Source organism: Ursus arctos, unplaced genomic scaffold (genome assembly GCF_023065955.2).
Source record: "Ursus arctos isolate Adak ecotype North America unplaced genomic scaffold, UrsArc2.0 scaffold_16, whole genome shotgun sequence".
NCBI lineage: Eukaryota > Metazoa > Chordata > Mammalia > Carnivora > Ursidae > Ursus > Ursus arctos.
Genome location: NW_026622830.1, coordinates 5,326,149 through 5,466,675, shown reverse-complemented (window position 1 = coordinate 5,466,675; position 140,527 = coordinate 5,326,149). Strand labels below are relative to the sequence as shown.

At 56.2% G+C, this 140,527-nt stretch overlaps 2 protein-coding genes across 7 annotated transcripts; both read right to left on the bottom strand.

Annotated features, from left to right (window-relative positions):
• Positions 1-26,856: 26,856 nt before the first annotated feature.
• ZBP1 (Z-DNA binding protein 1) lies at positions 26,857-39,062 on the bottom strand. Of its 4 annotated transcripts, XM_026503795.4 has the most exons (8): positions 38,753-39,059; positions 35,825-36,046; positions 35,183-35,248; positions 34,648-34,821; positions 33,254-33,418; positions 31,907-32,113; positions 30,728-30,961; positions 26,857-27,851 (listed from the first exon to the last, which is right to left on the bottom strand). In XM_026503795.4, exons 1-8 carry the CDS (start codon positions 38,784-38,786, stop codon positions 27,619-27,621), a joined length of 1,335 nt encoding a protein of 444 aa, XP_026359580.2. In that variant the 5' UTR covers positions 38,787-39,059; the 3' UTR covers positions 26,857-27,618. The 4 variants fall into 4 exon arrangements, with proteins under 4 accessions (XP_026359580.2, XP_048078318.1, XP_044241846.2 ...); XM_048222361.2 differs by having other exon boundaries at positions 26,857-30,961; positions 38,753-39,062; XM_044385911.3 differs by lacking the exon at positions 38,753-39,059 and having other exon boundaries at positions 35,825-36,617.
• A 10,208-nt stretch (positions 39,063-49,270) lies between these two features.
• Positions 49,271-105,174, bottom strand: PMEPA1 (prostate transmembrane protein, androgen induced 1). Of its 3 annotated transcripts, none has more exons than XM_026503798.4 (4): positions 104,563-105,174; positions 59,187-59,338; positions 53,883-53,936; positions 49,271-53,421 (listed from the first exon to the last, which is right to left on the bottom strand). In XM_026503798.4, exons 1-4 carry the CDS (start codon positions 104,669-104,671, stop codon positions 52,873-52,875), a joined length of 864 nt encoding a protein of 287 aa, XP_026359583.2. In that variant the 5' UTR covers positions 104,672-105,174; the 3' UTR covers positions 49,271-52,872. The 3 variants fall into 3 exon arrangements, with proteins under 3 accessions (XP_026359583.2, XP_026359582.2, XP_026359585.2); XM_026503797.4 differs by having other exon boundaries at positions 59,187-59,341; positions 104,563-105,173; XM_026503800.4 differs by lacking the exon at positions 104,563-105,174 and adding an exon at positions 60,643-60,766 and having other exon boundaries at positions 59,187-59,341.
• Between the last annotated feature and the right edge of the window lie 35,353 nt (positions 105,175-140,527).

The window sequence follows — 140,527 nt, the reverse complement described above, 5'->3', positions numbered from 1 at the left end:
CAGTGGAGGCCGCTGGCTCTGTGGTGAAGTTCTCTGCCAAGGGCTGAGGCTCCCGAATCTGGGTGAAGGGGCAGAGATGCCTCGGCCTCCCAAGAAGGTCCCAGGGGACTGATCAGTCTGGTCCAGTTGGAGCCTCCCCTGGGATTGGCCTAACTTCCCACCCCATCGTCCCCTCGGAGAGCCGCACGCCCTGCCCGCAGAGGTGAACTCCGGTCTGGCCTCGGTGGGCACAGAGGCCGTGGCTGTCTGCAGCCTCCGTGAGGGCTTCATCACCGTTAAGGGCAGACCAGGGAGCCCGAGGCCCCGCTGACTCATGTGGCAGCTGCTCCCCGGTTTGTAAGCGGAGCTCAGAGCCATTAGCCGATAGGAGATGAAATTTACATTTTGAATTAACTTGGATCATCGGAACGCTTCCTCTCGACCCAGGGAAATTACACATAAAGTCGGAGGGGCTGTGGGCTGGGGAGGTAGAGGCTCGGCCAAGCGTGCCAGATTGGCTTTTTCTTTTTCTTTTTTTCAACAGGCTGCAGGCAAAAGGGGACGAGAGGACACTGCCACAAAGTCAGCCTCAGAGACAGAGGGAGATGGGAAGCTGAGATACTCTTTCTCTCTTTTTCCTTGGGCAGGAGCACAATAGATCTCTGTGGCAGAACGAAATTCTGATCTGTCTGATCTCCTTCAGCTCTTCCTCCCCTAATAATGGTTATTTATCGAGCACTTATTATGTGCCTGGCACTTAGCTGGACACTTTAGAGATAAGGCAGAGTGAATTTGTCTTCCCCCTGCACCCTTTCCTTATTTCCCCCGCCCGCGTCCCTTGTGGGGAGGGAGTCTGAGGGAAGACGTAAAGAGACAGTTTTATTAACAACACCAGGCCCCCTGAGTTATGTTAGGAACTTTGTCTTTCTGATGCACTGCTCAGGAACGCGAGGCCCGAATCTGGCCGCGGAGACGGCCAAGGCCCGCTGCCCTCCCCCTGGTCTGCACAAAGAGGGACCCCTGAGGTTGTGCAGTGCCCCTTCTGTGTGACTGTCCAAGTCAGAATAGACTTTGCAGGCTGGGATGAAGACTGAGCGAGCAAGCTGAAGACGTTTGCACCTGCCTGGGGCCTCTGCATGTGTCTGTGACCAACATCTAGCGAGATTTGTCCCTCCTAGAAAGGGACAGTCTTCAGGCATCCTTCTAGCACCCCCCCCCCCATAGCTCCATGGGGTAGGTCCTTTATCTATAGGGCCTTCCTGGATTCATGGGTAAATCGACTCCCAGAACAAACTAGTAAGTCAAGTTGCTTTGGGTTGACTAGCTTCCCATCTGATGTCCCTCACATCCTGGACCCAGATGGCTCAGAGGAAGGGCCACCTCCCCTGTGCCATGGGTGGTGGTTCTTATAGGGAGTCACGTGCCTCTACGGGGTGGGTTCTGGCACCCTACAAACATGGGAGCAAAGACCGAAGACTGGACGCTGCGCTGCTCACAGCAGGGTCGGTTTTTCCTGTAGCGGACTGTGAGAGAGCGTGCTCCTGACCAGCAAAATGCCTGTGTGCTTCCCGGCCGGCCATGCCTCCCTACAGTGGCAGGCGTCCAAGATCAATCCGTCACTTTCCAATGAATAGTTATTGAACGCCCTCTGACTGCCTGGCGCTTAGAGTCGGCCCAAGTGCTTAGGTGAGCTGATCAGGACTGTCCTTCTAATGAATTGGTCCCATAGGAGCCTCTGTCCTTTTCCCAGGGTCACTGAAAAACTTCAAGCCTCAAGTTATCAGGAGGAATATTTCCTGTGGACAAGAATCCACAGGCCCCCGTCCTGCCCCTTGCGGAACTCCCCTGGGGGTCGGCCTCCTGGTCCACCCCCCAGACTCTGTAATCCTGCCTGGGCAGTGAGTTGCATTTGCGATCTACCTTCCCCTCTTCCCCCACTTCTTTCCATCCACCAATCCAGCCCCTTACCTTTCCACTTAATTATTCATTTCTTTATCTTCCAACCATCTATGCCTCCACATGCCCTCCATCCATCCACCCGTCTACTCAATGGACCACCCAACCTCCACTTAGGGGCTCATCTGACCACTGTAGCGTCCCGTATATGTGAACCCTTCACCATCCATCCTTCCATCTTCTCACCAGGGCAATGCAGCTCCCGGGCTGGGAGAGCCAGAATCTCAATCCGCTGCCTGATTTTCCCGCTCTACCATGTGCCTTCAGGACAAAGTAACCGCTAGGCTGGACAGAGCAGAAAAGCTGGATGTTCTCAGAGGTGTAGACAGATTGCTGCAAAGGCTCAGAGGAAGCAACATGTGAGCAGCCCTCATAAAATGATGTCAGATCTGGAAAACCAGGATCGAAAAGGCAGAGTAGAGGAATCGCAGGTGATTAAGGGGCATGAGCAAGGATCAAGGTGGGCTGAGGGTGGAAAGTTTGGGGATCGGTGCACTGGGGGTTGGGAGTAAGCACTGTCTCGATGGTTGGAGCCTGAGTGGGTAGAAGCGTGGCCTGGTCCGAGGAAGGTGTGTGACTGCAGGAGGAGGAGTAAGTTCGAGTAGGTGCCCCAGGCTGGAGCAGACTATGAAAAGCCAAGCCAGGAACCTGAGCTGGGATTCATTTTGTTGGCACAGGGAGGAGACAGGAAGCTCGCTGAGGATGGGAAGTTGTTAGAGAGAGAAGCTTTGGCCGAGAGCAGACCCTGAGATGGTCTGCTTTCCACGTTGGGGTGCTGGTTGCTGCCACCCTTCTCAACCTGGGGAGCTGGGCCCAGACCACTCGGCTGTCCCAGGGACGTCTCCATCCAGCCCACACGGCAGAACTCAGCCGACAGGGATCTTAAACACCCCGAGTCCAGGAAACAGGTTGGCGTGGGGAGGGTGACTGACCGCAGGTCAGAAAGTGTCGCTCTCTGTGGTTACTTCATAATGGCCGTGGCAGTCCCTGCTGATCCACCAAGAACAAAGTGGCACCGGAAATTGAACAACTTCCCAGGCTCTTGCCTCTGGCAGGGGAGAAATCTAGGTCTTTTATGGTTTCAGACATAAGTGCTAGCCTGCTGTTATGCTAAAAATTTCAGCATCTGAAAAGTTCCAAGCTAATTTTCAGGGGGGAAATTAGATGAGAAGTGGCTTTAAAACTCAGAGAATTCTTGTGTTTAAAAACTTGGTTGCCAAGGAAACTCTTTCTCCAATACTTCCTCGCCACTGTGGTATAAATGAAACCCCCTAACTGAAGGGAGATTAAGGCTATTGCAGTATTTCTGCAGAGAGAGAGTGTGGCAAAGCAGTTGGGGGGGAAGGGGACCCCAACTTTTTCGGGCACACAGGCCCCCGAGCCCCGGGGAAGCCGGGTCCATGACTGCCCCTAGGGGGCTCACGAGCACCTTTGGAAGAGAATATAAGCCAGCGAACAGCTGCTCACTGTGTTCTGTGAAAGGCCAAGCAAGTGATTGCTGAAAGGAAATCTTAAATGTCACGCTGCTCCCCCTGTTGGGTTCGAATAGGTGAAAAGCTCCATGAGTCAGTTAATGAGCACATTGTACACGCTGCCGCGTCCCGGCCCCCTGTGGCCGCGTTAATGTCTGTGGTACCAGGCAGGAGCTGAAGCAATTGTTCTTGCCACCTTCGGGAAGGAGGCAATTTAGCATTTCGTTTCTGGTCCCAGCCATCCAGCAATCCATCTGTCCATTCATCTATCTCTCCATCTGTTCATTCATTCAGTTGTCCATTGGAATATCTACCCACCCACCATCCATCCACCATCGGGCCAGCCAGCCACCCATTTATTCACTCATCTACCCATCCGTCTGCATCTCTGTCTTCCTATCTGTCCCGCTCTCTATCTACCTAGCCATGGGCGCAGGCACACATCCAACAGAGATGGTAGGATGGCTGGTGGATGGATGGTGGATGGTGGATGGATGGTGGATGGTGGATGGATGGTGGATGGGTGGACTGTGACCACATCCATTATCTATCCACCTACCTCTATTTACCTATCTAGGTCTCCGTTCACTTACACATTCATTTGTCTGCCCTCCACCCACCCATCCATTTATCCTCTCCTCCCTCTATCCATCTAGTTAGTAGACATTTACTGAGCACCCATATGGCTGGAGACAACCCCAGCCCCTCACTGAGTGCTTGTGTGTGAGGGCACTTTCTAGGCACCCTTCTTTAGTTCCTCCTCTCAACCTGGAGACTTGGGTGTTGTTCTGACCCCCCACTCTCTAGATGAGGCAGTAGGGGAGTTCTTACATCTAGCAAGGCGGGGAGCTTGGATTTTTAGCCCTTGTCTCTACCCCGGGTGCAGATTCCTGGAGAGAGGGCCGTGGCTTTGGCACCTTCCAACCACCAGTGTTTCAGCCGTAAGAGCAAGTGTTGAAGGAGGATGGGGACAGAGAGCAAGGATGAAAGACCAGGAGGGGGGCCTACATCTGAGGCGCCAGGAGCCAGGGGCTCTGGAACGCCTGGGTCCAGCTGCCCCGGCTCTGACTGTCTGCTCCAGGGCCCATGCGCACACACGCACAGCACCTATCTGGCCCCTTCCCTCCCCCAGGGTAAATACTGCCAACGTGTTCAGGGAGCTGGTGCCAAGGTGAAAAGTCCATAGATCAGAAACCCTAGCGGTGGAGGCCGAACCCCCCGGGAAATGCTGTTCCCAGAAGCTGAGACCTTTTCCCCAGTGAGCCTCAGGCTCTTCTACCCCTCCCCCCTCCACTCCTTTGCAGGGAATGCCAAGTAGGCAAGCCGGTGCCCCCTCTTTGGCCTCCGCCTCCCCCTTCACTTCCTTCCAAGGTACCCTTCTCCCAGAATTGGGCTGCTTGGTGGACACACAGGGGGCGCGGGTGCATAAAAGCGTGGGGGGACGTGGAGAGGAGGGGTGTGATTGTGGAGCGCTCCCCATGGCCCTGCACCACACGGGGGCTTCAAGGGCCTCTTCACGGTGGATCCTGCCCACAGTCCAGCTGCGAGTCGGCTCACTGCTCTCACTTTGCAGAAGAGGAGCCTGAGGTTCAGAGTGACTCCCCAGGTCAGGCAGTGTGTTTTCAAGGAGCAGAGTCTCACTGAATCCTGACAGTGTCATGCACGCTTCACGGGGCAGGGAGCAGCTGCAGCCGGGCTGCAGTGGGCATGGCAGGGGGTGAGAGGGTCGGCTCTGGTGTCAGCCACTGCTGAGCTGTGTGACCTTGAGTGAGTCACCTCACATCTCTATGCCTCGGCTCCCTGTTTTGTACCAGAGAGATGATAACAAAACCTTCCTCTTAGTCAGGGTTCAAAGAAGGGGTGCATGTCAGGTGTTCTGAATGTGCTCGGCACACAGTTAAGTGCCCAATATATGTCAGCTCTTTCCGATGATCGCCTCCTTTGTGTCCTGGGGCTCTGCAGGGAAGCGTGTGTCAGACGAAGGAGCAGTGCTGCGGGCAGGACACCCAGGCGTCGGTGGAGTCACGGAACCTTGCGGAGGGGAGGATCGATCTGCTGTCGTGCCCGTCTGGGAAGGGCACCTGAAGGCAGGCAGGGACTCTGCCACTGCGGCAAGCCACGGTCCTGGGGGATGCTGCCACACTGCAGAGACGGGGGGAGCTGGGACCTGGGGAGGGGACACCCCTCAGCCTGTCCTTGGGGACAGGTATCCTAAGCTTTTTGTGGTCTGAAGGGACTGATGAACTCATCTGTTGAGCAAGCCACGGAGGAACAGGGCTGATCTGTACTAACTCCCCCCACCGGTGCCCAGCACGGTGCCTGGTGTCAGCCCGACATGCAGTGACACCCGTTGGAGTCAGCACTCCCGTGGGCTCCCACGTGGCAGAGAAGACACTTACAGCAGACTGCCTCTCTGAGGCCCCAGCCTCTCCTCCGAGGCAGTCATGACACCAAGTTCCAGCTTATGGGGCTCACAGGGTGAGTGACTTGCCAAGGTCCCTGGAAGCTAAGGGCAGGGCAGGGTTTGAACCCCGATGTGTCTGAGCCCAGAGGGGCTGCATCTACCTGCCACTGGCTGCCTTCCAGCCACCTGCTGACCCAGCTGGAGCCAGGCACGGGTTCCCCTGACGCTTCGCAGATGTCATCAGTGGTTGGCTGAAAGCTGGAGCAACCGGGGACCAGAGGCTGAGTGTTATCCCCGTGGCAGACTCGGGGGGGCTCCTGCGCAAGCCAGCCGGCCACGGCCCTTGGCTCTGGGCACCAGTTTTTCATCAGGGGTCCCTGCTGGGGGGGGGGGTGTCTGCCAACACTTCGGAGCTGCTGAGCCCGGAGCTAAGCCGGTGACAGTTGTTCTTTCCTAGATAAACAATCCTCACAAGCCCCCCCATTGAGCTCTTGCCAGGTGCCGGGCACTGTGCTGAGTGCCTTCTCAGGGCCCCCGGGGTCCCCCGAAAGTCCTTGAGGGAAATGCTGACTTCCTTGTCATGCTGGGTACGAGAGACGGTGGGGGATTTGCTGTGAGCCCCACCATGTTCCTCGTTCCTGCACACAGGTCCAAACGCCCTGTCACCGAATGGCTTGCACGGCCCCCCGCCTGCCTCAGTGCCCCCCCAGGGAAGCAGGCAGAGGTGCTGCTGCACCCCTTCTCTCCAGGTGGGGAAACTGAGGCTCACAGCTGGGGGAAGAGGCAGATCTGAAGGCTCTCCCAAGTCTCTCCTGCTTGCTGCAGACAGTCTAAGCGAGTCATCCAAGGTCACCCAGAGCCGCCACCGCCGCGAGACGGCAGCAGTGTTTTGACTTCTGGTCAGGCCCTCTTTCCATCCCGCCGCGCCGCGAGGGGAGGGAGGCGTGGGGGCCGCCGGGGGCCTCTTTAATTCATGAGTTACTGGCAGAAGCACAATCTCGGGGGAAGATTGATGACCGGCTGCAGGTATTGGTGGGCGGATTCATAAAGCTGTCGGCAGCGGGCCGTAAATCAGATGAATATTCAAGATTCGGCCCCGGGAGCAATTCTCCAGCTCGGCGGTAACAAGATGGATACGCCGCGCGAAGGCGGGCGCGGTGGCCTCAGGAGCCCCCGCGCCAGGCTCCTTCCGCTCGCACAGAACTTCTGCTTTGCCTGGGGTATTTGGGCCCTCGAGAGAGCAGAGAGGAGATCGTGGATCCCCAACCCCAAAGCAGACCCCCTTTTAAAGATATTTTTTATTAGGGGATCTTCACATGCAGTAAAATACACAGGTCTTCAGTGGCAAGTGGGATGAGTTTGGACACCTGTGTGTCACCCCCACTCAGATCCAGATCTAGAACATTCCATCATCACCCCAGAAAGTTCCCTGGTGCCCTGCCCTGTTAATCTCACCTCCCCCAGCCCCAGGCAACCACTGATCTTCTTTCCATCCCTAGAGGAGGGTTGTGCCTTCTCCAAGACAGACGGACTTCTGTGATGGACACGGGTTCATTCTCTTTGTGCAGGCTGTACTCCCAGGACCGTCTTCTGCATGGCCGTGTGGCCCCCTGGAAGCCTTGACCACGGTGGGTTGAGCCGGTCCCCCGTGGCGGCCAGCTGGCCTGTTTCCAGCTCTGTCAGTGCGGGAAAGGAGACTGGGAATGCCTGTCCTGGTCTTTCTGGGCACTTCCTCTTGGGTAAATACCTGCGTGTGAAGCTGCTGGATGGAGGGCAGATGTCTGTTGAACTTTGCGAGGAACCGCCCCACGGATCTCCAAGTGCGCGTGCCGTCGGCGCCCACCAGCCCCCACCGGCCTTCCCTCCGCGGCCTCATCGGCCCGCGCGGCCCTGCGGTTTCCGTCCACCCCGTCCCCGCTCGGGCCGCCGTGTGGTGGCACCGGCACGGGACACCCCTCTGTGCAATTCCGAGTCCCCTCTGGTCCTGCAGGAGGGCAGACTTCTCCTTCCCTCCCGAGCTGCCCGGGAGGGCGGCCCGGCCCTGCCTGAGCTCCGGAGCTGCTCGCCTGGGATCTACCCGCCAAACGAGGCTGGAGCTTATTCCCGGGGCTGCTGAGGCTCAGCTCAGATAATGTCCTGCACACAGCTCTCCCGTGGCTGCCCACTGCTCCCAGTCTGCAACCCCAATTCCTCCTGTGCGTGGCCACAAGGTCCTGTGGGACCCGACACTGGCCATCCCCCTGCCCCCCTCTCAGGCCACCGTCCCTCCTGCCAGCCTGGCTCCGGCCTACCGGCTGGGGTCAACCTCACTGGCTGCTCCTTCTGCCTGCAGAGTGGTAGAGGTGCGGTCAGTGTTTCCTCCTTCCTCACCCCTGCATCCCCTGTAGCTGCCCCATTTTGGGGTCCCACAGGCTCGTTCGGGGGAACCCCTGAGGGTGCAAAGGCTTCGAAGGGCCCCTTCAGAGGGCCCCCCTGCCCTGCCCTCCTCCAGTTGTATCTGTCGGTAGACGTGGGCTCCAGTGGGAGGGGTCCCCACTGCCTTCTGCACCAGTGAGCTAGGTGGCTGTGGGTCAGGCGCCAGGCGCTGCCACTGCAGGTGCCACCGTGAGCCTCATCGGACAGACTGGGAGGCTGAGGTCACTGTGATGTCGAGGGTCCCCTCAGTCTTCAGCCTGTGGGATCGGCCTCTCTGATGGGGGGGAAGCCCTGAGGGGTCTGGCATCTTGCCTGGCAAAGGAGCCCTGGCCTGGCTTCCGGGCAGAGGCCAGACTCCATGAAATGTCTCCCTCTTGGGATTCACAGCCTCCCAGTAAGGCCAAAGGAAAGTTCTTGCCTTTTCCTCTTCTGGAGAACATTTCCCCACTCCCCGGCTCCCGAGATGAACTTCTCTGCTAATTCTGGGCCCTATTGCTTCATTGGTATCAGTTGGCACCATAAGCAAATATTCCATGGAGTTGGAAACCTTTAGAAGTTAATACACGAGGGACCTCTACGACACCCCCGGGTCTCCCCACGTGTCCGTTCCCCCCTCCACCCTGGTGCAAAGCCAGCGCCATGAACCCATCAACATCCCAGAGGTCAGAGCCCCCCAGGGTGGGGAAAGCCACAGGACCTGCACCCCCTTTGGCTCACTGTTCCATCATGGGGCAGGGGTGTTGACAGAGGACACGCCCCCCCCCTCCCCACACCTCCCCTGCCCCAGGGAGCTCTGCCTCCTCTCCCCAGAGCCCAGAGCACCATCAGCCTAGCCCTCACGGAGGGGAATTGTCCTGGCTTATCCTTCCGTGGTCCTGCCAACGGCCCCGACTTCTATTCCCGAACCCTGGTGCCATCCACCAGCCCCTCAGATCAGCTCCCGCAAAGGCAGTCACCCCAGATTTTTCCCCATCGAGGTAAAAGTTTCTTGTTCTAGACTTTCAAAGTCCGAGAAAGAGCCTTAGCAACACAGGCACGTCCGCTGGCAGACACTGGCGTCATGGAAAGCCTGGAGCCTGCTGATTGGACCGTCTTTGCTGCAGCGAGTCAGGCCCCCGAACGCTTGAAAAACAGCATAATGTATTCCTGTCTGCAGCTCTGAGCAAAAGCTCATTTCGTGTCTTGTGTTTCCATTTCCTGAGGATTAATAAGTGTGGAGGGGGACTCAGGCTTCGTGCCGAATATTTATTTAGTCAATATACACATCAATTTAGCAAATTAGAGATTGCAAGCCATTTCTAAGCAATGCTGTAAAAATAACAGCTGTACTTTAAACTGGTAATGGATTTTGGTGTGGGGGGTGGCGGCTACGTGCCTGGCGCTTTACAAGTACATAGTTTAGTTTCCCTTAAACTTCAGTAAATGTCTGAGTCATCGTGGCTGTTTGTTAAGAAAGCAGACATCTAAACCCCATCGTTTGGGGTACACGGAAGGGGCCTGGGATGGGGGTTCTGGAACACGTTTGGAGAAGACGGCTTCGGGGTGGAGGGACCCCTCGTGTAGACCCTGACTCCGTTCCTTGTAGCTGGGTGACTGCAGAGGGCAGGTTTGGGGCTGGATGATTTGCTGTTTGGGGCTCTGTAGGATGTTTCTAGCAGCATTCCTGGCCTCCACCCTCCAGATGCCATCAGCAGCAGCCCCCTGCCCAGTTGTAATGATCACAAATGTCTCCAGAAATGGACACGTGTTCCCTGGGGGGGGGGGTGCGCACAATCTCCCCCAGTTGAGAACTACCAGTATACAGCAAGGTTCTCAGACCCTCTGGGGCCCCATTTCTCCACAAAGACCCCGTTCTGCAGCCTGGTGAGCGAGTGGCGGTTGCCTCCGTGCCGTAGGTGAGCGAAGGGTCTCAGGGAGGCTCAGGGACCTGCTCGGGGGCACTCGGCCAGCACCCGGCTGAGCTGGGGTGTGCAAGCCACTTCCTGCTTCTTGGAACAGTCAGTGGCTCCTTCTCATGCCTCCAGCCTCTGTCCAAATGCTGCCCCCCAGAAAGGCCTGCTCTGTCTCCCGTGGCTGGGGTAGCTTTCCACCCCTCTACCTCCCCGCCCCCGCGGCTCTTTCTCAGCACTGCTGCTCTCTTTCCAGGGCTTCGAGATGGGAACCTCCTGGTCTCAGCTGTCTCCCTGGGAGTCATCCCTCGGGGCTTTCTCCCTCCTGGTCCCTGCTGTTTCATCAGCACCTGGCACAGAGTAGACAAATCAGAATGATAGAATGGCTCCCCTGAAAGGTTGCCAAGGCAGAACTGCTGATGGCCCCATATCATCTGCTCTCCCCGTCTTCTCCAGGAACGAGGACCCAAATTTTTAGCGTCCAGGCACATGGATGTGTGACAGAGCACTGGCTAATGAGATGTAAGTGTAAGTCCTGTGTGTGGCCTTCTAGGAAGTATCCTTACAGAGAGTGAACAAGCTCCTCCTCACTCCTTACTCCTTCCTGATGGCTGGAATGGGGACGTGATGGCTAGAGCACAGGCAGCCACCTTGGCCTCTGAAGTAGAAGCTCTGTGTTGAGGATGGAGGGGCAACAAGGTAGAAGGGACCTGGGCTTTGGTGACTTCTGGTTTGATTCTCTGTTCCATGTACCACCACACTGAATGCTAACCAAGGCTCTAGGCTTTTGGGACTATCCAAGATGGAGGAGGGAGAAAATGCTGTTCATTCTGTTCAGGTTGCTCCCAGATCAATGGGTTGCATGGAGCCTTGCAGTTAGACAGAGTTCCCAGCTCCACCGTCAAGTCAGTGCCCACAGCTCCCAAGGTCAGAAGGGTCTCTCTGGTCTCAGGAGAGAGGCAAAGCATTGAGGAGCAGAGGGAGGACACAGGAGTGAGAAATGGTCTGGGCTTCCAGCCTTACTTCCACTCAAGTACTTCATTCATTCATTCATTCATTCATTCATTCATTCGGTGAGTGCACTCTACACCTGCTAGAGGCTGGAGCCTGGATGATCAACACTACAGCTTCTGGAATCCCGGAGTGAAGCCAGCTCGTCGGGGGAGACAGACCATGATCCAGCGAACAGGGACGTGAACGTTCCGATGCCAGTGCCCTGCTTGGCTGGGGATGAAGGGAGGTGCAGTCGAGAGCCGCTAAGCAGAGCAGCTTCTGGCAGGAGAGGCCAGAAAGCAAGCACTTCGGAGAGCCGAGCACGTGGTGAATGAGGCCTGCAGAGAGCTGCGGCAGCATCGGCGGGGGCCAGCCTGTGCAAAGGGTCCTGAACGGGCCGTGTTGTGGGGACAGGGAGATCGGGGGCCGGGAGGCTGGAATGGGCGGGCCAGCCTTGGAGGCGATTCGGTTAAGGGCTCAGGTGAAGGGGGCCCGTGTCAGGGAATTTGACAGGGGGCTGGAGCCACAGACGCTCTTACGCGGTGCTCGGCACAGCTGCGGCTGATTGTCTCTGTAGCTCCTTCTGCGCCCTGGGCACTTGCTCATAACTCCAGGGTCTGGGGGCCTTTCTCAGACCCCTCAAGTGGCCCTCCCTACAGATGCGGCAGGCTGTCCACACCCCGCTCACCCCCACCAGGCGCAGTCCTCACCCCACGACTGCTGAGGCTGGGGGATGAATACCTCATGTCCCTCGTCTCCCAGCTGGAGGAAACTCGACGTCAAGTTACTGATGGTAGGTCCCGCACCGGCTCTCCGAGCTCCTGCTGCTGCCCTCGGGCGAGCGTGCCCTGCTCAGGCCCCTCCCACAGCGCACCCTGGGATAAGTGTCAGCCCTGTCTCCCTGTCTGCTCCGGGGAGACCCCAAACTCGGGCACCACGTTAGCTTTTTCACCCTCACAACAGCCCTGGAAAGGAAGTACTATCATTGCTCCCATTTTACTGCGAGGAAAATTGAACCGAAGCCCAGAGAAGCGGAGTCATTTGATCAAGGACATACAGGAAGTGGCAGAGCCAGGACTTGAATCCAGTCTGTGTGTTAACACCCTGCCTGTGGCACGGTTTGTAGTTGGTTCTGATTTTGACTTGAAGGCAGCCCGAAGCTCGGTGTAGACCTGCGTCCTTCAGCTGCGGCTCCGTACCAGCAGCAGGACTTGGGATCTTGTTACAAAGGCTGAGAGTTTGGGGCCCTACTCCAGACTGGCTGAATCAGAGACTTGAAGGATGTCCCTCCAGAGATTCTGGTGCACACTCACATTTGAGAACTGCTGGTGTAGACCGGTGGTGTAGACATGACCCGACCTGTAGTTTTAAAAGGCTCTCTCTGGCTGCCATGGGAGACAGCAAGGGGGGGGTCTCCATCTCAGGGAAGAGGGGCTTTAGGGAAAAAAGATGTGTGCTATGGGGGTGGAAAGAAGGTGTCAGGTTCGGGCCTCACTTGGGGGTGGAGTCAACAGAGATGGACGGTATGTCGGTGAGGCAGAAGAGAAGCAAAGAGAACCTAGGGTTTTGGCTTCGAGTGCACATGGGAACAGGTATCGGCGTGGGGAGCTCTGCCAGGATGCCAGTGGGCAGGGCGACAGTGAGGTCCATGTCAAGATGCTTTAAAAAGCATTTTAAAATCATTCCCTGTGTGCATCCAGTATTCGGATGCTCAGGAAAGCAGTCTTCAACACGGCCCGAAGATGGTCATGCAGGACGGGGGGTGGGGAGAAAGGAGGCTGTTTAGGACTTTTGGAAATTGGGAATTAAGTGGAAGCTGTGAGAAGGGAAAGGGTTTGGAGAGACAGCGTGCCAGGCAGGGGACCGACGTAGACAAAGGGGTGGAGGTGGGAACGACCATGTTTGGTTGCCAGCTGGTGGGGCAGCTCTCTGAGCTCCCCGAGAAGACACCCGGAGGTGGGCTGGGGTAGGGAGGGGGCTGGGAGGGGGAATATGAGTTCACTGAGTGCAGGAGCGTGATTCCTTGGGAGCGACAGGTAGGGAATGAAAACCCATGCTTATCTCTCAGACGGGCTTTGCTTTTACTTAATCTGCTCCAACACATAGTGATCGAGGCTCCACCACGTGCAGGAACTTTGCTCACTTGGCACATGTGTCGTGAGGGCTCACGATGGGGAACCAGACACCCCGGGGCACACACTCGGGCGGGGTGCCTCAGATCCATTATGTGAGGTCACCCTTGAGCAGACATTTCAGGGGAGCAGGCTGAGGTGTCCGGGGCACCTGGGGTATATCTCAGGCAAAGGGGAAGGAAGCTCCCCCCACCCCCATCCCACCACGGATTCTTCTGGAAGGGAAGACAGACACATTCTTGCTGCCATAAAGAACCTGCTTGTCTCCCATCTTTCTCCATCCAGAAAGGGGTTCCTCAGTTTGGGACTGACGATCAGGCGGAGGACAGAGGGCCCCCAGGCAGCTCCCCCTTGGGTGTCCCTCTGCTTGCGTCCTGTGTGCAGAAGGCAGCTGCCAGGACTTAGCCTCCTTCTTCGTCCTGAAAAGCTCTACTCCCGCCCAGCTTGCTCAGCAGAACCAGCGTCCTTTGGAGCAAGGCTGCACCTCCTTAGAAGGCCCGTAGGGGGCGCCCTCTACTACGCAACCACCTCTCCGGAGCCAAGGTCTCACCCCCAGAGCAGGTGGTTTGTCCTGAGATTTCTTGCAATGACAGACATGCTCTCCCCGAGAGGAGCTCTAATAAGTATGAATTTCTCCAATTTGTCACATTCCCACGGATATTGTGGCACTGGAGCAGCTGGGGCTCAGGGACGCATCTAGACTCACTCCTTAATTGGTCTCTAACTTAATTCTTAAACCTTCAGCAATTTCTTGCCTGGTCTTCCCTCATGCTGTGCACATGGGCATATAGACAAAGCCGTAGACTCCTCCAACTTAGGACCGGAAGGGACCTTCAAAGAGTAACCAGCACATGTCGGGTTCTGTGAGCCTGATGCTGTTCTCCGTTTGACCTGGACTTGTTTTCTCCCTCACACTCTTGTCAAACTGTCCACCCTTCTGCCCCAGGCAAGCCTCCCCAGGACCGCAGATTAGGGGATGCCTGTGCCTGCTTGATTTCTTCCAGGGATGGGGAGCTCACTTCCCATTCCTCACACAGCCACAGAATACCTCTACCCAATGGTGTCAACAGCAATGAGCCTCTCTCTGAGTCCTCATCTCAGAAAATACTTGAAGACACCTTCCTTGTGATTGAAACAGCTGTCTGTGAGCCCCAACATTCCTCCTTGGACCCTGCTGTCCTGGTATGGGTGGCTCCATGCTTGCTTCCTAACCTGGTGCCTGAACCAGACCTGGTCTTCCAAGGAGGGTGCTGGGGTTTAATGTCCAGAACTCCTGCCATCGCTGGATATTAAGCAGGGGGAGAAGATTGCTTACCCCAGTGGGCTTGGAGCCTTGGGCTGGCTCTGTGGACACCAGTATGTCCCGGGGAGGCTGAGGGGTGTCCTCCAAGCATAGCAGCCCCACTTGCGGGTGGTCACGAAGCTGCCCGTGCATGGAAGTCTGGGGCCTCTTGGAAAGGGTGGCACTGTGTTCTTCCCAGCAGCCCAGGGAGGAGTCGACAGCTGCCCTGCCCCTGCACCTGCCTCCTGGGGTTTCGGTGAGGAATGCATGCGTTAACACACACGACGAGCTTACCTAGAACAACGCCTGGAAGCTTGCAAACACCTGAGACAGGCAGCCTGTTACTAGTCCCATTTAACAGATGGGGAAATCAAGGCTGGGGAGGATAAGTGATCAATCTGGGATTGATGATGGGTCCTCCTGAGCCCTGGTCCGAACCCTGGCTATTAACCCTGGACACTCACCCAGACCCTTTGGGGAATCATGTGAATGACAAATGATAAAAACGAGTTGCTTCTGGAGGCTGGCCCCGTGGAGGCACTTTCTGAGCAGGTCCACTGATGACTGGTTATCACTGTTCTCATTACGGATAGGAGCGCTACGACCAGAGAGACTAGACTGGCCTGAGGCCACACAGGGAAACAGGATTTGAACTCAGGTCTCTTAAACAGTAGCGTGTGAGTGTTAATAACCACACAGTGCTATCCTTACGGCTTCTTCCTTGTGGGCAGAAAAGGCAGGCTCTGCCCTAAGACAGCACCTTTGTCCTGACACCGTGTAACATGCCCAGAGGCGGCTGTAGCTCCGGCAGCATCGCCAGAAAGGACAGGGCCACCGCTGGTGGCCGGAGGGAGTCACAGGGAAGCACACGGCCTTGAATCCTGCAGAGCCGCTCTCCAGCTGAGGGACCTGCAACCAGATGCCTGCCTGCTCGGAGCTCAGCGCCCCGAACTGGAGTACTGTGCTTGTGTTGCAGGGACCATCACGGCACAGGTGGGGCTGAACCCAGCCAGGGAGGCTCCCAGTCTGTCCTGACTCCTCCCCCCAAACCTGCCCTACCCTGCAGCTGCTGGGAAGACGAATGGGGGCAAACCGTGCACAGCTCCTGGCCCAGCTAGGTATACAGCAGGCAGCACCCCGTTCCTGACCCTGCATGGCCCGCGCTGTCAGACTGGCGGGGTTCTGACTGCGGCCTGGACGCAGGGTGAGAGCTTCAGCTCAGAGGAGGTCTGTCCGAGGCAGAGGTCCAAGCTGGGGCAGCTGGCCTCAGTGAGTTTCTGGCCCACTGGGCTCCCAGCCTTCGAGCCAGCGGCTCCTTCTCCAGGAAATGCCTCCAGGTTCAAAACTAGCCAAGAAGCAAAGCCAGGACAGAGATAAATCGAATGCTTGAGAAGAGCACCGCCCTGCACTTGGCCTTGGGGAGCTTTGGGGAATTTTGCTGTCCTGGCAAGTGGGGGGGAGGTCCACCCAGTTTCTCCTTCACTGCCCTCCTCCCTGCTTGGACAGGGCTTTTCAAGGCCTTGCTTTTCTTTACCAAAGTCCTGCGCAGTGGGGGCAGAGCTCGGACAGGATGGGGCTGCTCCCACTAACCCAAAGCCAGTGTCTCTGACAGCTTGGAAGTTTCTCGCAGGAGATCCAGCCTGAGCTGGCTCCGTTAATCATTCCCTGTGGATCCGACCCCCCACCTGGGTGAAGTTTCCGGGCCACAGGAGAGCCCAGGCCCCGGCTGTGGACGTTACAATGGGGGCATTTCGGTGACCTGTCCAAGGGAGGAGTTTCAAGGTCAGCGGGGAAGGAGTGAGCTCCCTGCCCATAAAGCAGCCCGGGGTCTCCTCAGAGCCCTGGGTGCCACTGTTTACTAACCAAACATTTACTGAGTGCCTGGCTGCAGACTTGATAACAAAAAAATGAATGAAATCCCGGTACTGGATGGTAAAAGGGGTGCGTGTGCTCCCTGCGCGCTCACTACACCTCGGGCGCCGTCCTGAGTGGTCGGCATCTGCCAACGCAGGGCTGGGCCCCTCCGAGTGCTTAACTCAGTCATCACCTCCACTTCGAGGGGGGCGGTGTCGAGGCTCAGCAAGATGGGCTCCTGGCCCAGGGGCCTACGCTGATAAAGCAGAGTAGGCTGGAACCAGGGCCTGAACTCCGAGCCCCCTGCCTCTGGGCCAGGTGTGGGACAGGCCTGGGGTGGAGATGGGGAAGGACACGGGCCCCTCAGCAATCCCAGTTCAATGACCAGTCCCCCCATGACGTGGTACACGGGACGGCTGGGGACTCGTGGGGATGCGCAGGTCCTAGAGGCCACCCGGGGCCAGGACCCAGCTGGAGTGCAGGGGAGGGGGCTTCCCTGGGAGGGACTTGGGCAGCAGGTGGGTGCCAGTTCCAAAGCCACATGCAACACCAAGATGGTGCCTCCGTGGGGGTCGGGGCCACTGTCCGAGGGGTGAGAGGCATGAGCCTCGTGTCCGGAAGGACACCTGACTGCAGCCTGGAGCCAGCTGAAGAAGCAGGAAGGATGCCTGGGAGAGAAAATGCGTAGAAGCCCCATGAGTGCAAGGCCGAAGCATGGCCAGCCGTGGAGGCAGCAGCCGGGTCTGGTGTGCAGAGCTGGGACGGGGAGCAGGGAGATGACGGGAAGGGTTGGAAGGCTGGGTCTCGCTGGTCCTGGGGGCAATGGTGAGCCACTGAAGGTTGCAACAGGGGGGTGCCAGGAGCTGCATGTTCCCCAGTCCCCTGGATGCTGGGTGGAGAATGGTTAGAGACGTCAGCGGGGAGGCTGCTTCTGTGTCCAGAGAAAGATGGTCGTGGCCAGACTGGGGTGGCTTTGGAAGTGGGGGAACGGGCAGGTATGAAGGCTCTAACAGGTGAACACGGGCAGGATCCTCCCTGGGAGACTTCTCTAGGGAGATCTGCTGGGTCCTGGAGGGACTGGGATGAGCAGGGGTTGGGGACACCCAGAGCCACCTGGCTGGGCCCTCCCCTGCTCCTGGGCTAAGACGCAGACCTGGTTCTCCCTTCTGAGGACTTCCCCGTCTCACCCAGGAGGGGTGGGACCACCTCGGGGCAGCCAGGAGGGCAGCTGGAAGGGGGCCGGGCAAGCAAAGGGTGGGGGGCATGCTTGGCTTGTGCAGGCGGTGAGGGTGGGATGGAGGTCTGGGGGCCAAGGGCAGACAGGACGTTTGGTCTGCGTCTTCAGTGTCAGCAAAGGAGAGGGCAGGGCAGGGGCAGGAGGGCAGCCCCCAGCTCAGGCAGAAAACATCTCTGGACCTGGCAGTTCCCTTAGATGTCCCCTGCCCGGAAGCCAGCATTGGCCGGAAAAATCAATGCTTAACCTTGTGGCTCCTACAGGGACATTGGCCCCCACGTCAGCATGTGGACTGAGACCCGGGTCTTTGTAAATACCCCAGGCCGCAGTGAGCTCCCTACCCCAAGCTGCCTGCCCGTCCCCATGCAAGTCCGTGTGCTGACCCCACGCGGCGGGGGAGGCGCTTGGCAGTGGGCCCAAGGGAAGTAGGTGAGGACAGTGAGGGGTTCTCCAGGCACCCCCATCTTTTGGAGGCCCGACCGTGGCCCTGGGAGAGTCTGAGATGCAGCCCGGCTGTGATGGCCGCAGCAGGGGGAGCACCGTCCGTTCTCACACGAGGAAGGGGACAGACCATGGGACCGGACACAGGGACCGGAGGACGAGGGGGCAGGGACCACAGCCTGGAGCCCCAGAGGGAGGGCGTGGGGGTGAGGGCACAGCCGCTACCTTTAGCTGCTCACCGCTGAGTGGCGGGAGCGGGCTGTGAGCTGAGTCCCTCCCTCTGCTCAGGCCTGAGGCCAGATGCCCAAGGATCCCCGGGTGCAGACAGGAGCCTGATGCTTGGAGGGTCACCTGCACGCCCGGCGGCTCTTCGCACACCTGACACAGGCTGAGGGAAACAGCGCCTCACCCTCGCTCGCTCTCTGCTCCAAGACCGACTTGTTTTCCAAGAACAATTCTCACTCCTCTGTCAGGCTTATCCCAGAACGCCAGGCATCAGGCTCCCTGAAACCCCCGGGAGCCTGGGAGGTGGGTGCCAGTGGGCGACCAGGCACAGAGATGGTGCATAGCTGCCCACGGCTGCACAGCCTGGGGGAGGGTTTGAACCACCGAGGCAGCTCTGGGGCAAAGTCTCTGCCCTCAGGACAAGGTGGACTAGGAGGCCTTGATTTCCTCCGCAGCCCTGGGTGGGGAGCTGCTCCTTCTCGGTTCTGGGCCCCGGCCTGCGCTGGCCCTGGGCTCCGTGCGACGGGAGTCACAGAGTCCAGCCCACCACAACCTGCGTCAGCGCTGGGGGCAGGGGCTGCAGAATGCTGATTCCCGGGCCACACCCGTCCTACAGGTGCAGCGCCTCTGGGCCGGGGGGGAGCCGGCCGGCATCTCCAGGAGTCCACTCTGGCATGTGATGATGGTCAATACGGGCTGGGTCCCCACATGGCACGGCCCCTCGAGAAGATAGCAACTGCCTTGGGCTGAACCCTGAGGGACCCATGAAGTGTAGGGTGGAATTTATAGGACAGAGAGGTGAATGTTGATGCAGGGAAGGGACCAGAAGGCTTCCTGGTGAAGACGGAGGTTGGGTGGGGCCTTAACAGAGAGAGGGGAGGGCAGCCAGGTGGAGGGCGCTGCCCAAGCTAAGGCCCAGGAGCTGGAAAGGGGGCTTCCTGGATTGGGGCCTTCAGGTCTGGGGAGCAACCGGGGAGGGGGGAGGTGTAAGGGAATGAAGACCCATGGTGGGGCCAGACCTTGAAAAGGTCTGAATGAGAGGCTGCTTGTCCAGGTCTCTAGCCCCCACAGGACACCTGTCACCTGTGGGAGCTCATTCATTCATTCATTCATTTATTCTTGAAACACATATTGTATCTATTTACGGGCCAGACATTGTTCTAGTCACTGAGGACACAGCAGAGAGGCTGACAGAGGACACACACCTCTGGAGCTGAGTGTCATCCCAGGAGAGAGACTAATTAAAGGAAGAAGGAAACGAAATGATGGCAGATTGTTCTGGGTGCTCAGGACAGAGCTCCGGAGCTGTGACAGGGAGTGCCTGGGTGACAGGCAGGGCTTCTCTGATGAGGTAACATTTGCGATGAGACCCTGAAAAGGAGCCCGCCAGAAAAGACAGAGAAAGGAAGTCAGAGGGAGTACATGTGCAAAGGTCCTGGGGCAGGAGGACTTAAGTCAATTCAATACTGGTGAGGCTGGGGCTAGGGAGGGAGATAGAAAGGTTAGGAGATGAAGAGGGTCAGCAAAGGGAGGCCAGTCCTCCATTCCAGCTTAGGAGCGATTTTGAGCTGTGAGCTCACCACAGATGGTTTTCAGCAGGGGAGAGTCTGATGAGATTTACGTGAAATGCAGGTTCCTGGGCCCTACCCACGTCCAGCGGATTGAATTCTTCAGGGGTGGGGCCTGGGAATCTGCCTACACAGGTACGTGGGTATTTGGGACTTTGCTGGAATGAAGATGTCATCTTGTAGGAGGGGATGGTGAGAGGGAGACAGAGACAGAGACACAGAGGCAGAGAGAAAATGAGAAAGATGTAAAGAGACAGGCAGTAAGAGACAAGAGCTGTCAGGGCTCCAGGCACTGACCGGTGGTTTGAAGAGGCAGGAGCCCCACAGGAACAAGGGTTTCCCCAGGACAGAAGGGGCCAGGACAGACAGACCCCAATGACCCCTGCAGGGACTGGACAAAAAGGCACCCAAAGGTCACTTCTAGGACACACATTTCTGGGCCGGGGGTAACAGAGGGGCAGAGCGGCCCCCCCCCGCTCTGCAGAGATAGAACAGGGATGGGGGGGGGTCTTCAAATGCACAGTTCAGCCCTGGGAAGGATCTCAAGAACTAGCCCCTGCGCCAGCGGTCCTGGGCTGAGTTGAGGCAGAGAAGTGGATCCTGCGACCCCCTGTCCCACTGTCCGGTTCCTTCCAAGCTTGGGCTCAGTTTGCAAAAAAAGATGGGGAGCGCCACCTGGTGGCCAGCGCCATGGCCACGGCCCAGGTCCCCGCCCACGGTGTCCGGGGCACAGGTGGCCTGTCTGCACCGGCGTGTCTATCCTTGTAGACCTTTGTAGTCACCCAGTTAGTGCAAGTGCCCTGCAGACGAAGTTGAAGATCCAGACAAAGCGGAAAGAAACCGACCGCCTGGAATTCACACCCAGAGGGAGCTGAGCCTCACGTGTGCACGGACTCCTCCAGACTGTCCTCCAGGCGTGCGGCCGGTCTCTCACCCAAAAGGTGAATCGCGCCCCACAGAGAGCTCTGTGGCCGGCTGGGCCTGTTCCCCTGTGCCGCTGGATGCTGGGTTCTGTGTCAGTGAATATTCTCGTACAACATCATCCGAGCAGCAGGGCGCACCCTTGGGGAGTGGCCCGGGGCTGACTCAGGGCTGCTGCGCGGTGCCATTTATAAGCGCAAAGTGAGTTTTCCAGAATTTTTTGGTTTTGTTTTCGCTACCCTCAAGGAAGGTGGAAACTTCAAAGCCTTTGGTGCTGTGATGCAAAAGGGGGTCTCGATAAACCCACATTTGGAGGCAAACATCACGGCACCCGCCGTGGTGAGGTTAAACAGGTGAGCTCTGTAAAGCACTGCCCGCAGGCCCAGAGCAGGGGGCCGCTGCCCGCCGGGCCTGGACGGACATCACTGGGGGCGAGAGGCTCCGTCTCCTGTCCTATCCCAGCCGGCTGTCAGGTAAAACTCGTGGGGGCTCGGGAGGGAGCTCCAAGGTGTTGGTGGCTCAGAACGTGGTTCAGAACGTGGTGCGGCGAGCCCCGATAGCGGGTCACCTCTGAGCCGGATGCTGATTTCATCCCAAGGTCACAGGGCTGGAGGGGGGCTGAACTTTGATCCCAGAGTGGCCCTGAGCTTACTCACTTCAGCCCCGCCCTGTACGTAGACCCGTGAGTGTCCATCTGCATGGTGGGCCAGCGTGAGGACGTGTGAGCTGACCGTGTGCTCGGAGGGGTTGTCACCCCCGATCCCGGCTCCCCACCCCTCAGACGGGACGCATCTCCCAAGTGTGAGGTGGTCTTCTGTGCCCGGGGGATTCCTTCCAGGCCCATCAGGGCTGTCTTCACTCGCTTTGTCCCCCAGGTGTGATCTCGGCAGGCTCTTCCCTGGCTGTGCGACCCTGGGTGAGTAGCTTCACCTCTCCTGTGCTTCAGTATTTTGACGGTATGAAAGGGGTAAGAATCCCTTTCTTCGTGGACGGCACGGAAGGATTACGTGAATTTGTACAAGCAGGAGTCTGAAAAAGTCAGCTCTGGTAGGGATGCAAGTAAGAGCCCCAGGGCTCCTGCAGGGACTGGGGGGCGCCTAGGGGTCCCAGCTTACAAGGGTGCTCCCCAGGAGAGAGATCAGCCCTTGCAGGGCATTGGGGCCCTGGCATCAGTGGGAAGGGAGACCCAGAGGCGAAGGCAGAGCAGGAATTTAACCTGGGATCTGTGGATGCGCTTAGGGTGCTGTGCGCCGCCCCAGAACCATGGGCAAAACGTTGTGTGTCCAGCCACTTTGCGGGGAGGGAATGGGGCGGCATCCCCACCATGGCTGGTCTCGGGCTTCCACCCTGAAGTTCCCAAGCTCAGTGCGTGCGGCCTCCAGCCTGCGGCCAGCAGAGGGCGCTCGGCCCAAGGCTGTGAAAAGCAGAGCCCCGGCTTAGCTGCTGCCTGAGGCTGGGCGAGCAGAGGCCTGCGGGGCTCTGGCTTCTCCCCTCCCAGGTGCCCTCCTGCCAGAGGTTAGCCAGAGCATGGCGCTGGGTGTGGGGGCTGCTGGGGTCACAACTATGGCTGTGGTCCACTGGTGTCCTGTGTGCCCGGCTGGGGGCAGCCCTGGACATCTCAGCGAGGAGGGGGGCTCCTTGGTACCCCAGGAGGAGCTTTTAAAAATACACCTGCCCAGGCCCCACCCCTAGAGACTGTCCTCAGTGGGTCTGGGGTGGGCCCAGACATCAGCATTTGTTAGACGCTCCCCGGACTGAGAGTCACAGCGTACGACCTCATGATGAACTCTGCGTGAGGGGTTGTCCTTATTTCTGCCCATTTTACAGAGGAGGAAACTGAGGCTCAGAGTTGCTGGGACTCACCTGAGGTTACACTCAGGTTACACCTAGGGCTGTGACGCCACAGCCCACTCGTTCTTTCATCTTCACAATGCTAATAACGAAAACAGTATCACCGGTGGGCTCTGCAGACATTCTGGGCTTCATGACTCTTTGTTGGGGGCGGTGCTACTTCAGTGTGCTGGCTGCATGACGCCCCCCCCAAGGATGTCCATGTCCTGATCCCCAGAGGCTGTGACCCCGTCACCTTACTCGGTGATGCGGACTTCACAGACATGCCTGAGATCTTGCGGTGGGGGGTGGTCCTGGGGGGGCCGGGGGACCCCATAGTGTCACAAAGGTCCTTAGAAGAGGAAGGAGGGCGAGAAAGAGATGGAGATTGGAAGATGCAGTGATGCTTGATTTGAGGGTGAAGGATGGGCCGTGAGTGGGGAACTCAAGTGGCTTCCAGAAGCCGGAAAGGCTGGAGACAGACTCTCTTCTGGAACCTGCAGAAGGAGCCAGCCCTGCCGACACCTGGGCTTCAGTCAGCAAGGCCCGGGAGGGACTTCTAACTTCCGGCGCTGTAAGATAAGCTTGTTTTAAACCACTTGATGGCAATTTGTTACAACAGTAACGGGAAACCGCTTCCACCCTCTGCCCCTGTGACAACCAGAAATGTCTCCAGACTTGCCACACGGCCCTGCCAGTGGAGGGAAGCGCGGGGCCAGACCCTGCAGCGAGCCTTCTGCACGCATGGCCCGGCCAGCTGCGGCCCCCCACCCTCTCTTCTGACCCTCCAGCAAACCTGACTTGATTGCCTCCCTGGCCCATTCTGCAGACGGGAAAGCAGAGGCTCAGAGCTGTGACACCTGAGAGTGAGGTCACACAGATGGGAGGCCTCTGCGTCCATGCACCTCCACTTCTCCCACCGGGAGGCAGAGCGGGCTGTGCTGCCCGGAGGTGACCTTTAGGGGTTTCGAAGCCCCAGTGAGGGGTAGCCGGGCCTCCATCCCCTATCCTACATCCCCGCCCTCCGGGCTTCGTGGCCTTTTCAAGGCCAGGCTGCTTCTCCAGCTGCTGGTGGAGACCCCGCTGATGGCAGCAAAAGCCATGGGGTCCCAGGTGGGGGTGGAGGAAGGGAATGAGCGAATGTGTCACAAATAGTGAATCCAGGCAGTGAGAGCCAGGCCAGGTTTTGAGTCCCAGACTCCTTCAGCGGGTGTCAGAGCACTGGCTTGAGAGCCCAGTGGCCTCGGTTCCCGTCCTGTCTCTACCCCTTGGGCAATTGTCTAACCTTCCTGAGCCCTTACCTCTCTGGGCAATGGGCTCCTGAGGCTCACCCAGGGCTGGGACCCCTTTTCTCCAGTTTATCTGCCCAGGGAACTCTTAATTCACAGGACCTCCTGCAGGAGGAGCTTTTCACAGAACACAAAGTGCTGGTCCTGCCCCCTTCTCATCCGCCGCAGCATGGCTGCCCACGGGTTGCGTGGCATTCTGGTCTCGTCCATCAGAGCGAAGAGGTTGGCGGATATGAGTGTGTCTCTGGGCCATGGGTGTATCATTAGGGCAGGAGAAATCTCACTCAGAATCTGGAAGGCTCGTCCCCGGGCATGGGCTCCTCTTACAAGTTTGAGCAAGCGTGTGACCCATGCTTAACCAATCAGAACCCTCCCCCCGACATTCCACCAGCAGTATTTGGCTTGAAGAATTCTCTTTCTGCTGGGGTGGCTAAACTGGCAGGCCCTAAGCCTTGCCCAGCTGGCCTCGAGAGAAGAGAGCTTCTCAGAGAGATGGAGAGAAAGAGGCCTGAAAAATAATGCTTGAGCCCCTGGAGCCAGCCATTCCTGAAGCTAAGTGTCTCTTGATTTTCCAGTTGCATGAGCAAATAGATTCTTTATTTAAGCCTAGGTGAGCTAAGTTTCTGTCACTTGCAGCCAAAATGCTCCTGAATTACTCCCTAGATCCTTTCTTGCTCAAAGCCTCTAACCTTGGCTGCCTGCTAAGCCCCACAGGTGAGGAGTCCCACCTGGGCTCATCCTGAGACAAGCAGAGAGGCTGGGATGAGAAAACAGAATTGCATTTGTGAGCAGGTCATGGTGGTTTGGGAAAATCACCTCTAACTCTCATGGAGGAAACTACCCCCATTCCACTCCGGGGGCTGCAAGCTCTGTTCGCACGTATCATGGCAGAAGGGAGGGTGGGTGGCTGGGGAGCTAGCGAGAACAAAGGGCTGGGGGAAGAACGGACTTAATCATTCCCTGCTAGCTAATGGTAGCTAGTTAATTTCCTTCCCGGAGAGACCAGCGGTGACCTTCACCTCCAGCCCCCATCAACTGCTGGCAATGCTTTGTCAGCGTGTTTATGACAAATTAATTACACAGAGAGGGGAAATCTTGCAGAGAGATGAGCATTCCGGCTGGGGCTCGAGATGCGGGCTGAGGCTGGGTCCTGCACTGACACGGCCTGGTTAACCACAGACCTCGGGCAAACTTGGAGGCGAGCAGTTTTCAGCTCGCCACAGGGGGAAGACAATGCCAGGAGGAGTCAGCCAAACCCAGTTTCAAGCCCCTTACACCTGCTGGCGTGTTGCAAACCGGATATCCCCCGAGGGAATGATTTGGGGGCCCCAGGTCCACACGGCAGCAGAGATAACTTTGCCCCCAGTAGGCAGGCAATTCCAGCCCATGGAACAAGACGCCCCCTCCTGATGAATCCAACTTTCTTGTCGTGTGCACCTGCCCAGTCGTCCCCGGAAGATGTGTGCACGTGGGGCTTGTACAGAGCACAGTGTCAAGTCCAAACTCCCAGGCACACGTGGTCTGGCACCTGCTTCCCTCCAGCCAACCTCCGGCTGGTTTTCTTTGCCTTGCGCTTTCCACCTACACCCAAACATTTGGCTGTGGTGCTCTGAATAAGTTGTCTTGCTCTGATCATTACGCATTTGCCTGGGCCAGGCGTCATCCCCATCCCACCCGACCTCCCTGTGCCGGATATGGGAGAATGAGCTCTCGGGTTTTCTCCTTCCCCAGGAGCCTCCTGGACCCTTCAGGCAGAGTGTGGGCCCCTGTTCCATCCTCCTTTAATTCCCTGTGACTAGTCCTGTTCGGGACCCATGTCGATGACCATTTCTCCTGCCGACCGTGAACTGCGCACCACGGGGCAGGGCTTTGCCTCCCTCCGTCGGGAGCCCCAGGGCCTGGCCCGGAGGGTGTGGTCAGTGAAGGGGCCTATCCGGCACACACGGGGGGTCCATGCAGAGTGAAAAGACAGGCTCCTGTGCCTAGTGAATTCTCTGGCTGATGCCGGGAAATGCAGCGGACTTCTGAGCTTCTCACCCGTCTGGCAGCAGCCCTTTTCCGTAACTTTAGAGAACCGCCCATCCCTTGCCCTCGAGCCAGATGATGGGGGGTGGCTGACCCCCATCCTGGTGCCAGGGATAGATCATGTGATGCCAGTTGGCCAATCACAGCATTCCATTGCTCTCTGCTCAGTCACCAGCTAAGAGGTGGTCACGTGACTAAAGACATCCAACTTGGCTTTTGCCATTGGAAAGAAGTGCTCTCTTTCCACTGAGCAACGAAGTCGGTGGCATGGGGGCCTGGAGCCTCCAGGGGCCATGTTTGCCAACAGAGAGCAGAGCAGAGAGATGGAAAGAGGGAGGCTGAGTCTTGAGACATTTTCTGACTTCCTGGATAGAGACATTCCTGAAGCAAGATTTATACTTGGACTTGTGTCTATTAGAAGAGCCAATACATCCCCTTTTGTACAAAGTGGGTCCCAGCTTTCTGTCATCTACCACAAAATGAGTCTTGAGGAATACAGAGAGGTGGGCGAATGACAAGGCAATGGCAGGGCTGGGAGACACGGGTCTGATGGGGAAACACAGGAGCCTCAGGCACAGAGAAGAGACACAGGCTGGAACGAGAGCCTGGGAAGCTTTCCTGGACGAGGTCACATCTCAGCTGAGACCCGCTGGCTGCGTAGCATCGAGCTAAGGAAAGGGGGTGGCAGAGGTGAGAGGGACATGCCACACTGGAAAAGTAAAATCGACTGGAGCTGACTTCCACACTGAGGGGATAGACACATCAGCTCATCTAACAGACAAGGGCAAAGATAGATCCCGCTTCAGGAATGACTGGATCCGGGGGCTCAAAGACTGGCTTAGGACTCCCCTTGAAGGGACATACCATAAATCTGTGTATTGGTCCAGGCACTGATCAACACGTCAAGGATCTTGAGATCCTCCCAGTCACGTTGAAAAGAGATAAAGTGTTGTTCAACGACATTCTTTACTGAGGCTCTGTGATGACTTCTCTCCACCAAGGGACATGGCTCCTGGGCATTGAACATCCATGGTACAGAGGAGGAAACACGAAAGAGAGTGAGGTACGGGTGTGGCATTGGGAGGGGCGGTGGACATGTAGCTCTGTGTGTGTTATGGACAAAACAAGTGGAGGATGTAACTCCTCTTCCACAATGGTCCTGCCTGGCTGACCACCACCTTCCTCTATCCTTCTCTATCTTCCCAAGTGTCCCCCAACCCCACCCCACTCCTTTGTTCTGGAAACGCCGCCGTGCCCGCAACCCTTCCACGGGAACTCAGCCCACCCACAAGCACCATGATGGCATATAACAAGCACTCCCTTATGGCTGGCCAGCAGAGGTCCCCTGACCCACGGACTGGCCAGTGACTTCCGCTGGGGCCTAGAGGGGAGGGATTTGTTCTCCAAAAGTTCAGCTAAGAAATCCTGAGAAAGCAAAGTGAAGGTAGGAAGGTTCCAGAAAGGTCAGGTGGGAAAGAGGTCAGGTGGGAAGGAGGTCAGGCAGCCATAATGGGCCTTGAGGAAGTCAGGTCTTGAGTGAGAGAAGAATGAGCAGCCATGATGGAAGGAAGGCCAGGGAGGCAGTAGGGACAGATATGCCTTTGCCCAGCCCCAGGCCAGGCCCGGCCCGAATGCCGACTCTCAGTGGCCATGTGTCAGGAGGCAACAAGGTAGAAAACGTTGATGAAACACAGCCCAGAACCGAGGGTTCACTGGTGTTTGCCTGCTCTTCCTGAGAGAGCCTGGCTGGTTGTTCTGGACTCCACCTGTTCCCAGGAGTCCATGTCTGGGGTTCTGTCCCCGCAGCCACTGTCTTTTGCACTTTGGGGATCCTTGCTTTCAAGAGTGACAGCTTCTAGGTGGGAGATGAACGTCAAGACGTCGCCATTGTCGGGGGAGGCCTGGTCACAGTCGTGAGAGAACTGGCTTCCGGGCTCTGCGCCTTCAGAGAAAGTGTCCCAGGAAGAGAAGATGTTGCCAAAGGGACACATGGGGTCTTTGCCTCAAATAACCAGAGCGATCCGGCTCACTGGGGACCCGTCTCTGAGGCCCCGTCCTGTCCCATCTGGACCAGGAGTTAGCTCCTGTCTTCCCCAGGCCCCCGTGGTTCTGTCCCCTGACTGTCTTCAGTGAGGCTTTTACGCTTGTTCCTGCTTAAAACCTGCCAGGGGCTCCCCAGAATGCTTAAAACAAGACCCAGATGCTTCTTCTGGGCTTCCTGGCTCCGAGAGACCCAGCCGCGGCTCGCGGAGCCCACGCCCTCCTGCTCCCCGGCACCTGCCAGACTCTGAACAGGGTTGCTGTCGCCTCCGCCCACGGGGCCTCCCCGGCTCTTTGCTTGGCTGGCTGCTTCCCCGTCAGGCCTCAGCTCAGAGGCCACCGCCTCCGGGAGCCTTCTCTGGTTGCCCCGCCAAGGCAGGTCCTCGCCCATCACGGCGCTGCCCACCCCTCCCTGGGTTTTATTGTTGCTGTTGTTGTAAGTGCTGGGCTTTCTTCCCAGGCTGGATTGCTTTGTGAGCTGCCTCTCTTCCTTGAGGGACTGTCTCTGACTTGCTCCTGGCTGTGCGTCCGGGTGAGGGAGCAAACTCAGGGCAAGGGCGCGGCCGGAATTGGGGGATGAATGGATGAACTTCTTCCCGATACGGGAAAGACAGAGGAAGCTCTAAGGTGGCTACAGCATTATTTCTGGGGAGACTCAGGGGTCTGAGTGACTGGAAGGGGGGTACGGACTAGAGGAGGGGCCCTGTTCCAGAAGGCTCCAAGGAGGGCCCGCTTCATGGGCATGTGGCCTGGACCCACGTTCAGAGGGACCCCGGGCTCAGTTCAAACTCTGTTCTGTTTTGAAATTCGGACAAAGCCGACTCAGGAGCCCCACTTTTCCCTATTGCACTGGACACCCAAAGTCATGTCCCCAGTCCCATCAGGGTGCCACAGCAGCCAGCCGGACAGGCAGGCAGCTGAGCGCCCCCCGCGTCCCTGCTGACGGCCCATCCAGGAGCCTCCGCTCACAGAGACCCTGGAGAGGGTGTCGTGCTCCACAGCACTGACAGACCCGATTCATCATTTCCCCCAAAAGGAAAACCTGTCAGGCCTTCCACGTCTCAGGATGGGATCCTGCCCGTCACCTGAGTAAGAAGTTAGATGTTCCTCGGGCCAGTGAGGAAGGTGGGTAGGGGCGCAGAGTGAAAAAGGCCTTGTCAGTGCTACTGCTGAGCCCTTGCGGACGGACAACAGAGGGGGCATTAGCTGTTTTTCAAAAGCAGAGGACTGTGTTTCCTTCCCCCAAAAGAGGAGTCTTGGCTGGTCTTGCCTAAGACTGGGTGGGGGGCCCACGATCCCCACGGACCTTGTGTGCCCCCTTGGAGGCTTCTGGGAAGTGGGGAAGAGGGTGCCCTCTCTCTACTGATTTCTCTCGCTGTTAGAAGTTCAAGGACATGGCCATCAGGAGGGGAAGACACTCTCGGTGTCCAACACAGATGCCCACGGGCCCGCGGGAGCTGGTTGGTGGATGCTGGTAAGGTCTGGTCTAGGTTTTCCGACCCTGGGGGGCACCACATGACTCCTTCGTCCAAATCCCAGAGTCAGGAGCAGCCATCCACCTCCCGGTCCCCCCTTCACCCTGAAGGCAGAAGTCCCGTCATACCCTCTCCTGCTCAAAGCCTCTCTGTGGCTCCTGACAGCCTTGGGATAGATGCCAAAGTCCCCGCTGTGGCGTGCAGCCGTGCTCTGGCTTCTGCCGTCCTCGCAGTGTGCACGGGTCACACTCACACTCTGTTCATCCCCCATCCTGTTCGCCCCTGTTGCCCACACTTGTCCACCCACTGGAGGCACCCTCCCCCCACCGCTGCCACCTTGCTCCTTGCTGTGTCACCCACCAGGAGTCACCTGGCTCCACAACCAGAGGCAGGAGCTGTGGCTGGGTGACTAACTGCACCAGTGACATCCTGTTGGCGATGGAGACCCCTCCCCTGAGTCTCAGCCAGGCTCAGGTGACATTTCCCAGCCCCTCTTGAGGCCAAGGGCAGGCCCTTGGACTGAGGTCAGGAGCGTGGGTGTGCTTGGTCAAAGGGGGATGGCGGGCCCTCTGTAGCCTCTCTGCCCACAGATGAGTACAGAGCCCCCGGGATGGCCCAGCACCACAGCGGAAGAAACCGGGGTCTATGCCTCCCGGCAGCCTGGACAGGCCGCCCTTCCACGGGTGCTGAGCCTCCAGCAGGTGGCAGCCGCTCTGGTTAGACGGTCTCTTTGCTGCAACAAGTTAGCCTCTCCCTAAGCCAGCCTCACTCACTGTGGCTCCCCAGCGCCTGCCGTGAGGCCTAAAATAACGCCAATGGTACTGCTACCTTACGGTCCCTGGGGGCACGTGCAGGGCCAGGCACGGTGCCGAGGCTTTGCCTGCAGAGCTCCCCCAGTCCTCGCCACAACCAGGAGTCACAACAATTATCATCTTCCTGTCGCAGATGGGGAAACAGAGGCTCAGAGCTAAATGCTGGACTAGGTCACTTGGCTAAAAAGATTTGACCCCACACACGGACTTCAGGGCTGCTCTTTGCTATGACCCTGTATTGCCTTCCAGACTCCGGGAAATGGGAGATTCGAGAATGAGTGTTGATGGGTGGATGGATGGATGCATGCATGCATGGATGGACAGATGGACAGATGGACAGATGGATGGATGGATAGGTGGATGGATGGATGGACGGATGGACGGATGGATGGATGGACGGGTGGATGAGTAGATGGATGCGTGGGTGGATGGGTGGATGGATGAGAGAGAAAGAGACAAAGAACACAGGGCCCACCTTGCCCCACACTCACCTGCATCCTTGCCCGGCTGCCCCGGGTCCCTCCCGCCATCCTCAGGCCTTGCAACTTCTCCTGGACCATCTGTCTCTGAGCTGACCGTCATTCTGTTGCTGTTGCCGATGGCAGTGTCCTCAAGGAAGCACGAACTGATATGGACTCTCTGGGTCACCTCCCCCTCAGAGGAAGGTCCTGGTTTGGGCATTCGAATTTCGAACGAAGCTGCTGGGCCGTCAGTGGTAGCAGAGACTGTGGGTCAGCCAAAGACAGAGATGTCAGGAGGGCTGCAGGAGCCGCTGGAGGGTGGCCCCGAGCCCCGACCCCCAGCCTGGCTCTCAGGCTCTCCCTGGCCAACTCTCCTCCCTGAAGCCAGGCCAGGCTCGGTCCACAGCCCAGACCCTGCCCACCTCAGCACCTCTGCACACAGCCTGGGCTGCCGGCTCTCCCTGCCACCCAGGTCTGCCAGCATGGACGCCACCTCTTCCTGGGCCCTTCCCCTGGAATTCGACCAGCTCCCCTGCGCCTCTGCCCCACCCCCGGCTCCTGTCTCTGCTGCTGGCTTCCCCGCAGCTCTTAACACCATCTCCACCTGCCCCCACGTGTCCGCAGCCGGTCCCCAGCCCCTGCCACCCAGCTCCTTTCCCATCCAAACTTTGGAGAAGAGTTGCACACAGTCCCCTCCTCCTCCTCCTGGTGCTCAAATGTCCCCTCAGGTCACCACAGACCCCTGTTGCTCGACCCCCTGGAACTCCTCAAACTCACTGGCTTCTCCTTCTTGTAAATTCTGCTCCGGGCGTCCCTGGCCTCCCCCCTGTTGTTTGCCTTCAGCCTGTCTCTGGATTACCAGTGCTGGGGAGGACTTAGCCTGGGCTCTCTGGTCACCGTGGACAGCACTTAATAGGGCGCCAGGTTCTTAGATGGCTCCTGTCCACCCTTAGATGCCATCTCCTCCGACCCTGCTTCAGCTGGCCCGTGCCTGTTGTACAGATGAGGAAACAGGTTTCCCGAGAAGGGTGGCTGATAGGGAACGGGATCCCGAGTGCCAGCTAGAAAGCCCCACCTACTCTACTCTGTGAGACAGCCTCCAGGTGGAAGGAAAGGAATTTTCCATCATGCCTCTCTCCCTGCAAAGAATGGCTCAAGTTCTGCATAGCGAGGAGATGGATGGGGTGGGGTGGGGGCAGGATGGGTTACCTGGGGGGCTGCCCAAGGGGCTGCAGGTTGCAGGGCCCTTGGCCAGGGCATCGCTGACGTCCATCTTGTTGCCATGTCCCATCTGTACCCGTCTGAGCACAGACTTCTCTAAGTGGATGTCCTGGGGTCCCCAGGCTGCAGCCGGAGAACCCCGAGTTGAGGGATCAGCTGGCGCCACTGGAGGAGGGTGGAGGGGAGCCACGGAGCCTAGCAGGGGACACAGCAACATGACCTCAGACCCCCACCCTCTGCCACCCCCTCCCCCTACACACACAGAGTCCTGGCTGGACAGAAACAGGCCTCTGAATTCTTTGTAGGCTCTATCGGACTGGAGACGAGTGTTCCAGGCTATTGAGGGAGAGCAGCGGACCCAGGGGCACAGCTAGCGTGGGGCTCCCCAGGGGTGTCCCTGGGGTGCTCGAAACCCCAGTCAGTGAGCACAGCTCTGCTCCCTGGTGCTCTCAATCCTTTGAACCCACCAGGGCAAGTCTCCTTGGACTCCTTGGGGGGCTGGTGTACCTTTAACACCCCTCAACCAGGAGCATTCAGAGCCTTGAAGTTTTTCTCTTCTCAGTGTTTATCTTTACGGTAAACTTCCTGGTTTTAAACTTAAGGTCATGCTGTAAAAGTTAACTTTAAAATAAATTTGAGTAGAATAAAAAGGTAAGCCGTTTAACGACATTAAGTACATAATCAGACACGGGCATGGCCAAAATTGGGGAGGGCAGAGCCCAGAGGACGAAAGTCAGGGAGACACTGATCTAGATTCTGAAACAGAGTTCCTCATTTCACAGCTGGGGAAACTGAAACCCAGAGTCGGGGGTGGAGGGGGAAGGGCTCTCTGAGGTCACAGGGAGGATTCCAACGTTTGGGCTCATGTGGTCACTCGTGTCCCACGGCTGGTCTGATAGGGGGCCCTGTGCCCTCTCGCCCCAGTGCCTGGGGGAGAGTAGGCACTCCTTTGCGGGGCTGTAAGAAGGATCCCCGTTTCTAGGATGTTAAAATGTGTGTGTGGGGGGGGGAAGCTTGTCTCAGAACAAACGAAATACTACAATGACCCTTGTAACGTTCTACTGAGGGAAAGTGAACATTGAGTTGTTTCTCATGGGAAAATATCAGGTCCCATTGAAACCAAGACAAAAGGTATCGGAATGAAAGGAAAGCAGGAGAGGTTTGATCCAGGCACGAAGAAAGACTTCCTCGTTCTCAGGAAGGCCACAAAGGACGACCTTGGAGATCTGCGAGCTGCTCTTTCTCCTCCGAGCTTGAATGTCCCCCTCTCTGCTCCCACCCAGACGGAGCAGATGCCCCTATGTACAGGCAACAGGTGTCTCTCCGAGGACTCACCATGCTCCCCAGAGGCGGTCGTTCTCACGATGACATTCCCATGCCCGATCTGGATGTCTTCAGAGTTGTCAATGGAAATGAGGTTATTTGGTCCATGCTGACGGATCAGGTTGATGGGATTTTTCTGGTAAATAATTGTAGTGGCCGGTTTTCTTCCTCCCAAATCTGCAAAATCATATTCCACTCAAGCCCTTTGCACCTCTCTGGGGGTCGGGGTTCCAAATACCAGACAGCAGCCACCAAATCTCCTGCGGAGCTCGTTAAATCACAGACTCCCAGGTGTCACCCTGAGGACGCTGGGTCAGGAGCTCCGAGGGGGCCCCCGGAGCCGGCGTGTTTAACAAGCCCCCCGGGTGTCCCAGGCGGTCACCCTACCTGTGTGTCCTCTGCCACCTGCAGGAGGATCCTGGGAGCCTCACTGCCCCCCTCATCTTCTGTCCCTGTCCCTGGGAGGCACCCCCTGACCACCAAGCTCCAGGACCCATCTCCCTTGAGCCACAGCTGCAGGGGACTGTCCACGGGCTGTTTCTGGCCACTGGATAAGCTCTGTTTGGCTCGCATGGCATTTTTAAGAATTGGGATTTTTCTCCAGTGTTTAAAACCTGGCCGCTGTCATGTTGTCATGCCTGCAATGCTGAGCCCCTCCCCGCCCCCCGGGGCGCGTGACCTCGTGCATCATCCCAAGGGCCACGTGAGCACCTGCCTGGGGCCCTGCCAGCTCCACACACAGGGCCACCTCCCACCTTTGTGGGCCCTCAGCTCTTGTGCCTTGCTGGGTCCCTGCTTCCATAAAAATATTCGAAATGACCGTTGATGACAGTGTTGGGATAAAGGCAAAAGTAATCCAGGCCGGAGTCCTGATTAACTCCTCATTATTAGTTTAAGACTCATCTTTTCTTCTGATTTTAAGAGAAATTAGAACACTGTCGTGGACGCCTAATGCTAGGGCCCGTACCTGCTGGCCCTGAGGGAGAAGTCACCCGGGCCCCCCCTCCGTGGGTGTCTGAGCCCAGCCTTCTCTTCCAGCAACTTCAAAACTCCAAGTTGGGCAAAGTGCTAACAGAAAACTGTTAGCAAACTCAGGCTGAGCCCCGCATCCCAGGGCTGACATAGTTAGCAGTGGGACACCTCCCCTCCTGGCCCCTTGCCTTCTGCCACTACAGCCTCAGGCCACTCCTCCAGGAAGCCCTTCTTGGTTACTCCCACCAGCACATCCACCCTCCTGGTACCCTCTTCTAGTGACCCATCAGCAAGACCACCGCAAGCTTCTGTGAGGGTCTGACAAGGAACTCGGAGCGGGCAAAGTGCTGGGCGGGGCACACACAGACATTGGATGTTATGGTTTCTCTTCTAGCCCCCCCCCATGCAGGTGTGGGCAGCGGGTAAGGACCTACCTGGTTGATAAATTGCCCATGTACTTGACTTCTCATCCAAGTCCAGAAGGTGCTTCCTCCTCATAGCGTACAAGTCTGGGTTGACTTCTTTTGCTGTCTTCCTTCCCAGCTTCTGGGAGATGGTCAGGGCCTTACAGGGCCCATGGGCTTTCAGAATCCTGTAGATGTCTTCCTCTGAGAGGCAGGGCGGTGGGTGGTGAAGGAGGACCCCGGAGTTGGAATCTCCTCCACTGCCAGCTAGCTGTGTAAACTTGGGCCGCCCCAGACCCCCGTGCCCAGGTTCCCCATCTGAAATGCGTGGGACGTAAGAACAGTGCAGCACAGAGGCTGATTGAGGGAGTGGGGTGGACACACATGGCTCCGAACAGTGCCGGGCCCAAGGCAGGTGCAGCCACTGATCAGGGAGACTTCTCAGCCATTTAGCTTCTCCCACTGTGCAGACCGAGTCCTGCCTCTGGACATGTCGTGGGAACCTCTTGGTGGGCGGGGCCAGAGGACCATCTCAAGTGGCCAAAAGGGAAAGCGGGATGCTTACGCTGTTTTGTGAGCTGCAGGCCGGGTTCCTCCGGAATTGCAACTGTGTCTCGCTGGGGCCTCTCCGCTGGAGGAAGAAGGAGGCGTCTGGGGCATGAGGGGTGGCAGAGGGGACAGGGACTCCACTGGACAAAGGCGGGCTGCTCCACAGTGGCCCAGGCGCCTGGGTGATCGGGACTCAGAGTGGAGAGTTAAACAGACCTGCCTTCAAACCTGCCCTGTCGCTCTCCATCCCCCCGGCTTCGCTGCTAACTCAGGCCCTGGGCCAAGAGGAGGAGTGCCATCCACCCACGTCCAGGCTGTGGGAGCACCTGACGAGTGCCTGCTCTGCCGGTCTCTGGTCTCTGCCCTGCAGAATTACAAAGGAGGACGAGCGCGAAGCCTAGTCTCTCCTATTACTATCACTACCGCTGCAGCTGTCAACAGTGTTACTGCTGACGCTTTGCTGAGCGCCTGCTGTGTGCCCGGGCCCTCTGCATCTCACCCTTGTGCAACCCTGGGTGGCGGATCTACAAGGCACGGCCAGGGGATGCCACGCACCCTTGAGAGGCGAGCCCACATTCGAGCCCAGGCCCGGACCCTGCTTGTCCACGGCCAGGACTGCTCGTGCTGTACCCCCCCCCCGTCCCGGGGGGCAGGTTACCCTGGCTGGGCTGGGCCGGCTCTGCGGGCACCACTTCTCCAGTCCCGCCCTGACCCAGGCCCCACACCGCCTGGCCTTCCAGGGAGACTTTGGACTCCTTCCTCATCCGGTAGAGGACTTGGTTGAGTTTCTTCTTGGGCACTTGGCATTCCTTTGCCAACTGGAGAGACTTCACGGGGGAGCCAGCATCCCTCAGCACCTGCAGGATCCTCTGCTCAAGGTCTGGGAGAAGGAGAGAGGGGCAGAGAGGGAACTGAGTCTCCCCCGGATCGAGCCTGGACGGGAAGCTCAGGGGCAGGGGAGGTGGCCCCGCGTGAAGGATCCAGGGCAGAGGGAGGGGCAGCGACCCGAGCAGACATTCACTAACAACACCACTGTCCGGGGAGGGACACATCCGCTGGTCAGAAGTGACCTTGGCCAGACAGCCCGGTGACCAGGGGAGGCTCCCCAGCCTTCTGAGCGATCTCTGCCTGGTGTGAGCGCTTGCAGGCGAGAGGGCCACGCTCTGCCCGCAGACACCCTCAGAGCAGAGGGGAGTAGAGGATGGCAGGGTGGGGTAGATTGAGGGCAGGAGAGCAGGAAGTAGGGGGGAGGCAAAGTGCCTGCCTGGGAGGCCCGCTGTCCCCACCTCCCCGTGACATCTGCCCCTCCTCCTGGGCTCACCATCCAGTCAGTGGTGCACCCAAGCCAGAAAGCTAAAGACACACAGAAACGGACCTTTCTCCCTGATGGAGAGTCCTGGAAACCTTGTTCCTGGGGCTCTTGAACCTCCTCTCCCCTCTGTGCCTCCACCTTCCTGTTCTTCATCACCAACTCCCGGACGACAGCAATTCCACCGACTGCAGTCGGGATCCCTCCCGCCCACCCTCCGCTAGGCAGCCAGAGCTTCCCTCCAAGTGCCAGCCTGCCGCGCTCTTCCAGCCCACTCACCCCAGGGCCTTTGCACACTCAGTTGCCTCTGTCAGGAACGCTCTCCCCCTTCTCCACCCGCCCGACATCTACTCAACTTCCAGGTCTCACTCAAACACCATCTCTTTTGGGGAGCCGGACTAGGTGCCCCAAGTGATTGGGGTGCTGTGTGTCTGGGTGAGGGGATCCCCTGCAGAATGTCTCCAAGGACCCCCTGGTGTGATTGCCGGGTCGACCGTGGCATCTTTGGTGTCTAGCGCAGTGCTGGGCACACAGTAGATGTTCAGGAAACAGCCTTTGCATGAGCGGGTGTCTGAGTGGATCTGCCCACCTCAGGGACAGGTGTCTGCCCAGATGGCCCAGGGCAGGGCGTGGGCAGCTCCTCCCGGGTCTCTATTCCCCGCCTGAGGTTAATGACCCTAAGCAGAATCCCAGAGACTCAACCCTAAGCAGAATCCCAGAGACTCAACCCTAAGCAGAATCCCAGAGGCTCGAGGAGGAGCTCTCTGAACAGCCCCTGTTCATCTCAGACAGGCTCCCACAAACCCAAGCCAGCGGCTCTTTGGGGAGCCGAGAACAGAGCACACACAGTGCCTGGGAACCTGGAGGGAGCTCTGTGGGTGGCAGCCGGTCTCTTGCCAGGAAATGTCTGCCCCCAAGAACCCCAAGGGAAATGCAAGGCAGGGTCCTTCCGGGAAAGATCTGGGGCCCCTTGGCAGGGCAGTAGCCCGATCCTTTGCCTTCTGGGTTTTACCCTAGTGGGGGAAGGGGTAACCCATTGGCTGGCTCTACAGCTGGGCTCCGAGGCTCGCCCCGAGATCAGGACATGTTCATCCTTGCTGGGCGCAGGTGAGGTGCAATTCAAATGCCTGGGGGCCCCCACCCCTTCACCCACCGAGGTCTACCTCCAGCAGCAGCCGGGGATCCCCGTCCAATCAACGGCAAGCCTGGCTTTGCCTTGTCTTGAAAAGAGTTTTGGTTCTTGAAAAGCCTGCCCCTGGGCGAGCCTCTCCCCCTCCCTCCTCCTCCACCCCCCTGACCCCAAAGGAGCCGAGGGGTCGTGGGGTCGGAGATCAGAGTGAGGGCCGAGCCCATAGGGCTGGCTGGCCTCCTGGGCTGAGTCTTCAGGCTGGCGCGTCTGTAAATGCGAGGCTGTAAAACGGATGAGGTGTAAGTGACTGGTTGGAAAGGAACACCCAGGAGGGAGAAGTTAAATTCAGCCACTGAGTAACAAATACCTGCCTGTACCCCTTGGGAAGTACCACAGAACCCCGGGGAACCAGCCCGGGCCCTGGGCGCTCCCTGCTGGCACCCTCCCCAGTCCCCCACTTGTCCTCTTTTCTGTTCTCTGACAGCAGGTTTCCGTGGTTTGAGCCTCCGCTCTGCCATCCATGTGGTCTCTCTATGCCTCACTTTTCCCATCTGTGAACTGGGGATAAGAGCAGCTACCGCAAAGATTGTAGTGAGGAGTAAATCAGCTAATGATAACAAATCAAAAGAAACAAAAACAAAACCACCCTCCGCCCACAGCCCACAGCCCGCAAGCTCTCTAGAATACACCGCCATTGCTCAGCACACGGCTCGCTTTTCTTGGGTTTTCTTCCAGGAGTGAGGTGTTATCTGCGGTACCGGGAGAAACACAGGCATGCATGTCCGCCTCTTCTCAAAGCAACTTCTGTTGTTTCTTAAAATGAGTGTGAGGACAGGTGTGCAGACCCAGGTGTCAGCCCTGTGGCCCCGGGTTCCCCTTGCAGGGCCTCAGTGACCTCATCTTAAAAATGCAGACAGCGTGGCGATTGCCCCGAGGGCTCCTGAAAGGCATGCGGAGGGTGTCGCATGGTGCCCCGGGCAGAGCCGGCCTTCCCAACCAGACCCTGGGGTCCCTTCGACTCCTGCGGCCACGGTGCTTTGGGATCCTTGTCGGCTATCATTGCTGTCATCTAGCCAAGGAAAGGGCCAGAAAGAAAGGTGCAAATCTCCCCTGGGCGAGCCCACTATTCCTTAGAAGGAAGAAAGTACCTCTTTCATCAGGGTCCCCAGGGGCCTGGGCCATCCTGGCTGCGGAGGCTGGGAGCCTGGAGACGTGGGGGCCGCGGTCGGCGTCTGCCCCGGGGCTTGGAGAGGACAGGCTCAGGGTGTCTTTGTGCAGCTGGACTTGGTGCTCCCGCAGCTGCGAAGGGACGCGTCAGCCGAGTGGGTGTTTGCTGTTCACACTCCAGAAACAAGCCTAGTCAGCCTGACCTGACCAGCTTTCTGGGGAAAAAGAAAACGAAACTCCTGTGTGTGGCCTCAGAAAAAAAATTGAAAACAGGAGTGATGAGTGAGGGCCTCTGACTCCATGTTGGTAGGAGGAAGCTGAGCTTGGCAAGACCAGACCATACTCTGGAACCACCCGGCTTCCCCGACTTTCTAGGCGCCGCCGCTGCCCACTCTGATCCCCACACATAGGCTGAGGGCCCCGGGGTTGGCTGGGGCGCTGCGATCGTTTGCCCGTGTCAAAATGACAGCTCTTTTTAGTGAGCACCTGCTATGTGCTTTCCAATCTTGTGTGCCCCTCTGAGTCCCCTTCAGGGTAGGGGCTAGTCCTGCTCTTTTCTCAGAGGGGAAACTGAGGCTTAGGATGATGGGGTCACTTGTCCAAGGCTGGGTTCTAACTCAGCCCACAATTTACTGGCTGTGTGACTTTGGGCAATTTCTTAAACATATTTGTGCCTCAGTTTCCTCATCTGTAAAATGGGGCTAATAAAAGTAGCTACATCAGGAGGTCCTGGAAAGGACTAAAGGGGCTAATCCAGTTGAGCAGTCTGACCAGACCCCCTAGTGCCATCTCCAGCCATGAGCACAGCAGGGCACCCACATACCTGGAAAAGGGACCTATCACTTCCATCTAGTTTCAAGGGGCTCCTGACCCCCAAGTAGGTCAGGGCCGCCGTTTTTACCAGGTAATAGAAGGGCAACCAAGGCCTACAGCGGTGAAAGGCTCAGGGCCAGGCAGCCAGGAGGGTCACGAACTCAGCCCTGGAGGTCCCTGGGGTCAGGGTCCCAGTTGCAGATGCCCGGGGAGGGTCTCGACCTTGGAGCACTTTGCCCCAGCACTTCTGCGAAGGGAGGGGCTTGCACGTCTGGAGCAGTGTTTGCAGAGCGAACCGGCAGTCCTGGCTCCCAGACCGCACCCGGGCCACTTACCAGCCCAGCCTCTGGGGGAGGGGCGCGCGTCCCAGGCGAGGTCACGCGCATCCGCTGCCAGGTCCAACAGCTCAGTAGCAACAGGAAACCGCAATGGTGTTTGTTTCTCTTTTATGTAAAACCGAGAAAACGTGTTTCTCCCTATGAATTGTCAATATCAGTTTTAAGGGTAACGGGGGCTGTTGAGGGAGATTGTGGAGGCGAACTCAGGGAGGGGGCTCCGGCTGAGCCCCCCGCGGGACCCTCGGGGAGGCGGCGTGCCGGGACTGGCCACCAGGTGGCGCCCGCTCATCAACCTGGACCCTGGGACGCTCGCTGTCTCTCTAACGTGGGGGACCTCCCCACCCATCACCACCCCCCAGGGAAACCCCTGACTCCATCTGGCCCCACCCCGGGCTTCTCCTCATCCTCCCTGGCCTCTCCTACTCAGGTTCCTTGACTCCTTCCCTGCACGCTGCCGACCTTTTAGGGTGGAGGCCTGAGGCCCTGGCTTTGACCCAGGTGTTTGGTAGGCTTACAGGTCAGGCTGACTCGGGCTTAATCCCGAGGGTCAGATTCACTTCTGGAAGGACCACTTGTGCTTCCGTGGTGGAGGCTGGCACCCTATGGCCTGTGTCTGTTTGGACAGTTTTGGCTGGCCCCTTTCCACCCCTCATGCCCCTGTCCCTCTGTGTCCCCATCCCCACCTTCCCGCCCCCATCCTGAAGCCATGTGGGGCTTGCACACTGGCTTTGGAGCCTGCAACAGGAACCGCTATGTCGGGAAGGCCAAGTGCCCCTGGGATGTGCCACCTGGACAGGGATTCTGCCTTGCCTTCTTCTCCAGGCAGGTCCCAGCAGCAGCCCTGCTCCTCCCTAGCTGTCTGTCACTACCTCTCTGGGCCTTGGTTTCTCTAATTATAAAACAGAGTTCATAAATAAGAAAAAGCCTGCCTTAATGGCTGCTCACAAAAGTGGCAAAACTTGGAAAATGTGATACAACGCATCTGTACAAAATAACTTTAGGCACCAGAGACAAACAAACAAACAAACAAAAAACCCCAAAGAATTCCACAGCATTCCGTCACACGTCAGGAACGTATGGAAGCTATGCACCTGCTGTGAGCATCTCACCACACTGAGTGGGATTCTTACTTTTAAAGATTCGGATTATCTTGTATTTCATTTCACAGTTTAAGAGATTTTAAAGGTAATTTTGACTCTAAGGATTATCGTTGACCCAAATATCAGTGGCTTAAACAATGCAGATGCTTCTTTCTTTCTCCCATAACAGTGTGGTAGGCCATCCAGATTTGGTGTGGCACATCATGGTGTTGAGACCCTGGCCCTTTCTATCTTGTTGCTCAGTCATTTGTGGCTTCCATTCCCAGGTTGGCCTAGAATAGCTGCACAAGCTCCAGCCATCACATCTGCATTCCTTCCAGCAGGAAGGAGGAAAGAGAAGGGCAGTTATCTCCCCTTTAAGAACGCTTGTAAGTTGCATACACTTTTTACTGACATCCCAGTAGTACCATGGCCCAGCAAGGAAGGTGGGGAAAGATGGTACTTATTCTGGGTCACAATGCACTGAACTAAATTGGGGGTTTTATTACTTTGAAATAGAGGACAATAGATATAGGAGGATACCAAGCTGTCCCTGCCATTTCGAGACTCTGTTGTTCCCCCAAGGAAGGAGCATGGATACTTCCTCTGTGCCTGCAGGTGTGTCCACTCACAGGAGCCTACTTATTAAGCAAATTCGAGGCTGAGCGCAAAGGCAGCGTCCACATTCTCAGAGCCTCCTGTCCAGTGTGGAAGGCGAAACAGGAGAGGCAGGGAGGAGGCGGCTCCCTACTCTTCCAGGGAAGGGCCTCAAAGGCCACAGGAGTTCTAAGATGGGACCACTGCCTGCTCGAGCCCAAATCCCTTTTTGCCTTGGAAAGCACATTCCTTTTTCATGGTTTGTGTTTTTCTGGAAGCTATTAGAACTCTCCACCCAAACCAGATGATAATTACATGTTACTGATCTCCAGACTTTACATCTCTCTCTCTCTCTCTTTTAAAGAAGAGATATTTTTACTGCACATTGTGTTGGCAAAACCCAGTCTCCTTTCTACCAGGCAGCCTGGATGTTAATTTCACATTTTCTCTGTGAATTCACCTCGGGGGAGGGAGTGGAAAGGCCTGCAGGCACCCAATGTGGGTAATAATGTGTCTTCGGTCAGGGGACAAAGATCAGAGAACCAGGGGTGGCCAGAGGAGACCGGGATTGCACGCGGTCTTGAGAGCTGTCAACAGAGGACGACCAACAAAGACCAGGGCCAGCTGCTTTGTCGAAGGCAGCGGTCCTCTGTGGCAGCCGCCCATAGGGACCTGCCCTGGCTCCGTTCTCTGCCCTTCCAGGCAGATCTCAGTGGGCTTCCATTGGCCATCTGTGTCTACCGCAGTAGGATGGACCTGGGGCTCTGGTCTGGCACCCCTACCATTTAGCTGCGGGCCTGGGAGCGAGTCACTAGTCTTTCTGAGCCTCAGTTTCTCCCTTTGGAAAAGGAGATCAAAGCAGCACCTACTTCTGGGATGATTGCAAAAGCGAAACGAGATCAGGCGCCCAGGTCCTAGCAGGGCACCGAGCATGTCATATGCGCTCAAGGAACAGGAGCTCGTCGTATCATCACCACATGAACCCAGCCGTCCCGCTCTGACATGACGAATCAGTCCCATTTCTTCTGGTCTTTCACCAAATAATGTTTTGTGCTTTCTTTATCCCAGACCCCGAGCTGGGGCCTCTGATGGGGGTGGAGGAAGGCCTCTCCTCACCGGTTCCTGGATGCGCTTCTCGCTCTAGCTGTAGAAGAGACCACAGGGCCCAATTCAGGGATTGAGGGGGGCTCAGGCGGAGTCCAGGGTGGCCCAGCACTCCCCGCTGTGCTGGCCGCTCGAGTGAGCCAGGGGGACGGGCAGGGGCCGGGGCATCGATGGCCGGGGTAGAAACTTGAGATTTTCACTGGGAGCAAAGCTTCGCTGGAAGATTTTCATCCAAGTCGATTTGGATAAAAGCAGCCGTGGGTGCTTGAGGAAGGTCGGCGAGAGGTGGGCGGCGGTGGGAGGGGGGGTCGGCCAGCACCAGGCAGTTTCTCCTCCTCCCCACCACCAGCTCTCTGTAGAAAGCCCTTCCCCACACCCCAGTGAATGATGGAAATGAATTCCCTCTAAGTTGTATTTTTATGATCAGAAGATATTTTGATGATGCTGCCACCAAAATTATTTGCCTACAAGAAATTCATTCATTCCAACTGGCCACAAGCTCTTCACTGAGCAATCGGTATTCTTGGCGATTCTGGCAAAACGAGAAGAACTCATCTATAAATTCGTTCCAAATCTACTGAAATGTAACAAAATTTTTATGATGAGTAGATGAAATGATTCATGAACTTGACATAACGTTAGGTTTCCTAGACATTTCATTAAACATTTGTGGATTCTGATTTTGCAGTGTTGCTCCCCACCCCCTCTTTTAGAGCTCAAACAATTTTCAAAGGCTCTTGAAGCATCCGTAGGCCTGAGGTGCTAAGACTTCTGTGCCTGGGAGGTATGATGGGGAAAGGCAGAGACACACATCCTCAGGGCCAGGATTCCTGCTCTTCTGGGGGCTGTGGTCCCGCTGAGTTGTGGGCAGGGGTGTTGCAAGTGCAGGGGCAGGGGATGGGACTAGAGGAGAACAGTCTTACGTGTCAGTTTGTAGCTTCTTTTCATTTTAAATGGATATCCTGCTGTAAAATCTGACCTAATAATATTTCTTTTTTGTCTTTTTAAAGACTATTTATTTATTTATTTGACAGAGAGAGAGAGAGAGAGCAAGCAGAAGCAGGGGGAGGGGCAGAGGGAGAAGCAGGCTCCCCATCAAGCAGGGAGCCCGATGTGGGGCTTGAACCCAGGACCCTGACATCATGACCTGAGCTGAAGGCAGATGCTTAACCAACTGAGCCACCCAAGCGCCCCCCCCCCCCACAGTGATGTTTCTTAAAAGACTGGGGGACTTAGGAACAACTGCAGCCGACCCTTGAACAAGCTGGCTTTGAACCACACACTTGCACTTACTCGCGGATTTTTTTTTTAAATAAATGCGCTATGGTACTATAGATGTATTTTCTCTTCCTGATGATTTTCTTAACATTTTCTTCTCTCTGGCTTACTTTATTATAAGAATACAGTATATAATACACAGAACATACAAACACGTGTTAGCCGACTGTTTCTGTCATCAGTAAGGCTTCTGGTCGCTAGTTAGGTTTTTAGGGAGTCAAAGCTACACGTGGATTTTTGACCTCACAGCCTGTTCGGTGCCCCTAACCCCTGCGTCGTTCAAGGTTCAGCTGTATTTCGTTAGAGCGGACTGTGGACCCTGTTTCCATTGTTTCAGTGACTCCTTCCAGCCACGTAAGGTAGGTAAGTAATGTTAAATCTGTGTTTTGCAGACAAGAGAACTGACGGGCAGAGAGATGGCTGGGTAAACTGGTCGAGACCACGGAGCCAGCGAGTGGAAGAGATGCGATTCGAACCCAGACTGTCGAGTTCTAGCATCCAAACTCTTGGCAGTTATTACCCTCCCTGTGAACAGGTGTGTGGAAGGGGAAGGAGCAGTCCTTTCTCTGCTCAACTCCTCTGTGCCACTGAGCATGACTCACCAAGCCTATCAGCAACCGGAAAGTTGATATTTAATTGTTTTGTAAGGTTTCTTTGACAGAGTATGCCTGGTTTCATCAGTTCAGCGGCTATAACCAAACAGCACAGACTGGGGGGTGGGGGGGAGCTTAAACAATAAGCATTGTTCTGGAGGCTGGGAAGTCCAAGGTCAAGGCGTCAGCAGACTCCACATCCGGTGAGACCTGCTTCCTAGCTCCTCTGTGGCCGTCTTCTCTCCTTGTCCTCACATGGTGGGGGAGGGGGCAGGCAAACCCTGTGAATCTTACAAGGGCACTAATCTGATCGTGGGGCCCCACCCCCTAAGACTGCTGTGTTGGGTGGATAGGGTTTCAGGGTATGGATTTAAGGGGGCAGAAACATTTGGTCCATACCAGGGCCCCTATGAGCAGAGTGCTGTGCTGAGTACTCAGAGGCCCAGAAACCTGAGAAGTGGGAAGAAAGTTGTTTTCTCATTAACAATTTTTATGTTGATCCCATGTTGAAATGATATTTTGGATATATCGGATGTAAAAAAGACACCTGAACAGGCACACACCGCCTTGAACACACGCACGTGCGCACACGTCCTTACGCGCGCGCGCGCACACACACACACGAGCCCATCTGTGCCTTCTGCTCAGTGAGCCCTTGTTTTCCAAGGCGCTCTGATCCTCTCACTTTGCTGACCACCGCTTTACAGTTTGTGGTCTGGGGCTGGGTGCCCCAGAAGTGCACCCTGAGGCAGAGATCGGCGTGCGAGCAGTTATTTATCTGGAAGGTGACACCAGGAAACGCCGGGCGGGCAGTGGGGAGGTGGGCCAGGGGAAGGATGGAACCTCATCGGGGGTGTGCCATCAAGCAAGGGACCCAACTGGGCTAGCGCTGAGTGCTTCAAGATCGCTGGAAACATGGGGAGCACGCGGAGAATCATCTCAGCCTCCCCCCACCCGAGGGTGAAGGAGCCGGGGTACTGAACCCCTACTCCCATCACCCGTTCAGGCTGCTCCCAATGGCGTCAATTCCCCAGCACTCTGGTCTGCTGCTAGACCGCCAGAGAAAGCCTCAGGCAGCGGGACGCAAGTGCTTTTAGCTAGAAGTTGGGCCCACGTGAACAGACATGAAAAGGGCCAAGAGGATATGGGTGAGGCTTGGATGACATTTGGTACAGCTCTCTGCACACGTTACTTCTCTTGGGAACTGGGGGGGGGGGGGTGAACTGGCTGGAAAGGTGACTGGGGAGGATTTGAATCCAGATCAAATGACCACAGAGCCCTGCCCCTGTGCTTTGCCTCTTCCCCTGCATCTGCCCATGTCTGTAAAGAGCAGGCAGGAGTCTAACGATGAATTTTAAAAATTCATTTTAAAACTTGTTCACTCAATTAAGTTGGATGCTTTTAAAGACAAATTTAATTATTTTGAGTTCAATAAAAGCCTTTTAATAAGATGAACCTCATGATTTCAGGCCTGTCAGTCATGGTGACGTGGGGACACAAAGGGAGGGAGGGAGGAAGGGGCGAGGGCATGGGGGGAGGGGTGGTGCGAGCCAGCACACACACACACACACACACACACACACACACACACGCGCGCGCGCAAGAGAGTACACGGGTGGATATTTATTTTAAAAATGTGTTCGCACATCTAAATCCATCATTTGTTCCAAATTATTTGTGAAGCTTATAATGTTTTGTTTTATTTTTAGAAGCAGTTCTTTTACTTCGGTACAACTGTACAAAGTGTTAAAGAAAACGCGATGCCGATTTGGCACAGGCTCGCTGTGTGTTCTGTCTCCCCTGTTGGCGCTAGTCTTCCTCGCTGCGAACGTTCCATCTATGCCTGCGGCTGAGACAGGAAGCCAGACACACATGCTGAAGTAATTTCAACAAATATCAACTCAAAACCAACTTGAAGTAGTCAAAAATGGCGGGGCTGCCTTCCCAGCCCGGTGCAAAAGGAGAGTGCACATTTGCACTCTCGGGAGTGGAGCCTGCTTCTCTCAGTATCCACGCATCAACTGGTCCACTGTAATGGCAGCTGCTGTTTTTAGCTGCCTGGCACCTAACCCCCTTCAGGTAAGTCACCCTAATTTTCCTTTAGAGAATCGTCGCTCTCCCTTCTCGGTGCCGGTGAACTGCAGGGAGCTGGCCCCACTTCCAGGTGCAGGGTGGGGCATGTGACTGAAACCTGGCCAATCAGGGCAGCTTTCCCTGCGGCTGCAGTGATTGGCTCAGAGATGGGCACATGATCCGGGCCAGTCCAATGGAATTCAGTTCTGGGACTTTTGCTGGAAGGAGCGGCAACTAATTTCTTTCCCACTTGATTCAGGGCAGTCAGGAAATGAAGCTAGGGAGAAGGTGGGCACCAGGAGAGGAGAATCTGTTTGCAAGGGAATCAGTAAGGGGAAGAGCAGTTTGATGGTGGAGACAGACATCTTCGTAATGTCGCAGTAAGCACGTCTGGACCTGATGGCATATAATCTAGCCCGGCTCTACCTGTAGCTTTGCAGTTCCAAGTCAACAATTCCCTCTTCTGCTAACGCCAGCCTGAGTTGGGTCTGGCTCACTCACTAGAGAAAGAAATGACTGATTGCAGGGCATGGCTCTGCCGGGCTGTACAGGGGCACTGCTGAGTCTCCTCCCGGCCTCTGCTCATGCAGGCACCTGGTTCACTCTCTTCCCTCCTTTTCTCCCTAACATCTCTAGACTTGAAATCCAGCCTCCCCTCACCCTAACAGCACAGTGTCTTGGCCTTGCGGTATTGTGTTGTGGTGCCAGTCTGCGAGTCTGTCTCTAAAACCAGAAGGTGGGTTCCTTGTTGAGGCCAGAGTGCTGGCAGCCCCGAGCAGCACCCAGCATGACGTTGTGAAAAAAATAATAATAATAATAAAAATAAATCAGATGAATGAGAGATGAGACCTTCCCAAACATGCTGCCAACTTCAGTCAAGAATTTGACATGGGGGGCACCTGGGGGCTCAGTTGTTGAGCATCTGCCTCCGGCTCAGGGCATGATCCCAGGGTCCTGGGATCGAGCCCCGCGTTGGGCTCCTTGCTCCGCTGGGAGCCTGCTTCTTCCTCTCCCACTCCCCCTGCTTGTGTTCCCTCTCTCGCTGGCTGTCTCTCTGTCAAATAAATAAATAAAATCTTAAAGAAAAGAAAAGAATTTACATGGTGCTTGGCACCTAGTAGGTGCTCACCAGATATCAGACATTGTGATTTCTGCCTTTATTCTGGACTGATTCAGTTATATCTGCTTGAGCTGCAGTCCAAGATGTGGGGGGCTCTCCTTTTCAATTAGAACCCAAGACGCCCTTCACGACTACCTCACAGGCAGTGCCCTCAACCCTTCCTACAGATGAGGTGACTGAGGGCCACTGAGGAGAGTGACCACTAATGAGAGGCACTCAGGCTCTGGAGCCAGGCTGGGGAACAGCACCGTGGTGTCCCGCTGCCAGTACCGAAGAGTAATGGGCTCTTTGGTTTCATTTCCATGTTCTTTTCTTCCTCTCTTTTTTCTTTTCTTTCTTTCTTTCTTTCTTTCTTTCTTTCTTTCTTTCTTTCTTTCTTTCTTTCTTTCTTTCTTCCCTTCCTTCCTCCCTCTCTCTTTCCCTTTCTTTTTTCTCTTTCTTTCTTTCTTTCTTTCTTTCTTTCTTTCTTTCTTTCTTTCTTTCTTTTTCTCTTTCTTTCTTTTTCTTTCTTTTCTACCTGAGGTTTTCCACCACCAGAAGGAGGGAACAAGTAAGACAGACGTATGCCTCAAGTTCTGCTCTGATTGTAGGAGTCTATACTCCAGAAGCTTGCAGAACCATTGTCAAATGGCTAAACAATGGTCATCCCTGGGTCATCAGCTGTTTGGGCTGACTTTTTTAAAACCTTGACCAGATGTCAAAGATGGTTCTAATTAGAGAAATAAATGTGAGTTTCTGTAGTGGGCACTGCGGGTAGCCCACTCAGACCCCCTGGGATCCCTTTTAGGTTCCTGTCCCCCCTTCCCCGGGCGTTGCTAGTAGCTGGTACCTGGGAACATCCCCTGAGGACCACCCTGGGGCTTGTGAAACTCCCCACCGCTGCTTTCTTACACACTATGAGCCAGGAGCCTCTGAGAGTCTACTTCTTTCTCACCCAGAAGCACCTTACATCCCAGAGCTCCCCACAGATCCCTTTGGGATCTTTGGGAGCAGGCTGAGGTGGGAACTTTGCCCAAAATCGTCCCTACTTTGCTTCGTTTTTCCTCCTTTGTCCTCTTCCCACTTCCCATAACTGTCTCCCCTGGGAGCGCACCCTTGATGCATCCCTTCATACAAATTCATGCTTCAGTGTTTACCTCTGGAAGGGACCCACCTAAGGCAGTTTCTTTCTTGCAGACCTTATCAGAGCTTTTGGCATGCTATAGAGAATGATTTTTCAGAGGGAGAAAAAATAGGTAATGCCTTGCACGCTCTTTTAACACCAATTAATAAAAGGGGTGGGTTAATTTTAACCCCTTTTATTAGAACCACCTGCCTGAGCTAGTGTTCCCTCTGGGCTCCTCAGACACTGCCTGAACTAGAACAGAGGTCTAAGGAATGGCTCAAGGCCCCCCAGCAGCTCATCGGGCTCTCTTCCACCCCGCTGAATGGGCCCTGGGACTGTTGCTGAGAGCGGTGGAGGACAGGGGAAGTCAATGTGACCAAAGAAGTAAAAAAAGCCTCATTCCAAAGAATTGTAAAATTTATTGTATAAGTATTGCAGCTTTTCAGAATGTCATCATTGCCACTAATGATTATTGATACACAACAAGCGATTTCATCAGGCCTGTGGATTGGCATCCAAATACAGAGTCCTACGCAGCAGCAATGTGGGCGCAGCGCCCGGCGTGCCACGGAGAATTTACATGAGTTTAACTTGAACATAACTTGGGAAACAGGGCTGCAAAGGAGAGCGGTTCCAACGCCAAGAACGCAACGTAAAAGCGTGCCATGAGCACACCACCATGGAATCAGGCCGGCAAACGAGAACGCGTGTCCTTCTGGGCTATAGTACAGCAAGATTCGAAGCGCAGTTTCCAGAAACAAACAAAAACAAAACAAAACAACACTTTTATTTTCCCTTATCACTGGGATGTTTTATGATCTGGAAGCTTTGTGTGCATGTAGAAAGCAATTTCTGAAACATACAATTCACAGAGACAAGGACAGGGAATGGACTCGGTTCTTGCTCTGCCCCGGTTTTTGCTAGATGTTGGGGGTGGGGGGAGTTTTAGCTCTTTGCAAAGAACACTGGGCTTCGGGGGGGTGGAGGGGGGGACAGGGATGGCTCTCAGGGCCCCTTGTTAAGTCGGTCTGCGGAGACCTGGCCTTTGTGGGGGGGAAATGCTCTTCCTCGGGAGGAAACATGATTGACGAGCAGGGAAACGATGAGGAACAGAGGAAGCCCAACCTGGTCCCCCTGCAACCAGCCACTGCCGAGGAACCCATACTTTTTACTGGAAAAAGGAGGTCTCCTCAGGGGTGCTCAAAGCCTTTTCAAAGATAATGGCATGACAGCCAACATCTAGAGGGATGAGTGCACCCCCCAGTTCTGGGGTCCAGCAGAGACACCGAGAGCTTAGCTCCAACAGTCATTTCCTGAAACACACCCCGCCAGTTTTCTCAGGCTGCGCCCCAACTTTGACTAGCTGCTGTGCCACGACCCTCTGCACCTGGCATCGGCCTGGCACGAAGCCTGGGGGTGCTGCAGCATCGAGCCCCGGACTGCATTTCTGGGGTGCCATCAGAGGGGCGTGCCCTGCCCTCAAGCCAGCTGAGGTCAGGAACCCACTCCCCTGCCTCCTTCCAAACCCCACACACGCAGACCGCACTACCAAGCAACAGGATTCAGACAGTTTGGCTCAAGACGACCTCGGAACGCTTGGCCCTGCCACTGCCCAAACAACCGAGGGCCACTTCTAGGCCGACAACTCCCATGGGAGTCAAACACAGCACTGGACAAGAGGGTGGAGGCCCAGGAAGAGGGTCTCCTGACAGAGCCAGGCACACCCACGGTGGAGGGCAGGCGGGACACGAGGGCGACAGGGATGTTTGAGAAGCAGCAGCAACCCTTTGTTGACCTCGAGTGGGAAGGCCAGTCCCCGGGTGATGGAGCCACTGCCCGGGGACACCCCCCACTGGTGACAAGAGAGCCCTGGTTCCTCAGTAAGGCACTAGGGAGACTTCGCATCAAGGAAAGATACAGTTTTAAAAAATTTTATCTATAAATGTGTCCCTGTACCTTTGAGGACAAATTATACCGATTTCTCTGCACAACTTCTTAAAAGAATCCTCTTTGAGAAGCCAAGTTTAGGCTGAAGAGCCCCACGGAGAGGCAGGTTTCATGGTGAAAGTACAAGAACTTTCTGCCAGGCTGGGCAGCACACACTCAGACCCCACGTTTACCTGTTGGTCACCATGTCTCTGAAAATGTACATATAAATAGAGTTCAAAGGGTCAGAACTTCAAAACGGTTCTCAGGTTTTTGTTTAAGTCATAAAAAAGCTGCTTAAAAACAAGAGTTATTGCCCTTATGCCTCCTCTGATGTTAGTCCGTGAGTTAGCAGTCTGCCAAAATGAAAAGACAGCTCTGTGCGGAGGGGGCTGGGGGGCAGGCTGCTCTTCCGTGGGGGGGGGATCACCCCATGGAATGTGAACAAGTCCTCAGTGGGAGGAAGGGACTGCAGCTCCAGCCACTGTCCCTGGTAGATCCCAAGGGACCCCCACTCCACCGTCCCGCCTGTCGCCACCGTGCGCACACGTCGTGTGCCCGCTCACGCACCTGCACGCCGTCACCAAGGGGTCCCGCTCAGTAAAATCCTGGTAAACCAGTTGTATCTGCTAAAGAGGCTATGAAAACACAGATAAATAAACACATCCAACATGATAGTTTCCACGGGGAGAGGGGATGAAAATGCGGGAGAGCAGAAGGTCAAGAATTCTGCCTTGAAAGCATAAAGCATAGGTTTGACTGTTTCTCTTGTGTTAACCCTTTTGCATGTCCCGGGAGAAATCTGGGCATCTCGATTTTTCATCTCTGATGTTCAGTTTGTTGGCCTGTTGAGTGAGAATTGCTACGTAAAGAGCAAGACAGGGATGAAGTCAAATTCCTAACACTTCGGGCCTTTCTGATCTGCCCGACTCCACCGACCTGAGCTTGTAAGTCCTGGAGCCAGCCCAATCGCCCTGAAGCCCTCCACGAAAAGTAGCCATCCAAGCCCCTCGGGGGGGGGGGGGGGGTGTCCCCAGCAACATGCGCGGGGAGCAGCTGGCGGCTAGAGAGGGGCACCTTAGCCCCTTCCCGGGGTCGGGGCTTCATGCTTAAAAAAACAGGAGGAAAAACTAAGATTCTTCAGTAAGTTTATTTTCATCTTGGGAAAGGCAAAGCCACCACCTGGAACTTCGTGCCTGGAGTAACTAGTAACTTCCCTATTTCATCTGCCATCCGAAGGCTGTTGCGGCCCAGAGGGGGGGAAAACGTGTCTCCTTCGGTGGGGAATGTGTAACGAGGTAATAACCTATCGCTAGCCAGAAGTTTCCACTTCCCAGGAAAGCGGCCCCCTCCGGAAGCCTCTCCAAACTCCGTGTAGAGCTCGCCCTCTGCCTGAAGTCAACTGTGAAATTTCGACATTTCTCCCTTAAAAGTCTCGACAGACATGATAGGAGTTTCCATCAAACAAGCACTGACATATTTATATTAAAAAATAGTGCAAAAGCTCAACATTTATATAAATAACTCTAAACCCCTGCTTTGTACTTTTTTTTCTTTACAAGGTAATACACGCTGAGTTGGCACTCAAAAATTGCCATTTTTTCTCTTCTAGTTCAGAAAACAACATTTTTTTAATAGGCCTCTTCTAATACAAAAATACTCCTGCCCTTTTATATATATTTATATATATAATATTGCAGATCTTTAAACAAAGGTTTTGTGCAAATATGTCTTTAAAGTTAAGTGAAATCATCATAAACAAACAAAAGAAAAGAAGCATTCACGCACGCAGCTCAACTAGAAACAGAAAAGACTAGGGTAGGTTTTGTGGTTTTTTTCTCTTTTGCCTCCAAGACACAGCTCAACAACGAAACGTGGTTTTTTTGCAAGCTTTCTTAGCTTGTGCATTCAGACCAGACAGAACATGTAAATATTTATACACAGAGAGAGGGGGAGAGGATGGTGACGCGCCGAACGTCGAGGGTGCCGCCCAGTCCTCCTCTGTCTTCCCGTCTAAGAAGTGCGGAGTGTTTCGCCTTTTACTTCCTGCCGCCCCGGCCCCGGCCGCGGGATTCCTAGAGGGGGTGCCCTTTCTGTTTCTCCTTCTCTTTGCTCCAGGCAGCTGTGCTCTCCAGGGGGGTGATGTGTGCGTGGTGGAGCCGGGTCCCCTCCAGCAAGGAGGGCGGCCCGCTGCTCTGCTGGTGCTGGAAGGAGGGGGACCCGGGGTAGTGCCCGATGACCTCGCTGTAGGTGGGGGGCGGGCCCTCCATGCGCCCGCCGCCCCCGTAGCACGTGGCGCTGATGCCCGAGTTACTGCTGGGAGGGCAGGGGCCGCCCAGCATGGCACTGTCCATCAGGTCGCTGTCGAAGATCGTTCTGTTCGGGGGCGCGCGCACGGACTCGCGGTTCAGCTCTAGCTGCTGCTCGGGGTCCCGCAGCTGGAGGGTGCAGGGGCCCTGGTAGGGCGGGGGCTCCTCCCCGTCCGACAGCGAGATGGTGGGCGGCAGGTCGATCTCGTGCTGCAGGTACGGGTACGTAGGCTGGAAGCGGTGGAAGCGGTCCCGCTGGGTGAAGGGCGGCACAGCCAAACGGTCGGTGGGCCTCGGAGGGGCGTAGACCTGCGGCTGGAGGGGGCAGAGCAGAGTCAGGGCTCCCCAGAAGCAGGACCCGAGGCAGGGGGGGCGGGGGTTCGGCTGGCCGGGACTCTCTGCTCTCCGGGGAAGGGAGAGAGGGCAGCAGCGGGCTGCTGAGCCCGGAGTCCGGCCCCAGCTGGACACTGGGGAGCCCTGGCGAGGAACACCACCGCGGAGCTGAAATCGGGGCAACTTTGGTCCTGCTCGCTGTAGCCACGGTGGGCCGCTCACTGCGGGTAGGGAGCGGGTAAGGTCCCGGCGCGGATGATCCCAGCAGCCGAGGACCATTCTTCAGGGAAGGGCAGGGGTGTGAGCCTGGGGCCACCCTCTTGCAGCCAGGGGAGGCGCGTCTGGCTTGGAAAGGGGACCCGCTGGGCAGATGGCCTTAGGCGTCCGCTACAGCACCTTGGGGGGCAGGCAGGCAGGGGACCGGAGGCAGAGCGGGGTCTCACCTCTGGGATTCCGTTGCCTGACACCGTGCTCTCGGAGGGCCAGAGGCATCCTTCCTGTGTGGGGAGAAGAGGGGCAGGGTCAGCGGGAGGAACGGAGGCAAGAGCGCGCAATCTGGCTTTGACCGTGAGGTCTTCTATTTGCAAAGAGATCTGGCAGCCATCCGCTCCTCTCCGTCCCTACCCTGCAACCCGGGCGGGGGCCCGCACCATTTCTCAAACATGACCACAGCCGCCTTGTCACTCATCTCGGTTCTCCCAGCTGTCTCCTGAAAATTCGCCCCTGCACTCACACTTTCCAAAGCAGACATCTGATTTGTGGGCCCCTCCTTCTCAAAACCCTCCAGCAGCTTCCCACACACCTTAGAATGGATCCAAATTATCCCGTGAAATGGCCGATGAGGAAGCCTAGCGTGATCTAGCGCTCCTGGCCTTGACCTGACCCACTTGCTTGCAGTGTGACCTTGGCAAGTTACTTCACTTCCAGAAATTCCATGAGGTAGACTACGCCTGGAGTGCATGTGGTCCTCTGTGACTATATGAAAAGTGCTGGGGGCCACTCGGACCCACTCTCTCGTGCGAAGTGCTATGCGTGTTGCCTGAGGGCCTTTGCACCGGCCGCCCCACGGCACAGCCAGCTCTGCAGACTTCCTCTGACAGCACCTGTAAAGGGCCCTCCCCCACTAACAATCCTGTCGTGGGCTAAGTTCCTTCACAGCAGCTCTCTTATCTGTAATCAACTGGTCTATTTATTTACGTCTTTACAGTCTGTCTCCACCTGTGTATCAGGAGCCCAGTTCACAGGTAAAGAAATACCGGACAAAGTTAGTGAATAAGCAAAAGGCCCTCATGCAGCTCCTCGGCCCCCAAATGATGATTCCGTCATCAACAAAGGTGGAATGTGCCGCCACCGCTGTGCCAGGCCTGTCGCTGCCCCCTCGTGAGGCTCACGCCCTCCCCTCTGAGATGCCAGGTGGGGCCTGCAGCTCCCGCATGGGTGGCCCGGGCCGCGTGGGCTCGGGCTGGGGGACAACCGGGCCGACACACCACGTGCGACTGCAGGCCTTGGGGAGAGCCCCAAGGGTGAGGGAAGTGGGACCCCACAGCAGGATCAGCTTGTCTGACAGGGAAGCCCAGACAACACGGGTTATGCGGTGACAGATCACCTGGGGCCCAGGGGAAGGGATGTCTTCTTTGAATTTTACAGCTTTCCATAGATGTAACTAAGATATAATAAACTGTACATATTTGAAGAATGCAATTTGGTTAAGGTTTGGCATGTGTATACACCAGAGACCCATCACTGCAATCAAAATAACATAGCTATCAGCCCAAAAGTTTCCTTGGGGCACGTTTTCTTGAGAGTTCCCAGGTAAGACATTCTCACCTACAGTGTGGGGCCAGAGGGTGAATGCGGGGGGGGCGGGGGGTTTGCCCAGAGAACTGCAGTTACCAACATGGCCACTAGGGGGCTCCGTGACTCTCAAAACCGTCCCACCAGGAAAGCACTTAGCCCATGAAGACTCATTGCAGTTCCTAGTATGTTCCAGGTGTTAGGATGCAGCAAACGGACATACAACCTTGCTGCTCATGTGGTCATCAAAAGCCATTTCGTTACTGGTATTAGTAACGTATCAATCGCTGCCTTGGTGCCTGATACCGCACTAAGCACGCTTTAAAGCGCTATCTCGGGGCGCCTGGGCACAGCGGTTAAGCGTCTGCCTTCAGCTCAGGGTGTGATCCCGGCGTTATGGAATCGAGCCCCACATCAGGCTCTTCCACTATGAGCCTGCTTCTCCCTCTCCCACTCCGCCTGCTTGTGTTCCCTCTCTCGCGGGCTGTCTCTATCTCTGTCGAATAAATAAATAAAAAAATCTTTAAAAAATAAATAAATAAAAAATAAAAATAAAGTGCTATCTCATTTCTCCCAAGCTACAAGGCAGGCTGAGGTCGGTGAGCTGAGAGCTGAGTGCGCCCGTCTGGTAAGAGCAGTGCTGGGATTCAAAGCCTCACCTGTCTGCCTCCAGACCCCTTGGGGCTCAGGCTGGTCCTGGCAGGCTCTAGAGCCCCCAGTCGGGCCACTGGCACAGTCCACGTGTGGGCCAGGAAGCAGACAGGGACACCTGCTCCTCGCTGGGGTCAGGAGCCCTGAGGTGGGATGCACGCAGCCAAGGCCATCTCGGATGACATGTGACCCAGATAAACTCCTGCCTAAAACCTTCGTACCAGTCCCTCTGTCCCAGGCTCTGCATGATGTGGCCAAAAACCTCTTCCCACCACTGCCCCCACTCCCAGCCCTCACAGAGGGATTATCTACCTGGCACCACCCAGGAAGCTTAAGAAAACACCACCCACCAGCCTCGTCACCTGACTCCCTCCAGCTTGTGTACCTGCAAGTCACTTCCTCCTCCAGGGAGCCCTCCAGGAACCACCCACCACCACCCTGCCTCCCAGGCTCCTAGGGCATCTCAGCTCCTGTATGGGCCTGGCCTGTCGTAATCGAATGTCCAGCTGGCTGCCCTGTACCCGACTTAGAAGCCTTGTGGGAAGCGGGAGACCCACGCCAGGGCTGATTTGGGGACGAAGAGAAGAGAGGGTTGCCCCATCCAAGGCCCTGGCTGAGCCTCTAGTCCGAATTTATCCCTGACCCACGCTGGGCAGGCCTCACACTCAAACCACCTTCCCAGAGAGCTAAGGGCCAAGTGGCCATCGCTGTTCAAGATGCATAAACTTTGGGGGATAATTAAAGCTGCTGAGGCGAGGAATTCAGAGCAGCCCATGTTTGAAGGCAAAGCTCGGGGACCCAGGAGCAGCTCAGACGCGAGCAGGCGGCTTCCTGGGTGGGGCCTGGCAGCACCGGCACACCTGTGCCCAGGTGGAACAGTGCCCGCCTTACAGGTAACGTTCCCCTCCCCCGCCGACGCCAGGATGAGCCCCTTCGGACCCAGCTTCTGTGCCACCGTGGTGGCCACATCACCACCGCGGGTACCCTTACGCAATACAGCGCGGCTTCGCTGGGAACGGCACGGGCGGGGGCGTGGCAGTCTAGGGCCAGCAGCGGACCGCACTTGGGCCTCATTCTCTGACAGATGAGCAAATGCGGTCACCCTGAGAGGGAACCGAAGCAGGACAGTCATGCCAGGGGCAGTCCCAGCCCCAGGCTGACCGTGGCCAGGTGTGGGTCTCTGTGGGAGGTCACGGGGCCCTGAGACTCCTCCGACGCACCCTGTCTGGCAGGGGGGTCCCCAAGGGAGTTGCCACACTTACTTCAGGCCTAACGAGGCTCTGTGTTTACCCCGCCGGGCATCCCCAGGGGCCTCTGCAGGTGGCTGTGTAGATGGCGGTGGGGACTTCCCTTTGGCTTCAGGTGTCCAGGAACTAGGGCCAGGATCTGAACCCTCGTGTGGGCACCATGTCCCAGGTGCTGCCCACGGGGACGTCTCCCCGGCCCCGCCGGCAGCAAGGACCCCTCACGCTGCAACGGGTGCCATCTCCCCAGCCCCCTGGGCGAGCAGCATCCTCCCCGTGACCACACATATAGGGGAGGCCGCAGAAAGGCCAGTCCACCCGTCTGACGGACGGAGGCTCAGAGGGGCAAGGCGGACCACCCTAGGCATGTGCCACCCCGCTAAGACCTTCTCGTTTGCTCCAAGTGCCCCCTCTTGCCCCAGCATTGGAAGCAGCACGAACGAGCGCCTGGGTTCTGCACACTGCCCCCACCTGTCTGGGCCCCAGTCTCTCCCCCGTGGGGTGGGGTTCCCGGGCTGCTGTGAGCTGGGAGGCACCGGGCGCAGAGCAGCAGGTGGCTCGGTCACTTGGGCGACAGCCACAGCAAACAAACAGGTGAGCCCTGGCCTCGGAAGCGGCAGATTCCTTCAGAGCAGCGGCGCCGAGTGCCCTCCGGACCCGCATGGAGCCACAGGTTCGGGGCACACCGCGTTCCCGTCCGAGGGACCAAGCGGAAGCTGCCAGCCCTGGCACGCTGCTGACTGACGCACTGCGACCGCAGCCTGATGCAGGGGGAGGCGCCCGAACCTGCCCACGACGTGGCTCAGCCCAGGCATCCCCCAGACCCGGGAGGCCACGCCCGGCACCGCCTCCCTGCTCCGCCGCTGTCCTCACGGCTCGGAGATGGGCGCGGGCTCACAGCCCCAGGGCTACCCACGTGCCACCTTCTCCCTGCAAATCCCAGCCTGCCCTTCAGACAGCCCACTGCTGCCAGCTTGTTCAATCACACATGGCCCGTATGGGGGCAGAAACCCCTTGGGGGTGAACTCTGCACCCGCGGCGGTCCACCTGCTGAAGAGTGGGGGCGGGGCACAGTTCAGCCCCGACGGCGCAGAGAATGAGGGGCCCTGTGCTCAGAGCTGCAGAAAGCCAAGTTCTCACCCTGCCAGGGCCCCCCTTTGTGGAGTCTTGAGGGGATCATTCTGGGGCTTCCAGAATGCCCAGTGAAGCTTACAGTTTTAATAACATGTCAAAGTACACTATTATATTAACAGCAAGGACCCTTCCAGCCCAGAGTTTGTCCTCACCTGCCTGGACCCACCCATCATCAGAGTTCGGCCTAAGAGGCTCATCCTGACCGTCCTGGCCAAATACGGCACCCTGGCATTCTCGGGGACAGTCACTTCGGTTTCCTTCAAAGCCCTCAAAATCATCCTGATTTAGGTGCTCCAGTCTGTCTGGATCCGGCCCCCAGGCAGCACCCGCACGGGGCTGGCTCAGAGCCATTCCTCCCAGCGTCTGGGAGGGTTCTAGGCCCTCCGCTCTGTAGGTATCTGTCCGGTGAATGCATGCATGGACGGATGAGTGACTGAGTGAAGGGTAGTGCTTGCACGGTCCTGGCCCGCAATGCCCGGCCACTTACTCCGTGCTAAGCCCCAAATCCTCCGGGGAGTGGCTTGACTGTTAGCCCCCTCACAATGAATGGCAACTGAAGCCCCGTTTCATGGATCGGGGACTGATCCGAGGGCACGTGGCCAGGCCCAGTGGAGCTGAGAAGGGCCTTTTCAGGGTGACCTGTGGCGTCCAAGACACTGTGAGTCCCCGGCCCGGACGCCTGCAGGGTGTGGAAGAGAGGGAAGGGCCAGGGCTGCAGGGCTGAGGGCTGAGGGCTCGTCAGGCCTCGGCCTGTACCTTGACCGCCCTCGTCCATCGCCTGCCCAGCAGCTTCCCCCGTGGCTGCCGCCTGCCTCCCTCCCATTCCCGTGAGCATCTCCACCCAGGACACCGGGCGCTTCTCTAAGGGGCCTCCGTCGCTGACCCCGGGAGCTGCAGGTGCGGACGGGAGGCACAGGCACTCACCGAAGAGAGGGCGTCTTCTCTCCTCCTGCCCTGGCTGTGCCGGCCGATGAAGGAGCGTGCGGACAGGCGGTAGTGGCTCAGCAGGCACGTGATCACCACCACCATCACCATCACCACCACCACGATGACGGTGATCTCGACGAACTCCAGCTCTGCTGCAAGAGCAGGGACACGCGTGAGCCCGGGGACCGCGACGCAGGCCAGGCGCTCAGGGCCCAGGCCTTCAGAGCGTGCACCCTGCCACACGCACCCCAACACCCACACACAGACCCCAACACTCACAGACCCCAGCACTCACACACAGACCCCAACACCCACACACAGACCCCAACACCCACAGACCCCAACACTCACAGACCCCAACACCCACACACAGACCCCAACACTCACAGACCCCAACACCCACACACAGACCCCAACACCCACAGATACCAACACTCACACACAGACCCCAACACCCACACACAGACCCCAACACTCACAGACCCCAACACCCACACACAGACCCCAACACCCACAGATACCAACACTCACACACAGACCCCAACACACACAGACCCCAACACTCACACACAGACCCCAACACACACAGACACCAACACTCACACACAGACCCCAACACTCACAGACACCAACACTCACACACAGACCCCAACACTCACAGACCCCAACACCCACACACAGACCCCAACACTCACAGACCCCAATACTCACACACAGACCCCAATACTCACACAGACCCCAACACTCACAGACCCCAACACCCACACACAGACCCCAACACTCACAGACCCCAACACCCACACACAGACCCCAACACTCACAGACCCCAACACTCACACACAGACCCCAACACTCACAGACCCCAACACTCACACACAGACCCCAACACTCACAGACCCCAACACTCACACAGACCCCAACACTCACAGACCCCAACACTCACACAGACCCCAACACTCACAGACGCCAACACTCACACACAGACCCCAACACCCACACACAGACCCCAACACCCACACACAGACGCACACACCCCTACACTTACAGACACACACACACCCCAACACACACACAGACCCCAACACCCACACAGACCCCAACACCCACACACAGACCCCAACACTCACACACAGACCCCAACACCCCTACACTTAGACACACACACACACCCCAACACACACACACCACAGACCCCAACACACACACACAGACCCCAACACTCACAGATACCAACACCCACAGATACCAACACCCACACACAGACCCCAACACTCACACACAGACCCCAACACTCACACACAGACGCATACACCCCTACACTTACAGACACACACACACACCCCAACACACACACACACAGATGCACACACCTTCCCCGAATACAAGTAAACACAGAGAACCCACAAAAATACACACCGCACATACATACACATTTATCACAAACACACCCTACCCCCGACAGGACAGGAGTGCGTGCGGACCTCCTGCCCTCCCAGCTCTCTGGAGAGAACCCTCAGAAAAACCCCATCCCGGGTGCCTGCAGACGCTGCCATTCTCCTTTCTTTTTTTCTTTTTTTTTCTTTCTTTTTTTTTTTGTGTTGTTTTGTTTGTCCCCCTCGAAGGCGGAAAAACCCTCAAGTGCTGGAAAAGGAAGAAGGTTATTTTGATCGTGCCAGAGCCGGGGCGGTTTCTGCTGACTCGCACGGGTCCGCGTCGGGGCGGCTCGGCAGCTGGCCGCGGGCGGGCCTGCAGGGCCCCCAGCAAGGGGCGGGACGCCAGCGCCCAGTCCTGCCGGGGACCCGGGTGGCGACACGGCAGACAGGGCAGCAGCCAGCAGCGCCAGGGCCAAGCCCCGCCAGCCTGCTCCAGCCCACAGCTGCCCACCGGGCCCACAACACCCTGACGCCCGTCCCTAACAAGCAATTAGCCGAGGGCTCCCCCGGGGGCATAGGTTCAAGCTTGGGGCCACTGACTCAGCTCTTCCTCCTCCAGGACAGACACACTGCAGCTGGGGGAGGGGGCGGGGGGCGGGGGTGGGGAAGCAACAGGCAGCATGAGGTGCAGCTGTGTCAAGGGCTCCGGCCCCTCACGCTGGGCCCACCCAAACTCCACCCCTGCGAGGGCCAGCCCTTCCTGCCTCAGTTTCCCTGTGGCTTCCAGCAGGAGAGCAACGCATCCTAGGTGGGAACGTTACTGTTCGCAAAACAGTGGAAGCTTCTCCACACAGAACCCCCCACCCCAGCATCCTCTCCAAAGCCCTGGCCACCCCTTCCTTCCACGCAGGCTCCCCAGGCACCCCCTTCTCATGCCACGCTCCATGTTGGTCCAAATCACCGGGGTTTACCTAGGACACCGCTAATACCTAGTGCGGTTAGTAAGTTGAGTGAAGGGTCCACCAGGGAACATGTGCCAATTTCTGGGCACACTGGCGGTTGTCACAACTGGGAGCACGCCAGGCATCTAGTGGGTGGGGCCTCCTACAGGGCACAGGATGCCCCACGACGAAGAATGACGGGTCAACAGCGCCAGGGTTGAGAATCCCCGTTCAGGGCTGAGTGTACATTAGGGACACTTTTATCATCCTACCTCATAGGCGAGGAGAGCAAGGTCCAGAGGTCAAGTGACAGACTCTCAGCCCCAGGGCCCTAAGCTGCGGGCTCCTCCCACTCAACCATCGGCTGGAAGACCTCCCATGTGCCCAGGAATTCAACCTGGAGCCTGGGCCTTGGTTCTGGTTCCCAGGGGGGACTGCGTCCCATCTTGCCCTGGAGCGCCCAGGAGGGAGGGTGACCTGGCCAGGGACTTCGGGGAGACTGATCCCGAGTGCTGAGAAGGCTGGGGCCCTGCCCAGCAGGAGATTAGGCAGGCCTGGATGGAAGGACTGGAGGGCTACCCTCACTTTCCTGCCAGGAGGCCGGGCAGCAGGGCCTCGGACCCAGTCACTGTGGCCACACCTCCTGCCTCCCCAGACGGGCTGGTCCAGGGCCTCGGCAGCCTGGTCCAACTCCCTAGGGCAGGGCCCTGTCTGTTAGGGCCCAGGATAAAGCTGCCCATTCAGGGGACACACAGGCTTGCTTTGTGCAACCCCCACGCCCTCCCTCCTCAGAGGGGCCGACAAGTCCCCTCCCCCGGCCCCGTGCACTCTTCACCCCAACCGGGACCACGGTGGTGGGTTCCCCTCTGCCTCCTCCCCCTGCTGTCTCCAGGGGCCCTGCCCACACGGGACTGGAGGAAGGGAGGTGTGTGGCTGGGCTGCCTTTGTCCTGTCCTGGGGGCCCGGCCCGTCTCCCGGTGTCTTCTGGGGCCCGGAAGGGAGCCTCGAGACGGCAGCTGAGGCAGCGGGGCGGCAAGGGGGCGGCAGGCCAGCGGGGGTGAACAAGCCCTCCGCAGCTCTCCTGACCCCACCAGGCCGGGCCAAAGGGGCAGGAGAACACATTTCTGGAGAGAATCACCCCCAGGAATGAGCGCAGTGCTAAGAACACGAATGTGCCCACCCCAGGCCCTGGGCCACAACCCCAGGAAAACTTCCAGAAAAAGAGAAGCCATGACTGATTCTGGGCTACATTCTGGAAGCCAAAGGCCTGGGTCTAGGCCCCGAAGAGGAGGGGGACCCTGAGGGTCCCTAAGCTCTGCTACAGCTCCGTCAGGGGTCCAAGGCCCGCCGGGTGTGGGCCTGGGCCTCACCTCCCGGTCCACCCCAGCTCCCCCACGCAGAAGAGGCTGAGGGCACTGGGGGGCTGTGTGTGGACACTCTGAGAGCACTCCCTCCAGGACCATGATTAATGGGGGGCCTCCCATCACCCCAGGACAGCAAAACAAGGGAAGCCCAGACCCGCAAGCCAAGAGAGACAGGGCTGAGCAGGGCCGTGCTGGCTCTTCCAGGCCGGGCCCAGGCCCCGCGGCACGGGGGTGTGGGGGCGCTGAGGGGTCCAGAAGAGGCCCCCAGCTCGCAGCTGCTCACACCACCCGTAAGGCAGAGCACACCTCTGGGCTGGGCATGCTGGCCTTGGCCATGGGGAGGGGGGACCCTCTGGTCCTGCCGACAGCACCTCCACGCACTTTCTCACTCAGGGGGCTCCTTCCAGGAGACACCGCGTTTGGGGACAGAACCCGCTTCTCCAGGAAATGCTCCAGGAAAGCACTTGCTGGAGAGGTGGTAAACTGCCGGCCACATGTGCAGCCAGTACCCCCACCCCCACCCCGCCCCCCCAGGCACAGCAATGCAGGCAGGCGGCTGCCTTCTCTCTCCAGGCTTGTGCTGTCTGCTTGGCCCCAAGCGCCCCTCGGGCTGGCATCACCTGCTGGGCCCCGCTGGGCAGCTTGGGCTTTTGCACCCCCAACCCCTGTCTCCCATGCCCAGGCAGGCATCTGGAGCTGAGCGTGAGCCCCCTCTCCCTAGAGGCACTACCCCTTGAAACCCCAGCCACCGAACAGGCCAGCGCCCCAGGCAGGCCAGCCCCACGCAGTCACACCTCCCGATCTCTCCAGAACCCAGAAACCATCTGTGAAGCTCCCTGGCCTTTAGCTGGCAACATATTCAAGAGTTTTAAAAGTGTTTAAAAGCACGGGGCAGGCCGAAGCCTGCAGAGCAGGTGGCTTGGGGATTTCCAGCCACGAGAGGAGCCCGAGTCACTCAGTCGCTAAGGGCCAACGGGGGCCACACTGGTGCCGCCTCAGCTCCTTCATCTGCCCGACCTCCCCTTTACCTGCACAGAGGCCAGGGGCCCAGCACGGAGCACGCAGGGCCGGGTCCGACCACCGGCAGCCCCCTCCCTGGCTTTCAAGTCTCCTGTAACCACAGGAGTCACAGCCAAAGCCAACTCACAGAGGGGGATGGTCCACAGCCCGAACTCAACAGTCACTGGAGCTGTTACCATGATCCCAACAGCGACAACAGCCACAGGGAGCCCGCCTCCCCCGTCTATACGGTGGCAACCGCCACCACTGCCATTTTGCAGACGGGCATACTGAGGGGCAGGGCGGAGGGGCTCCAGAGCACGCACCTAGAGAGAGCCGCGCTGGGTCTTCAACACTGAGCCTCCCAGAGGGTCTTGTTTTACTAAATTCTTGCAGCTCTCCCAAAGCATTCCTTAGTTTCCCCTCCGCACATCCCGCACACCTGTCCCCTGCATCCGTGAGCTCCAAGCTGCGTGACGACCTGGGCACGTGGACCTCCGGGAGCTCCAGTTACAACCTGGCATCAGGGAGATGAAATGAACGTAAGAGCTCAGACGAGGCAGGACACAGTGGGCGCCACTGTCCCCACGTCACAACTTCCGACACCCCTCCATCAGGCTGATGCCCTAGAAACGCTGAGAGTTTTGCCGCGCCGACAACCTGGCCTGGTGCGCCCGACTGGCCTCTGCCCCAGTGTTGGGGGTTGGGAGCAAGTCAGTCCAATAGGGTCACCCCAGGTGACAGCCAGAGGCAAGGCCACGAGGGACTCCGGAGCACGGGTCCTGCTCCTGCTCCGAGGGTCTGGCCGCAACAGGAGCCTTTGGGAGAGAAACCCATTTCCCTCTTTTCGTCCTGGGCGTCAGGCCTGCTTGCTGTGGGGAGGGCGGGGGAGCAGCTCTGCCATTTCTCTTCCTAATTTCCCCCTTGGGGTGGGTGATAGATGCGGCAGGCTCTCAGGGGTGGCCAAGCCCATCTTCCGCATGCAAAGTAAGGTCACTCTAATTTAATTTAGCGTCTTCTTTCCTGGTGAATAATTTCAAATTAACAGGCTCGTCTGCCTCCTCGGAGTGGCCTGACCCTCCCTTTTGTCTTCTCCAGAGACAGACACAGTCACTTTGAGATGTTTGCACGCCCATCTCAGGTCCTCTCCCAGCCGGCCTGACGCCGGGGAGAGGCAGCGTGCGCTCAGCGCCCCCTAAATGCCAGGCACGGCCCCCGTGCTCACGGGCATGGCCTTGGTGAAGCCTCACTGCCGTTCCGTGAAGCGAAGCCTCACTGCCGTTCCGTGAAGCGGACGCTAACATGCTCGCAGCCCACACCTGCTCTACAGACGAGGAGAAGCAGGCTGACTCAGGAGACGGCTGGCCAGGGCCACCAACCCACAGGCCCAGGACCACGCTCCCAGCCCGTGCCTTCGGGGCCAGGTTCAGCCAGCTGGCCCACACCCCGCCGTCCTGAGCACCACAGCTCCAGGTCAGAAACAGCCCAGGTTCCAGCAAAGGGCTCCCGTGGAAGGGATCTGCTTGCCAGGCGGGGTCGGGACCGCCTAGAGCATCGCCCACCATGCGGTCCACGCAGCCAGCATTTGTGGCAGGTGGTGCCCACCTCCCCAGACCCTCAAAGTGGAGGAAGATCACAGGACAATCAGGAAGTCACACCAGGTGCTCGGGCGGCTCTGGGCACCTCTCCTGGCACTGCATAGAGCTCCTAACAGCTCCCATCTCACCTGCCGCGGCCCCGAGTGCCACGCGCTGGCCAGGACAGGACTTCCTCTCTCAATTCCTATAACAGCCCCCCGGGGGGGCAGCATTGGCCCCGCCACAGGCGAGCAGCCCAGTCGGAGAGCAGTCCCGAATCCAGGCCGAGCCCGATTCTCCTCCCTGTGGTGGAGCCCCCGCCACTGGGGAAGCCACGAGGCTCTCCCAAAATATGGTCTTTAAATTAAAATTCAATTAAAATTAAATAAAATTGTGGCTTCAGAAGGAAGCCAATTATATTAAAAACAGTTATCAAACTCTCAGCCAGACTGGCGATATGGCGAGAGTATATGGAATTATTTTTGTGACACGGGGATAGTATGGCATTAAATATGACCTGGCAGATTTCAATGTGATACGAAATCCGTGGTTTCCACCGGCGACCACGTGGCAGGTGCTGCTGAGGCCTCTGTGGTTTGGAACCCGTGCTCCTGACCCGGTTAGTTAAGGTACAGATGCAATTCTTTTGCACCCAAGTTGATGGCCCCCCGTTCCTGGCTGATAGAGCCTTGACCAGGAACAAAGCCCAGGAGCCTAGGCTCCAACCCCCATTCGGCCACTTCCCAGCTGTCAATGGGGAGCGGGCCAGGGCAGAACCGGGCTAATACGTGCTATTCACCGTGCACGGGTGTGGATATATGTACAGCACCACGTGAGATCAACACGCTTCTCCTGCACGGGTACCAGGAAGCGAGTAAGTTCTCGGTTAATCATCGGAGTAGCAGTTGGGTGCGGGAGCTCATTCTCTTTCCTCAGCTGGAGAGCTGGGCCAGAGTCCACCTGGCTCCTGCCAGCCCACAGGAGGTTTCCAGACCAGACGACCCCCCCGCCCCTCGCCCCCCTCGTGTCTGCTCCCAGTGGAGGGGCAGCCAGTTTGCTTCCTGGTTAACAAGCAGCCCGTGCAGGCGGCCCTGTCTGGCCTCCCGGCCGCACACCAAGGAATTAGGAATTGGCACTGTCTGAAATTTATGAAAATCTAATCTTGTTAGACCTGCCTGGATGAGACCCACTGGGGCGGGCTTCATTGTCATTCAGCAGAGCCCCAGCCTGCCTGGGGTTCCAGCCACATCATTACTGCCCCCCTCCCCTCACCGACCCCCCCTGCATTTGAATAAGAACCCAGCTCCCTCCCCACCTAGAATGTCAAATAAAATCGAACCAGACGTCAAAGGAATAACTTTCTATCACTCCCGGTGCCACTTCAAACACCCCAACGGTACATTTCTTAGGCTAAGATCATTTATAGGGGGAAAAAAATGAATCTGTCTTTCTTTTGAGGTTTGAGAGGTGGGCAGCAAATCTAGGCCAGTATTCTCATTTTTAAAAACAGACCGAACCACTTACTAAGTGCTGACTCTGTGCCAAGCGCGCAGGGGGGTGCCTGGCACCCGTTAGCTGGACGCGTAGCCTTGTGAGACTGTCCGTCGCCGTCTGGTGGCCTCAAGGAAGAAGTCAACATGCCGGCTAGTGAGGGCGTGGGGGCTGAGGCTCCCTGCACCCCCCACACGGTAAAATCCCGGGATACAGGTCAAGAACATGTTTGGCCCAAAGGTTCCTGGTTTTGAATCCCAGCCTTGCCACTTACTGTGACCCTAGGCGAATCACTCCGTGTCCTCGGCTGGGAGAAAAACAGGGATAACCTCGTCCCTTCTTCCCACGGCTGTGGTGAGAACTCCATCAGCTAATTTGGAGCCAACATTTCCAGTAGGGAACCCCTCGAACCAAGACCTGTAGGCCCCAGGCAACACCTGCCCCCTCTCCTCACACACACGTGGGCTGGGGCTGTCTGAACCCACAGTGGCTGGGGAAGGCTCACCAGCGTGGGTCCCCCTGCCAGCACTGCAGCTCATGGACGGTAGAAATGGGGAGCACGTCTGCAAAGTGAAACTAACAAGCTCTCAGAACTTTCTAGCGTGAACACTTGACCTGACATTATCAACTTCTGGGCATTCATCTCACATGCATTTCTCCTGTGACTCACTCCCTCGCGCTCACAGCATTCTAACCATGTGTTTTGTAGAAGAACCAAGCAGAGCCCCACCTCAGGGCCTTTGCACGTGCCCTTACTTCTGCCTGGGGAAGATCACTTTTCCCCATGTGCATGCTTGTTCCCTTCCTTATCTCCCAGCCTCTGTTGCAATGTCCCTTCCTCAGGCAGCATCCCTGAGCACCTTGTCTGGGACAGTGATCTGCCCCAACCGCAAGCCCCAGGACCCTATGCCCTGTGCCTGCTGTCCTTTTTGGCACAGGACTACTTTGCAATGCCATCTGTGATCTAGCCATTTACTTCCTGCCTCTCTCTCTACTAGCTCAGTGTCACCCGAGGGGGCTGCTTATTCTGTGTCCCCCGCACTTAGAACTTTCCTGTGATAGTGCACATGAGAACTACGCTGAGTAAATGATCACGTTTGTTCTCGTGGGCACAGATGAGCGTCAAGACGGCCACTGCAGGTTTGCACAGAAGGGCAAAAATCACCGGAAACCACTTAAAACACCCCCCAGAGGGGCTGACACAACCCAGGAAGCCATCGCCCCAGGTCTGTGTATACTGGCACCGACGACGCCCGGATGAGAGAAGGAGAAGCCACTAGATAGAATGAGTCTGTTTCTGTTTAAAAGAGAACATACATATATATTTTAAAATAAAAGTGAATCTTAGGACGCATACGTATGTCTATGGGTGACATCTGTGTCTGCACAGACTGGGGACCAGCAAGCCACCTGCAGAAACGGCCAGGCATGGTTGCCCTGGGGAGGATCCACAGAGGGGGTGAGGAGGGAGTCTAGAGCCGAGTCCTGCACGCCCATCCTGAGACACACCTGGCCGAGGGCAGCCAGACGAGTGAGAGTCAGTGGGTGACAGCGGCGTGCTCTGGAGCCCCGCGGTGGGGGGGAAAGGGGGACAGGGGGACATGCCCAGCAGGGAACGGTGCGCAGGCATGCAGGTGTGCACATGACCAGGGAGGGAGACAGAGAGTCAGCCAGGTAAGGGAAGGCTAGAAGTGGCCTCCAGGCCGAGGGAAAGGTGTGAGGCTGGACCACCTCTCTTGTCCTAGCAATACATATGGCAAAGGACCCCCTCGTCCCTGGAGTGGCCGCCAGTCCAGTCCACATACCCTGCTGTGGGGATGTCTCCTATTCACTGGTAAGGGACCTTGTCCTCGTTTGTGAAGGATCGCTCAGGTTGGGGGGTGAAGAGCCTCTTACGCCCAAGGGGCAGGGCCGTGCAGAGCCTCGTCTGTTTCTGGGGCTTCGCCACACATGCCCTGAGGTCACCTTCTGGGGGCGGCCGCGGAGAGGCTGCAGCTGCCCTACGGGTGAGCACAGGGCTGAGAGCACGCGTGAGAACCCCAGGGACAGCAGAACCCCCGACCCATGGCTCCTTCACTCAGAAAAGACAAAGCCGTGCCTTTTATCTTTCTTTGCTATTATCCAAATGGAAAGAACTAATGAGATTTTTTCCTATCGTCACTGACGTCGAACATCTTTAAGCACCCACTGTCAGCAAAATATCAATCACTGTTATTGGCAGGATGGAGTGAGTTCACGGTGAGAGAATGGTGTCTGCCATTGGACGTGCTGGAAGTGCCACGGAAAGTTATTTAAAATAAATCAAATGCGTTTTGCTAATTGAGGAGAACAGGGAGCAAACGGGGAGTGGGTCGCACGGGTGAGTGAGTCTGTCTGCCAGTGGTAGTGGTGACGGCTATCGTCTTCGTGGAGGGCATTTTGGCAATACCTATCCAAATTAAAAATGTGTGCTACCCTGTAACCCAGCAATTTTAACTTCCAGGATTGTATCCAATGGAAACACTCACAGAAGGTCTGAAAGCATGCATGTATGAGGATATCTCTGCAGGGTTGGTTTTTTTTAGAAAAGTAAACAATTGGAGACCATCTAAATCCCCCTAAACAAACTCTAGTACATCACACTACGGGATCCAAAGGCCATTCAAAATACACATAAATCTCCCACAGGCTTTCTCAACCTTGGCATTGCTGTCATCTTGCGCTGGATAATTCTCTGCTGTGGGGGCCGTCCTGGGCATCAGAGGGTGTTAGCAGCACCCCTGTGCTCTACACACTGGATGCAAGTAACACCATCACCCCTAAGTTGTGACAACTAAAAATGTCTCCAGATGTCACCCAATGTCCCCTGGGAGGTGGGGGCAGAGGCAGAAAACTGGCTGAAAACTCCTGGTCCAAGTATGATGTTGGAGAGATGTTAGCAACTATTCTCGAGCAGAAATAAGGGAACGGAGCCACATATATGATCTGGACCCATTTTCATAGCAAAAATGAGGATAATCATCAAATTGTTGAACACAAGTACTTCTAGAAGAAGGACACCATGCTTTTTACTTCCTGTGTTTCTATACTGTTTGCGTTTTGTGGCAAACGTCAATCATTTTAATTCTTAAAATCCGAACGCACGAAAACAATTCAGGCACACGTGTGCTTGTGTGCGTGTGTTTCCGAGTGTGGCTGACAATGCCACTCAGGCTTGTCCTCGTCCTTGCCCTCACCCCGCGGGAGGCACCGTGGGCTCCTTGAAAACCAGCAGATATTTCTCTCAATTCACCAATTTTCAAGAGCCTGGTGTTTCCCAACGGGAGCCGGGATGGCAGCCCCAGGAGAGGGCAAGGAAGCCCAGGCTCCCTTTCCAAGCCTCTCGGACAAAAAGCGCCACTCTGGACCGGGGGCCACAATGCGAATAGTTTATGTGGCCACTTGTCAATGGCTCCTCGGTCACTCCGGCCACGTGCCAGAGAGCCTCCGAGGGTCGGCCAGGGCCGGCTCCACTAGACGTGGTCTCAGGGCTGACCCAGGTGGCCCCCTCCTTGCAAGACAGAGAGGGGCCAGCTATTCAGGTCTCACCCAAGGCAAGGGCAGGGGGGTAGCCTAATGACCAAGGTCAAGCCCAGCCCCGGCTGCCCCAGTGCAACTTCCACACCCTACCACTATGCCAAGTCCAGGCACTGTCCTGTGGGACTCCCAGCTCTAAGGACAGAGTGCCCCCGACTGGTTTCTCCCTAGCGTCCGGGCCACCATGGTTCTCAGGCAGCAAAGAATCTAGAAGCCAAGCTTTAAGGAGCCCGGGACCTCCAGAGCCGAGCACGGGCTCCGAGTGTAGACCTGGCTGCAACATGCACCTCTCCGGGCTCTTTCCTCCGCCTTCAGCCCTCGCTGCCATCTGGGACCTCATTCCTGGACCGAACCTGGGAACTGAATTCCCCAGAAAAATGGCTCCCAGGGCGCCAGGCCCCTAGTAAACCCTGCGGTGCTCGACAGCTTCCCAAATCCTCAGTCTGGATCAGAAGGGGGCCTCAGACTATGGACTGAATGTCTGTGCCCGTCCTCCTCCCCCCATTCCTATGTCCTTGCCTTAACTCCCAGTGTGGCTATATTTGGAGATGGTTCTCGAACGAAGGAAGGTTACAGGAAGTTGTGAGGGTGGGGCCCCGAGTTTACAGGATTAGTGTCCTTGTAAGAAGAGACCCCAGAGAGCTCACCTACTCTCCCTCTGCACTCACACGAGGAGGCCATGTGAAGACACGTGGGAAGTGGCCGCCTTCCAGCCGGGAAGAGAGCTCTCCCCAGAAACTGAATTTGCCGGCTCCTTGAACTTGGACTTCTCGCCTCCAGGATGGAAAGAAAATAAATTTCGTTCTTTAAGCCCCCAGACTGTGGTTATTTTGTCAGAGCAACTGCGGCTGACCGCGACACCAGCTACAGCTGAGTGGAGGGAATTCAGCCCACAGCTGTGGGGGGCACCTGTCCAAGGGGGGGGAAGGACTGAGGAAGACACCGTCCCTCACGCACCCCTTCAGGACAGGACAGCCAGCAGCCGGGCCTCCATCTCCGCGCAGGACATCTGGGGCTTTTCCCGTTCATTCACTCAAGCAGCACGTCCTTCCTGTGCCCCACCACGTGCCAGGCCCACCCCGGAGCTGAGCTGTTCCAGGCAGTTGGCACCTGAAATCCTACCGTGATTTGTCCTTTCTGCGGCCAAACAATTCGAACTCGTGCTCCCAGAAACCTGGCTGGATTTCTGTGGGACAGACGGATGATGATCTGAAAATCTCCTGAAGCCCTTCTAACCAGGAAGGAACAGCAGCACGGTGCGCACCTGCCGCGTCTCCGGCCCAGTGGCCTGGTCTCTGGGGCTCATACCCCTTCCCGCAGCTCTCCGGAACAGCCCTGGTCCCATGTCCCCCTGTGCTGAGGACAAGGGATCTGAGGCTGGGAGAGGCAGAACGACATGCCCAGCTCGCCCACACAGCTTTACGTGGCAGGGCCCGGGACACTGAAGCCTGGCGTCCTCACCACTGGTCTCTTGTCAGAGCGGACAAGAAGCTCAGCGCGAGCCCCAACCGCAAGCCACCGCCTCCTGGCAGCCCCGTGGGCTAGAGCTGCGATGGGTCCTTCGCTTCCTCTGGCGTCCGCTCATCTCTGGGAAGCAGCAGCTACCGGCCGAGGCCGGAGTCCGCCAGAAGCCAGGCTGGGCTGGAAGGCCGCCCTGCCATCACCCGAGTGCTAACCTGCTGGTCGCTGGAAGGACCCGGGCACAGGATGAGGCATTCCTTGATGCCAGAGCGTTTCACCGCCTGGCGGGGAGGTTCTAGGAAACAAAGCTGGACGCAATGCCAGTGGGCCGCTGCACGGACCATCCGGCTGGGCAGGGCTGGAGCCTGAGAGGAGCTTGGGGGGGGAGAGTGACGTCACCCCTGTAGGGCCACCCCACCTTCCACCCCGCCCCAAGCAGGTGGGAAAGCGAATGTCAGTCCCTGCTTTTCTCTGGGGGTCTGGGAGGCTGGGTGTCTGAGAGTGTCCGTGGATCTGTCTCCCATCTACGATCATCTATGTGCTTGTGTCTCAGGGTGTTTGTGTTTCTGGGTGTTCCCCGTGTGTGTGTGTGTGTGTGTGCGCGCGCGCGTGCGTGCGGCGGGGGGGGAGGGAGGGAGACTGTGTGGGGTCTATATCTGCCAAATCTCTGTGTGACTCTGTACGAGCTCTTCCTTTCTTTTTCAGGCGACAGTCAAAACACATTCCCAGCGGGCAGTTACAAGCCTCCCAGACACCAGCCGCATCTTCCGGTCCCCACCCCACAGGCAAGGCGATCCCAGCCTTCTGTATCATTTCCTTTAGAAACAGCATCTTCCAGAAGCAGAAAAACCCCAATGGCTGGAAAAACCAAGGTTCTGACCGAGGAGCTCACGGAGCACCTTTCCTGCCCTCCAAGATGGGGACGTGGCAAAGCCGTGGGAGACGAGGGTCCCAGCTCCGGATTCAAATCCAGACATTGCCACATCCTGTATGGGTGACCTCAAGCGTCATAAAGATGGGTAATAATGAGTAACTTGCCAGGCTTGCTGAGATTAGCGGAGCTGGTACCCAGCAAGAGCATAATAAATGGTGGCCATCAATAGATTAAAAAGCAGGCGACTCACCGACCAGGCAAGGCATGAGGGGTACGAAGATGTCAGTACTCATTTATTAAATGATCTGGAGTGGCTGATACTGAGCACGTAAATTCAATTTGCATGATGACAGCTAGTGTGGAGACAGGGAGAAGAGAAACAAGAAAAATCCACTGGAAGACAGACCTACATGGCAGCCCAAGGTCTGGCTGCAGGCACCCAAGGTGGGCGGCTGGCTGGGGGTCCTGGCCTCACAGGGCAGAGCTGGGGGGGACACCCAGGGGTCATCCCTCAAGACCGAAGGGTTTGCCTACGTGTCCTCCCCATATCCCCACTTCCTCCATGGCACATGGACTCCCCACCCCCAGTCTATTCTGCACCCAGCAGCCAGAACAATTTTTTAAAACATCGACTGACTCACTGACTCACGCTCAGATTAAAACCCTATGAGGCCTGCTCAACCTCCTTTCTGTGCCTCCCTCCTCCTTCCCTTGTTCACCATACTCCAGCCATACTGGCCTCTTTCCTGTTCCCGCCCCAGGACCTTTGCACATGCCGTTTTGTCCTGGGATCTTTGCATGGCCTTCCCTGTTACCATGTCAAGGAGGCCTCCCAGTTGCCCCATCCCAAATACACTATATCTCTCACCTCTGCATCCCGATGGCCTGTGCCAGCCACGAGAGGCAACTCAGTGCACTGACAGGGGCCTGGATTTTCCTGCCTCTGTCTCATTCTGGCTCTCTATGCCTCTGCTTCTTTACCTGCACCATGGGGCAAATGACAGCCCCAACACACTGGCCTGTTCGAGGATCGTAAAGTACCCAGAAAGCCCATGGCATGTAAGGAAGCACTGTGTGCATGTTGGCTACTATGAGTGACTACCTCCTTTAGGAATGTGCCCACCTGCTGACTGCTGATTTCAACTCACCAGCAAGAGAGCTCCATGAGAAGCCCTGTTCTCGCAGTATGCCCGGTGCCTGACACCCTGCTGGCCCGGTGCCCGGCCCACAGCGACAACCGCAGCAGGAGGGCATGCACGTCAAGGTCCTCTCCCCAGAGGACACACGGGTGTCGATGGAAAGTGAAGGCGCAACTACCAATGACCCAGCTGCACTCCTGGGCTTCGGTTCCAGAGAAAGGGAGACTTGCACTGGCTTGAGGACCTGTGCGTGAGTGTTCACAGACGCCGCGTCCGTACCAGCCCCCAGCTGCGAGCAACCCAACAGCTCTTCCACAGGGGAATGCTGAAACTCGCGGTGGTGCGTCCTCCTCACAGGACGCTGTCTGCAAAGGAAAGGAGCGGACTGTCGATCCACAGAACCACCTGGATGGATCTTCAGAGAACTACTGAGCGAAGAAAGGCCACACACTGTATGGTTCCATTTATATAACATTTTCAAATCACAAAATTATAGAGACGAACAGATGACGGGCTGCCACCAGGGGTTAGAGAAGGAACGGGTGGGAGGCGGACGTGGCCACAAAGGGAGGAAGGAGGGGGGTCCTCGTAATGGGACTGTTTCATGTCTGGACAGTGGTGGGCTCCCACTAACCTGCACACGAGACAAAACTGCACAGAGCTTGACACACACAGACACACGCACATGTGTACACAAAAACACACACTCGCTCAAATGAGCGCCTGTCAGCTACGGACGCGTGAGTGAGGTTGATGGCTTGTACCCAATGTTGGTCTGTGGGCTGTGATATGGTACCATAGCTCCCTAAGGCATTACCACCGGGGAAGCTGCGTGCCTCGTACATGAGCTCTCTCTAGGTTAGTTCTTGCAAATGCTGCAAACCCACAATTGCATCAAAATAAAAAAGTTTTCTTAAAAAGGAAAAGTCCGGGAGGGTGGGGGGACCCTGTCCCTTGGGGCGCTAGGATTGCCCTGGTAGAGGGCAAGGCCGGCAGCCCCAAGGGATCCCCAGGGCGCGGCCAGGCCTGGCACTAGGAGGGTGCTTTGCTGCGGGGGGGGGGGGGGGCAAAAGCCAGAACAGAAGCCGCCTCCCCTCTCCCGGCCTCCCTCCCACCTCCCGCTCACAGCATCTGCCATCTGGCTGCTGTAGCCAGCCAAACGAAACCATCTCTCGGCTGTCAGATTTCGACTTGCAGGTCTGGCTCCCAGGTTTGAAGATGAAATTCTAAACATGCCATTTAAAATTTAGAAACGAAGAAAGAAGAATTTAAGTAACTTCTAAGCATTGGCTGCCAGTGGCCTCCCCCCAGCAAAGGGCAAAGAAACTCCAGCTTCTTTCCCAAAGGGAGGGAGAGCAGCTTCGGTTCCCCCAATGTAAAATGTCACCGCACCCCCAACATAATCAAATATCCCCAACACAATGTCTCAGCGGGTCACTGCGTTCCCAAGGTAGAGGACCAACGCATGGCCAGCAACAGCGACCGCTGCCAGTGGTGTCCTCAGATGCAAAAGAGTCAGGAGCTGCAGGGACCTTCCAACCACATGGGCACCTCCGAAGACACCTGAGTGTCCTTTTGAAGACCACTCACCTGTCTTCTCAGGAAACCTGAACTGAGCTGGAGTTGGTCTGCCAGGAACGCGAGTCCCTCCACATCTGAGATGGGGCCACGTCAACCTGTGCTTGCTGGTTAGAAGCAAATGTCGGGCCCCATGGGGCTCTCGCTGCCTGGGGAGACCGAGGCTGGGCTGGTAAAGGTGCAAACGGGCACCAACTACTCCCAGCGCTAGGCAGAGAATACGAGAGGGTGGTGAGTGGAGGGCCCGGGAAGGACGGTCCCTTGGACGGGGTGTCGCGACGACCTCTCTCAGAGCCGACAGCGGAGGAGAGCTGGGGGGGAACACGCCTGGCTGAAGAATGACCAGTGCAAATGCCCCGGGTAAGAACGTGTGTCACATTCAGGGGCAAGAGGACAGACGGACTGCGGCTGTGAGGAGGAGCCAGCTGCTGGGGGTCTGCCAGACCTGCCCGAGACTCCCGGGCGGTGGCTGTGTGGGCCTATCTGAGCAGAGGCTGCACAGAAAGCGTGAGTTTGAAAATGATTCGGGGACCACTGCCCAATGTGATGTTCCACACAAGGCCACATTGTCAGAGCTGTCGTGGAAGTTCCATGAACGCGGCGCACTGAGCCCCACGTCCCTCACGTCCAACACACTGAATCAGCATCTTCCCGGGGTGGGTCCCCGACCTGCAGGATTCCGTATTTATTACAAGCCCCCGGCTTCAGATCGACCCATCTCTGCCAGGCCTTCCCTCCTTTGGCAGACGGGCCACTTGTTCAAGTAAACTCTTAGCTGAAGTCCCGGGCGTAAAAGCAACCTCCGGGGCCTCGTATTTACCTGAGTACGGTGCAAGAGAGAGGAAGAGGGTGGACGCCTGGCACCTTGACTAGTTCAGAGACACCCGAAGCAGTCTCTGGGGGAGGCAGCGGCTTGGAAGCGCCCACCGTGGGTCACATGCAAAAACAATGACGCAGAGAGGAGAACGAGCTACCCTGGCAAGGCCAGGAGCAGGCACAGCCTCCCAGCGTTCTGGGCGCGGGCCGGCTCTGGCGCACCTGTGCACCAGGGCCCTGCCTGTCTTCGAAAGGCGGGTTCTAGGAGGCAGCGTGGAGCCCGGCTCGCACCCCCTGTGAGCCCCAGGCAGCTGGTCGGAGGCGTGGACAGAGGGACTTCTGTCCATCAGACCAGAAGCGGGGAGTTTCAGCCACCGTGGCTTCGCAGGGCTCCACGAACAGCTTTTGGTGCATTCTATCACCCAAGGCTCCCGACCAGCCGCGGTGGGGAGTCCTGTCATCCCCTGGATTTGACAGATGAAGAGCCACTGGGCCTGCCCACGTTTGCTCAGTGACCTCAAGGGCAGGCCCTGAGACGTTGGTGGTTGTCCCCACTGGGAGGGGTGCTACTGGCATCTAGTGGGGCCAGGGGCCAGGGATGCTGCCAAATGTCCCACGGTGCCTGGGACGCCCCACGGGACAGAAGGACCCTGCCCAAATGTCAACAGTGCTGAGACTAAGTAGGGCAGCAGGGGAGCCTGAAAGCGCAGTGCCCGGCGCACGCTACCTGCTCAGGAAGCACCATCAGGCCCCCAGAGATTCCGAAGTCGGCCCCAGTCCAGAGACGGCGGCAAAGACTGGTCTGAAGAACATTAACACACCCCAGTTCAAAAACTGGATCTGAAAGCACAAAATCTGGGGTGGCTGGAGCTGCCACGGCAAGCCCCATCACAGAAGAGCACCTGTGCCAGGCACACAGTAGGCGCTTCATAAATGCTTATGAAAAGAGTACGAGTGAGCGAGGAGGAACAGCAGCCCCTGTGCCCACGCGTGCCTTGTGCACAGGCCCCTCCCTGGAGGAAGAAGAAAACGAACCATCTGTGGGGTTCCGATCAATGACAAAGGAGGGGGGAAGGGTTTCTGAAATGGGAGGGTCCACCTGCAGGAAAACCTGGCTTTGCGACAACCCCCAGCTGCTCCCTTCGGTGCAGAGGGCAGTCACTATCCGAGAGCCCGTTCACCCAAATACGCGGGAGGCTGGAAGCCCAGGGGCTCCAAGGGACCAAGAGCCTCAGTCTCCAGGGAGAGCTGCAGGGGTCCCCAAGGAGTCCCCGAACGGCAATGCTCTGACCGGCTGGGGACCTCTGCGGGGTTATGTCCACTGCCGGCTCTCCAGCTGAAAGGCTTCCCGCCAGCCCTGTTCCTGGGACCCGTCGTCCACACCAGGCGCTTCCGCAGACGGGCCCACGACACGGGCTGCCACTGTTCAGTCATCCCCGCCCAGGTGCCAGCGGGCACAGAGGAGATACACGTGTTTCCAACTTCCCAGCGCACGCCATCCACTACAGGTGAACCACCACGGAGGGTAATGAGAAACCGTAGGGTCCAGAAGTCGTTGCTGCCACTGAGATCCCCCAGGCCCTGCAAACCAGCGACCTCCCCCAGACCCCGAGGGACCCCAGTCCCCAGCATGGGCCTCCTTCCTGCCGGGGCAATAAAGGGTCGTGTGCAAACTGCCCTGAGCCCCCAAACCCCACTCGTACAATCTGCAGGTGAAAATGAGAGAGAAGCGATCCAAGGTTTTCTTGTTCTGAGCTACGATGACAAGAAGGGTGGTCCCAGCAACCAGAAGTGAAAGAGCCCTCCCAGACCTTTCACCTTCTTTTCTTTAAGTTTTATTCTCAGATAACTGTAGATTTACATAAGTTGTAAGAAACTGTATAGGAAGATCTCCAAACACCCTGTACCCGTTCCCCAGTGGTAGCATCTTGCATAACTGTATCATTTGTGGCTGTCCCAGAAACTTCCACACTGTTTAATCAACTGCTGTTTTACAGATGGGGGGACTGAAGTCTGGGCAGCACTTCCGCCAGGTACCGCAGCCGCAGAGCCGCGCCCCTCTCTGCAATCCTCCTCCCCAGAGCCTCCCACTGTTTGCATCCCACCCCTCAAGTCCTGGGTACGTGTCAGCCCCCGAGAGCCTTTGGAACCACAACCCCCTGCACTGCATTTACCCCCGGGCATGCAGACGTGACCCCGTTTTTCCTCCTCCCTGGCACTACCAGCATCTGAAACCACATTTCTGTCCTCTCCCCAGTAGAGTCTGAGCTCCATGAAGGCCAGGATCTCCACCCGCCCCCAGCTCCTCCAGTCGTGAAGGAGCTCCACTATCTGACGGTAACGGCCTCTTCCCTGCACCCTCTTCCCTGCACGGGCCGGCCCTCTGTCCTGACAGATAACCGGCACATTCATGTTTCCGCAGCCACATTTCGCTGCAGGTAACAACAGCCGTGCTCGGGGATGAAGGCTCGAGAAGAATGTGGACAGCCCGAGTCATTTCTGGTCCCTGCCTCCAAGGCAGGGGACCACTTCCACCATCAATTCACCGCATGGCTTCGGGCAAGCCGCTGCTCTCCGAGCCTCAGTGTTCTCATCTGTAAAACGGGGGCGGGGGGGAATGACCCCCCAAATTCCCTTGCAAACCAAAGCACAAGCTCCCCATCGACTGGGGACCCGGGTCCTGGGTCTTCCCGTAGTATCGGAGAAGCCAGCTGCTTGTCTTGGGGGGGGGCCCTCCAAGTGCAGCCACCAACTGCCCCCCTAACAAATGATGGGACACAGAGCCCCTCAGTCAACAGCCCCCACACTCAGAAGACGAGAGGACCCACGGATGAGGTGAAGCACAGCTGCTCTGACCGGCCGGGACCCCCTACTCCTCCCTTTTAAAAATTCAAACAAAAAACCCAAAACCCACAAATCCTTGCTAGGGTACCTACTATGGAGAGCCCGTGGTCCCAGGCCCAGCTGCCGGCAGAAACGAGCTCACCCTGGAGGAAAGAAAGTTCAACTGGCGAGCTAGGAATATTTCTGCTAAATGCTGCTAGGAGTGGGCTTTCTGCATGAGCGGGCCCCACTGAAAGGGAAGGCGGCTCACCAGATTTGTTTCGAATTATGAAAATAGATGCTGTCTCCCCACCACATCTGTTTTACCTGACAAATGAGCAGCAGTTCGCTGCCTAAACACAGCAGCGCACCAAGGCCGCCTTGCAACCCCGGCCTCTCCAACTCTTCAGACAAGGGAAGAATAAGGCCAGGCCTCCCAGATCCGAGCTCTGAAAAGTACACTTTAAAATCTCATCTCTCAAGCTGCGGGCTTGTGGGGTGTCCGGGCCACGCATAGGCTTCAGCGGGCTTGCAGGTGCCCGTCTCCCTGTGTGCACTGAAGCTGCTTGTTTTGAGGGGAAGGGGATCTTCTGCTGTTCTTTAAAAAGACTGGGAGACAGGATCAGTTATGTAAAAATGCAAAAATAAAAAAAAAGGCCCCCAAAACTCAAGCCGAGAGCGCATTCCTAACGTGCAGAGAAAGGACAATTTTTGGAGGGTAGTATCAAGGCGGTGCCCCTCATCTCTATGCCGCGCGGGCTTGGTGACTGGGTTAATATAATCATTTTCCTTTAATTATCCCAAGACAGACCCAGTTCCAGTGCAGACGCATCTGCCAGCCGCCGACAGGATACTGAAGAGCCCATCCTTCTGGAAGCCCTTTCTTGCGGGGGCACCTCGTGGAGGGAGCGGGGCCAGCGGTGTGTCCGCATGCGTGACAAACTTGGTGACGCTGTTTTGGTCTCTCTCTCCTAAAGAACGGCTCCTTTTTCTTCATTTTGGATTTTTCTCCTTAAAGATGGACAGTATGGCACTGGGGGAGTAGAAGGAAACCTCAGTATAACTCAGAACGTGACACACTCAGCCACCCGACCTCTGCCTTCCAGGGGAAGGGGAATTACAGGTTTTCAGGCGGAAAACGAGGAGGAGCCCACAGCTCACAGTGTCTCCCTGCACCTCATTGTTGAGCTGCCCAAACAAAGCCGGTAACAGTAACAGACTCATGCAGGCCCAACAGGAATAGCAGCATAGACACTGATCTTGCTTGCAGGTTCCGTCTGTCTGGGGAGGGGAAATTAAAGAAATAAAAGGATCGGGCCAAGCAGCCCAGCACGTTGAGACATATTTTCTCCATGTCCTATCTCCTGCAGATGAAATGCCAATCCCTCCCCCCCCCCCCAAGGAAGCAGATTGATACCCTGGATTTGCCTGGCCTGGCAGAAATGAGATGCAGTTTCAGGATCCCAGGAGACATCTGGTCGGCTGCCTGCCCCTGACCCTCTCCCCACCTTTTGTGCCCCCTACCACGTAAAACCCCGAGGCAGACTGATGACTGCTGGGCCAAGGGTGGAAATTTATGGCTCTGCAGCCGGGTCAACAGCAATGACAATAGTTTTCAGGGGCTTGGGGGGGAGGTCTGCTGGCGGGGGCGGGGGGCACACCAGTCTCTGCCTCTCCATCCTGCAGCCCCCACTTGAGAAGGGCGCTCTGGTGTCTGCCCCCTCCCAGTGGCCCTAACATATAACCGGACTGTAACTCAACTCGATTTCCTAAATCCACTGGCTTTGTGGCCTCCTCCAGGGGAGCGAGTTGAGAAGCCTCCCCCACACATCACAGAGTCCGGAGAAAGCCCAAAGTGGCCCACTTTCCCGGTGGCAGGCAGGACAATGCCATTCGCAGATTCAGTTCCTGCAGGGACAGCAATGGGTGGCCGGGGGGGGGGGGGCGGCAGGCCCTGCGCCCCCACTGCCCTGCCCCCTTTCACCCCACAACAATCACCTAGTCGCTATGGCAACGAGGTTAATTAATGCATCTGTTTGGTGTAACTACCACGACGGACCCATTCAAGGTGCCCTGATCCTTCCGTCCTTCAAAGGCCAACCTCTGGTGTTTTATTTTATTTGTCTATGTGTGCCACCAAAAAAAAAAAAAAAAAAAAGAAAGAAAAAAAGAAAAAAAAGAGAAAAGAAAAGAAAGAAAAAATGCAGAAGTGGTAAGAAGTGGAGAAAGTTGTGGGAAGGGGTCCAGGGGGCTTCTGCCCACCGGCATAGGGGAGGATGCCTGGAATGTCACTTTCTCTCTTTTTGTTGGTGATGGTATAAAATTAGCACAGTCAAGTAAATGTGTTATAAACACAAAGACGCTGCTGGGAGGCAAAGTGCCTTCATTTCAGGGAGGGAAGAATCGCCCCGGAGAACAGTTTAGGGAAGGGGGCGGGCGGTCAAATGGTTGGAGGGGGTGGCGGCCGCAACCTTCCCACTTAGTGTCCCGTAACCAGAGGGAAAAGCCATTTCCCTGCGAACGCGCATCTGCAGGGCGTCTAGACAGTCATAAAGAGCACAATTAAAGAAAGAAAAAAAAAGCTGCAAGCTGCGGTCACCCCGCGTCTCCTCCTCGCCAGGGCAGCGGCTGCAACCCGCGCGAACTGCCCCAACAGGCGAAAAAATTATATAAAACAAGAAAAGCCAGTGTGGGCTAGGGGGAGGCTGGGGCAGTCGGGGCCGAAAACAGTTTATGAGCAAGTGTTTTGAAATTCTGCTTTAAATAAGCCGGTAAATGAATTCAACCTTGTCAGATCTCTCTCCCTCACGCAGACCAAATATCCCGCTGGCGTGCTGTCTAGACACAGATAACAAAGGACTTTTTACAGCGCCCAGAGACGCGCTGACAATGTAGGCAGTTAAAGATGCAGTCCTGCTTTCTCCGTCTAAAACGATTTGTCAGATGGACTCAAATGAAAATGCTAAGTTATCGGTCTGGTTTGGGGTCTGCCGGTGGACGGGGCCGGGTGGGGGGATGTCAAGGGGCTGGCTGCTCTGGAGAAGCCGAAAACTAATCCTCTCTGATTGGGCTACACTCCAGGCTGCTCCAGGGCTGTACGTGGCTGGCCGGCAAATCATCTCGCTCTTGTTCTAAGAAGCCGACCGCTGGCGTGTTCCCGACCCTCCGTGTGGGCGGCTTCTCTGCAGTGCTGTTCACTTCACGGGGGTGGCAAAGGGTTAAATGAAAATGCATGGCGGGGGGGCAAGAGCTTGAGTCCCCCTGCCTCCGGGGGCGCTGAGAAGAATACACGGGAGAGCAGAAATTGGGTGTCACCTCCAACTTTGGGTTTTGCGGGAGGCTCTGGCCCCTGCTTTGAAAGGGCTGCGGCAAAATGGGGCCATGCATGCTTCTCCCTTCCCAGGAAAGGACAAGGTCGGGGTGGGCTGGCTTCAGGGAGCATCCCTGGGACGCACTCACGGTGACCCAAACCTATTCTAAACCAGGGGCTGTGCCTCTCCTCAGCCAGGCCAGGTCAAAGGGAGGAGGAACTGCACCCCAGAGCTGGTGGGTCGAGCCCAGGGCGTGTGCAGATCCCTCGGCCAGGCTACCACCTGGGGCAGCCCGATGAGGCTGGGTCCCCTAGATGTGGGTCTCTGGTCTCTTCTGTTCAGGATTCCCAGCAAAGCTTGGTACCCACCAGGTGCCCAATGGGGTCCTTCTTTCCGCCAGCCTTTGCCACCTTCCCTGCTGGGGTGCTGGCCAAACGGCCACTTCCTCTATGTGCCTGTCCCCGCCAGAGGCAGCTTCTATTTCTGAGACTCGCCTGCCCTCCCTTCCTGTGTCCCTCCCTCCCGCCCTCAAATGGGGTAGAGTCCAGACACTGGGGCCAGACAGACAGAGCCCAAACTTCAGCCTCGGCCCTGTCCGGCGGTGGGACCGGAGCCTCAGTTTCCAACCGTGAAACAGGGTCCCAGCCACCCACCGGCCCTGAAGGGCTGTTGTGAGCATTTAATGCCCTCCCTCGACTCGCCGCTGGCCCAGGTCTTGCTGGCCTCCGCCCCCCGGGAGGAGGGAAGTGGGGGCCGCCTCGCTCGCATGCAGCAGGGGAGCAGGGACCCTCATGCTCTGAGCGGAGTCCAGGGCTGGACCCACGGTGAATGTTCCAAACGACATGCTGTTAGGATGATTCCTACCCAGGAAAGCAGTCTACACCAGTCCACTGGGAGTTCGCGGTGCTGGTGACATATACCCTGAGAAGTGACCGAAAACTGCTCACATAAAGGGGGGCATTGCAGGCTATGTGCTCCCCCTTCCACATGCTCATTTTTAATAAAAGGCTGCGGCTAATCTCCGCTCCTCCCACGGGGAACGGCCCACGGCTCCCTCTGGTTTCACCCAGACACGCGGACTGGAGGTGCTGGAAGACGTCTGCGCCACCAGGGATCAGACTCGGGGAGTTAGAACGGGGTTCTCATTGGTCAAGGGGGTTCAGGCAGAACGGCGAGTCCCTCTGTCCGGGCAGGGCCGAGGCTCGGGCAGGACAGGTGCTGGACCTTCAGAAGCTAGGTGAGCTGGTGTGCCGTTTACCAGCCGGACCCCAAGCCAGGCCAGGTGACCCGGTCAGGACTAGAAAGAACGCAGTGACCTCCCGCAGGTGTGACTCCCCCATGCACCCGCTGCCCATAACCAGGGCAGATGGGAATCAGTGACCCCACGCCCCCCAGAGCCCAGCCTGGAGCTCCCTCTCCCCAGACACCCCGACGTCGGCCAAGCCAGCACATAGTTGTGCAGTCCCTGGCCTGAGTGGGAACGAGAAAAGGCCTATAGGGCCGGACCCGGGGCCGCTGGGACAGCACAGGAGGGGCTGGGCACCAGGGGTCACCGTAGATAGCCCCCCAAGCGTCCAGAGCTTCTCAGCACTTTTGCTCCCACAGAGCCTCTACACTGCCGGCCCTTCTCGACCCTGCTCTGCTTTCCCCAAAGTCCTCTCAAACCCACAGGGGCTCACCAACCGCTGCTGGAAGCGGCTCTTCCTGCCTCTCCGTCCCCACGGCTGGGCCAACAGCTACCATGGCCTGAATGGGTGATGAGTGCCACGTGCCACCCCAATTCTGAGGGCTCCTCCCCACCAGCACAGAGCTGGGAGGGGCCTTCTGGTGGTAGGAAAAGGCCATTCAAAGAGGCAAGTGATGGGCTCCATCACACAAGCCCCCACCCCAGCCACAGGCTGCCACGGCGGCCCCTGCTGTCAGCCCACCCTCAGTGGCCTCTGCCATGCTCTCTACGGGCTCTGAATTCACCAGGGGATGAGCGCCTGCATGTGCCCCCCACCCCGGCATCCCAAGAGCGAACGACATCGCACCAACATCAGGAGTGACGGCACTCACGCCGTACCAGGCAGAGACCTTGGATTATCCCACGACATCCCCACACTGTCGCCCTGTGAGGAATCCCCGCGGCCATGCACGGGCCCATTTTACAGACGAGACGCTATGAGGTCACGGACCTTGCCAGTCAAGAATGGGTCTGGAACCGGAGTATCAAACTGGAGACTATCTGTCTCTCTTTGGCCAGCGCCAGGTGCCGGCACCACCCCGAGCTTCCTGTCACCAACGCCACGGGTGAGCTGGCTTCGAGGGTCCCATCTCAGGGATGTTTCTGTCCTGCCCTTTATGAAGCACCCAGACATCCCCGAAGTGGGTGGAGGCCGGGGGACGTGGCTCGGTGGCATCTCTTCCCACAGTTTCTTGGGCTCGGGCCTGGCTGAGCACGGCCTCTGGCCCATGGGTTCCCGCTGGGCCTGGCGCAGACCCGACTGGCACAGGCCGTGGGGTTTTATTTAGACGACGTCCGCTAAGCAGCTCTGGGCCTGAGGGGGTGTCAGCTTGATTGGGTTTCACAGGGCGTTTGTCGGGAGCGGCCTCCGTCGTTAGGAACTGGTGCGGGTAGCGTGCCACTCGACGGGCTGGCGGGGACAGCGGGCTGCCTCCTCCAAAACTCACTCCCACCCCCTTCTTCGTTCGGGGAGGATTTCTTCCTGCCTCGGCCCAAATCCCACTCTCTGGGGCCGCTCCCCAACCCCTGACCCTGAAGAACAAAAGGGAGCGTGAGCGTCTAGACCGCCTGTCTGAACGTGAGAAGGGGGCATTGTACGACCGGGACAGAGGCCTGGCCTCCCAGGCGGAAAGGTCGGGGCGCGGGGGCGAGGAGAGGGTGGCTCTGGCCGGGCCCGCCTCTCCGGTCCCACGCACCGCCTGCCCCTCCTGGAAAAGCGATGTGGTCAGAGCTCTGCACCGGGAATCCGGCCTGGGTCGCTGCCAAGGCCGGACGCGCTGTCTCCACATGAAAAGTGGGGAATCCCTCGGCTCATCACTGGAGGAGCAAATCCATGGGAAGCCCTCGGAGCGGTGCCTGAAACCAGGCAGGAGCCATAAACTCAAGCCGTGTATCGGGATGACCAGTTTCGAAACTTCACGTGTGCTTGGGGCTGAGGTGATGAGGGTGGAGAGACCCCAGCAGGGACCCCAGGGTCTTCCTGAGTCTGGAAGGCCTTGCTCCAAGTGCGGGTCGGGGGGGACCAGGTCCTGAACATTTAGGCCATGGCTGCTGGCTGTGTGACCCCAGTCCCCTATTCATCCTCTCTGGATCTTGGCAACCCCCGTCTGTATAAAGAAAGGCTCGAATCAGATCTGTGGTTTTTCACGATTATCTTACCAGCAGAAGCCTTGGGTTTTGAATGTAGGTCTGACTTGGGAGTTTGAGGGGTCATACAGACCATACAAGTCATCCTAGCACTGCTAGGACGATATGCGGCTGAGGAAGGGGGGAGGGCGTGAGGCTGCGCGCCCACAGGGGCTGAGGCTTACGAGGCCCTCACTATGTGCCGGGTGCTGGCTGAGCCTCTCCCAACACCTACGTGCTCCTCCCCTTGTCTCTGAGACAGAACTGTGGCCATCTGCCCATCTGACAGACACACAGCTCGAGGCTCTGAGCGGCAGAAGCACAGACTCCACGCCCGGGCCGCCCCCCAGAGCTGTGCTGGAGGAGTGGCAGGAGGTCCCCCGTGGGCCTCCCACCCCACACGTCCCAGGGAAGAGATGCTGGGCAGCTGTGAGAGAGCACAGACAGCCTGGTGGGGACACGTCCTTCCCCCTCCCAAAATTGCCGGGGGCGCCTGCACCCATCTCCCAGCCATTGCTACCAGCCTTCACTGCAAATGCCTGGAGTCAGGCCTGCACAGTACTTTGAGCAGAATAAACCCGTCTCCACGTGACCGGATTACAGGCATTTTGACTTTTGTCTTGGTCATTTATCAAATTCTTGGAATTTTTGTTCAATAATGAGCACCTATCACCTTTTACCATCAAAAGAACTGTGCTACGTTCATGGCAGCACAAAAGGAGACTTGCCCATTCTCCCCGGCGGGGTGGTGCGACTTGCTCGGGGCGTCCTCGGGGGTCCTGGTTGGAAATACGTGGCAGGAGTCAGAGAACCAGGCATGCGGGTTAGGCCCGTGATCCCCTGCTTGGAATCTGTCCTAGGAAGCAGCCAGAGGGGGAACGAAGTCTCAAGCATGCCCCCGCCCACGAGAACTAGCTCTATCTGCTCCTGCCCCAGCTGACTGGGCTCTAGGACCCAAGTTCCTAAATCTGTATCTCCCACAAGAAAATTACAAAAACGCAGGTTCCTGGCACGCTCCATGTTTCTGGATCAGCACCCCAGAGGGAAAGTCAGGAAGCCTCTCCTTTTCGGTTCCACATCTAAGGGAACACATTGCACCCCCTCAATTAGGATGCATCCACCCCAAGGGACCCAGGTCCCCCCCCCCCACCTCGCAGCCCTACCCACCCATTTACAAGGTTGATGGAAAAGCAGGATCAAGAGAGAAAGATGGTCCCCCTGCTCCGGGCCGCCTCTGCCCCTCGACGCATCCGGCCAAGACTTCGACAAGCTGTGCTGTACAATCATTGGTTTTCTTGCTGATTCAAGTTTGTCTGTTTCGTGGCTGTGTACTTCTAGAATATTCGGCCCAACACTAGTACGTACTCGATAACTGTGCTGAATGAATGTTCATGAATGAAGGAATAAAACACTGAGGGAAATCACCCACCAGAAAGGTTCCTACAGGAGCACAAAATTACAGATGACACAGCCCACCCCAACCTCTGGCACCCCCCCATTCGTGCGCAAGGGGACCCTCCTTCCCTCACTCTTCTTATCAGTGCACTCACAGAGGTGCCTGCAGCAGGGGGCTGGGCTGGGGTCCCCGGGCAGGCTCTGCAAGGGGAGGGGCCGTGATGCAGGGCTGAGTCACAAAGGGTCTCTGGGCAGGTCGGGGCAAGGCGAGGCAGCTGCCCGCAGGACCATGACTTAGTAACAGAACCCACTACAATTCCTGGGCATTTACAAGCACGGAGCACTGAGCTAAGCACATATGCCGCATTTGATCCCCACTGTGATCCTATGAAGTGACTGACTCCGAGGATCCCCATGTTACAGATGAGGAAACAGAGGCTCAGAGCAGGGAAGCAACCCCGGGGACACTCCCCTAGTGGGCTGTCTGGTTCCACAGCGGCCCCCGCCGCCTTCCCCTCCTTGTGTCTGGGTCCTCAGTGCCCACTCACTCCAGACACACTGGGTCTGGCCTTCTCGAGGACCTCACCTGGCTGCAGGCGTCGGGGTGTGCCCCTGAAATCGTGGGGTGCAGGGGTAGATAATGGGGCTGTCAGGGCCAGAGGAAGGAAATCACAGGTGACAGGAAAGAGGGGTGGAGCCCCCAACCTCGGCGACCCTGGTGCTCAGTGTCCCCGAGCCTGGTTGTCCTCCAGAAGACCCCTCCTCTGCTCAGAGGAGCCTGTACCTGGCCTACAGCCAGCGGAGGACCGGCACGGCCAAGGCCACTCTTGGCCCCAGGACGAATTCCTTGAGGGCCGAGGCTGCCAGACGGAGAAGAGGCAGAGCGGCCTCTCCCACGCCGGCTGGCGCTGCTGGCTTGGCACCCACTGCCAGGGTGGCATGTGGCAGCCGGAGTCAACCCAGAGCTCCAGGCCTCACCCAGACACTCTTCAAGGTCCAGCCCTCACCTCACCTGGGCCCTCTTCGAGGTGGAGAGGAAAGGTAGAGCTCTAGGAGACTTGAGCTACCATCTCTCCCGGGGACTGGCAAGGCCGTGCGGGTCCAGGAGGGGCCATGATGATCCCTTGGCGGAGCCTGCAGCCCACACTCAGCTCGATTCGTGGGCACGGGAGCCAGGCTGCTGGGGTTCAGTCCTGGCTCTGCCACTCACCAGTCATGGGACCTAAGGGAAGCACCCTCTAAACCTCAGTGTGCCCGTCTGTGCAATGGGTCTAACAACAGGAACCGCTGCCAGGGGGCTGGGAGGGTTCCATAGGACAGGACGGCGCTGGGCAATGTGTTTAGGGGCACGGCAGGGCTGCCCAGGACCTGTTTTACTCTTAGGACTATTTTCCTGGCTTTCGCACCTCGTCGTCATCAACGGCTGCTCCAGTCCCTGCTGTCGAGGTCACAGGGGAAGTGGTCGAATCGGACCAGGACCACCCTCAGGCAGCATGAGGGCACAAAGAGACAGCACAAAGCCCAGAAAGGCCCTGAAGCACACCGTCCACACTCAGCTTGTGAGCAGGCCAAGGGCCTCCGCCTCTGCCTCTGCCTTCCCACCCGTGCGGCCAGGACCTTGCACATTCCAGCCAAGCTGCAATGCCTTTGTGGGTTGCAATAAAAATTCCTAGACAGGTAGTCAGGTAGGAGGCCGGCCCGGGATGCGCAGCGAGAGGGCAAGGGGGCAAGTGCCATGTGCTCTCCCCTGCCCTGCCAGTGAGGCCGGTGGGGTGAGGAACAGCCTGCTTGCTTTTTCCTCTCGGTCCCCTAGGACCAGATGGAGCCCCGGGACCAGCCCCAGCCCCTGGGCTCCAGGTGCAGGAAGGTCTCTGAATCGGGAGCTCCTTGGAAAGGAGCCTGCCTCACCCCAGCCAGACCAGTCCCCTTGAGGGACTCTGATCCCTCTGAGGAGGTCCAAAGCTGGTGTCACTGTGGGGTCTTCAAACAGCTCCCTCCACCACCTGTCACACGCCAACTGTTTCGAGGAGAGCAGAAATAAAGCACAGGCTCTGCCAAACCCCAAGCCAGACAGGCGGCAGAACTTCCCCCAACGTCTTTGCCACGGGAGCCTTTCCCAGCAGTGACCCGGTGACGGCAGGGATGACGCAGTGTGGACGGCGCGTCCGGAGCACGGCAGTTGTGCCCACGCACCCCTGCGAGGCCCAGAGCTGGGACACACCTAAGCCCCTTGCCTCACTTGCATCCATTGTGCCCCCCACCCCCAGAGCCAAAACGGTGCATCAGGAGGCCAGGTAGTAAAGCACAGATCTATTCTGCAAAGCATCAAACCGCTTCAGGCACCGTAGGGCAATTAAATTAAGGAGGTTTTTTTCCATTGCCAAAAAAGAACTTCGAGATCTCAGTTAAAACACACACAGAGATCCACATGACACACGGCTGTGACAGGCACTCCCCTGCACACTGCGTGGGGCGCGTCAAGAGTCCGAAAGGGCCGAGGCTTGGCTTCCCCGTCATCGGCACCACCCCGAGACCAAGCCTGGAGCCCCACCACCGGCTGACGCTGCTCCCAGCTCTGTGTCTGGAGGAAGGAGGGGGGAGCCCCTCTTCATCCCTAACTTCCCACCCCTGAACTTGCCCCTGGGGTTCCCTTTAGAGGACCCCGTGCCCCTGTGACCTTGCTCTCATGAGAATCGAGCTGACCCTGACCTTCAAATGGCCGGGTGACCTTGGAAGGCGAAAGAGTGAGGTGCCTCCATTTTGCAGGAGGGGCCATCAGTCTGCCGTTGCTATTGGGGACCTCCAAGGAGTCCCTGGCAGGAGCCTCTTAGCACATAACTCCCAACCAGGCTTCCTGATTTTTGCCATTTCCAAATATCCATGAAAGGAATTAAAACTCCTAAATATTTTAATTTCAAAATTTAAATCCTATTCAATCAACTCACTTTTACTACCTACTCTTGTCTTCAACAATAACCCTTAGGAAATCGGGGGTTCCATTTATCCTAACGTGCTTTTAACATACAGCAGCCTAAGTACTTAACGGAGAAATTTAAAATGCCCATCCGCACGCCACCGAAAATGTTCTCACAGTTTCCCAGTTTGCTGTGGGCCTGTCGGTTTCTCCACACTTACAAGGTGGGACAGTTAGGACACAGGTGGCTTCAACGGGATCCAGATGCAGCTCAATTAACCTGTGGGCAAGCGTGCCCTTGGGCAAGTGACTTCTGTCCTCTGCACCTCAGCGTGCCGGTCTGAGAAACAGGTCCAGTGACAGCGGCTCCGCGGGGCCTCCACGTGACCCGGCGGCTGGCACACGGCAGGGATCAGTCACAGCAGGAGCGAACCGTATTGCCACATACAGCCCAAGGGAGTCCGGACGTTCAGGCACACCCCCGTCTGACAGACGAGGTGAGGACCAGGGCACAAAGGCCACAACAGCCACGCCGCCACGATTCTGAAGCCATGCTGCGGTTTCCAGTCCTTCCGCAGAGAAGGCTAGCCGGGGACCCCGGTGTCCAGCCCCTCACTCCCCAGGGAGGCCTGCTCCAACCCCCGACCCACAGCTCCACTCTGAGGCCCAAGCCATCCGTCAGCCGGCAGGAACGCAGCCTCACTGCTACCGCCTCTGAGTAACCGCCTCCCCCAGACATGATTCATACCTGTCTGGGGTCACCCACATCCTCATTCCCTGCAAAGGAATGCACGCCAGGTGAGGCGAGCAGGCGGGCTGGCATCAGTGGCTGGCGGGGCCGTGCCAGGCGGCGGCAGGGGCCTAGCCTGCTGAGTCTCCAAGGACTCTGCGGCCACCCTGAGTCCCCCTGGCCAGGGCTGGACAGACAGACGTCCCCATGTATGAGGCCCAGATTCAGGTTACAAAAGCTTTTCCCCCACAGGCAGCTGGCATTCCACCCGTGGACCGTGAGTCCTCTGGGTCCAGCTTGGCCCTCTACAGTCCCCTTGCCCTGTTGAGCGGTGCCACCCCAAGCCTCCCCCACACCAGGGAATGCTACACAGGGGTAAAAAGGCATCACTGCGGACCCACACTACGCGGTGGGTCTCAAAGTCGGGAGACTGAGCAAGAAAAGTCAAACAAGAAGAGTGAACACACAGCGTGATTCCATGTATGCCAAGCTCCCCACTAGGAAGGACTGGCCGGCAGTGTCTGCTCCAGGGGGTGGGCACAGACCGGAAAGGGAACCCGTCCGGGGACAGAAGTTTCCACGTCTTGGTCTGGACAGGTGTCCCATACACACGTTTGCCAAACTCATCACAACGGATTCTATGTCTGTGCACTTTGTGTCTGTAAATGACACCCCAATAAACACATCAGAGCGGGGAAAACACGGGTTCCAGAGGAAGGTTAACAACTTAAGAGAAGAGAAGGGACAGTGGGTGAGGTCTGAGGGGCTCTTCCTTCTCGCAAAGCCCTAGGTTCGATTATGCCCATTTGACAGAGAAGAGAACCAACAAGAGGAGAAGGCGGAGCAGAGAGACGAGCACGGGCTCATCCAGGGCATCAGGGACAAGAAAACCTCCTGTCCAGAAAGAACATTCTGCCTTCAACCGGGGACCCGCCAGTGCCGTCTCTGCCTGTCTTCTCCCCCTCTGTTCCTTGTGCGAAGAAACCTTTTCATAAAAGCGAGGTGCCACCTCCAGTGAGGCAGAAAGCCTCGCATAGGTCGCTAAAAACCCAGGAGGCAAAGGTTCAGGGCAGTTCCAGCTGCGGCCCAGGCGGGGACCGTGTCCCGCCAGCCACAGGGACAGAAAAAGAAGCCAGGATGCCGAGTGACCACCCTGATCACGGTACGCACCGAACCCCAGGGAACCCCCTGACCCCGAGGCTGGCTGGAGGCCTCAGGGGTCACTCAGCCGTTCCCAGCACCTGGTCCAGAACACAGCATGCAGGTGAGCCCTGCGCCGGGAGGCAAGGCCACCCAGGGTCCCACTGCTGCCTCCGGGAGGGTCGCCCATGAGTGGGAGCACTGTCCCGGCACACCCAGAGTCCCTGTTGGTGTGAGGTGTCCTTGCGATGACAACAGCATTAGAAGCAGGCCTCCATTCGTAACAGAAGGGCTTTGGGCTGAAAACTGGCCTTGGTTTTCTCCTCTCCCTCCCTGGACCTCGGCTTAGCTGCAGCTCCACCTGGAATTACCACGAGGGTTCAGCATCCCGGCTGCTGGCTTTGTCCCCAGGAGCTGGCCTGGAGCGCCCCTGAGCATCGGGCTTGCGAGCCCCCAGGCGGCATTCCCGTGCAGCCAGCACCGGGGACACCTGAGTGCAGCGGCGGCTGGAGGAATGCCTTCCGCTGTGAGGTTTGCTAAGCTCTCTCCACCCGCTCTCAGGAGCCCAGCCCACCCAGCACCCCACAAGCCATGGTGACCCCTCTCTCCTTTCAGCAGCAGCTCAATGCCAGACAAATTCCTGCTCTCTCAGGCCTGAGCTCCAGGCATCACTGCCCAGGGACCCTTCCAAGAAGGGGCACGGAGAAGACTGAACGAGGCAGCTGGAGAAGCCAGAGAGACCATACCCTTGCAGTGGGGGACGGGAGCTTCTGTAGCTTAGGGGATGGTGGGCAAAACACAGGCTTTGAAGCCCCAAAGCCCAAGTTCAAATCCTGCTCTGCTCCTCGTGACCTCCCACACCGTGGCATCTGACCTAGCTCGGGCTCCTCAGGTGCACAGGGGGACTGCCCCAGGCACAGTGAGGCTGGGCACGCACAATGCTGGTCAGCAGGTACAGCTGCGGTGTGGAAAGCCACGATGTCACAGTGGGCGAACACTAAGAAAAAGATCAGACAGACAAAGTTGCCAGGTGCCAGGTGCCCACTCCCTGAACACTGCCTGCCTCCTAGCTTTTCTCGGTCTTCTTCCCAAGCCCCACACCCCCTCGCCCGAGTCTATGCTGGGGAAAAGGTCCAGAGCTCATTCTCACTAGAGTGTAAAGGAATGCTGCAGTGTGCTTGGGGTAGGGCTCAAGATACCCAGGGGAAAGAGGCTGTGGAGGTAAAGTGGAGGCTTCTGTGACATGGAGGCTCGTGACCCCGATTTTAAAGACAGACAAATGAAGTGCTGTGGAGATGCTGGGGAATAACAGGAATGGGGGGTCTTTCTGCAGATCTCAGCTTGCACAAGCCTGGAGGTCTGGGAGGGCCCCAAGCCTGAGAGCTGAAGGCAGGAGGCTGGGGCACTCCAAGCGGGTGGCACCCTCCTAGAACTCACAGAAGTGAGTTGTTCCGTAGCTCGGAGGGGGTCCTGCAGCCCTCACGCCTCTCCCCGCTGGACGGCCCTGCGCAGACAGCTCCCAGCTCCCTTCTTGAGAATCATCCACACCACAGTCCAGCCCTTTCTGAGCCCCGACCAGGAGTGGACCCGGGAGCACCACCTCGGGGAGAGTCTCCCCAGCAAGAGTGGACGCTGCTCGGATGAGCCATGTCTGTCCCGGGCAGGAAGGGCGGTGCGGGACGGACGGCCACACGCTCATCCCCGATCCACGCCCTGGAGTCTCGAAGCCGCTCAATAACCACGGGCCGGGCTCTCCTCTAAGTAAAGGGTCCCAGGAGCTGGGGACTCACCAGTGCTCGAGCCGGGCCCTCATTCGGTGATGCGGACGGCAGGATCCGGGGGACTGAGTGGGGCAGACGGACAGTCACCAGAGAAGCAGACCGCGGGGAGAAATATTCGTCAACTCCACATAAGCAACGCGGGGATTACGCACGTGCAGGCAGAGCCAGGATTTACACGGACAACCGGAAGTTGGACTCGTAATTACACCTCTGGGCCATGCAGCAAGCAACTCTAATTAGCCTCTAGATGGGAGGGTAGTGACAATTTTATTTAGGGCCAAAAGTAAGTAATAAAATTAGGCAAAATGAGCCGCTCCACGTGTAAGTCCCCACACTTTGCAGAATAAGGAAACACTCGACCATTGCAAACATCGAATAATTGTCACTGTGAGGAACACTGAGGGGAGGGTGGGGAATGGCCTCTGACTCTTAAACCTGGACATTTAAACCGTTCCACGGTGGACCCCCAGACGACAGAGTTTTGTTTTGTTTTTTTAAAAAAGGCAACATTCTCTGCATGTGTGCCCTTTCGACGGGAAACTCAGCTCCGAGACGCCGTCAGGGGCGTCCCTACGTGCCAGCCTGCTCAGGAGCCGGGATCCATAAACACGGGCAAGATACACCCGAGATAGGAGCGTATTTAGCTGTGATCTCCCGTAACGATCACCAGCAGCCAAATGGAGTGGCGTTTAAAGAGCCTGTCGGTGTTATTTAATCGGTTATATTCACCGACGTAATCGACACTCTCTCCATCACCTCAATACACCCCCCTCTCCCTCCCATACCATAAATAGATTAGAAAAAATAGTTTCCTGCTATGGCCGTGACCCCATCGGCTGCCAAGCTCAGCCTGGTATGAATCACTCAGGGCTCACCGCGACGGCGTTCTCCAATGACTGAACGATAACGGGGCAGCACAGACACCAATAAATGAATCATGCCTTCCGCAAGACCAAACCTTTGGCTTTTACAGACACCAATTACAAAGTAGAAAGAAAAGAACAAAGAAATTACTCAGGGTGTTTTCGCAAAGTTGATTCATAGGTTTACAGAATTATTACCGACTAAATTGTTTTTAGGAGGGCAATTAGAGCTACGACCAGCTCCAGCACATCATCAGCCTATCGACATGGGAATTTGCAAAATGGGGTGGGGAGGCCACCAACGTCTTGCAGGGCTCCCGGGGACCTCACTTTCTACTTTCTCCTGGCGGGTTCTTTAAGACGTTTGTGAAATCCTTAAGACGTGCAGCCACAGAAACGACGTAGAGAAAGTAAGCACATATACACGTCGTTTCAGTAAAAATCTTCGTATTCACTTTTAGCTGTAGTAGAACTATTTTTCACTTCTGTGACCAGGATTTTGCAACACAATAACCAGATAACGTCTACAATACAACCAAATGCTCCCACAATGTCTCCATGCACACCAACTGCAGACAGTTCAGACCAAAGCTATTTTACCTACTATAAAACTTAGGGTGATGACGAAAGAACTCTCACTGTGCCCATATGCAAATTCTGAGCCTCTCTAACGAAGTGCGACCTCTGGGATGAATCACCCCACAGGCCTTGGGCTGAACCTTGCTGGCCAGGCTTCCTGCACAAGCTTCTGCGAAGTGTGAAAGCATCCCCACCAGGGACATCAGATCCTTGTGGGCAAACCGACACAGGAAAAAATAAAACTGAGCTTACACCTGGCTTAGGCTCTCGGGCTTCCCGGCAGCTGCCTGGACCGCCATGGGTAAAGCCAGCCCCTGGCAGTGACCAGGTAACGAGGGCCACTGGGACAGAAAACCTCTTTCAGGAACGGGCAGTTTGCTTTCCCCCTAAATCTGCTGGAAATCTGACTCAGCTCCCCACGTCTCTTTCTGTTTTGAAGATGGAGGCTGAAGATTTCAGCTGCCCTGGTGCACCCCGGGCAAAGCCAGGGAAGGCTCAGGCTCAGGCTTGGCACACCTGTGGGAGGCAGGGTCCCCACTGTGGCCTCCAGTCAAGGGACCTCAAAAAAGTCTCCCAGCCTTGGTGGGTGGAATGCACACGTTTAAAAATGTTCTACATATTTAATGTCACAAAATATCTGTGTATCTTTCATATATCCAAAAATATGCAGTTTTATATATTAAAGCACATATATCTATATTCTTAACTACTGACTCCAAAACAAATCCATGGCTGGATTTGTCACTTCTACTGCCCCCCAAAGCCAGGGATGGAAACCTCATCTCCCAGAGACCTCAGGACCAACAAAGACTCTCCCACCCGAGGCCGCCATGATGGGCATGCCAGGGATCGATGGCTCCCCATCAGTCACGGGGGCAAGTGAGGAGCACCACAGATCCGCTCACTCACCGACCGCTTCACCCTGTACCGACCATCTACTCTGGGCCAAGAGCACGCAAAAGCGGTATCGGTCCTCAGCGCGACTCGGCACGGCTGCCCCCGTCCCCATCGCCGAAGTCCCCGTGAGGGACAAAAGATCTGGGACAACTTCTCCAAACTTCAAGGCAAGGCGGGGCCTTGAACCCGCGCAACTGTTCAGAGGTGTAGGCTGTGTCCGTCTGTCCAGCCCGGGGGGAGCCCGGTGCCGTGCGCCGTGCGCCGTGGAGAGCCGGCAGGTGCTTCAAGGGGACAGGGCAGGTGCTTCAAGGGGACAGTGCAGCTTGAAGAGCCAAGAGCCAGCTCCTAGAGGCCAGAAGCAAACTTTATCCGGCATCCAGATCCCAGGGCCACTGGGGATGTTACACTTGCTACCAAATAATTAAAAGTCTCTGCTAGCAGAGTTATTTCCCAAACCCACTGACACGATACTCATTGATTTTAGCTACAATGCATCTGAAGGGAAAGAAACTCAGAGTCCACGTTCCCCGAGGCTCTGGACATCAGGCCATCAGGCCATCAGGACACCAGGCATCGCAGGCACCAACTCTAAGCCAAGTGACCCACCCCTTCTTTCCACCCCCAACCCAATGCAAAACAAATACATATTAGAATCTGCCAGAACATCAGGAAGATCCCATCCCCCCTGATACCTCCCAGGTGAGTCACGGGAGCCACCCCAGCACCTGTCAACACGTGGCGTCTCACCGTGCCTCAGAGCAAACGCCAGCTCCGCTCGTAGGTGACACCGGGCAGGAGAGTAACCCCAACACTCTATGTCTGGAGGAGGTGTCCAGAGAACTGCCCTACAAATTCTCCCTGTGGGGCTGGGCGCGGGCGGCCGCTGTGCCTTTCTGGCGTTTCAGTGCTCTAAGCACTGAAGCAATCGGAAGAGAGACCTTGACCTCCCAGGACAGCCCTGGCTGAAGCAGGGGAGGCAGGCCTGCCCCCTAGTGCAGCTTTGACGTTTCCAGAAGCAATGGTGGCTGCAGGTGAAGGCACCGTTCCTGCCCACAGACAGTAAACTTCCTTGATGCATTCAAAACACGAGTCTGTGCCCCCGAGGTGCTTCTCAGTGCTCGGGCCACCGTCTTGCGCACCCACGAAGCAGGTGCTGGTCTTCCCTCCATTTTACGGGGGTGCTGGTGGAGGCCTGGGGGGGACGCAGCGCATGCCCTGAAAAGGATGGTTTTCAGAGTCTTTAACTTGACTGTGTCCTGTCCAGTCTGGACGCTTCTTCCAGACTGCCCACGCGCCCTGCCCAGACCCCCTTCCTTCCCGCCTCTTCCACATCGGGGGTATCTGCAGGCTCGGGGGACAGACTGAGCAAAACGGGCACGGTCCCCAACCCCTCCGTGTCTGGTGACCAGAAACAACACAAGTGAAGATGAATTACACAATACCCAACACAACATGACAGCTGTGACAGGAGAAACCCCCAGGGGTGCTCTTGGAGCCCAAACAGGATGATGGGTCTGGGATCCTGGGGGAGCCTCCCTGGGAGAGGTGTCCAAAGTGGCCTCCTTTCCACTCCCTCCCAGGCCCCGCCCTGGAATAAACTCAATTTGGGTCTGCTCACTAGAAGGGCAGCCCCCAGAGGGCAGGGTTCTGTCTATGGGGTCCCGGCACTCGGCAGCACAGTCGCTATGTGATGACTTGAGAAATGGCTGGGCACCCCCTTCTCGACCCAGATGGCCTGGAAATCAGGGTAAGGTGAACAGATACGGTCCCTCCGGGAACAGCCCTGGGCCATTCACCCATGTCCTGCCCCAACGTTGGAGGTGGCGGTACTGGGGATGCAGAGACGCCAGCTCTTCGCGCAGCCTGATGAGGGGACACCTGTCTGGGGGACACCTTGCGAACGAATGACAGCCAGTGTGCTGCCAGAGTGCAATGGACCCGACCGCGCACCCGAGATCTGTGAGCGTTCTTCCCTAGTGAATGGTCCAACGTGGGCTTGCAGTCTTGGGACGAAATCTAACCCACCACTGCCAATGTCTAGTTTTAGAAAGCTAACGCTGGGGCTCGGGGAGTCGACGTGGTAGTGTGGGGACGAAATAGTGGGAGCGGGAGCGTGGGGTCAGGGAGCTCAGGTCTGAATTCCAACAGAGCAGCAGTTCCTGGCTGTGTGACCTGGGGCGAGTGTCTTACCCTCTCTGAACGCATTTTTCGCATCTGCAAATCGGAGAGAGCAATAGCTCTCTCACAGAGCTGTTTTGGAGATTGAGAAAAAATGCGTCACTGGTACCCCTGGCACACAGGAAGTTCTCCATATCCAACTAAGGAAGGGAGTGGAAGCAAAAATCCATCAGTCACCCGGAAACAGAAGAGAAAAGCCGTGCTGTGGCTCTGGGAAGGCCTGGGAATGCCCCAACCCTTTCTAGGCCCATCCCGGTGCACTGAAGCCCCCGCTCTTGTCAGCAAGCCATTCTGGGACTTTTCCCAGCTTGGTGACAGATGCCTCCACCGGCACCTGACGAAGCCCTGACGAGACCCACAGGTGACACAGTTCGGCTCTGCCGTGTCACTCGAAGGGAAAGTGAGGTTGACTGTCAATGCTCCAAACTGTCATGACTTCATGAAAGGGGCAGCCCCCTCGGGGAGGGGGCAGGGCAGCACGTGAAGACACAGGTGCTCGGAGACGTCAAGCAGACAATGTGCCCCCATCCCACCCCCCAGGGGAAAACAAAAATCAGGGTCTTATTCTGATGGTTCACAGTCTGTATACGCTCACTTGTTAAAAACTGAAATTAATTTTCAAAAAATGGGAGCCTCAGACCATCCCTCGTTTCTGGGTTTCGTGCTCCGGGTCGTCTTCTGCATTGGACCTGGTGGGGTGTCTGGATGTCAGGGTGCTACTGACTTCATGGCCTAAGTTTTGTGCCTCCCAGGCCCACAGAGCCCCGGTCTCCAAAGCTGGCTGTGGACTGTGGGAGCCCAAGGGGGTCCCTGGGAGACCTTGTGGGGCTTCCTGCCCTGGAGTGGGCATGCTGGCGGTTTCCCAGCCACCTCTGCGGTGGGCCGGGCAGGGACAAGGAAAGGCAAATATTCAAGTCCCTCCATCTTCAAGGTCACGGTCCCCACACGGGCCTGTTTATTCCAACGCCCCCACCCCTGCCAGCACCCCAGCCCCAGGACGGGGAAACCTTTTTCTGGTGCAGGCCTCCTCATCAGGCAGTGACCGCCAGGAAACAGGACTGAGCAGACACTTGAAACTAGTCCTCCCCCAGTGTCACCACCAACCCCCATGAACACGGGGCTGCATAGATACCAGGCCACACTTGAGAATAACCTTTGAAGAGGCACAGTCCCCCAGCACACGGGAGCTGCCGTTACCCCGCTTTCCACTAGCACCACAGGACAGCCAGTAAGTGCCAGAGCTGGGCCGGGCTCCCATCTCCCTGGCCCCCAGTCACACGCTCGACCCACCCCAACCCACGGACAGATCAGGTCTGCGGGCAGGTGTCGTGGGGCCCTCGAAGCGAGAGGAAAAAAGAACTGCCAGTCCTGAAAAACCAAGAGTTTTACATCAAAATCCAGCTGTCCGGGTCCTTGAAACGAAGAGGTCTGGCCACACAGGGCCCGCGCGGTGGATGCCCCGTCAGGCAGGACTCAGCCCCAGGTCTCTGCAGGCCACCCCACCCCGAGCCTCGCTTCCCTGGCTGCAGGGAGCCCCGGGCGCAGCACGGAGCCATCCTCCTCGCTCCCAGGCACACAAAGAAGGGTGGGCCTGCCAGCACGCGGGGCCTCCACACGTGCCCCTAACCGTGCACTGGCACGCGCGCGCACACACACGTGCATGCATGTGGGCACACGACCCTTTTCAGAAGCACAAAGCAGGCCCTTGGCTTTGATTGCCCCCTCAGCACGTGCGCCAGACAAGCACCCCGGGCTGGCGGGAGCACGGCCTCCCAACTTGCACTGGTAAGGTACTTCTCTTCGGGCAGGACCCCAGACCGCGAATCCCCTGCAAACTTGGTCTTCGGATGATAAAAACCCGAAGAGGAAAAGCCACGTGGCCCATACCCCCCACGTGGTAGCTTGGGTCCCACCACTGGTAAGCTCCTCTACAGCACGGTTTTACTCGTTAACCACTGCACAAACCAGGGGCGCGGTGAGGGCAGGTGCCCAGCGCACCTGAGCTGGCAGGTGTGGGGCTGCTGCGGGACACTCACACCCTGCTGTCCTGTTAAAGCTGCGGCCACCCCGGCCCTCCCGAAGGGCCTGCTCTCCCCAGCAGCTGCACACCCCCCTCCATTTCCCTTCTCCTCCCAAGGGAGAGGGCCTCCATTTGCACAGCGCGGAGGGCAGACTGCGTCCACGGCCGAGCAGCAATTACTTACTCTCTGCCTTGAGAAACACGAAGCTGGGCCCTGACCCTAGGCCACGCCGGGTGGTGTGGCTGGCTTACCCCAGACCTCCTGGGGAGCTGTGGCCAACTGTCTGACCTGAGAGCCAGTCTAGGATTTGCACCTCAACCTAAAACCCAGACAGTCGGAAAACATGTGGGTTAAAAGGCCCCGCTGAGAGGGCCCGTGGGGGAAACAGCTCGAGCTAGACGGCCACAGTTAAACCAAATTCTGAACTATAGGCCTGCAGGGTGCCAGTCTCCCCTCCTAATACATGCAAATCCAAGACGGAGCCCCCTGTCCTTCCTGCGTGGCACCCCAGGGGCGCTCCGTAAAGGCCAAGGGAACGACACGCAGGCGTCACCTCTGAGCGCGACCACGGGCCTTCACAGGGGCTGATCTCTGAAGGGGACTGAGCTTCAGCTTCTGACAACTCCCTTCCACCCCCTGCCCCCCCACCCCCCGGAGAAATAATTGATTAAAACAGCAGTTCTCAGCCAGGGCCATGTGCCCCCGCAGGGGACATCAGGCGAAGTCCGGAGACATTTTGGGGTGTTACGACTTGGTGGGGGGAGCAGAAGCCTACTCCAACGGGCATGTAGCAGGCAGAGGCCAGAGATGCCGCTAAGTACCTCTACACCACACAGCGCCCCCCCCCCCAAGGACGTCCTGGTGCCTTGGGTGAAATGCCCCGGATCTGAGACATGGGGCACCGGTGTCCTGGGCGTTTCTGCAAGCTGTCTGGGAATATCTGTTGGGAACTGGGTGTGGAAGAGGAATCAGAGGCTCAATGATATTGGTGGTGTTAAGAAACACTACTGCCACCATAGATACAGGGGTCCAGGGTGGGTGTGGGGCAGGGCCCGGCCCAGGGTCCTCCAGAAATGCCGCACAGGTGCCAAGAGCCGTATGGCACACATCAGTCTGTCCAGGCAGAGGGGGCATCCACCTGCCCCCCAAAGCCTCAAGCAGAAGCTGGAGGAGAAAGGCAGGGGCTAATTTCTAAGAGACAGACCTATAAAGAGGTCAACAAGAACGCCAAGAAACATGCATGCCAGAGGAACCCTTTCCTGAAAAGTCGCCTGGCCAAATCCCTACTGTCAGCTCTGGTGGGCTGTCACCAGAGCCGGCTGTTTTTAACCACAGGACCCCTGGCTTTTTTAAAGAACAGCATATTTTTCTGTGGGGTATCTTGGGTACAGTGAACTCCCATCAGAGAGCGACCCTCACCCCCTGACTCTCAGGGAAAATTGGGGGCCCCCGGTGTGTGCTGGCAGTATCTTGCATCGGGCTTCCTTGGAGACAGCCCGGTTCCCACCCTCCCAAGTGCACGGGTGGGCGATGCTGCTGATTTCCTCCAGCCCCCAAGTTCAAGATGGACCTACTGCGGGGCCCAAGTTCCAAATTCAAGAGGCAGAGTGTGCGCTTCCTGAGAAATGACGCTGGGTCTGGGTCCAACGTGCATTGGGGACCGGGGGCAAAGCTTTCCATTGCCACCTTCCCTCACCTGTAAAAACCTGAGCTGGACAAGGCTCCAGCCAGCTCTGAGATTTGGGGCAACTGAACGCCGCACCAGGGACCCAGCGCTGTCCAAGGGGAGGGGAGCCATTCTTGGCACTGGAACCTCCAGCCAGACTTTGGAGGGCAGAGGCCCCATCTTGAAAGTTGGTAGAATTTTCGATTTCAACCGTCAGGGTCTCATTTTTCAGATGAGGAAACTAAGGCAGCTGAAGGAACCTACCAAGGGCCACGGGGACACTGCCCCCGCAGCCCAGCTCCAACTCCATCTTTGACGTTCTGCGTGCAAACCACCCCCAACCCCTACCACGTGAAATGTGCCCTTCCTTCCGCACTTCAAATTTTCCTCCCCATCTTTTTGTACAAAGAAAACTCCAGGCCTTCAGGCTTCCTCACCAGACCCTTTCGGGGAAATCTGATTAGCACTTCCAACTAACTGTTACATTATACCTGCATCTTAAAGATCATTTCCCTTCCTGCCCTGGGCTTTCTTCCAGTAAGTAGGGGGCCGTGTGTAAAACTACACTGTGCATGGTGACTCAGGCACCACCCCGGGGCCAGCTGGAACAGGCCAGGGTTCCAGGCGCTAACCTCGAGGGTCCCGCTCAGATGCCAGACCGGGAGAAGCACACAGGTGGAGGGCAATGGATGGAACAACATCTTGGTGTCAGCCAAAACATCATCAGGGCCGAAGAGCCCACGAAGGGATGGGAATAAGAATGAATTTTTTTAAAAGTCCTGAACACAAAGCAAGGACAAGTGCAAAATACCGGTGCCCAGTCCTCATAATAGTAAGTTCGACACAGCAGCGTGGACCTCTGGGGTGGGGAGTTCCCTAAGGCAGCTTTACAGAAGGGGGAAAATGAGGCACCAAGGGTACTTGAACAGCAAGCCATTTAGCACTGGCGAGGCTCTCTCCAAACATGTGCGAACATATTTTAATAATATCCTCGTGCATTTCATTAGCCTCCTGAGTTCACAAAGGGCCTTTGGGAAGCAATCTGGTTTAATGCAACTCAGTTCCGCAAATGCTGGCTCTGGGCAGGTTCTCCTGGCACCTCGCTGGCCTGACGCGGGGAGGCTTTGGGGGATGGGTTGGGGGGAACCAGGCTTTCAATTCCGGGGCTGGAGGGAGGGGGGCACTCATGGGTGGAAGGACCCACCACCAAAGGTGGCCAGCCTGCCCCGACAGGACCGGTCATGGGTTATTTTTACCTCTTGTGCCTCACTGTACAGGCTCAGGGGCCACAAAATGTGGCAGCCGCCTGCGGAAACTGGCTTATGAGTCACCCAGTGACTGCCCTGCTCAGTGGTGGCCGCCTCTGACTCCTGGTCCCAGCTGGAAGAAGGCTGGCCCTTGCAGGGAAGGGCTGTGTGCTCCCTTGCCTTGGGTGCTCAGAGGTGAGGGTAGGGAAACTGAAGCCCCGAGAGGCAAGAGGTCCCCACAAGGATGGGCTGGGGAGGGGGTACAGGTTAGAAGGCACTCCACCCAACCCAACCTCCACCTGAGTGGGCTATGTGTGGCGGAAGTAGAGGCTTATTTGGCTCAACTTCTGGATGTATAGGGTGAGATGGTGCCAAGGTTCCAACACCCCCTCCCCACCCTCGGTCTACCTCCTCCTTTCAGGGCCAGGCAGTCCCAAACACAGACAGCCCCAAACTTTGACTCATTTGCAACCACGGTCCCAGCCAGGCTGAGCCAAGCTGTCCAGACAGAGGCTATTTATAGGTGCGTCGGGGACACAGACACTCACACAATGAGACACACACTCCCGATCCACCTTCGGCCAGACCCACCAGCGCTGTACCCTGGATCCAGACACCCGGACGCAAATGGTCCCCAAACCCCCAAAGCTAGGCACACACTCTAAAGAGGCACCCAGACCCGGACATAGGCAGAGACGCAGAAAGACTACATATTCCCCGGACAGACTGCGACCCAGACACACAGACACAGAGAGACACGGAGACGCGCCAGACCCAGACAGACACACACAGACACGCACACTCCACAGCCGCAAGGAAACCCACTCACACAGACCGAGACAGAAGCGCCACGCACACTCCAGACACACACCCCGGGCCCCAGACACCCCGCAGGCCAGACAGTGTCTCACACGCCCGCCACCCCCCTTCCCCCAGCCAAAGTTGATAAAGAGCCGGCCTAATTGCTCCATCGAGACGGCCCCTTAGGGAAATAAAATGGAAACTTCACGGATCCGACCGCCCCAGCCCTCCCGCGCCGGGCGCCCCGCCGCCCTCCGCGTCGCTCGGCCCCGGGTCCGAGTCCCAGCGGGCGGGGCGCGGGCAGCGGGGGCCGTGCCAGGCTCGCCGCGCCGCGGGACAAAGCCGGGCCGGCCGCCAGCTGCCGCGAGCCAGGAGGGCGCGCCCGGGGCGCAGGGCGCACGGCCCGAGGGGGCGCGCAAGGCCCGGGCCCCCGCCCGCAGCTGCGCCCGGACTCGGGGTCTGAGCCCGACATGGGGCCTCAGGGGAGGGGGGCACGGGGTCACTCACTGATCTCCATGCTCTGGAACAAAGAGCGTTTGCAGTTGCACGTGCAGGAGACATTGGGCTGCCCGGCGGCGAGGGCGGCGGTGCTGTTGACCCCCATCAAGCGGTGCATGGACGGCGCGGCGTCTCGGCGCGGGGCGCAGGGGGCACGGGGGCGGCCGGGGGGGGTTCCGGCCGGCGCCCGGCGCTCGGGCCCCGCATGCAGGAGGCGCGCGGCGGGGAAGGCGCACCCCGGCTCGCCGGGCTCGGGGCGCCGCCAAGTTCCCGGGGCGCCGCGGGACTCAGTGCGCGGGGCCGCGCTCCCCTGCGCCCCCCGGCCGCCCCTCGGCAGCCCCGGGAGCGTCGGCAGTGCCCGCGGGTGGCGTCCGGGAAATGGGCTGGCAGCCGGGGCGCGCGCTGCCGCCGGGGCTGAGCCTCTGCTGCTGGCTTCCCGCAGCCGAGCGCCGCCGCCGCCGCCGCCGCCTCCTCCTCATTCAAGTCCAAGGAGATCGGGTTTCGCTCCGAGACCGCGGTCGGAGGCAGGCAGACGGTCTGACGTCAGCGCTAGACGGGGCTGCCGGTTCCCACCGCGCGGGGGCCGGGGAGGGGGCGCGCGCTGCGCCAATCCCCGCCGAGGTTCCCCCGCACCCCCTTCCCCGGCCGCGGGGCGGGGTGACAGAGAAGGGGGCGGGCTCTTAAAGGGCCAGAGCGAGGCGGCCCGCGTAGACCCGGGACCAGCCGGGCGGAGGAAGGGTGCAGCGTCCCCGCCCTTACTGGGGTCAGTTTGGAACCCCTGGCCTGGACACGCGGGTCCGGGAAAGCGGGACTCGTTCCCACCCTCACCTCCGAGCGTTGCGGGTGCGTTCTGGGACCCCGGAGTTCTTGACCCCGGTTTAGGGCAAGCCTGCCCCATCCCAAAGAAGGTCCCTGGACTCTGGGTACGGGGAATTGGAGAAGATGGGGGAAGTCCTACAGATCCCCCATTACCTGATTTCGCAGGAGACTCTCCGCCTCCAGGTCTGCAGAACCACGAGGCCCCTAGTCCCCTACGCCCCTTGCACACTTTAACCCGACCCCAAGGAGGTCGACTAGGTCAGACTGGAATTCGCGTAGACACGCCCCGGACCGCTCCGAGAAACGCCCGGGAGCCCTTGTCATGTAAATACGTGTCGGGGACTTGTGTAACTTCCCAGCCGGCGGGGCCCGGGGCGAATCCACTCCCATTGTCTGCTGCCGGAGGGGCCACCGGCCGGGGAGGCGGGCGCCTCCGGAGTTCAAAAGAGGGGGGAGGAAGTGCGGGGGGTGTACTTTTATTTCATTAAGTTTTAATTACACAAGTGCTACAAGAACACATTCTCTTGGTTTAAAAAGAAATGAAAATATTACGTCAGAGGTCCTCTTTCTGGCGCTCCTCCAAACTCTCCACTATTTGGTGTGTCCCCTCCTAGACCCTTGCCTAAATCTCTGTTTATTTTACGTGCACTTGGGGAGCGCCTACCTTGGGCCAGAAACTTACCAAATATTAACTCAACCTGATACCTACTCCCAGAGGCAGGAATGTTGTTACCCCCATTTTACAGACGTGGGAACTGGCCTGGGGAGTTGGTTGCTTAGGGCCACACAATGGAACAGGCTGGTCCCCACACAAGGCAGGTCTGGGGTGTATCTGCACCCCCATAGTTTTCTCCGTCTTTACATATCCACATACCCTGGCAATTACAGGAGTTTAGTAAGGAGCAGAGATTCCTTTTGTATTGGGGGGGAGGGGTGTTTAAAAATTACTATTTCCTTTTAAGAGAGGGTAACCAGACCAGAGACTTGCAGAACCAGAGAAAGCCAGCCCAGGAAGTGGGTGTGATCTCTCCTGGCAGCTGGTCACAGCGATGCCTCTTGCTGTCTTCAGAGGGCAGGCAGAGAACTTTCTGTGGAGTCAAGCTCTGGGGTGATTGGGTGTTTCGGGTTTATGGAGGAGCCCTAGGGTGCCCAACACACAGGGAGGTTCAAAGGTACTGACCATCATTTGTTTGGGAAGAGAGGCTCATTCTCTGAGCTTTGCCCAACCCCAGGGGCTGGGAGGTGGCACGCCTCTGCCTGCCCTGCGAGGACACTCTCAGCCCCTGGCTTGAGAAGGGATCGATTTCACCTGCAGTTCCGGGATAGGGGAGGTCTTGCTGCCATTTAGCCCCTGCAGCTTGGAGGAAAACTCCGGGGGTTCCTGATTGTTGCTTGGGGGACCCTAACAATGTAGGCTGGGCCTGGGGATGACGGTGGGTCCCACTCATTTCCTGGGCCAAAGAAGATCACCATCGTAACCCCTCTTTTCAGCTATTCTTTCTTTCGCTCAATCAACAATCTCAGGAGCTCCAGCCCTCTGTGCTGGGAATTCAGGACTCCAGGAACAATCCCTGTCCTCTAAATCTCTCTCGCGGAGGCTCTGGCTGTCTGACAGTGAAAAATCCCGCGCTTTGATTGCCTTGGAAATGAAGCAGCGTTTACTCAGTCGAGGTTGAACCACCAGCAGGCAAAAGTATATATTTAATGTATTTAAAAAACAAAACAAAACAAAAAACCTTAGCTACGACATTGACCTCTGGTTGATGTGCCTGGGACAACAGCACTGGCCACATCCACTGAGCCTACAGTGTGACATCACGGCTCTCATAGTGGCACCTGTGACTGGTTCGTGGTCGTGCCCTGGTTCCAAAGTTGGTTCTGCCCGAATGCCTAAAGTGTGGTGTCAGGCATGGTGGTCACAACTGCATCTCTAAAGATGGGTGGGACACGTGACCTTGGCAAGTCCCTTCATCTGTCCCACCTGTTACCTCCTCTGCAAAATGGCATCGCTGATGGTGTCGTTGGCTGGGGTGCTAGTGAGGAATGAAGGAGAGTGTGTAAGAGGCTGAGTATGTGCTAGTGGCTATGTTGTGTAATCCTCATGGCAACACGGGGAGGGGAGGAGCTAGCATCATTTTATTTTCCTGTTTATAGATGAGAGGACTGGCCATTGGGAAGGCTTCACCCAATGACAGCACCCTTGGCTAAGGCGGGTAGCAGGAAAGGACAGAATTGCTTTGGGAGAAGCACACACTTAAGAACCCACACTCATGGAGGCTTTGTGTGTGCCTGGGGCTGCCAGATAAATGTGAATTTCAGATAAATCACAAATAATTTTTAGTATAAGTATACCCTGCGCAATATTTGGGATATACTTATACTAAAAATTGATGTGTTGCTTGTCTGAAATTCAAATTTAACTGTAAGCCCTGAATTTTTATTTGTGAAATCCGAGTGCCATCTGTGTACCAGGCACTGTGGTGTGGGGAATTCAGTGAGGAGGAAGACAGAGCCCATGGTAAGGCCAGGCACAGGAAGAAAAGTTCATAGCTCACTGATTCTGGCCAGGGTCATGTGACAAGGCCAAGCTATGAATGGTGCAGTGTGGGAGCACTCACCCTACTGGGAGTGTGGGTGCTGGAGGGTGGGCCACCTCTGCTGGACTTAGCTTGAGTCCACGGGAGGGAGGCCATAAGTCAGGGAAGGAAATTTCCTTCATTCATTCAGCAAGGATTATGCACCGATTCAGCGTCAGGCTCTGTTCTGGGTTCCAGGCACAGAGCAACAAACAAAACAAAATCCCCATCCTCACGTGACAAGGGGGGCACATGGGGTAGGGGGCCGGAGAGACTAGAGAGTCACATGCAAACCCATTGTTAAACTAGGTAACTTCGCATATGGTCACGATGTGCTGGAGGCCAGGTTGGTGATCAGGGAAGCCCACCCTAGGGAGGTGGCATTTCTTTCAATTCCTGTATCCTGAGCATCTACCTAGAGCCGGATACAAGCCCCTTCCCTCCTGGGGCTCCTGTGCTTGCAGGGGAAACAGACAACCAATGTAGAAACATATCAGTCCGGGTGATGGTTTCAGAGAGGAGCCGAGTACAAAGCCGAAACATTACCAAGGGACATGGTCTGGATGCAACTGGAGGCCAAGAAGCAGACTGTCTGGGCAGGGGGGACAGTGGGGCGGGAGTCCCAGGCCAGAAGCAGCAGGTGCCCAAGGAAAACCATTGGGGGGAGAGAAGAAGAGCAAAGGGATCTTCATGGTCCCAGGAAGTCTGGGGCTCAGGAGGCATTTCCCAACCTGGTTATAGGGCGTAGGATTGTGAAATGGGTGTATGTCCTCAGGTGACTGCTGGGACAGGCCTTTCAGGGTCTCCAGACAGCACAGTGCCGCCGTCTGCCCTGAGCAGGGATTGGCTCTACCACAGGGGGATCTTTAGAGACAAAGGATCCTGTCCGTGTCAGTAAGGAGAGCTGGCTCCTAATGGCACATGCCTGCTGGCTGGGTTTGGGTACAAGGCCAGCTTCACGAGTGTGTGACCCATGCAGGGGCCAGGGCTCCTCCTTCCAAAGGGCCCCAAGCTTGGGTGAACCCTGTCCTGTCACCATCTTGAAATTCTTAATAATGACTAGTTTTCGAACGAGGGGCCCTGCGTATTCTGTAGCTGCTTGGGTGCCAGGCTTGCCTTGGCAGCCAGCTGGGAACCCAGGGAAGCCAGCGTGGGTTTTGGCTGGGCCAAGGGTGGCTGGCCGCGTCCTGACTGTGTCTTCTGGGCCTTGTGAAAAGTGCCCCGCTGAGTCAACAAAGGGCCTGCCCCAGCTGGCCCGGGCAGTGGGGACACAGTAGATCCCAGCCTCTGCAGGTCCGGCCTTGCCCCTCACCCCCTGCCACCCGAGGCCTGCTGCACAGATCTGCCTCTTCCGAAGCAGCTTTCGGCAGCAGTGGGGTGCTTAAACCACCTCTCCTCTCGACTCACCACCTTTGGAAACGCCTTCTAGCTGGGCCCATGTGTCCCCAAAGCCGACGTGTGGATTAATCGGCCTGCCAACATTCCTGGTTTAGCATCTTCGGACTTCGTGTTTTTCCATTGGGGGTGGGGGTCCTGTTTTGCTTCCAAACACTAATAATAGCTAATGTTTTTTGGACACTGCCTGTGTACCAGGCCCTGTTCTAGACACTTCACATTCACCCATTTAATCATTCCACAAATATGCATCAGGGCTATAGTGAGTTCATTGGATTCCCACAATAGCTCTATGAGGTCCAAGCTAATATTATTCCCTTTTGACAGATGGGGACACTGAGGCTCAGGGACCCACAAGTGAGGTGGGCAGGATGTGAATGCAGGTACTTGGGCCCCAGAGCCCACAGGCAGACCTCAGCCAAGGGTGCTTTGTGCTCCCCTCCTGCATCCTAACCACCTCTGCCCGGGTCCACTTGACCTTCATCACTGGGCTTGGGCAGCACCCTTCCCTGGGCTTCCTGGAGGCTCCAGAAGTGGGCAGGGAGGGGAGGAGGTGAAGACCAAACTCAGAGAGGCACCTGCTGCCAGAATCCCGCAGGGGTGACCTTGGTGGGTGGTTTCACCTTGCTGAAGCTGCATCTCTACCCCTACGCGGGGGCAGAAACAGTATTTCACAGCGAGGGGCGGCGAGTGTGTCTAGGCCTCAGCACAGCGACCAGCGGCAGCCGACACACATGTTGGCACGTTCACGGATTGTCTCCACTTGATCGGCAACCCTAGAGAGGCGGGTCAGTGGGCTTGTCACCAGATGCAGGCCTGGTGGGCGCATGCGCGGGGTCTGGCATGCAGCAGGCACTTGGCAAACGTGTACGGCGTAAATGACTGGCACCCACACATAATAACATACAAGTCACACTTGGGCTGATTTGCTACTTGCTAACAATTCTCTCTTCCCGGCTCACTCACGCCCTCCGCGCCCACACCTCTTGTGTTCAGTCCCCCGGATGCCCGTCTAATGACAAGCTTCGAACCAAGTATCTGGAAGCCGGAAGCCTGGGCCAGGACCTACAAAGAAGAGCAACTCCTTGCATGGTCCTACACCAGAGCCCCAAGTCTTAACCATAAAGATGCCTGGAGGAGGTGTGTGTGGAGTCTGCGCGCTGTGGGTTTGTGAGTGCGCGTGTGTTGCATATATGGGTGGGGTATACACTGGTGCATACTCATGCCATGAGGGTATGCATATGCTGTGTGTTTTGTTGGCTGTGTCATGTGTTCGCTGATACAGGAGCTTAGCTCCTGGACAAATGTCACACAATTGAGCTCTCCAGCAGCAAGCCAAAGAAAGCTGGCTAAACTGGTCATAGACGCACACTCCACCAGGGGAGACATCTCTTTTCTCCTATCCAGTTTCTTATTTCCATCCGGGAACTGGTTTCTACACAGAAGATAGGGCTTTGGGACCAAGGCAGGGAGATGAAAGGTGGGCAGAAGGGAAGGACAGAAGGAAACATTAGAGCCAAATCCTGTCTTCTGGCCGATGGGTAAACTGACGCCCAGACAAGGACAAGACTTGGCCAAGGTCAAGCTGCTGATGAAAGGCACAGGGGAGCCAGGATCCTGTTCAGGACTCCAGCCCGGGGTCCACAGGGTCTTTGGTTACCGTAAATAGCTTAATATGCCTACCTTTCTCTCACAGGCTGAGAGAAGAAGGTTCCACTCATTCAGACATGTTCAACTCCTGTCTGAAACACTTCCAGAAAGAACTGTGTGTCGTTCAAGCTGATTTCACGGGCCAGACACACCAGAGCAGAAATGTTCTGTGTCTCTGTTCTCATGAAGGGATACATTCTACTATTGTCAGGAGTGATTAATAATGTAAAACTGTGATTCTTGGTGGAATGAAAGGCATTCAGGGCCAGGCTGGGCTGCCACACTCTGCTGCTGGTCTCGAGGGGGTGCTGATGCAAAGGGGCTGGATGTGAGGGGGGGCTGTCTGCCTGGCTCACGCCTGGTTCACACCCACTAGCGACTGACTAGCGACTAGGAGCACCAGGCCCTGGGGGCACATGGTGATCGGGACAAGCTGGGCTCCGCCTTCACAGAGTTTGCCCTCGGGGGAGCTCACTTAGTCATTGACCTAGTCCCCAGACATTGAATTCTGCTTGCCCCAAACTGAGGTCAAATGAGTACATGCCACCACTTCTAACTTCCTGATTATTATTGGGAAAGTTCGTTACTGACCCCAGGCCTCAGTTTCCCCATCTTTAAAATAGAAATCACATAGGTAGTTACAAGAGGGCTACAGGCAAGATTCAATGGGAATCGTGCTGGCTGGCACTCAGCGTAAGGCATAGGCAGGAATAAGCTCTTGAAAAAAGTGTATTATTCTTCATGGTCTGGGCTCTGGCAACTCCCAGTCTCATATAAAATATCAACAAACCTTAGAGCCCCCTTTTTCCCTTTGGAGAAGTTACCCCCAATGAAATTTCTCATGACTTTTTAATTGCTTTGTTCAGTGTCTTTCACCCCAGCTGGACTGTGCCCTGTGTGTTCTCACTGTCTGCTTCTGGGAACAGATGCTCAGATGTCCCCGGGGCCTCTAGAACACCAGACAGGCACTGTCGGAATCCAGAGGAACGGGGCACCATGGGGCCCCAGTGGTTCCCACAAGGGAGTGACACCCAGAAAACACCCTGGGCCCTCCCCTTGCAGGCCCCCTCCCCCACTGAAGATTTGGACCCTTCCCCTCTGCACAAGGAGCCGTGTGCTCATATAGGGGTTTGGGAACATGTGTCCAGGAGCTGGCTCCCAAGGGGATGAAGGGGCACTCCATTTTTGAAAGGCGCATTGGCTACACCTGTCTGGTTCTTCGCTGTATCCGTAGCTGCTAGAATCAATCCACACACAGAATACATACCCACTGAATGAACGACGCAAAAACAATTTGGCAATGTGTATTAGGCCCTTAAGGTATGGGTATCTCAGCCCGATTATTAAAGGACAAGAACATTGACTGTATCTTCATTTTTAATAACCCAAAAGCAACTAAATTAAGAAAAAAAGGGATGGGGATTGGTTCAATAAGGTAAAGATCAAAGAAAATGCATTAGTTAAAAATGTTTCCCAAGATTATTTGATGGCAATTTGAAAAGTCCTTTATCAAGTAAATTTAAAAATGGGCTGCAGAACTGATCTCAATCTTGTACAAATAAAATTGCGTTATTAGAAAGAAGACTGGAATGATATATGCCAAAATGTTAACAGTGGTTAGCTTTGTGGAATGGATTAAATGAAATTTACTTCATTCTTATATCGTTTGTTGTATTTTCTACAACCAAAGTTAATTTTTAAGAAATTTTAGGGGCGCCTGGGTAGCGCAGTCGTTAAGCGTCTGCCTTCGGCTCAGGGCGTGATCCCGGCCTTCAGGGATGGAGTCCCACATGGGCTCCTCCGCTGGGAGCCTGCTTCTTCCTCTCCCACTCCCCTGCTGTGTTCCCTCTCTCGCTGGCTGTCTCTCTGTCACATTAAAAAAAAAAAAAATTAGAGATTACTTCCAAGTGCATTTGAAGCAACATGCGCGCCTTCCGCTTGCGGCTCCTTTAACTTCGAGCCCAGACGCGAAGGAGGCGGGGCGCCAGTCCCGGCTGCCGGCAGGAGCAGCCCGAAATGACACAGCGGACGGGCCAATCCGAAGTTCGGATTCCGGGAGCGGTCATTCGATTGGGCACAAGTGCGGGCGGCCTCGCCCAATGGCGGAGGAGGGGCAGGAGCCTGGCTGCCGCGTGGGTTTTAAATCCACGTGGTGAGCGGAGGGTGGGGCGGCGTCCCGGCGCTAGGCTCTTCTCCCCGCAGAGGCGGGTACGGGTGTTACCCTCCACGCCTTCCCCTCCTCGGGGTACACAGCCTCGCCCCGCACCTGGGGTATCAAAGGTGCCTTCCAGGGTGATGCGCAGGTCCAGTGGCAAGCAGCCATCGGACAGACGTTTACTGAGCATCTACTCAGTGCCAGGCGCCTGGCGGGGGTGGAGCCCACGAGAGACACGCTGTGAATCCACGCTCCTCTCCGTGTAACCGTGGGCAAGCGGCTTACGTCCTACGTCCCCCACTGCTCTGCTCCATCACAGCCCTTACTGTGTCTCCTCTACAAGGACATGAGAGCCACAGGGGAAGAGCTGACAGGGGCCTGTACCCGTGTGCACCGTGATTTATGCTCAGTATATATTTACTGCATGATTATTTCGAAGACCAATTCTTAGCACAGTGCTAGAATTTGAGAGATGGTAACTGTTCCTGTACTAAAGAATGACAGCTAATAGGGCCTAAACGTCCATCATGTGCAAGGGTTCTGAGGATTTTACATGTATTACCTGATTTAATATTCACGGAAAACCCAAGTTAGCTACTGTCATTATTCCCATTTTACTGGAAATGGAGGCAGAGGGTGGCCAGATAGTGTTGCTAAGATCTTGTGGCTAGGACATCATAGGGCTAGATTCAAACCATGTCTGCTTGTTTCCAGAGGCCTTGGTCTTAACCAGGGCACTATCCCAGTATATATCCAGTACTCAACCTTCTTTTCTAAGAAAATCCTCATAAATCAGGCCCATGCTACCGGGAAGGGAGAGAAAGGGGAGGGAGTAGAATTGGTTGGGTGAGGCACAGCCCAGTGAGCGAGGGCCCCGCCACCCACCACTTGCCTAGCTCTGGGTGGCAGAAGTGGGGTGGGAGGGGTAGATAGCCGCCATGGGGTATGCCAGGCCCTGTTGCTGGGCTAGGGTGACAGACCTGTCCCATGACCTGCCAGTCTAAACCAAAAAGCTAACTGGTGACCTGTGGGCAGCCTGCAGAAGTGCTTTTGGTTTTGCCTGCCTAATGTTTAACGTTTTTCTGAGCTTTTTGACCTAAGTTGATAAATTCCCACCCTTCCTTACTGCCTCACACATAGGTAGCTTTAATCACATGTCCCAGCTGGCACCGGAGTGACCTCGTCCCCTGGTCTAACCATGAAAGAAGTGCTCAGGGGGGGCAGGTCACCTAAAGATCAGCGTCCTCAGGGCTGGCCCTCAGATGAGTGGTCTGGCACCGTTCACCTTGCTTGCTGTCTGTGTTTAAAATCCCAGAGTCTCCACTCTGAGCTCTGAAGTCCAGCCCCCGCAGAGTCGAAATCTTCCCCCCCCCCCTCGGCCCCTTGGCCGCAGCGTCTGAAAATTCCAGCGGTGGACGCCAACTCTGAGTCAGCCGAACTTGGATTCAAATCCCAGTTTCACTGCTCACCAGCTGGGCAACACTCGGCAATAAAAGTCTGCCTCGGTTTCCTCCGCTGCAAAATAGGGACGGTCATTGTTCCCTCCTCATGGGGTTGTTACGAAGAGTCAGATGAAACATGGAAGATGCTTGGCACAAAGTAGGGACTCATCTCCGGAGCTGTTGGTGCTTCTCTGGGGTGGCTGGGTGGGGTTGGCCTGGGGCAGGACAGATCCAGTCCAGAGAGTTTCCAGCTGGGCCCGAGGAAAGGCACCTGCAGGCATGGTCTCGATCTGCACCTCCCCTAGGGAGTCCTGGCTCGCTGATCCTATCCTGCACCTGCCGTAGCTGCTGACTCTGTCCCTGTTTTACTGTTTGTTTGTTACCGTGATAGAAAATCCATCCAAAGTGCACAAATCCAAACAAAAAGTTTGTAGCTGGATGACTTTTTATGTTGCATGCACCTAAGTAACTACCACCGAAATTGAGCTAGAGAACATTTCCACCACTCTAGAAAGTTCCTCCTGTTCCTTCCTATTACTGCCTCCCCCACCCTGTGGCGGAGGTAACCACCATGGTGGGTTTGCTTCGCCTCTTCTTGAAGAGTCAGAGCCTGTGCTCTTTAGTGTCTGACTTCTTCACGCACCGTGCAGTCTGGGAGACACGCTCCTTGGCGTGGTAGAGGTTGGCTTCTTTTCCCGGAGTCGTCATGGCACCCCACGATTGAACCATTCTCCTGCCGATTCTCTGGCTAATTTTGTTTTTTCACGGCTGTTGGCTATTTCAGCTGGGGCTGTCGTGAGCATCTGGGGCTTGTGTTTGCGTGCTCGCGAGCATGTGTGCACTCATCTGTCCTGGGTTGGCCGGCAGGAGCGGGGATGCTGGGCCGGAGCTTGGGCTCCAGCAGACGTGGCCGGACAGGACTCTGAGGGGCTGGACCTCACCCCCGCAGTCATCTGAGCCGTCCTGGCGTTTCACACCCTCACCAACACTTGATGTCACCACTCTTAATTGCAGCTGTTCTGGGGGGTGTCACCCTTGACTTTTGGAACCAACCTAAGGAAGCCAAGTGCTCGGACTCATGCTTGCTCTCCCTTACTGACCACTGGTGAGATCTGCTCAGACCCTGGACCTTCTTTACCCACCAGCCCAGAGCTCCCCCTCCCTCTTGGGGTCACTTGCAGATTTCACAAGCATGGGTTCTCAGACTTCCTGTAAGTGCTAGGGGAACCCCCACCCCCAACGGGGCAGACCCAGCACAGGCAGAGCCCCGGGGCTTCCTCTTGGACAATCTCCTCTCGAATGGGGTGTCTGGTCTTTCACTCATCTCCTTTCCCAACATGAGTGCCGTGTACCTTATATTTCCACACCTTGAACAGGAAGCTGTCTGACCTTTATAAAGTCACACAATCTGTTGAAAAACAGCTTTTGGGGGAGAAAAGCGGTGAACAGTTGTTTGACCGTGTTAATTGTACATGGCGATTGTAGGTTGCATCCAAATGTCTGAATGATTAAAATAGGAAAAAATGCATTTCAGAAACACAACCATAATAAGGCCCAATCCTCATAGCACATTCCCTTCAGGAGGTCCGGGCTTCCTGCCGGGAGCATCTCAATGTCAACAGCCTGAGGAGGTTGGTATGATGGCCCCATTTTACACAGAAGAAAAGTGGGACTTGGAGGTTTTAATGTGCTTGAGGTCCCACAGGTGGTGAAGGATGGAGTTGAACCCAAGTCTCCCCAGAGTCTCAGCTGTTGACCTTCCTCCCTCACTGCTCCAGAGAAGACCTTCCCAGATGCTGGCTGGATTCTGATAGACTCTGTCCACAACAGGCATCGGGAGCTGTTGGCCCATTGGCTGTGTCCTGCTTGATCTACGGAGCGCTGCAAATTGTTAAAATTTGTTGCTTATTTACTAATGAGGCTATTCCACATGAACAGGTCTTCATTTCTGGCTGTTCCTGGTAAATCAAAGGATCAGACCAGACCAAGTGCGAGCGAGCAGGTGCTGTCCCGTCTAGGATAGGTCTAGTTTCCCCACTGCCCACTCCCTTTATTGACTCTTTGCCCGTCCTGAGAGTACTGACATGGCCTGCAAGGTGGGTCTCATGATAGGAAGTGGAAGGGCCAATTATTCCACATGAACCTTTGCTGGCTCCCAGGACTCACCACTTTCCTTTCTGGGCCCTTGCAACAGGGCCTGCCGTGGATCTGTTCTAGAATGTTGCCTGAGAGATTCCAGGATGGTCATGTGACTGAGGAAGCCAACCATTGACTCCTTTTGGAGATCAGGGAACTTGTTTGCTCCTCGCAGATGTCACTGAGTTAGGGGTCTTGAGTTGGGAAGCTATTGCGTTATCCGGGCAGGCCCGGTGCACATGTCCTCATCAGGCAGAGGGAGACGGACGCAGAGAAGGCCATGTGACTGCAGAGACACACTCTGCAGTGATTCGGACAAAGCCGGGGAGCAGTGACAGCCCCGGCAGCTGTTCTCCCAGAGCTTCTGGAAGGAGGGTGGCCCTGGTGACACTGTGATTTTGGCCCTGGGATACTGATTTCAGGCTTCTGGCCTCCAGAACTGTGAGGGAAGGTATTTCTGTTGTTCCAAGCCACCAAGGGGATCATTTGCAGAAGGTTTGGAACTCTCTTTCTCTGCTGCCCGGCTGGCACGGCTGGCTCCCAATTTCAGCAGCAGCCGCTATGGGCACACGTAAAATCAAGTGCCTCATCTTTGGGGCAGCTTAAAGCAACAGAGACTTATGCTCTCTGAGCTCAGGAGGCCGGAAGTCCCGCAGCAGGATAATAGCGCTGTGGGTTCCTGCTGGGGCTCCAGGCCTCTCTCCCACTTCTGGGGTGCCTGGCTCTCCTTGGCGTCCCTTGGCTTATAGGTACAGCCAATCTCCGCCCCTGTCCTCACATGACCTCCTTATAAAGACTCCAGCCACTGGATTAAAAGCCCACCGAAATCCTATAGGACCTCATCCTGACTAATGCCGTCTGAAAAGACCCTCATTCCAAATATGGTCACATTCTGAGGTTACGGGTGGACCTGAAGTTTGGGGAACACTATTCAACCCCGTACCTTCCTGTTCCCAGAAGAGAACAGTCTTTGGTTTCTGAAACCGGGACATAAGTTGCAGCGGGTAGGCACATTTAATTCAGGGCTCACTGCCTTTCCTGGAAAAGTTACTGAATCAATGGCATGCTGATTGCTTCTTAGAACTAGAAAGCAAGTTTTCTCTGAGGAAGGTACAGCCACAACGTCTGCCTGAGTTTGACCCTTCGTTCCGTCATTCTCCAGGCTCTTTCAGGGTTCGGGCTTCCGGAACGGATGTGGTCCCCGACCTCACGAAGCGCAGAGCCCAGGGATCGCAACAGACTCCCGAGTCCCCCTGATTCTCTGCTCACCCCTCCGCACAGAAGTTGTCAGGGAAACAGGCAGAAGCACAAAATGCTCACTCTGGACTGAATTGCAAATCTCACACCTTTCTTCTTGCCCAAAGCCTGACAAAGCAACCTGAAATTCCAAACCTGCTGACCCTGGACAAAAAGATCACCTCTTTCCCGCTGACAAACAAATCAGGGTTGCCTCAGATTGACTCTCTGAGACAGAGGAGACATCCCGTCGGCCGAACGCCTCCAGGTGAACCAGGTGAAGAGTCAGCTGGGAGAGGCCGTTGGAATCTTTAAACACCTCCCCCCGCTTTGGACTGAAATACACGGCCCTGCACGGGCTGCCCCTAACCCACCTGCCACCCGGCCAGCACGGTTTCTTCCTGCTTCTCCTTCTCTATACCCAAAGCCACATGGCCTTGGACATGACCACCGCACCCCAGGGCCTTTGCTCTTGCTGTCCCCTCTGCCAGCCCCTTATCATTCAGGGCTCCGCACGAATGTCCCCTCCCCTGGGAAGCCTTTCCTCTGCCCCTGCCTTGTCCTACTCCATCGCCCTGTTTCTTCCCTTGGGTCACCAGCAAGAACCATGAGTATTTATATGTGTCCTTGTTTACCTGTTGCAGACTTAGCCTCACTGAACTGTGAGCCCAATGAAGACAGGGACCTGTCTGGCTTGTCCGCTGTGGAAACCCCATTTCCAGCCCAGCCCAGAGAAGGCCCAGTGGAGCTGTTGTGCGCATGCGTCTGCCAAACAGAGCCCTCCTCCCCAAGGAGGGAAATGGGCCTTCTGCTGGGGCGGGTCATCACGCCCCCGGTTTAGAGTGCCATTCCCTTTGGTCCTCTTCGGTGCTGTCTCGGGGTTCAAAGTGACTGGCGCAGCCTGCATGGGGAGACAGGAAACAGCCGTCAGAAGTCTGAAGGCCACGTATGCCTCTTGGGCTGGAACCAGCCGTGCCCGTTGGTCCAGTGAGGCTCCAACGAACGTCGAGGAAGATCCAGCCAGCAGCCAAACTGCTTTCCTGGCTTGGTATTTGGGGCCTTTTTTCCTGTCCTGCAACGCAGATGGACAGGGCCTCCTTTGTTTCCTGGGGGGTCTGGTTACTTTTGGGGAAAGTCTCAATTGGCCATTGTAGAAGCTGGTCAACGCTCCTGCGTCCACGGCCGAGGACAGCCTGTCACTCTGACCTGCCGGCCTGAAATCAACTGGGTCAAAGACGTGGGAGGGGGCGGGGAGCGTGGGGAGGGCAGACGGGCGTCCCGGGGAGAGTGCAGGGTCCGTAGTCAGCCAGCGGCTTAACAACAATCACAGTGATTCAGGCTGGTTCCCACTACACGCTGAGCACTGTTCTGAGGTCTTTCCCTGAATTATTTCACAAGATCCTTACCAGAATCCTATGACCTCACCGTTGTCCCCATTTTACAGACATTGAATCTGATGCCTGGAATGGGTAGGTCATAGGCCTGGTTGGTGGAGACAGGATTCGAATCCAGGCTGTGGCGTTTTAAAACTGCTGCTCTCACCCATTAATGGAAGGACTTGGATTTGGAATCAGAAGATAGGACTGGGGTAGGGGGATAATGATCACGACAACAACAGCAATGGCAGCAGTAATAGTAACACGGGTGCTACAAATCGCCCCCGCCATAGTAACGGCCACTTGTGAGCCTGTCTTGAGAGCGATAACCCACCCTCCCGGCCGTGCCCTGTAGCCGCTGTCATGTGGGAGGAGATGTGGCGTTAGTGACATGCTTGTCAACTCACCGAACTGCTCTGGGCAGTGCTTATGTTTCCTTCCATTCTACAGATGGGAGGACTGAGGTCCAGGAAGCAAGTTTGCCCGGTGACCATCCCACTCAGGACTGGCCCTGCCTCAGGTCAGGGATGACATTGCCATCAGGCCGCTGCGGAAGGCCCGCAGGGAGGGGCTGTGAACTTTCTGCAAAGATAGATACGTTTTCCGTTTTGCGGGCATTGACGAGTTCCTTCTTGTATGAAACAATTCCAGTTGCAGAGAGAAACTTGCAAGATGGTCCCAGCTGGCTACCGGGGGGTGGTCTCCTCCCACCCCCGGAAACGAGTTGTACTGGTCCCTGAACTCCGCAGGGGTGGGAGTCGCTTGCCAAGGTCATGCCGCCTGTGCCCCTAGAGCTAGAGCCCAGGTCTCGGTGAGTCCACACACGCTCTGCCGCAGGTCCGCCCAGAAACAAAAGGCGGGACACCCCACTTGCTCCACCTCTGTCAGCCTCCCCAGCCGCGCAGGGGGTCGCAGGGACCCACCCTGAAGCCGCATGAGGTGAGCTCAGAGAAAGCCCTCTCCTGGGTTCATGCTGCTGCAATCCCAGGACCCACGCGTGGGAGGGGCCCTAGAAACGCCCCAAACTGCCCCAGAGTCGAGGAGTGGAGAGGGAGGGGCAAGCCAGTGTGTTCGCCCAGAAGGAATGCCCATGGGGTGGGAAACTGGAGACAAACGTAGAAGCAGAGGGCTTATCCTTCCGGCAACAACAAAACAAAACAAAAAATATTGACGTACATGCACGATTTGTCATTGAAATGTCCCAACACTGAAAATAAATAAGAATACAAGGGGACTCTGTGCTGGGCTCGGGAAAAGCACCTCCGGGCTGGGGGAAGTGAGGGCTGCAGGTGGCAGGCCCAGCCCCAAGGTGGGGGGCAGCTTGCCGGCTTCCTGGGTTGGACCGGCTTCCCTTGTTTTGAAACTAGATCATTTCGGCACCCTCAGTGGGGCTGGTTTCCTGAGGGCAGGGACCCACCCAGGTGAGGTCCTTAGGCAGATGACTTCACGTCTCTGGGCTCAGTGGTCTCATCTGTAAAGTGGGTGGAAGAGTGAAAATGATTTCCCCGGGCAACACTGAGACGTTCAAGGCTGGGTTCGGGGCTGATTCTCCTCCGCCGGAGGGAAGGAGCTGGACCGCGTGTCCCCGTGTCCCACCCCAGCACCCCCCACAGGGCCGGGCACACAGGGGTCAGGGAAGAGGGGAGCTCCGGAGGCCAGTTCATAAAATCTGAGCTCTGGTCTCCATTTAGTCTCGGACTGGCTGCCGCGGGGCCTCCGGTAGTGGGTGGCTGTGACACTTCCCTCCCCAGGTTGTTGAGAGATGAAAACGTGATTCCCCGCTTACTTATAAAGAAGAGACCTGCACAGTGCCTGTGCATAGGAGATGCTCAGTGAAATAACTGGGTTAAACATTGAACATGGTTCTTCTAGACCGGGGGGGGTGGCGGGGAGGGGTGGCTAACTACAGCCCATGGCCAAACCCAGCCCAACACCTGTATTTGAAAGGCCCGGGAGCTGAGAATGGTATTTGTATTTTTAAGTGGTTGGAAAAAGACAAAAGGAATAATATCCTATGACACCTGAAGACTGTATGAAGTTCAAGTTCTGTGTCCATAAATAAAGTTTTATTGGAACACAGACATAATCATCTTTCCTATATTGTCTGTGGCTGTTTTCCCGAGACAGTGTTGGTGAATAGTTGCAAGAGAGCTTATGGCCCAAGGAACTGAAAATATTTCCTCTCTGGCCCTTTAAGACACAGTTTGTTGACCAACCCCCCTACCCCCACTCCAGACAATGGGTCTCAATCCTGAGTGCACCCTGGAGTCACCTGGGGAGCTTTCAAATCGCATGCCCAGGGTCCACAATGCCGCCCAGACATGGGTGTGTTGGAAAGCCCCCAGAAGGTTCTGATGGGTGGCCAGGGCAGAGAACACTGCTGTAGGGGCTGGCTGTTCGTTATGACTCCTCCTTTTTGCTCTCATTATAGCCAGAGTGTGTGCAGAGCCTCGGAGCATCGGGGAGACCAGCGCCAGCACCCCCCCCCCCCCCAGGGAGAGCCTGAGCCCAGGCTTTCAGACTCAGGCTGGGGAGGGGGGCCGGAGGGGGCAGGAGTGGGTGAAGTGCGCACGTGAGGCAGCGCAGGCCTGTCTAGCGGCCCCTACCCCTCAGCTCCAGCCAGGGTGGGCTTGGGAGGATGGGGCACAGGGATGCGTCTCCTTTGCAGGCCAACGGCAATCTTTGTGGGTTTCGGGGTGCCTGTTTCCACTCACTGCACGCTGGCCACCTGGGTCCCATGCCCTCAGGTGGCGTTAGAGGCGGCTCCCAGGTGCTGGGCCTCACTCTGTGCTTGTCGTGTGCCCAACACCGTGTACCGTCCTGGGAGGCGGGGAGCATCTTCTCTTTTGCTGAACAGAGATGGCAACCTCTCTGAGGCTGGGGGAAGTTAAATGAGATGCTCAAAACCGCCCAGTGACTACGTGGGGCAGAATTTGAACTCAGACCCACTGCACTTTGTTGCAACAGGAGGAAACGCAGCACTCGTCTGTCCCTGGAGCCCAGGCGAGTGCTAGAGCCGTGGCAGCAACGTCCTGTGGCTTCTTTCTCGAAAATCTTTTATTTTTGGCCTGAGACAGCTAATGCTCGGCCAACGTATCCAAGGAAACCAGGATGCTAGGAGCAAGCTGTACCCACTCTCCATGCTAAAACCATCAGACGGCTAATTCGGGCTTCTCTAGTTATTTATTTATTTTTAGACCCCCGTGGATCGTTTTACACCCTCTCCCCACAAATGCGACCGTGTGACACACGTGTCCAAGGCACACGACGATCGGCTTGTTCTTTTCCGGGGGTGGTTAGCTCTCTGCTTCTTGTTTGCCAGCTTCCCCAGGCAGACATGATCCGGCCTCGGTCTCCACCCCACCCCTGGCCTCTTCTTGGCCCACGGGGCAGATCCAGAACTTCAAGCCCCCGGGATCTGGCTCTCAGTCAAGATTGCTCAGTGTTGTCACTAGTGACATTCGGGGCCAGGTAACTCTGCTGGGGGCTGTCCTGCTGTGCAGCAGGTATCTGCCTACTAGCTCCGCAGTCGTGTCCCCTTGCCGGGACACTCCACGGTCCCCCAGACATCGCCACGTATCTGCTCGGGGTAGGATTGCCTGATAAAATACAGGACCGCAGTTCTGTTTGGATTTCAGGCAGACGACGAATTATTTTTAGTGTGAGTATGTCCATTTGATGTTTAGGACATACTTCTATTAAAAAGTTATTGTTCACGTGTAACTGGGTGTGCTGTATTTTTATCTGGTAACTTGCCAACACTCCCTTGGGGGCAAAATCACCCCAGCTGGGAACCACTGCTCTAGAGCCTGGGTTTGTAACCCCCATACTGGCTTCCTCACCTGGACAATGTGTAGATCAGCAGTGGGGACCTTGTCAGGGTGTCCGGACACTAAGGGAGCAGAGGCAGGCAGGGTGGTAGCACGTGGGGGGTACCCAGCCAATGTCAGCTGCTATTCTTCTAGACCTCGTGGGGGCCTCAGTGATGCCAGCTTCCCTACTTCCTTCTGTTCTCTGGCCTGGTCTCCCCTGGGTGACTCTTTAACGGAGGAAACGCACAAGGGCAGACACAGCCCCAAGGGTGGGCAGTGGTGGCCAGGCCCTGCGGCCCGCACGCATCTTTAGAAGACACCACCTTCCCCGGGCGGCTGGCACACATCGCACCATTCGGGTCCTTCCTGCGGTCTGGCGCTGTGCTGAGTACCAGGCGCCAATGGAGCCCAAATACAGACTCGCACCCTGCCTTCCAGGAGCTGGGGCGGCGTGGAGCCTTGCAGGACGACCGTGACAACAAGCTCCACCTCCTCCCGTCCTTGGTTCGTGAGTCTGGGGTCCCTCTGATACCTCCCGCCTGTCCCTAACCCCCACATCCCATCTGTTTTAAAAAAGAAAACATGGAGGGGTTGACATACATGAAATGACACGCACATATTTAAACCGTACAGTTTGATCAATTCTGACCTTTGTACACACTCGTGAAACCGTCATCACCATCATGATCCTGGACACTCCATTCCCCCTAGAAGGTTCCCTGTGCCCCCTGGTAACCTCTCTCCTGCCCCCACCCCCAAGGCAGCCACTGATCCGCTTCTGTCACTATAGATTACTTTGCATTTTCTAGAGTTTTGTATAAATGGAATCATACAGTATGTGCTTTTTTTGGTCTTGCTTTTTTCACTCAACATAATTATTTTGAGATTTGCGCGTGTTGTATGTAGCAATAGTTCACTGCTTTTTATTTCTGGGTCGCTTTCCTCCACGTGGGTATGCCCCAGATCATTTATCCTTTCACCTTTAATAAATCTCTTTTTTCCAACAACGCGATTATTTATCGAGGTTTAACATACATACAGAAAAGTGCACGAATCATACGTGGCCCGGTGAGTGAATTTTCACCAAGCGAACACACTAGCACCCAGAGCAAGAAACAGGACGTGACCAGCACCTCAGAAACCCCAGTGCCCTTCAGGTCACCCCCTCCCATTCTGAGAGAGAGCCCCCAGCCCGTTTTCTAACTCAGAGATCAAGCTGGCGGTTCTGGAACTTGATGTGCATGGATCGTACAACTCGTCCTGTTTGTGTGTCTAGCTTCTTCACGCAACACTGCGATTGTAATGTTCACTTCCGTCCTTGCGTGTGTCGTACTTTGTTGCTTTTACTGCTGAGTGCTATTCCATTGTGTGGACACACCGCAGTGTTGACCCCGTCTCCTGCCCAGGGACATTCGGGCTGTTTCCAGTATTTGGCCATTATGAACCATGCTTCTGTGAATATTTGCGCGTGCATGAAATCCTTTCCTCTCTTTCTGACTGTGTCCAGACTTTCTTTCCCCCCTTCCTTCCTTCCCTCTCTCCCTTCTTCCCTCCCTCCTTTCCTTCCTTCCTTCCCTCCCTCTCTCCCTCCCTCCCTTCCTTCCTCCCTCCTCCCTCCTTCCTTCCTCTTTCCTTCCTTCCTTCCCTCCTGTCTCCTCCTAGGCCATAACCCCTTTGAGGGATAAAGCGTGAAGAGCTCCAGCCCTCCACTGTCCTTTGCTGGGAATCCTGGAGGTGTGTCATGGGTATGTGCTGGCCCAGGAGAGCTAAAATGTAGAGAGACTTCAGTTTAGGGGCGGTGAGATGGTGCTGGAAATCTGGAGTTAGAAAAGAGGAACTTGGGATTTGGTTCTTGTCTTTACCGAGCTGTCCTTGTAGAGCTGTCTTCAGGACACCCCCCTGGGTTTGCTGTACAGGCCTTTCTGGCAGAGGCTAAGGGTGTGCTCGCCTCTCTGCTCTATGTCTCCTCTGTGAGGGCTAGCAGTAGGGTTGCCGGATAAAAGAAAGGATGCCTAGTTAACTTTGAATTTCAGGTAAACAATGGAGAATTTCTTAGTATAAATATGTCCCCACTATTGCATAAGACATACTTATCTTACAGCATTCTTCATTGTTTATCTGAGATCCAGATTTGACTGGGAGCGCTGCCTTTTCATCCGCTATATGGAGCAACCCTATCTAGCAGAGCTGAGCTGGGTGAATGAATTAATGAATTTCTTTAAGTTATCTTTTGTTGTCCACCAAATTACTATAAACTTAGCAGCTTAAAACAACACTCATTCAGTGGCACCTGGGTGGCTCAGTAGGTTAAGCATCTGACTCTTGGTTTTGGTTCAGGCTGTGATCTCAGGGTCATGGGATCAAGCCCGGCATTGCTCAGTGGGAGGTCTGCTTAAGCCTCTCTCTCTCAGGGAATCTGGGTGGCTCAGTCGGTTAAGTGTCTGCCTTCGGCTCAGGTCATGATCCCAGGGTCCTGGGATTGAGCCTCACATTGGGCTCCTTGCTCAGTGGGGAGACCGCTTCTCCCTCTCCCTCTGCCTAGTTCTCCCCCTGCTTATGCTGTCTCTCTCTCTCTCTTAATCTCTCTCTGCCAAATAAATAAAGAAAAACTTAAAAAAAAAAGACTCTCTCTCTCTCTCTCTGTCCCTCCGCACCCCTCCCCGTGCGTGTGCATGCTTTCTCTTTCTCAAATACATAAGTCTTAAACACACATATACACATTCGGTAGCTCGTGGTATCTGTGGGTCAGGAGTCCAGGCATGGCTCAGTTGGCCAAAATCAAAGTCTGGGCTGGGGCTGCGGTCTCATCTGAAATCAAAGTATGGGGCTGGAAAAGAAGGAGCTCCCAAGTTCCCTCAGGTTGTTGGTAGAATCGATTCCCTCGGAGCTGTGGGACTTGTGGCCGTTCACTTCTTCGAAGACAGTGGGAAGAGCAAGAGTCCAGAGCAAGTCTGCAGGCAGGACAGGGTCTCACCACAGAATACGAGCAGGGGCGTGGCAGCCTTCAGGATGGCCACATCCACAGGGAATCGCAGGAGTGACATCCCATCCCCTTCCCTAGAGGAACGGCCGCTCGGTGATGATGCCTCCATACTCGAGAATAAGCACAACAACAATAAAGAAGGTTCTGACTCCTGTCCGAGGGCGGAGAGAGGTGCCCGTGATTTCTCTTCAAGTACAGAAAGCAAGTTGTACATTTTTCAAAATGAAAATAGCTAAATCATTTTTTACCTCTCTACTCGCCCCCAATTATAAAAGCAATACATGCTCATGGGAAAAAAATAGAGAAAACAGAAAATTATAAGGAGAAAGAAAGTGGAAGGAATCCAGAATCTTACTGCCCAGAAACACTACTTTTAACATTTTGATGCCTTTTCTTCTAGCCTCATTTCTATGCATATTTGCACACATGGGGATATATATACACACACACACACACACATATGTATGTATATATAAAACACACACACACATATTTCAATATATTGAAGCAAAAATAGACTCACACTAGGAATGCTGTTTAGTGGTTTGCCTTTCTCCACGTAGCTGTCGCGCCTCGCATGCTAATGAATAGAGATCTGTCCTCATCGTTCCCGGCGGCCGAGCGCCTGTGCCGGATGCATCGCTCCTTATTTCAGCCATTCTCTGTGGATGGACATTCAGGCTGCTTCTGGGTTTCATCCCCGGTATGCCATGCTGCAGAGAACACCCCTGCATGTTGCCCGCTGTGTAATCATCTGATTCTTGCCTTGAGATAAGTGGCCACAGGAGGGATTGCTGCCTCAAAGGGTGTACCCAAGAGCCAGGGCCTCACGAGTCTGGGATGGCAGACCATAAGTTCAAGGGCATGGGGGTGAATCCGGGCTCCGCCTCACCAGCTGTTTTACCTGGGACATGTTTCTTAACCTCTCCGTGCCTCAGTCTGTTCCTCTCTAAAATGGGAATAATAACCCACGTGCCTCCTGGGGCTTCTGGAAGGAGTCATGAGCTGGGGAGTGCTTAGCGCTGGTGCTGGCTGTACCTCGGGGGAAGCTGGAGACCCAGCTTGGATTTGCTGTCAGGACGGAGTTTTGGGGACCTTGGTATTTGCTGGGAAGTAGAGGATTGTGATGACATAGCAAATGGCTAACACACGTGTCTGTCTCCCCTGCACAGGGCATCGTTCCAACCTTGCAGACTCAGATAATGCTTGGACGGGCCCAGGAGCTGGGCACCGTCACCCCGTTCACAGCAGAGGAAGGCGAACCACGTGGGCGGAGGAGCTGGGTTCGAATCCTGGCTCTGCCTCCTCACAGACTGCTTGAGGCCGTTGCGGGCAGTGGGGGTTGGGATGGGGAGGAGATAGACAGTAAAGGAGCAAACACACAAGCAATATCAAACAATTGCAGATCCTGATACTCCTGGGGAGGACAGAAGAGGATCTGAGAAGGGGTCGGACAGGGCTTTAGGTTTGCAGGTCTGGGAGAACCTTCCCAAGGATGAGACCTCTGAGCTGAGACCGGGGAGACCAGACGAGCAATGTCCTTGGGAAAGGAGCAGAGGGCAAGGAGCATCTGGCCCATGCAGGGCCTGAGCTGGGCAGGAGCTCAGTGAGTTCGAGGAGCCCGAAGGAGCCGGTTCTAGAGCCGGAGAAAGAGGACGCGTGCGCTCCAAGTACCATCACATTGCTGCAGAGGACAAAGACGTAAGGAGCTTGTCCAGGTTCCAGGGGCCAGGATGCCAACCCAGATAGTCCTATGCCCAAGTCTATGCCCTGACTGAGGGACGTGAGCTGCATTCACCCAGCCTTCCGGGTACTCAAGAGAAGCCGAAATTCTGATTTTTATGGGAAAGGTCCTGATGTTTACATTTTGGCAACCAGCTAAAAAATAAATGAAAATAAGTGATGTGGAGATATGAATACACGTGTGAGCCATGACTTCGTGTATTCCGCCATCCCTGTGCTGAACCTCTGTCTCTAATCTGGCAGTGTAGACCCTACCAGTGGTGGAGGATTGTTAGAATTGGGTCATAGTGGATCCAGGGGGGGCTGTGTCCATCAGTCCACGGCTAAGCTTCTGCTCATGAAATATGGCTCCCAGCTCCCCGCTCCCCTCCACCTTGCTCAGTGAACTTGAGGAGGTTACGTTTCTAGAATCCTCTCTGCCTTTGCTCAGAAAACGACCAGTAACTCCCTGGATGTGCCTCTTAACCTTCGCTTTGCACAAGGGTGTTTCGTGCGTTAAAAATACAACATGGTAACATTCAAGGGGCACCTCCCCCATCATCGGGCAATCCCAGTGGGAGGAATGCATCCCTCTGGTCCCCTGGGATAGGTGCCCAGAGATCTGGGTGTGAGACCTGGAAGCATCGTCTGAAAAGTCAAACTTGGGAAACCACCTAAATGCCCTGTAATAGGGAACTGAGCGAGTAGCAGTACAGCTGCACAGAGGTACCAGGGAGCTAGTCACGAGGGTGGGGCTAGAATAGCACTCTGGCCAACTGTGGCCCACTGCTTGCTTTGTAAATAAAGTTTTATTGGAACACAGCCATTTGTTTACATATTGTCTATGGCCACTTTCAAGTTACAATTGGCAGAGTTGAGTGGGTTCAACAGAGATCTGATGGCCTGCAAAGCCTAAAATATTTATTTGACCCTTTTCAGAAAAATTTTGCTCCATCAATAAACACTGAGCTAGAAGGCTCTCCATGACTTACCGTCTCATGAAGAAACACCGGAAAGTGGGGAGGAGAAGCGCAGTAGTATAAATAGGATGGTTTCCGTTTTGTAAGGAACAGTGAAAAACAAAATTGGAGAAACATGCCCGCAGATGCATTTTATAGGCGCACAACCTCTGCAAGGCCGTACCCCTATCTGCTAATACAGTTACCTCTGGAATTTAAGAGGTAAAGCACTTTACTGAGCATGAACTAGGTGCTAAACGCTATGCTGAATACACAGATTCTCTCACTTAATTTTACAACAAAAAGTAGGTGCTATTCTGATGCCCTCTTTACAAGTGGGAAAATGAAGGCACAGAGAGGTGAAGTCACTTGCCCACGGTCACACAGCTTTCAAGTTGCAAAGCTGGGATTCAAGCGTGGGGAGAGGGGCAACACTTTTTACTCTACGAATGTCTCTATTGTTCCGCAAGCATGAGAAAGATAGAAACTTGTCTTGCTTTGCACCAATGGGTCAAGTACCCTATTGACCTACAAAGCCCCTCTCCTCCCTCCCAGCGTGGTCTGCCAAGTGTGGCTCTCAGATGATTTTTCAGGAAGGTCCTGAGCAGGATCCCAGACCTGCTGTAGTGATGGGTGAAGGGGGGGGGCAGGAGAATGGGGAACAGATTCTGAGCCCCCAGGTAGGAGAATCACTGCCTTTTAATTGGGGGCCTGCCAAGCTGAGGATCCATGTTTGTGGGGGAAGCTGGGAGCTCACCTGTTCTGCCCAGAAGGCACTGCATTTCATGAGCGTTATCAAATGGTGACATTTTTGGAGTGCAAGTCGCGGGGTTGTTGTTAATACTGATTTAATGGTGCTAAAATGATTAAGCATGGCAGGCTTTTAAACAATGAGGTTCATAAAAGGTGTTAATAACTTCTTAAGTGCCTCAGTCATATTCCCGCCTATCATAAACGCCCCAATTAGGCCTCTCCACTTCTCTTTACCAAAGCAATGAGTGAAGAGGTGGCTGGAAGCCTGGAAGGCTGGAAGGAGCCTTCTGGAACAGAGAGGGGCGGGGCCCGGTTTGGGAAAATTCAGCAGCAAGCCTGGGGAAGTGTGCACGCGCATTGGAGAGGAGGGCCACTCAGGCTCTTCAGAAAGAGGAACTTGGTGGGGGAACCGTAAGGTCGTGGTAGACGGGGCGCTGGTGTGGCCCCAGTGACCGAGAGGCTGCTGGCAGCCACAAAACCCACACGGGGGGGGGGGGGGCGGTGGGGCTCTGGGCCCAGTGTCCAGGCTGCTATCCTCTCCCGGATCAACGTGGCCACTTTGGTTCCTCTGCGCGCACCAGTGCAAAATGCGGATGCCTGGCCCCTTGCTCGGAAGTTGAGAATTCCGAAATGCCGGGAGCGTAGCATTGACCCAGGTGCCGGGCCTCTCGGAGCGCAGCCCTGAGTGGCTGTGTGGGTTGTACTCCCATGAAGCCGCCCCCTCTGTGTCCTCAGTTTCCCTACCTGTAAAACAGACTCAGACACGTATGTGATTTTAGAATTTCTAGTAATCGCATGAGAAAAAGTAAAAACAGGGATCGTTAATTTTAAATAACATATTTGAGTGATGTTTAATGGAATATATTCAAAATATTATCATTCTGACACGTAAGCAAATAAAAACAATTATCACGGAAATATTTTACATCTTGTTTTTCATGTAACGTCGTGTAAAACAGCAAGTGTTTCACACGTCGGCGCATCTCATGTAGGACCAGCCTTGTCTCAAGGGCTTGATGCCACGCGCGGCTGGGAGCTGTCACATTCGGCGACACAGATCAAAGAAATTGTGTTTGTGATTTGCAGGCTCTCGTTAACTTCAGAGTCGTGTTCGTTTCTTTCTGTGTCTTGGTTTTCTCAGTTACCAAGTGGTCATCCTATAACACGAGCCTGGCAGGGCTGCTCTCAACTCCCTGATGTGCGACGCACCGTGCGGGGCCCAGTGGCCCAGAGTCTGTCCACCACTGCCATCGGATTGGGGTTGTTGCCTGGCTGCACGTCAGCTGGGTGACCTCAGGCAAGTCTCTAGCCACCTCTCGCTCAGTGAGCAGACGGCGTCTATCAACTGCACCATTACGTGGGGGTAGGGTACCGCATGGTATGTAGTTGGTGCTCGGTAAAAGTCAGCTACTGTGGTTTGTACGTCTGTGTTTTCTCCTCTCTACATCCTTTCACCTCCCCCTTCTGCAAGTGGAGGTAATGAAAGTGTTCTAACTTGGCAGTGTTAGGACTCCTGGGAAGTGTCATTATCCCTCTTTATTTTCAGCTTCTAGAACTACCCCCAGTATGCACCACGCGCTTCATAAGTGTTAGCTAAATAACTTAATGAATGAGTGCATGCATACACGAATGCCCGGAGAAGGGGGGGCATTTTGCTGTTGTTTGTGGTTTGAAGTTACAGTTGGAGCCTTGCTTGGGTGAGGCCCGACTGGGAGAGGTGCAGATTTGGTACTCTGGGTGTGGACTTCGAAGCCCCTCATGCCTTTGCCTGATGAGCTCATGGTCTCTGCTCTGTGAAGTCCCTTTCGGCCAATTATCAAAGCCCAGGGCCTCTCAGGGTCTTCCCCAGCGGCTGCAAAGTGGTGGACCCTTCCTAGTACTGGGCTCTGGGTAGACCAGCAAGCCCATCCACTCCTGGCTCTCACAGGCTCTGAGTATGACTGTTCCTGTGGGTGGGGCCTGCAGCCTGGCCTGGGAGTGACCCCAGCACAAAGCCCTGCAAGGCCCCCTTCCCCCGATCCAGGCCTGTTTACTCCTGATGCATTCAGATTTCCGGATGGCAATCATTTTAGCAATATTGTGCTTTTATAATCATTGAAGGCAAAAGATAAAAAGGCACTGTTTCCCTCCTGCCCTCTCTCTCAAGGTACAGGCAGAGGGAGGAGGTCCTAGAAGAGGATAGGGGTTCTCCCCTCCCCTGGCTTCCCAAGAAAGGAAAATAAACTTGTAAATGTGGGAAACACATGGTCTACCAGTGTTCTGCATGCCTTGTTCATTTGTATTTCATTGTCACGGCTTTTGCCGTATCTGGGTGCCACTTATACAATTACCTAAACATTTTTTTAAAAACAACCTACTTAAAAAAATTTTTATACAGCATTACGAAAACCCTTTTTATTAGGGAGAATTTTAACAAAAGTAACCTGAATAATATAATGCTATGTATCTATATTATATAATATATAATGTCAAATATATTGTAATACATATTATATATAATTATTTAAATATATGAAAATATGTAATATGTTATATACAATTTAATATATCATTATATATAATTTATAATATAATATATAAAATTATATCTTATATATAAGATTATATTAAAATTATTTATAATATAATGCAGTATGATGTAATACCCATCAGCCAGCTTCAAAAAATTTCAGCTCGTGGCTAATCTCGTTTCTTCTGTATCTCTCCTCACTGCCTCCTCTCCAGATTATTTTGAAGCAAATCCTAGACATCATGTCATTTCATCCATAAATATTTCAGTATTTGTCTCTAAAGGGTTCGGCTTACTTTTAAAACTGAGTTTATCTTAAAAGTGAACTCTGTATCACTACATTAAAAGGAAAATCTGGGTCACTTTCCATAAAGGAGGAAAAATAAACACAAAGAGAACAAAACGGTGTTATTGACTTCTAGGCGGGTGCTTGCCTGCTCTCTTGGCTCAAAAGGGGGACTAGCGAGTGCTGGGGGGCGGGGGGCATTAAGAACAAGCTAGCACCCAACGGAGACTTTCTCCATGACCGATCTCATTGGAAAGGCTGAAAGAGAACGCAAAGGGAAAAACCTTCTCTGTGGAGCTTGTTAGCTGCTGCTGGGTCCAAGGACCCCTCAGAACCTCACACCTGCCCAGACCCCTGTCCCGGTGACATAGGGCACACCTAGATGGCACTGTCTCTGCAAGGGCCAGGCGGAGGTGGGGCTGCTGTCAGGGAGATGCTGTTGCGGAGGTTGGCCTGGGCCATGCAGGAGCCCCACCTGCGTCCCGACCCTGCTGGGTGCCTTCCTGAGCATGTGACTTGGATGTGGGAGAAAGTCCTGGGCCTCAGTTTCCTCATCAGTGGAATGGGGGCAAGAACAGCTTCCACCACACATGGCTGACGTGAGGCCCAAGCGAGGTATTTTAGGTAAAGTATCTAGAGCGGTGACAGACTGCATGAAATCTCTTATTTTCTTGTCATTGCTACTGATTTTGTTATTATTAGCAGCGAAATGTGCCACCCTGATCAGTTCCTAAGTGTCCCCCTGCATGGTGGGCCTTGGACTTCCTCTTCTCTCTCACCTTCCTGGTGGGGGTAGAGAGGTTCGCTGATGGCAGGAGCTCGCCCCTTGCCCCCCTCGCTCCCCAGGCATTTGGGTCCCAAATTCCTGAAACTTTGTGCCACATCTGGGGCTCTCCTGTACCCCCCGAGCCCATCCTATAAACCCATGAGTCACTTCTGCCTACTGGGGAGAACCAACCAGCCCAGAAAAATATCCAGACTCCCATGGGCGTCCCCAGCCGCCTGCTCCTGACATGAGCAGCGCCACCCCCACCCCCAGCCCTGCCAGACAGTTGGGCAGACTGCCAGGTCTGTGATTCACACCCGGGAGGGCAGCAGACAGCCCCCGCCGGGCTGGGCCGTGTGCGTGCGCTGCTTTCTCTCCCCTCTCCTCGCTGGGTTGTTTTGCTCTGGGCTGCAAATTCATTTTTAGATCCCGGCCTCCGCCCTCCCCCATCTCCCGCTTCTATTCTTAGAAAGCAAACTGGGATGTGCTCGGGCTTCGCAGTGAAGTCAGACAGAAGTTTGCCCACGTGCTCCGGCCGCCTGAGACATGGAATTAATTAAAAGGAGGCTCTGAGCAGCAAGTTCATTGGCCGGAAACGCAGCTGGCTGCGCCTGACTCCGAGGGGATGGATGGCTGCTCTGGACACCTGGGTCCCCCACGCCCGCAGGGTGAGGCGCCCAGGATGGGGCTGCCCTGCCTGGATGGGCTGGGCCGGCTGTGTGTGTTGGTTAAATACAAGCTCTTCCAACATGTTGGGCTCCCGAGAGATCTGAATTAGGTAAATAAATTCTAAAGGCTTTGCGAGGTGGGTCGCCTTCAGGAAACTGAGCAGCTGAAATGTGCTTTGTTGGCAAAATGAAGCTGACCTTCTTCAATGCCAGCCCTGCAGCGAGACAGGGAAGGTGGGGGGAGAGGGAGAAATGTAGCGGGGGAAGGACTTGGGGCTGACTGAGGGAGGTGTGGGTGAGCGCCTGGCAGGACTCGCAGCCCAGCGAGAGGGTGAGGGTCTGTGTGGGTTCAGAATCCTGGCTGTGCCAATTTCCAGTGGCTGTATGACCTTGGGCAAGTCACTCAACCTCTCTGTGCCTCCATTTCCTTATCTGGAAAATTGGAACATGGATCACAGCAGTACTCCTTTCTAAGTTAAGACAAAATGCTCCAGCAGCACTTGGCGCAAAGTAATGATTATTAATTCATCTGAATTTATTATTATAAAGGAAGCAGAAGAGCAAAGCAAGGGCGCCAATGCAGGCAAACGACTCCTTTGTTCCTCTTGGCCCGGCAAGTGTCGGTGGTGTTGACTGGGGAAGGAGAGGTAGGTCCTCCCAGGTGGTCAGAGAAGCAGGTGAGACAAAGCAGAGAGGTCCCCTCTAGGGCACTCTTCCTTGACTCAGGGAGAGACCTCTTCTGAGAGCTCAGATGCCTCCTTCTCCGGGAAGCCTTCCCTGATCACCAGCAAGTTTGGCTGCCCTCTTCTAGCCACCCTGGGCTCCCCCTTAGCACAAATCACATTGTAGGATGACACCTCTTGTTTTATATGTTTTCTTACCCAAAACATTTTCTTGAGCATTTTTGCAAAGATTCTCATCATTAAAAATTTTTTTAAAAATCCAGAAGCATGGGGGATAAAATGAGGAGGTCTCACCTCACCTAATGCTATGCCCCTCCCTACAGTTTGGTGTGTGTCCTTCCTGACCTGCAGGAGGGAGATGGTGAGTGTGTGTGTGAATCATGTGATTTTGTCTATAAATGCGATTGTAATGTGCACATATATGCACATTTAGCAAAGCAAGTAAGCTTCGAGACAATGTCTTGGCATCTCTCCCCAGCACTGCTAATCTAATTATTCTCTTATTTTTAATTTTTATAAATGTTTTCCTGCAACCTATGACACAGACACACAGTAAGGAAAAGTTGTACGCAAGGATCGAAAGTGCAAATGAAGAGTCTGTCCTTGGACGGAGCCCCCGGCCCCTGTTCCCCGCCCCTCTGCTCAAGCAACCTCGTCAAGGTTGTCTGCACATGCAAACGCGGGCTCCATCTCTAGCCTCTTCCTTTGCGCTTCGTGCTGGCACATACCGTGGCACCTACTTTGCCCTCGCTTGCCCTCCCTGAAACTGCCCCTCGGAAGACCGCCCATCACCGCACAGCTGTCTCCTTCTTTCAGTCCGTTGCGTGCTATTCCATGGCACAGATGGGCCCTGTGCTATTCGGGCCCTAGCGATGGGCATGGAGATCTCAGCACACATCCCTAATTCTCTACCATGGCTCCCACCAAGAGGCGAGGCGTCTGTTCCCTCCTTTGAAGGTCCGTGGGCTTAGGACTGTTGCCACCAGTGGTGTTTGGCCAGAGTGATGCTATGTGACCTGGTGAGGACTCAGGCTCCATGCCTCTCGCTGGGCAAAAGGGTGCGAGTGTAACCAAGGGGCTCTCCTGGGCCCCCTGTCCACACCGTGCTCCTTGTAGCTCACGTCTCCCTGCGGCTCCATGAGTCCAGACAAGCTTGATGTTCCAGGATGGGGGGGGGGGGGACTGGTTACACTGCCATGTGCTGGTTCTCCCTGATCCCTCCAGGGCACCCCACTGGGGCGAGAGAAGTCCCCTTTGCTTGTGCACCCCTGGGCTGGAGTTTAGGGCTCTGTGGTCGGATCAATGGTCGGTTGTGGTTTGGTCTCGGACGGCTGAAAACAAGATGGGACACCCCCTCCCTCCACCCCGTCCCCGGCCCCAGGAGGATGGCCCGGAGCCACGGGCCCAAGTGGGCTCCACGGAACTTGTGGGGGTAGCTGGGAGGGAACCGCAGCCCGCGCTGTGGTCCCCCTGAGCCGCCCCGATGTCAGCTGGGAGCCCTGGGCTGCTGTGTGCGGGTACGAGGCGGGGACTGCTCGCCAAGAGGCGGGTGAGCGGAGAGGAGGAGACAGGTTCTCAGGTGCGGATGGCTGGTCCCTGCCCGCAGGGGGGCTGGGGGATGAAGAGGTGGCCTCAGGAGACAGACGGCTGGAGCTGCCGCAGCTTTTTTTTAAGTACTTTTTAATTGAGGTCTAACAAACCTAGAGTAGACTTAATTAATTTTATTTGCACAGTTTGATGAATTTTTACATGTGTGTCCACCATGTAAGCATCTCCCAGACCCCAGACCGTCATGCCCGTTCCCAGGCAGCGACCCCTCCCCAGATAATTACTGCTCCGACTGAATCACCATCGGTCCGTTTTGCCTGTTCTTGAACTTCATGCACACGGCACCACACGCTGCCTGGCTCCTCTTCTGGGTCTAGCTTCTTTTGCTCCACGCATCTCCGAGATTTTTCCATGGGCTTGCTGGCAGCATTGCCCCCCCCCCCGCATTGTTCCCTAGCACTGCTTCTCAGCAGGGGTGATTCCTCCCCAGGGGACATTGGGCCATTTTCGGTTGTCACAACTGGGGGGGTGGAACTGGCATGTAGTGGGTGGAAGCCAGGGACGCTGCTCACTCCCTCCAGTGCCCAGGACACCCCCAGTGGAGAATGATCCGGCCCAGCGCCAGCAGCGCCGAGGCCGAGAAGCCCTGCTCTGCAACATTTCACTGTACGAACAGACGACGTGTTCATCCCACCTGCTGTTGTGGCGGCACCACGGGTACCCGTGTACGCACCTCTGGACGCCTCCGTGTGCCGTTCTCTCGAGCACATTCTTGGGATCGGACTGTTGGCTGGACAGCACTGAGTTTCAGCAGCTCCTGCTGCCCGGTCCTCCCAGGTGGCTAGACTGTTGACACTCCGAGGTCTGGCTACTCCATGCTTTTGCCAACACTCGCTATTGTCTATCTTTTTAATTTTGGCTACGTGCATGGGTAATGTCGCATGAATTTCCAGATGGGCAAGCTTCTTGTCCCAGGCCCCTGAGTCCTGACAGGGGGCTGTGGACACGTGTCATCTTTTGACTGCCCAGAGTCTGAACCCTTCCCTTATGTTGGAGAGGTGCCCACATTGGAAATCTTGGTAGGAGGCAGATTCCATCTCCTACTTTCACGCTCTACAGACAAGATCCTCACTACCCTAGCCTCCCTGGTGGCTGAATTGTGGTTATTGACTTCTTGTAGGGTTGTGCTGGGGTGGAGCCCAATATTGGCTCCATCTTACAGATGACAAGACTGAGGCTCGGTGGGGTTAGGCTGTCTCCTAGGGGTCACATAATGGCAGGTGGTGGAAGTGGCCAGTGGACCCTGGCTCCAAAGCTTGAGCTCAGGGACATTAGGTCCAGAGACCCCTCGGTACCACTTGTCAGTCTCCCCTTAGGGCTCTCAGGGGCTGACCTAGATCTGGGTCCCCAACTCCAACACAGCACAGATTATTCGGTGATAAGGGGGCTTCTGGTCTTAGGTCATCCTCACAGCCGTGAACTTTGGTCATGACTGTGGTCAAGGTCATGAGATGACTTTGGTCTCTCATCCTCCATCATATTGGAAAAGGTCGAGGGTCACCTAGGACCCCATAGACTATAAGTCTTTGACATCGGGCCCTAAGTCTATCTTCCTCAGTGAACTGGCACAAAGCGGTTGCTCAATAAACTTTTGCTTAAATGAAGGAAAGAAATCGGTTAGCAACCTGTGTAGAAATAGAAACTCTGAACAAGACTTCAGTGAAAGAAGAGACTTGGTATCTGACATAATGGGAAGCCCAGAGGAGGGCTTCAGGCATGTGGTGATCAAGGCTCTGCTTCTATTATGCTGCAAGGCTCTTGGCTTGGCCCTCCTCCACGTGTTGGCTTTGTTGGCAGGGTTCCCTCATACATAGGGTGCTGCCAGTGAACCAACTCCTGGCAAGGGAGATGGGGTGACCTTGACTGGCTTAGCTAGGCTGATTTCTATATCGAGGTGGGAGTCCACTTTCCCCAAGAACGGAGGTGCCTGGGAATGGTAGATACCTGAACAAAATTTAGCTGCTGTTGGGAAAGAGGAAAAGGACAGTGGTGGCCTGTAGGCAGTCGATAGCACCCACTGCGTTACTCTTCACATTACGTCTCTTACTAACGTGTAAGAATAAAACCAACATTCATTCATTCCATCAACTGAAGGCCTGTATTCGTTATCTAGTGCTATGTAGCAAGTTTCCCTCAAGCTTCGTGGCTCAAAACCACAGACATTTCCACGGGGCTCTTCCTGGAGCTTTCTTGTCCAAGTTTGCCGAAAGGCCAACTTGCCACTAGGTACCTCTTGTGGGAAAGCTCTGAAGAAATTCTATAAGGAAGTGCCACCCTAGGCCTGGTGGTTTGCACGCCGACCGCCCCCACCCCCGGCCCTGAGGGGGTATCGGCACCGTCCCTGAAGGGACTGGGACACAGGCCAGATGGCCCACCCAGAGTCACTGGGCTGTGTGAGGCCAAACCCACATCCTCTCCCTAACATCGCTTCCTCCACGGGGAGCGTTTCTATTTGGGGGGAAATGCCCTGGAAGATTTGAATTTTGTCCATTCAAAGTAGCATTGTTGTATCCTGACTTCTGGGGGCCCCTGGGGGTGGGTGGACAGGTGGCACAGGAACCACCCTTTGCTGAAGTGACGTGGGTGACAACCACTATGTCTGCGGGACTAACGCTGTGCTCGGCAGGGCGGCCGTCTGTCCTGTGTGGTCTCATCTAGTCCCCACACCTGGGGACTTGCTGAGGAAGGGCTATCGAGAACCCCCAACCAGAGAGGAAGTAGCTGAGTCTCAGAGATGTCCAGCAGGTTGCCCACAGCATCACAGCTGCTGAGTGGCCCAGCCAGGGCGTCTGCCCAGGTCGCCTCGGATCTGGGCCCTGGGCGAGCACCCAAAGGCTGCCCCATAAGCAAGTTAGTGGCCGCGGAGACCCCAGCATGCAGTCCCTCATCCTGAGGCCGCGTGTCACCCGTCAGCGGAGCTGCGGGCCGGTGTCCTCTGACAGCATCAGCCAGATGCAGATGTGGGCCGGCGGGGAGAGTGGCTGCTGTCAGCTAGCGGACGCGCGCTCCATCAGCTCTCAGGAATGAGAAAAAGGTTGCCTTCCTAAACCACATCTATATTAATAACGTGACTGACAGGCCAGAGGGGGAAATTATACATCTTTCCTTCTGGGGTTTCATTCATCGCCTGTGATCTATTTCGTCTTGGCAGAAGGCAGGGGTTCCAAGCTCACGTGGAGAGGCAGGCGTGTTGCCGCTGGACCAGACTTCTGGAACTCTCGTGCTCTCTGAATGGGGCCGGAGGGAGCATGGCCAGACACAATGGGGCCATGACGCGTGCAAGGGGAAGCCAGGCTGCCTTATGGCTTCACCTCCTTCCGTAGACCCCGATGACCACTGCCTCCAGCCCCCAGCCCCGCCCTCTATCCTGAGCAGCTGGACAAGCCCTGTCCCCTGGAACTTTCTGTTAAGGAGAATGCTCTTTCCCCCCTAACACTGTGGCTCCCAGCCGGGTGAGGCTGCCGAGCGCTTCCAGCAGTGTAGCTGAGAACTGACTTCTCAGTTTTGTGTATGTTGTTACGTAATCTACATGTAACCGTACAATGTTGTTACGTAATCTACATGTAACCCTACAGGGCTGCATGAGGCAAGTGGCTACTGTGTTGGAGAGCCATGTTCTAGACCTTGATTTTCAACTCTTTTGCCTTTGGCCCAAAGACAAGGGTACACATGATGGGATTTATTAGGAAAGCGCTCCAGGGAGGTGGGAGGCAGGGAAGAGAAGCGCAGGGGGAGTGAAGTTCCGCTCACAGGGGAGGACCAGCCCGGCCTGATCTGAGTGTAAACCCCGCTTTTGAACTTGTCCTGTTGGAGTGTGTCCTGGGGCCTAGACAGACAGTGACCTCCCTCCCACGAGAGCCCGAGCGGGCCATTTATGTCCAGAACAAAAGACCACTTCAGATGGAGGTCGGTGCACAGACTTCGCAAGAAAGAAGCTCGGGGTGAGTGGGCTTGGCTTTCCTGAAGAAGGAGCCCCTGGTTAGAACAAAGATAAACAGACCCTCTACAGAAGGACCGCAGGTTAGACCCTCAGCCATTGGAGGGGGGTGACTCCAAATTGCCACCAGGTCAAACCTCTGTCCGTCCAAGAGGGCAGTAGGGCTGGGCTACCAGGTGAGTGAGAACACTTGGCTCTTCACTGTTCTCTCTGCATCCCTACCCTGGGGGGCAGAGCCAGGTGGGCCAGGTGCAGGAGGAGATAAGGCCACAAGTAGGAAACAGCCATGAGGGGACACCCGCTCAAGGGTGCTGACTCCCCTTCTGCAGCAGACCCGGGGCGAGGGAGGGAGCGAAGCTTCGCAGGCAAGCAAGGCCTAAGTTTTGACTATTACATGGGTCCTGGAGCTTGAATTATAGGCGGAAGGATCTTGTATCTGGTCACGTAAGATGACCAGAAAGTCACGGGGTCTGCCCAAGTTTTTATCCAGGGTGAAAAATGGC

Coding starts and splice junctions, on each gene's coding strand:
- ZBP1 (XM_057312458.1), bottom strand. CDS start 36,218: ATGTGTCCCTCCCCGGACAGTGGTGTTGTTAGTGAATGTCTGCTCGGG. Junction 34,822..35,182: donor CCTGCAGCTCACAAAACAGC/GTAAGCATCCCG, acceptor CCTGCCTCTCAG/AGGAAGACATCTACAGGATT. Junction 33,419..34,647: donor ATGGGCAATTTATCAACCAG/GTAGGTCCTTAC, acceptor ATGATTTTGCAG/ATTTGGGAGGAAGAAAACCG.
- PMEPA1 (XM_026503797.4), bottom strand. CDS start 104,671: ATGCACCGCTTGATGGGGGTCAACAGCACCGCCGCCCTCGCCGCCGGG. Junction 59,342..104,562: donor GTTCCAGAGCATGGAGATCA/GTGAGTGACCCC, acceptor CTGCTCTTGCAG/CAGAGCTGGAGTTCGTCGAG. Junction 53,422..53,882: donor CAGGCAACGGAATCCCAGAG/GTGAGACCCCGC, acceptor TGCCCCCTCCAG/CCGCAGGTCTACGCCCCTCC.